This window comes from Convolutriloba macropyga, chromosome 6, assembly GCF_964194025.1.
Source record: "Convolutriloba macropyga chromosome 6, txConMacr16.3, whole genome shotgun sequence".
Lineage (NCBI taxonomy): Eukaryota > Metazoa > Xenacoelomorpha > Acoela > Convolutidae > Convolutriloba > Convolutriloba macropyga.
The window spans coordinates 36,325,279-36,469,457 of NC_134473.1; the positions used below are offsets into that span (position 1 = coordinate 36,325,279).

Consider the following 144,179-nt stretch of genomic DNA (forward strand, 5'->3'; position numbering starts at 1 on the left):
ATATATTCTGTTCTTAACCCGTTTCAGCGTTGATTTTGCATCACATGCGAGACTTTTTCGCACCATACTCCATCACACCGCTGGCATTTCAAATCATACTACATCACACTACAGGCAGTCAAGTTTCGATCAGTTACAATTAATCAATACACGCTTTTGGTCAAAATTTAATTCAAGTGTTACTCGAATATCAAGCGACTTCTAATCAGATAAAGTAACCCAATCATATCAGATAACACCAGCAGAACAGTTTCTAAGAAACAGCTGTTGTTGAATCCTAAATACTGCAGAGCGAGTCCACCAATTGCACTTTGTCCAAACACCATTCCAGTTCCATAACATGCACAACTTAAAGCTGATGCTTGGGAATCAATAACTTCCATCCTTATCCCCTCTCTTTTTCCATAAATTTTGCGCAGCAGTGGAACAAATGACACAAAGCAACACATAGAGCTGATACCAATAAGAGCGATCACAGTTTCAACTAGGTACAGATTGTTCAGGAACTCAATGACTCCGGAAACCCCAAGTATAAAAAAGGAGGGAACTGCGAGAATTGCACTGGATACTGCGAACATTACTCCGGCGTAGCCCTTGTCGGTAATATAGCCCAGAAAGGGTGCCGAAGTTGCACGCACTACGGTGAAGGGCAGAAAATACGAACCGGCATCTTGGCTACCAATTTGAAATGTGCTCAGCAAATATGGTCCAAAACTAACAAAAAAGAATCCGAGGGTCGAGGCGGATATGATTAACTGTAATGATAAACAAAGAACCCCCGGGTTTGTCAGAAATTGTGTCACAGAGCTGATTTTGCTGCTTTCACCTGATGCAGCTAGCTCCTCTTCTGTCATTTTAGCACATGCCAGTTCTTCTTCAGTTATTTTTGGTGTTATTGTTGTTGACATTTGAGCCGACAAGTCATGTTGCTGTAACATTGTTTTCTCATTTTCTAGACAGCTGTCAGGCGCCCTGGTCTCTCCCTTAGATAGAATAATATAAGTTATTCCGGATAGTACAATTTCACTCAAGCCCAGTATTGAAAAGGGTAAATGGTAGCCCCCCAGTCCATACAAATAACTACCGAAAGGGGTACCCAAAACCATTCCAGTACTCTGGGCCGCCGAGATCCAGCTAAAAACTTTTCCGGCGTCATCTGGATATAGTGAGAGAAATATGGTAGCACCTGAGCACCAAGCTAACGCATTTCCGAATCCCATCAAAGATCGGAAAAATATGCTTGCTGTTATGAAAGCTATATTGGACTGTATCCATAATAATTGTCCGAAAGCTATGCAGGAAATGGCCAGGGTTAAAGTAGACAGACAGAAAGAATGCCGATTTAATGTGACGTTGTCCATAGCCAAAATTAAACATGGAGTAACAAAACAGGCAACATCGAAAACTGCAATAACGACTCCGATGGTTGTATCACTGATTCCTCGTTTTGAAAATTCTGTCGGTAGAAATGGACTCCAAAAATTGTCAGCGAGGCCAGACACGACGTATAAAGACAGGCAAGAAAAGAGGATAAATTTTCTATCTTGTAAGCAGTTCATAGTGAGGCAAAATCCGTTCACGAGGGCATGCAACAGCAGCACCTGTTTTTAGCTGAATTGGTAATAAAATAAATTGGACAGAAGTAATTTGAAGTAATTTTTAAGCACTTTGATTTGAGAACGATTCTTATTAGTTTCGGGGTAACTGACAAATAGTCCAGCTGTAGGGAATAAATGTTTTTGATTTTTGTTGGGTTATGGATTTTCGCAAGCGGAATAAAAAATAAAAGCGTTTTTAACTAAGTAGAAAAATTAATTTCTCAAAATGAGAGAATAACAAGAATGATATTTTACAGTAGAATTTAGAGATTTACAGGAGAGATCTGATTATTAGATCAAGATGGTGATTTGATTTTGGGGATGAAAAACGGCTCAAAAATCAGCTGTATATATACCCATTATCAGTGCGAGAAAGTCAAGATACAAAACTAATCTTAGCACCATGATTTACAGTGGGAGTCGCAAGGGTTGCCCAATATGGTTTGCGTCTGCAAATTTCCCAGAAATCAGTCGCAGGGGAAACCATAGATGGTATGCATTTACATTTTCTAAGAATTCGTTCACATTTCCGGTGGTATCATAATCATTCAATACATGCTGGGAAGAGTTTATATCAATAAATCTTACTCTAATATTAGTTATCTAGATTCACCAATTTGAACCGAATATTGATTCTAAGCACCATTTCTTGACGATTCATTTATAAAAATCCTCTGATTAAAATCAATTTGCTTTTGTCTTTCTAATCTGGTAAGTTAAACTTTCTTTTTAATTCTCACTAAGTTTAAGACTATAGTTTGATCGATATTCTAACACCCCCACCCAGACTTGAGCTGATTGCTCTAGAATCTGTTCCCATCAAAACTGCTCTGAATTTTTACACTTTCGGAACGGGTAAGGAATTTGTGAAAATGTCCGCTGCCATTTTGTCTGTAGGAACGTAAAGAATTGAAATAGTCCCATCCTCCGTCTTGTCCCGAATGAAATGAAACTTTGTCTGATGTGCTTGCTCCTCATGTGCATGAATGGGTTTTGGCAAAGTCTGATACAACTTTGGTTGTCCTCTCCAATTGCTATTGGACGTTTCTGTTTGATGCTAAAATCCTCTAGAAGCTGTTTCAGAAGTTGTTTCCTGTAGAGTGCTTCCAGAACTGCTGCTGCCATGCCCTGATATTCTGCTTCTGATGAAGAAAAAGCAACTGTGGCCTGCTTTTTGACACCCCAGCTGACTACTGCGCCACGTCCGTTGAGCTTGAAGTAATAGCCCGTTGTTGATTTTCCGTCGTTCACATCTCCAGACCAGTTTGCATCACTCTCCCCCACTAAATCATAACTAGCTTCTTTTGTGTAAGTAAGTTTTAAATCTTTTGGACCTTGAAGATATGGCAGAAGTCGTTTTCCGCATAGCCAGTGTTGATTGTTAAGTGCATTCATGTACCTGGAAAGATTGTTGATTGTGAACAAGATTTCTTGCCTCGTCTGTTTGTCCAGATAAAGAAGTGATCCAACCAAGCTTCTGTAGATCCTCTGGTCCACTTCTTTGTCTCTGTTCTGTGCTGTCTGAAGTTTCAAATTCAAATCAGCTGGAGTTCTTGAGGGTTTGCATTGATCCATTTAAAACCGCTCCAGCATTGTTTCTATGTAGCGTTCTTGGTCGACTGTGACTTTGTCCTCTTCTTTTCTGATTCTAAGGCCCAGAAACCAGTGTAGTCTCCCTCTGTCTTCCATGTGAAATGTTGCTTCTAGTGCCTTCTTGAGATCGGAGATCACTTTCATACTTCCTGATGCTACTATGATGTCGTCAACCCAGACCAAGATGGAGGTGTTATCCTCTGCATCTGATCTTGCGAACAAGCAGTGATCGTGCCTGCTTCTGGTGAAACCCTGTCTCAGTAGGAAGTTTGCCAGTTCTTTGAACCAATTGTTAGCAGCCTGTTTTAAACCATATTTTGATTTATTTAGTCGACATACTAACTTCTCCCCATCTGATCCGCGTTTTATAAACTCCTGTGGCTGTTCCAGATAAATTTCTTTTTCGATTAGTGAGTGGAGGAAAGCAGTCTTGACATCAAATTGGTGCATCACACGGCCCTGCTTCGCTGATAACTGAAGTAGAATCATTAATGTGTCTGGCTTACAGGTAGGCGCAAAAGTCTCAAAGTAGTCCAGTCCTTCCACTTGTTTGAAGCCTTTTGCCACATGGCGTGCTTTGTATTTGTCGACTTGACCACTGGGTCCCAATTTCGCTTTGTAGACCCATTTGCCCGGTGTGACGTCCCTGTCTGTGGGTGGTCTCACTAGGTCCCAAGTCTCGTTGTCTTGGAGTGCCTTGACCTAGTCATTCATTGCCCGGTACCACTGGTCCCATTCGAGAGCCTGCTTGGCAACGTAGACTGTTTTGGGTTCCACATAGTTACCCTCAGTCACAGCAAGATGGGTCTGGACTTCTCCGAAAAATTGCGGAACATTTCTTGCTCGTGTCCCTCGTCTGGGCTCTGCCCTGTCCGCTTGCTCCAGTGCCTCTTCAAAGAAGCCAACTGTCTGTGAGAAGTCCTCCGTTTCACTGTCTTCCAGTGACTCAGAGTCTCTGAGACTCTTTCTTGTTGCAGTAGATTCTTCATCCGTTGCTGCTTCCTCAACATCCGAGGCATCTAGTCTCAGTGTCGTTTCTTGAGTGTTCACGCTCTCTGCGTCATGCCACTCTTCCTTTATTGCAGTAGACGTGCCCTGTTCCTCTTTGTTGCCATCGTCTTGATGAACATCATCTGGGTGCCAGATCCCCAGTTGCTGTGACACCTCATCTAGTAGGTCGTGCGTCTCTGTGTTGTCAGGGATTGAGCCCACTTCGGACTCCTTGATGATCACATCTCGAACTGCCACAACCTTGTGTGTGTTGGGTACGTACACCAAGTATCCGTTGTCTCCTTCAGTGTAACCCACAATTTTTCCTTCCAGTGCCCTGGGTTCAAACTTGTTGACATCTCTTTCCCGCTTTCTCATGAAGACTGTGCAACCAAAAATAGATAGTTTATTAATTGAAAGCTTAGGTTTTATACATGGCATCAGCTCTGCCGGACATTTTTCTTCTCCTCGTCTCACAACCAGGTTCCTGATCCGTTTTGCGTGAAGAATTGCTGCTCCCCACATCATCTTGGGAAGTCCTGAGTCAATGAGCAAACATCTCGCCATCTCCAGCAGTGTCCTCTTGCACCTCCCAACTAACCCATTATGTTGTGCCGTCTCTGGTATGGTCTTCTCCTGTAGAATGCCTGCATCTAAGCAGTATGTCATGAACTGCTCTGAGAGAAACTCCTTCGCATTGTTTTGCCTCAGCTTCTTGGGCGTCCCCACACTGAGAACAAATTTCTTCAGGCTGGCCAGTGCTTCACTCTTTGCCTTAAGCAATTCCACAAACAAAAATTTCTTGTACTGGTCTACAAACACAATGCAGACCCGGAACCCTGACAGTGACTCTACTCTGAAAAGTCCCATCACGTCTGTGAACACCCTCTCCAGCTTCTCTTCTGCTTGGGTCTCTGCCACTCTTGGTACTGGAGTCTTTGTGATCATGGCCAATTCACACACATTGAATACATCATCGAGTTCCCTCACTGAATCTGGTGCATTCCTGACCACATCCGCTTGATTCAATTGACCCAATCGTCTGTGCCACTTCCTTGCACTGTCAAGTTTCACGCTGTTGGAACTCATCTTGAATTCTAGAACGCCGCAGGGTAAGAAAAACAAGTTTTTTTCTTGTGTTAGTCTTACCCGAGTTCCCTTCTGGAGTTTCATTCAGCTGTTTCCTTTCTCAAAAGTGAAACTATATCCCCACTCCGTGCATCTTGAGACTGATAGGAGCTTTGAAGAATAATCCGGCACACACAAAATATTTTTGAGTTCGCATTGGAATTCCCCTTTTTTTGAGGGTATGCTGATCCTCACACAGCCTCTGCCCACCACTCTGGAAGCCTCTCCGTTGGGATTTCTGACCAGACATTGAATGGGCACAAAGTCCAGGAACGCATCGATGTTCGTCACTATGTGATCTGTACAACAACTGTCCACTAGCATGCCTGTTGTCTACCACTGGGTAAGAGCTGCCCAGTATTCCTCGTCTGGTGAAGCCAATGTTGGACCCATTGCCACTGACTCGTGTTTGCCTCCATCTCATTGTCTCTTGCATGCCCTGTCTAGGTGACCTTTCTCACCACATTTGCTGCATTGTGCTGTCTCCTTCCTCCTGCAGTCCTTGGCAAAGTGTCCAGGGATCCCACACACAAATCAATCTCCTTTTTTGGGTCCCTTCTTGAAGTCACGCTTCACTGCCAGTGCCACCGAACCACTCTGTCCCTTGTGCCACTTTGTGCTGTGCTCTCAAGGAAGTTCTGCAGCCTTTTCCTCAACTCTGTGAAGTTCGTTGCCGGGTTAAAGCTTTCCTGTATAACAAAATTTTCATACATCATTGGCAGACCATTGAGGACCAGGGCGTTGAAGAGGGTCTCTGAGACTGCTTCACCTGCTTCTTGTAGCCTTGAGCAACTCCTGACCTCTGATGAAGAAACCATCCAAATCCTCAGCATCCTCGAGCTGCAGTCGAGCAAGCTGTGCCACTAAAGTCACCACTATCGGCATTTCCACAATCTGAAATCTCTCTTGCAAAAGCATCCAAGTCTTTGCTCCTTCTCCGATGCCGTCATCTTCCACACAGTCATGTCTCATCGGCATGAGGGTTGTTGCATCTAGAGTCAGTTCCAGATGGCACCACACAGTGTTCCGTTTCTCCCTGCAACTTCCTTCTCATATGCATCCTTCAGCACCTTGTGGTTCTTCTTTTCATCATTGCTCGCCCCATTGGCAAGTGGTGCAGGCTCGTTGGGTTGCTCCTCTGTCCCAAGTAGTGATTTGTAGAGTCCGTTCGTCTGCATCCTTGCCACAAGTCTTGTGCTGCAGTTTGGAATGTCCTGTGTTTTTCCTGTGTAGGTCAGCAGCTTCACTGTCTGTTGATGCATCGTAAATTGAGCAGGCAAAACAGTTGTAAAACAAATAGGTACTAAGCAGAAAAGTATTATGACTGTCAACATCAAATCAGATGTATATATAAACTTTCTTTCTAATTCTCACTAAGTTTAAGACTATTGTAACAATTTCAAACAGGATTCATAATGTCCATCTTTTCATCTACTTCATTTCTAAGATATTGACGGTGATAAAAAGTGAGGTAACATCCGATCGTATATTAAGTTCCCAGCCTATCGCAAAAATTCTAATAATAAAGGTTGCTAACCGTTTCAACCTGTCAGGAGAGTTTTCGGTCAAGCCTCAGAAGAAAGTTAGGATATCGACTTCACGAAAAGGTTTTAAACAACGTTTCAACAATTTTTTCAAGAAATGTTTTTGAGAATTACCGGAAAAATAATTAAGGTTTATTAATATTGAAAATTTCGGCGACCGAAGAGGTTTCGACAAAACCACTTCCTGAACGAAAAATTGCAAACTGCACGTTGCGAAAATAAATCAAATAAAGTCATTTCGCTATCAATACATTTAGTTTCTAGTTTTTAGTTTCTCTGATACAGAACAATTGGCTTTAATTCCTCCTATAATTGACTCCTATAAGATTTTTACATAAAAAAGATTAGTAGTGATATTCGCGACTACGAAATTATTTATGAAAACAACAAAGAATCTGTGATTTCCGCGGAGTCTTAGTAGATTTTATTTAAGTAATTGTGATTTCCGCGACTGCTTAGTCAGAAGCTTCAGTAACCTAGTGTCTGAGATTTTTGCGGACTCTTACTAGGTTTAAAATTAAAAGTGGTTGTGATTCTCGCGACTGCTTATCCATAAGGGTAAGAAACCGAGTGTCTATGATTTCCGCTGACATTTTTAGATTCTCTACGAAATTATACCATTTACAATAACCTTCCAAATCAGCACATCGTGAAAGCTGCGTAATAACTCCAAAAAGCGGAGGAAAAACGTGGTGACAGCACAAATTCAAGAACTTGCAAATTTTTCTTTGAGCTGTTTTTCTCATTGCGTGTGTTCTTAAGACCAGATGAATGAGTTTGCAACGCAATCAGTATACTAATGCGATTACTTCTGCAGAATATTCGATCGATTACTAAGAACTTTTCTGAACTTGAAACTTTCCTAGCCGAGACATCAGAACCCGAAATAATAGCACTTACTGAAACTTGGCTTTCAAAAAGCCCCACTCATGATTATTTTTCTTTAAAAAACTATCAAAATTTGGTAGTCGCTGACAGGTAGAAAAGAGGTGGGGTTGTTGCATTTTATGTTAGGAAAAATCTTGCCTATAAAATTGTTGCAAAGGTTGAGCTGAATGAATTGCAGATTCTTATATTTTTTTTGCATCCGTTCACATTTTTAACAGTTGTGTACAAACCGCCTTCTACAAAATGTGGTTTTCTGTTAAACCAGCTGACAGAATACATACTCAACTTAAACATACCCTTGGGTCAGAAAGACGTGGTTTGTGGGGACTTCAATATAGACTTGCTTCGTAGCAGTAGTGCATCCGAATTGCTTAAAGGCACGTTAAGTCTCTTTGAGTTAGAAAGTATGAACTCGGAACCAATAACCAGAACATGTAGAGGTGGAGGCACATCAATAGACCTTTGCTTTGCTAATCATGACGTAACAGTGTCCATTGTAGAAACGGCTATAACAAATCATTTCACTGTACTTTGTGATACACAGATTGAGATGTGCAACATTGATGATAACGGAAAATGGAGCTATAGGTGTTGGAAAAAACCAAAAAATGAACAAACACTATTAAATATGAATTTTGTTTTACAACATGAATTAGAAAAGAATGCTAAATTTTTTACGTATGGAACAAGTGAGGTAGCGTTCACAAAGTTTTTTGAGATTCTTGCCCAAGTTTTGAACAAATATGTTCCGAAAGAAACAAAAAAGTCTACTAAGAGACCGAAAAAATGTTGGATAATAAGGTTCAAAAAGAATGTCAGCGCAAGAAAAAGTTATATCAGGAATACATTCGTTGTAAAACACAAGAAAATTGGTTAAAGTTCAAGCAGCAGCGAAACAAAGCCAAAGCAGTTATAAGACAGTCTAAAAGGAAGTACTTTGATGTATATCTCTCCTGCAAGGAAGAACAAGGGAATAAACACTTTTACAAAACAATGAAAAGTCTGAAACCCTCAGCTGCAAGTCTCAATGATAATGACTTTAGCCCAAATTGTGAGGTGTTCAATAATTTCTTCAGCACAATAGGATCTGACGTAAACAGTAAGTTTGACTCCAGTCCAAATTTCTCCTTTATTGACAAAGTATAAGCAACTATGTTACTTCTTGGCACTAATGAAAAGGAAATAGAGTGTATTATAGATAAATTATCAAACAAAATCTCTGAGGACCAGTATAGAATCAGCAACAAATTCCTTAAAGCAGTAAAATGCACCATAGCACCCCTTTTGACTGACTTAATAAACTTAATAAACCGATCAATTGCAGACGGCAATTACCCAAACTGTTTGAAAACAGCCAAAGTTGTTCCTATACACAATCCGCAGACAAGAGCGTTTGTTCTAATTACAGACCCATTTCCTTATTACCTATTGTAGAAAAAATTTTTGAAAAAATTCTCAAGTCGAGAATAGTAGATTTTCTGGACAAAAACAGCGTCTTTACAGATAAACAGTTTGGCTTTCGTAATAAAAGGAGTACAGTGGACGCTATAGCAATTGTGATAGATAGCTTAATGTCAGACAAAATCACTAGTACAAAAAACTGTTGCGCATTTTTGGATTTAAAAAAGGCTTTGATACCGTAGATCACAACCTGTTGTTAAAAAAGTGCGAATTTATGGTCTTTGAGGCCATAGTCTGGAATTAATTTCTTCCTACCTTACTGACCGAAAGCAATTTGTACTACACAACAGCCTAAGGTCTAGAGTTTTAGCAATAAACTGTGGGGTTCCACAAGACTCAGTTTTAGGTCCCGTTTTGTTCCTTTTGTATATAAATGACATGCCGAAAGTCTGCCATACTCTTGAGGTCACTCTTTTTGCTGAAGACACCTGTTTGCATTGTAGTTACGATAGCAAAAACATTGATTGCGTACAACAAGATCTAACCAAAATTGAGAAGTGGCTTGGTGAAAATAAACTAACGTTAAATCAACAAAAAACGTACTTGTTGACCCCAAGCTGTCCATTGCTAACTAATAGGGCCAACTTTTGTTTCAACGGTGTGACTATTGCCTATGCACAATGTGTCAAGTATTTGGGATTACATATTGATATGAACCTAATTTTTAAAAAACATGTTAAGTTCGTCCAAAAAAAAATTTTTGGCAACATTCAACCGCAACGATTTTTCAGACAGTTCGTTAGTCAAAAACGAATGCTGCATTTATAAAAGATCTACATACAACCTGTTTTCCAATATGGAGTTCTGATTTATGGCTCTGCTAATAAAACAGATCTCTTGGCGCTTGAAAAAATACAAATACTGGTGTGGAGAATACTCTTTGGTGTTAAAAAGTTTAACTCAATCAACAACATAAGACAAAAGCATCGTTTACTATCAATACGTGAACTGCATGTTTATGAACTGATGAAGTGTCTGAGTAAAATTATAAGAAATGAACAACATAACACAGAGTTAAATGATGTCATTTCCAAAGATGAAATTGAAGTTATTACTAATGATTCAAAAAGAATCAAAACAATTAAAAATAGGTCAAAAGGAACTAAGCAAGAAAGCAAAATTCTTAAGTGGTGCTTACGCAAACTGTTTAATATTTTAGTGAAGTGGGATGTAAGCATTGTCTTAAAAATTGTTCAGTGTAAATCCAAACAACTGCCGCATTTACTTCATGATCTGGAAGATAATTAGATTTGTGACAATGAGGAACTCATAAAGGCTTTTTTGGTAAGACTTCGCTCTTTTGGTGTTTTTTTGTTTCTGTATTGAAATCAAAGATGAATTGTGTTTTTTCCAGTTCAGTTTTTAAATTTTGATTTAGTTCGGGGGATGGGTGTTGGAGGTAAAGAAAATCGTACAACCCATAAAGAAACAATTTGCTCTTAGGCACCACTTGACAGGCTTAATGCCTTATTGGTGTCCTTTCAGATACATTTAGATACAAAAATTGTATTTACAGTATCTGAGAACAATATATTATTATTTTTAATTGTGAACAAAGAGGAACTAAATTGAACACGAGATACATTTGAAGATTTCAAAATAATTTTTAATCAGTAAAAATAGTAATGTCTTTTCAACTATACAATTTTTCTGCATTGCAAATAACCAAAAAAAATTACTGGTGAAATGGTTTGTATTTGCTGCTAAATTATTTTAACTTTCACCTCTTCTGTTCCACAAGAGTGCTACGATGTTGACAACAGTCTGTTCACATTTCGCGCAACTGTCAGTGTTCGTCCGCTCCTTTGCAATAAAATTGAAAGAATGGTTTCAATCGAGCATCGAAAACTGCGCTAGATTGCTGCACGCAAGTCGCGGTATTGTCCAAATTAGCAAAAAACAGCCGTTATTGATTTTATGAAAATATAGCTTGGTCTGTTTGTGCTCTCAGGTATTAGAAAATCTTTTTCTGCAACAGGCAAAAATTTTTCCACAACAAAGCTGACACGATAAATTTCTGATTTGGGGATGGCTCGCTTTATCACCAACTCTAAGTGAGCACAGAAAACATGCCGTAGTATTCTAGGGATAACGTATTGCAATATTGAGGGTTTCGAATATTGTTTCAAAAAAGTATATCCAAAGCGATGTTTTAGACTGACGCTTATTCATGATCAGATGGTAAACGCCAAGCACTGGTATGGAAAGATTTGATTGTCATCCCTCTGCTCGTTAGAACGACAGCAAAATAACACCTACGTTTTTGCGTTCGCATGTTTATTTTTTGTCGCACAACCGGATCAGTTGCTCTAGAGCGCTAAAATTGTTTGGTATTATTTTTAAACTAAGGAAGTGAAGCGCTGGCAATAAATGCCGTATTGTAACTGTATATCAACATTTTGTCTAAACTAGCATCAAAACGAAAAGATGCTTTTCGTTTTGAAAAACAACATAATCTAATTTATCTTCAACCATAGACTTTCACGCAATTCTTCCTGACAAGCTAATATGGCAGTAATGCTTGTGATCATGCGTCTTCAGTGAGAAGAGTACCAGTAGGAATTTTTAGCGTTTTAACGTTAATTATCGGATCTTTGTAATTAGCTCTGATTTTGTGAATAAATTTTGATAATTCTTTATTGACTATCGATTCCGCCGTGTTGCTTTAAACGATCTTTCTCAATTTTTAGACGCTTCCTGCTTGACAACTGTTGATCTTTTCTATTTTTTTTTTGTTGATATCGTACAAATTTATTATTTTGTTATCGTTTTCTTGCTAGTAAACTTCTTACAATTTAAAATATTTAGTGAACTTTCAACTGGTTTCCATTGACAGGGTCAAATCACTAGGAATGTGTAATTTTTTCCCGAAAAAACATACGTTTGGAGGGTATCGTGCACACCGTAGTGTCTAATGAGATCCCCCAATCATATAAACTATAAAACTTTGCTTTTAAAAAACTCTAAAAAAGGACTAAGAAAACGGACTATGAAAAATTATAGGATAGGTTTCAGACCGATCTCATTAAATGGTAGTCAACAAATATAATAACCCGTGTCATGAAGATTCATTGTTCAACAGCAGGAGTAATGTTGAAAAAAAATTAAAAAGAAAACATGGGGTCTTATTTCTTGGTAACACACAACACACAGTTTTGTTATAAATTTAAGCGAGTAAATTTTTTTTTATCACAGCATGTGCATATCCTTAGCTATTGACCAACTTGAAACCACGGGCGTAGTCAGGTCTTCAGGTCTTGAGATGGTCACAGCAGATTAGATATAACTCTATTAGACTATTCCTGTTTTAAAGAAGTCTTGAAGAAAAATAATAAAGGAAAAAGAATAAAAATTCATGTATCATTAAGCTGTTAGTGAAAAAATTGAAAGTTGGTGCTCATGACCGTCAAAATTTTGAGTGCATTGCACTTTGAAAATGTCTTGAAAGAGTTTATTTCAAGTGGATACTCCTTTAAACGCTTTTTTCATCAGAACTGTCTTATATTTTCCAATATATTTCCAAAACTGTCCTTTTTTCCAATGTAGTTGGTTTGTTTCCACTAAGCTTGGGGGGACCAAAGAGATCCCAAAATTGTTAACGTCCGATGAATAGTACAAAAACTTGAACCATACAAAAAATTCTGATTTCTTGTTAGGCTGTCTTTTTCAGCCACCATTTTCTAGTCATTGTTGCTATATGAAGAGTGGCTGAAGAAGATAGCCTAATCAGCCGCAGTCTGGTGTAAAGTTATACGACTATTGTATTCGGAACGAGAGGTGACTAAAAACATTATCACACGGTTATTATTGCCCATTTGAAATTAACCAACAAGAGTTGATTAATGAATGTCTGGGATGGTTATTGTGTTATTTGTTTTCATCATATGTCGATTGTTTCACAGTCTGCGAGTAAAAACGACAATGAAACCAACATATTTTTAGATGTCTTTAGAAACAATGGTTTAATGGTACACTAGGTTACCATGAATACCATCAGTGCAGCTTTTTCGCATCAAAGATTTCATGGGTTCTTTCCATTGTGTGTTGTTTTGATTGTCGTTCTTAATCGTGGACCATGAAATAGTCAACAACAACAAATCGATAGCCAGTTTACTTGAATTAAAACCAACAATGATGATAAATGCTGAACTAAACTCTGATTCTGTTCAATATGTCTCATTTAACAGATTCTATTGTAATATTCTTCGATGATATTCTCTAGTGATAAATTAAGTTTTCTAAAGAGAATCTGAATTAAACCGAGATATCATGAGAAAAGGTGTTTGAAATCAGAAGTAAGCAAATAACAAAAGCCAAATTCAATTCGATGAGTAAAAGAAGATTATCAAATTGAAACTTTCCGTCGAATATACTCTTCTTTCAAGGCAAGAGTTATGGGCTAGTTTTATGAGGTCAGTAAGTCTAACCACGATAACAAATGCAAACGATAAGTGGCGTTCTGAGGAGTTGATTAACTAAAGAAAACTTTTTCTTTTTTATTAATTAATAGAGTGAACACTGAAAGCTAATTGCGTTCATTTAAATAATTCATGAAATAGCAACCCCGGTCGATTGGCACATTTTGGCCGTGCATTCACATAACAAATTTTATCACCAAAAATGTGCTAGTTTGGCTTGATTTTTACGGCAAGAAAGCTTGTTTTAATTTAAGTGCAGATCGTAGCTTGTATAAATATACAGCAGCTACTCATCATATTTGAAAAGAATTAAAGAACCGAACATTAGCAATTCGGTCATAGTATTTTAAATGAACTCGCTTGAATTTGTTATCAAAATGTTTGATGTATTGTAGGTGTATTAGTCAAACTAATTAGTTCATACATTTCATGTTCAGGCATCTCAATATTCGTTTTTAGCGCTAGACTTATGGTCTCTTTCACTGTGAGGATTATAGTTAAATCCGACACTAAGTCATATTAAAAAGTGAGCGATATAAAACAGCCCAGTCTTTGTTAATTAAGACCTTTAGCATTCAAAATCTTAAAAAACTAGAAATGCATACAATTTGAGAACGCTATAGGCGTTAAGGAAACTTTAAAAGTACGCGTTTTTTTGGTTCGCTGCGGCAATTTTGGCTCCAATTTCGGGCCGAACAAAAATCCAGCATCGCATTTGCATTCGGCCTCAAGCCACTGTCGACTGTGGAAAACTTGGGTCAAGCTAAATTTCAGTTATTCAGTGAAGTCAATTTGAACAAGCTATTTTATAGGTAATTGATTCGAGTATGATTTCTTCACACCGCTCTTCGGTCGAGCTTAATTCCAAACGAGAGCCTAAATCTGGGATCCTAAACATTAAAGAATATGAACAAGAAGGTCCAATAAAGTGCAGTTAGCTCAGAATGCACTATCATAAAACGTTTAAAAATTATGATGAAATAACCACAATTAAATTTATTATTAATGCAAAACCCTGAAAAAAAAATTAAAAATTCTCGATGCGACATTTCAATTTCTTCAGAGGATAAAAGGATGTTTGATGTTTCCGAAGAGGTCTCTGAATGCCTTTTTTAAATTATTTTTGAGTCTTTTTTCGCTTCTACACTGAATTACTTCATACACAGAATAAATTGACATCAGTGAATGCAGTAATCGTGAAACAGTTATTTTGTAAATGCGCTGACAATAAATTCTCCATCAGCAGGAACCAATTTGTGAATAAAAAGCAAAAATCATGTATCTGAAATTTCTTATTGAAAAATTGTTTTATACTAATTTTATAAACGATGTAGAATTTTGTATTTTTATCGTTAGAAGGCTTCTAGCTGGGGACTGACTAGCGCCCAAAACTCTATCAAATTTGAAAGGTTCTTCGAAGAAAAGTGAGTCCGTCTGACAATTAAGTATAGAGTTTTGTCCCCTGTGCTCTCTCAAAGCTGTATAAAAAAAATATTTGCTGCGCACAATAATTAATTTCCTTTCCAATAATGAAAATAATAAGTTGTCGAAATGTAGTTACTAAAACAACCAAGTATATATCGGTTCTTTGCCTCGTTGAATTGAAGCTAAGAGTTATGCCCAGAATAAATAATTACGGAGTAGAGAATTAATGAACACAATCAAATATTCTCCTGTTATTCAATTTTAAGAATCATAAACAACTTACAACAGTTGGAAGAATCCCGATTCCACTAAGTCAGAGTAATTTAAGCTAATCCGAAAGATCGATCAATCGCTCTTTTCAACACTTATTTTCTTCTAGGAAAGTTGAACTCACGCGTCAACTTCGTCTCTCAAACTATAACTAACTTAATTAACAAACTACTGCTTTTCAGATTCGCAAATCTCTCTCTGGTCGTTTTTCTTGTGCCTAAGGGTACTCAACCTTATCAGTTTTTTATCAGCAAAACGTAACGTGTCGTTCCTTTTAGAACATTCTGACCTAACGTGTAAGTGTTATGGTTGGCGAGGAAGGTCAGTCACAAGATGCCACTTATCTTATGTTGATGTTTGTTCGAGATGACCGGAGCTGCGTGTTTAACTCGGTTTGATAATTTCAGAATATGGCACAATCCATGTTTCATGCTGAGCAATATGTGTGCAATTTTTCCGCACGCTTGCTTTTTCCCTCCTAAGTAACGAATACGCATCCAATTTAAACTATGATACCTTTGTTTCCCATTTAGGCTGGAGTAATGTTCCGTTCTAAATAAAACTTTAACCATTTCCCTAGAGTCATCAAAAAAAAAGAAAAATAAAACTTAGCTCTTTCTGTCCCTTATTCCCTTGAGGAATGGTTTCAGTGCGAATACTTTGGGATTGAAAGGTATTTTATCCCAACTTTCCACTCTGAACGAGGCCTGGGTAAAATGTTTTGACTCTGGAAAAAAATGTCGTTTCTTTCAAAGGAGTATAAAAAACTAATCTTTCATCTTTTTTCTTTGTTTACTTTAAAAGTCAAAAGAACGGTTTCGGGTACAGGAAAAGGCCCGTTGTTTTTCTCAATGTGTAAGAAATTGTCCCGGGAGTGATCAGTTAAAATTTCATGGTGATCGGACTTGGGGAAGTAGGGTTTTCAGGACTTGCGGGGGGGGGTCGCAAAAATATGGACGCTTGGATTTGGGACAAAAGGGGCCCTGAAGCTATACCAGAGAGTAGCAGATCAATATTTCATGCTCTGATAACTCAGTCAAGGTGTGCACGCCAATTCTTGTTTGCCAATGAACTTATGTAAATACCAATGAACTAGTAAATCACCAACTAACAAATTCATTAAACCTTAATTCCTACTAGCTTTCATTTACCTACTAACTTAGAGCGCCAATGGATTTCCAATTATATCAGTCTATTCTCAAATTTCATCGTCGTGGAACATTTCCAGAAGATGTCAATTTTAATCGGCAGAAAAAGCACCATTTTAAACAATTATGTAGTCGCTACAACAAACCAAAACTAACTCTATTTAATAAAAAGACCGGACTCAAAGTATTGCATTCGAGGAATGCAAGTTTTATTATCCAAAAACTACATCGGGACCATGAGCATATTAAAGCAGTTAAACTCGAGCGGCTTGTTAAACAATCCTACGATGTCCAAGGAGCCCGGTTTATTGTTCGGGAAGTAGTACGCAACTGTGATTATTGCAATGAACAAATTATTCATCGACGTTTCACCGGTCCCTTAGTTCATGCTTCTCGCTCTACTCTGGATAGAATCTGTTACGAACTAGGACTAGTTATTAACGAAAGGCCGTTACTGGAAAGCAATTGTTTCAAGAACGCCCCTTCGTTAGATCCTACTTCTTTTATCACTAAAACTGTGGACACTATTGATCCAGATTACAATTGCGTGTGCGCTGCACTTAGCACAATTTTGACCGGAAACCCTAATCAAGGCGGAAAAATTGAAGTAATAATTCGTTCTTTACGGAAAGAAGGCCCGGACCGCCACTTATTAAACTTGATGGGCGCTGCCCCTCTTATTAATGGCCCAGATGACCTTAATTTCGTTACAACAACAGATTTGAGAATGCTAGCCCGAACCTTTAGAACTAATATTTACATGTTTTATGACACCGATGAGTTCGAGCAAGCCCACTGGGATTGCTACACTGGAAATAAAATGGGCCCAAATAGAGGAGGAATTTACTTAAAGGCCGGCATGAGCGGTGGAACAATGCATTGTTTTATTGTTACTCGTGTTAAGCAAAAGAAATGAGGGGTAAGTTGTTCAATTTAGATGACATAATTTATTAACCCGGACTAGCACACACATGACAGATATCTAAGTTAAATTAAAGTTCGCTTTTACACTGCATATGGACGCTCGATTTGCACTTTCTTCTTTATCTCCAATAGCGCTTGTTGCTCGGCTTTTTCGTCGTCGGACAAGTCGCTATCACATGCTCGTTGATGCTGTTGTTCGTGTTGCTGTTGTTGTTGACCGTTTGGTGGCTGTTGTTGCTTGCTTGATTGCTGTGATTGCTCGTCTGATTTCGCTGCGAGGGTCTTCTTTCCATTGTTAGACTTGCCGCTTTTTGTTCGCCTCTTTGCCTTCGTTTTGGAGTTTCGAATATGCTCTGCCCGTGGCGTTTTGCCAGCCACTGGAGGTAGTTTTATCGGGGCCTTTCCATGTCGCGCTTTAACAATTTTGCCGTCCATACTGCGAGTAAGTTAAATTTTAAAGCCTGGCGAACAAGGGTAATATGGAGCAAGGCCAATAATAGCAATTAGATATGTTCAGTTTTAATGAACAAAAAAAAAGATATAAGGGCACCAAATTGATTTCCTTTTCCTTTGATTGGAGTTTCAGCAGGCTAAGTTTTAAAGTGAATGACACCGAGGTTGTCCAACTCGAATAGTCTTGGTCTTATTTGCCTTGCTCTAAATCGCGCCACAATTTTGTGTGCCTCTTATCAGGTGTTATTTGACGTGCAAAACTCCACTTTTGGTATTGTTGGTCATTTGTGTGCTAATTCGGTCTTATCTTTGTTAGAACAAGGTATTTGAGTCCTACGTGTTTGTTTCATTAGCCCTAATGTTAAGACGCATATTTGTATTTGAGACCTGTCAAAATTAGGACCTATTTATTTTACCCGCAAAAGTTCTGGGTGTGAAAGATAAAGTTGCGACTAACAAAGGTGTCAATAAACTACGCAGGAACTAAATTCTACACCCTTCCCTTCTGCATCATTATTCCCCTGAATAATCTTTGAGAAATTGCTCTAATTTTAGGTAAGTTTTCGCCAGGTTCTACAAAGTTTGTGGTGGTGTTTAATTTGAACTTATTTAAATTCAAAATTCGTTTCTTTTAGGAATTGAATAACCGTCCTGTCGGCCCTCAAGCGCTTGAAACCTCTTTATTCTCCCCTTGGATCTATCCGCATCAGTCAATTAGAAAGGTATCTTATATAATAAATGTTTTCGGTCGGTTGATAGTTCTTTTTTTTTGTTCTACATGATTTTCCCGTGTGCTTTGCCAGCCTCGATCGTCGTTCTCCGAGGACAATAGAAAACCCACGATTGATCCCAGTGATCGTCTATTCTACAATTCAACGCCTCAGATATAATTGTCTAGTTAGTAAATCAATTCACAAAAAAAATCTGTTTTCCTATTCTTCCAAGTCTTGTTATGATTAAACAAGTTTGTATATATTATATATGTTCATTTAGACATATGTGTGTTTTAGTCCTCAATCAACTATGGGTAGCTTGTCGACGGCAATTGCTGGATTCGGGGAGTACCCCGTCCGATTCCAGAATGATGTGGCGGTCGGTTTCACGGTCGTCTATCTGGACCGGACAAGGGCCATGAACCCCAGTGTTTCTAGAATTGTCGTCTTCAAGCAAGGCGGCGAAAGCGTCGAAGTTAAGCCAGAATCTTCGGAGAACCGGGAATTCGTGCGGGAGCTGCAGAGGTGGGATGAGGAATTGGTGCGGATGAGGCCAATTCCTCCCGTCTATTTTCAATGCACACACGCTATTAGTGCCCTCACAAAGCCGGTGTACGATGCAATAGCCTTCGTGCCACCCACCATCATTGAAAGGCCGTGGCCTTTCTCGACGCCACAAGATCGACCGAACTGGTGGGTGGTAGACGAAAACGGAGTTTGAGTTATCTAAACTTGTAATTCTATCCTTAAACCCCTTTTTGTATCTATGCTGTTGCTACTTTAATTAAGACTCTACAAACTGTTTATTTTCTCTAAGGATATATTTATCAATTTAGTTAGCTTTGTATAAAAATTATCAAGAAACGGCAGAGATCAATCCTGTTAGCACGAAGTCCATATACTACTTTATTTATTGGTTTTTTCCCCACATCTTTGGCGTCCAAGTGATAATCTTCTTTTCCGTTTGCGTGGACACATCCTTCAAACAAGGAGAATAAAGTATTGATTGGAATGCGGGTAACGGTTCATTCGTCAAAGGGTTGACCCACTTAGACAACATAGCCGACTTAAATTCTTTGCCCGCCGCACTATCCAGTAAAAGCAATAATTCGTTTTCGTCTTCCAGTTGTAAAATAACAAACCTATCCTCGCAAAATTGTACCCGCTGGTATACGACAACCCAATCTAGAACTTTTGACTCCCAAATTAGAAGAACCATGATGGAAATGTTGTTTTTTTTAGGGGTTATAGCTTTGATAGGCGCTGATTTTGATCTCTGGTTTTCTGGTTTTGTGGCTAAATGTACTAATTACATTCTAGATAACAAACTTAAATAGAGATAAGTTTTGACCGCTTAAGTTGGACCGATCAGTTAAATTTAGTTGTCGGTTAAATCGTCGCTGCTAACATCCTCCCATTCACCTTCACCTTCTCGATTGTCCCAACGCGCGTAGAAAGGAGGCATCTCAGGTCCACCTTCGTCGCTAACATCTTGTTCGGAATCTGGCTCTGCTGCCGTGGAGTCAGAGAGAACCCTGTATATTTCCACCGACGTATTTGCGTCTTCACGTTCTACAGGTCGAATAATGATTTTTATTAGTTCATTTGGAGCTAGAGGTCGATGGAGGGAGTATTTCACTTGGAATGAGTTTTCTTCTACTGAGCAGTCTTGGTCGGGGGTACCCAAATTAACCTCCGGTCTTCCATCCTCCACTAAATCCATAGTCCCCGCCTCGATAGGTAGTCGTGGTTCTGTTGACCATGGATTCGAAAGAAAGCAGTGGAATTCATAGTACTCTGGTTCCCCAACTTCCAAAAGAATTACGTTCCCATCTATGAGATCCACCAAATGACCGTTCCATGTATCTTTGACATCTCTAATTTTAAAAAGCCGGCCAAGAGTGAAGCAGTGCCACTCGAAGTGTGTGCCATTCATTTTTGGTACTTAGCTTTGAAAGTTACTGAGGGTAGAATGATTTGCTTTCTGGGTCAGCTATTTAACTCAATCTTCACGTGTTTTTCTTATCTATTTAAGCATTTGTTTGCTTATCCTACGAGTTGAACTGTTTGCCGACCTCAAGTTCGCTCAGCCTAAGTGCGCAAGTTAAACCTTAGTAGTATCGGGATTTGTCGAGTACACCATGCAATTGTGTAACTGAACAAATGAGTATATAAATGAAAGCACCGAGATACTACTCATGAATAAAATCAAAACTAGTTTTCCTAGTTATAGCTAGAGGGGTGATAGAACCGACTAAAGCACTTGTCTTAACAGGATGGGGAAAACATAAATAAATAGAAGTGGATAACTAACAGTTTCCGTTGTCATCGGCTCACTCTTCCCTTCCCTTCTACAGTTTATAAAATCTTGACGCACGCCAACTTCTCTCGGTAGTCCCTGCTCCTCTGCGTTTTGCCACTGGATCCGGGGGGTGATGAGGTGTCGAAATGAAAGAGTCATCAAAGTCGTCTTCCAATTGAGTTGATTCCATCCCGTCGCGTTCAGAGTATGGTGGCACTTGAATGCGATCGGTCATTCTGAAGTTCATCGGCCCTTGTCCACTCGAACCCGCATCTCCTCTTAGTAAGCGCTCCCAACAATTGAATCTACTCCTTCTGGCTCTCGGACTTGTCTGAGTACCAGCCGTATTCCCTTCGATACAGGCTTTGTTCATTATAATTCGACAGAGTCCTGTGTACATCATCCAGAGTGCAATCACTAAGATTGCAGCTAACACAAACCACACAAACCAGCTGATAGGTCCACTGTGGTAAGCCCGCCAGTGAAATGGTGCATGCTGATTGATAATTCCTTGTGCAAAAGGTTTCGCGATGATTTTCATTGCCTCTTCATCTACGGTTCCTTCGGGTAGATCAACCAAATTCAACCGTAAAGTCTCCAACATCTGACTGTGAGCTTCCTCGCGAAACACATCTGGGATTTTCATTCCAACTAGTTGTGTCTCCATTTCGTGCAATTCACCGAACAAAGTCCGCAGTAAGGGGTGTTGTTGAATCCTTACAACGAGTCCGGTCTCGTACTGGCAAGTTCTTGGGTCCGGATACAATACCAAACTACCACTGGGGTCCTCTATGCGTCCTTTGCAGGGTGGTCGAATTAGGCAGCTTTTGCAGCCGCTGATCCACTCTCCAGTATCGAAGGCTTGTGAACTGTAGTTGAGCAGTCTGTAGTCGCTGGATCGCGAGTAAACCAAGTAGGTTGAGTCGTCCAAGTATTCCGCGTAAGGTTCTTCCGGTAAGGCTACCACCTGCTGTGCACAAAGTTTTAGAACTGATGTTTGCAAGTCGAAAAACAGACTAGAAAGGCACGTAGATTCTCCACTTCGTGACATTGAAAAAGGTTTTAGACACAGTTTAAGACGATTACTGCCGCTACAATGTGAAATGAGTTTCTCCTCCGTAACTTCGGCAAAATTATCTTTTCTTTCGGATATCAATAAGTAGCTTCTCGAGAAACTGTATCGTGTCGCTGTTTTCCCGTCTTCAATTGGTTGAGGAACTGGGACTGCGCGATAAACTTTATGAAATCCGTTAGTGTGGTGTACAGGCACGTTTATCAGGACATTTACGGCTGTTTCTGTAAGTACTGTTGACTCTACTAGTTCAAAGCCGTAATACGTCATTAAATCAGAACGGGGTATAGCTTCCTGCATCCTGTCAAGTTTGAGTCCGTTAAGGACTTGTCGTAAAACTTTTGGAGGAACAAGTGTTGCTGGAATATAGCCCCGAGCTAAACTACTCAACGCGTCATCTAAGATGTAGCCAAAATTGTGAAGTCCGACTTTGAATGCCGCCAATTCTGCTCTCAAAGCAAGCATAGTTTGGGTGAAGTTCGTCATTCCTACATTAAACTGAGCAGCAACCACTGCTGAGCTCTGTCTGTTGTTGTAGCAGGCCCCCCAATGTGTTACTCCAATGTCGGTATTATTGATAAGCTCTCCCAAAACGTTCCTAATCTTATGGAAGTTGTCATTAGAATTATGACTGATCATCTTCAATTGCCATTGAGTTTTGTTTAACGAGTGGCCCAGCAGGTGGATTCGTTCCCCTGATTCAAGAGTGATCGTTCGCACCGCTCCGTCCAGATATTCTGTCTCTTTACCAAGTCTATCCAAGTCTGCACCGCCACACAACCCGAAGAAAGAGAAGTAATGACAAAAACCAGCTTTTAGGACTGGCGCAAGGACAATAGCGGCAGCTATCCCACCTAGCAGCGGTTTGACGAATCGTTTTGACCTCGACAAGCCTGCTTCTGTTCCATTCAAGTAAGTTGCAGCCCTTTCCCGCATTTCGGTAAGAACAATATCAATTTCTAGCATTTCATATTCCAATCCCTTCAGTGCAAGATATGTTGTATTCATCAAAACTTCAGTGGTAAAAGTGTTTTTGCAAAACCGTCCATGATGCTTCCTCCATCGCATTGCAAATTCGTATTGGAATTCCTGGAAAGCAATGTCCAGAGATGTCAAGTTGAGGGCAGGTAGGACTGGTAGTGGCACTGATACCCAAGTTGATTCCAGCGCACTCGCAATGATGACAGGGGTTTCCGTTGTGAAGACTGCGCCAGCTGTATGGTTAGTAGTTAAACAGATAGCACATCTCAGCATGGGAAATAGGAAGAGTAGCCTCAGAGTCAGGAATCTGCCCGTTGTTCCTGTCATGACCGTTTTGACTCTAAAAGTAACAAAACGTTAAATTAAGTCATTAAAATCCGACCAAAGCCTATATTTTTCCGCATACAGAGAACCAATTAGTTTAAGGCAATATTAATTAATAACTGAGATTCATAAAAAGCAAGGGAGAAGGATCCGGGTAACAAGTTTAAGTAAACGAGGAAAAAGTGTTTATTCATCGATTCCCAGTCGTATGACCGGTGCTCGGATCCTTGCTGAGCGGCGTAGCTCAACGGGTTCTTCCACTGAATTTTGGTTATTCGCTCGTGTTGCTTGTTCAACTTCCGCGTCTGGTGATCTACTCTCCCCGACGCTGTGAGATTCCAACTGCCTTTGAACCAGTTGTCTTTGGTATTCCGGGTCATTTTCACGGCTATTGGAATCCGGGGCGGCCTGACCGCCCAATTGATCAGCTGACTGCTCGACTATAGGATTATTGATCACTCCATCTTCCTGTCCCACGGCAGGCTGCGGGACTTGAATCCGATTTCTTGGCACCAATATCGGCGGCCGGGGAATTGGGTCTGGATCCAATTGCTCCCACTCGTCAATTTCCAGTGGTTCCTCGTAAAAATTCGTCGAACGAAACGGTGTGGCTCTGCAATCGCTCGTTTCCGGTTCCTCTTCCACGAATGGTTTGAGGAGATTGTAGTGGAGGATTCGCCATTTATCACGCCTTTGGGGTTTACTAACTTTGTAATTAACTTCCGAAGTTCTCTCAAGGACAATGTACGGTCCCTCCCATGGAAGAAAGAATTTTTTTGATTTAGCTTTATGTTTTGAGAAAACCCAAACTTTGTCATCGACTTCGTATGGTTTTCCAAAAACTTTCTTATGAAATTGATCTTTCTGTCGGTTTTGATTTACTCCCAAAAGTTCCCGTGCATGAGAATGGGCCTCCCTGAATTGCCTATCGAGCCAGTCAACAAACTCGTTCTGGGTCCGTTCTTGATCGTGGGGCTTCGGGTAGAACAGATCAATAGGATATTGGCACTCCTGTCCATAGACGAGACTAAACGGAGTGGCTCCTGTTGTCCTATGAATAGTCTTATTATAGACGAAATTGACATAAGGCAGCATTGTGTCCCAATCTCGAGGGTTTTCAGCGCAATATTTTGAGAGAACATCAGCAATTACACGGTTATGTCGTTCCACTTGACCATTTCCCTGAGGGTGATACGGAGATGTTCTTGTTTTGTCCATTTTAAGCAATTTACAGAGTTCTTTAATCAAGTCACTTCCAAAGTTTTTTCCTTGGTCAGTGTGAAGTACATCGGGCACACCAAAATGAAGGACCCAGCATTCTACAATTTCTTTTGCCACATCTTTTGCTTCGGTTACAACAAGTGGAACACTGATGGCATATTTTGTGAACAAATCCGTCATAACAAGAATGTACTTCGCTCTTGACCGTGCGGCTAGTGTAACTGGTCCTAGTATATCAGCAGCAACCGTGTGAAAGCGAATACCAACTTTGAAGGGACTTAATTCTGCGGTACGTTGCCTGCCTGCCGTGGTCCGAGCTGCACATGGAAGACACCAAGAAAGTTTTTTCTCTATGTCACGCCTCATGAAGGGCCACCAGAACCTCTGCCTGATTCGCAACAGTGTTTTTTCTACTTTGAAATGACCTCCACTCACGGGGGAAGTGTGAAGTTGATCCAAAATTTTTTTTCTGCAAGAAACAGGTACAATCAGCTGCAAATGGGGTTCGTTCTGCTCTGGTTGAAACCATTTCCTGTACAAAACTCGATTCTTAAGAACAAGCTCTGACCACCTTGACCAGTAGGCTACTACTTCAGGTCCATGCTGAACTGCCTGTTCTTTTGGAATTAGGTTAGGGCCCAGAGGCGAGCAGCTACTTTCTGATCCTGTTGGTGCCCAGTACAAAATACGGCTGATTGCCTCATCTTCCTGCTGCAACCGTTCTATGTCTGAGTCTGTGCGAGTCCATGTTATGGCGACCCCCTCTTCGTTTTCGTCATCAATGGTTTCTGTAATAGCGTCAACCATAGCACAACGTTCACGTACCCTTTTTAGGGCTTCCTCGATTTCTTGAGGTTCGGGACACTGCCCCGTTACCTGTTCTTTTTCGCCCGGCTCCCATTCAGGCTCTTCTTCCGTCATCCGAGACAACCCATCCGCATTGGCATGTTTGTTGCCCGCGCGATGAACAATTTCGTAATTGAACTCTTGCAAATGTTGCAGCATTCTGAACGTCATGCCGTCTGCATTTTGCCTGAATAGCCATTTTAAGCTGGCGTGATCTGTACGTATGACAAAACTGAGTCCCCATATATAATGTTTGAACCATTTCAAAGCCTGAACTACTGCCAGGGCTTCCCGCTTCGTTGTAGAGTACATAGTTTCGGTCTTACTCAGGCTCCTACTTGCAAATACTATAGGATGTTCCACGCCATCAATGAAATTGGAAAGTACTGCACCCAGACTGACGTTGCTTGCATCTGTGTCAATGATAAAGGGGCAGTCATACCGAGGAAACTGTAGGACAGGTGCTGTAGCTAGTTCGAGCCGCAGTCGATCGAATGCCATTTGACAACAGGGAGTCCACTCAAATCGAGCGTTTTTCTTTGTTAGTTCATGTAAGGGACGAGCAATTTGTGCAAAGTCCTTCACAAAGCGCCGATAGTAATTGCAAAATCCAACGAATGACCGTACTTGTTTAACGGTTTTTGGCTCTGGCCATTCTCTGACAGCAGCAAGTTTTTGAGGGTCTGGTCGAGCTCCATCTTTATCGATAACATGACTGAGGTATACAACTTTTTGCTGAAGAAGTCTGCATTTCTTGGGCTTAAGTTTCAAGTTTGCTGCTCGCAACAGTTTGAATATAACTTCAATGTGTTTGAAGTGTTCTTCCTCAGTCGAATCGTACGCCAAAACATCATCAAGAAAGATTAGAACCCACTTCCAGAGGTGATCTTTGAAAAGATTGTTCATAAGCCTTTGAAAGGTCCCGGGGGCATTAGATAGACCAAAAGGCATTTTAATGTATTCATACAGTCCACCATCAGGTGTGACGAAAGCTGTTTTCTGTCTATCCTCTGGTGCAACCGGTACCTGCCAGTAGCCACTTGCTAAATCGAGAGAAGAAAAAAATTTTGCTCCCCTCAAAGCATCGAAACTCTGATCTATTTTTGGTATAGGAAAGGCGTCTTTCACCGTAACATCGTTAAGGTCGCGGTAGTCCACGCAGAACCTCCAACTTCCATCCTTTTTCTTCTGAAGCACAATAGGAGCGCTGTAGGGACTCGATGAAGGCTGAATGACTCCCTTCTCCAGCATGCTCTTCAGTTCTTCTTGGATAATAGGTATCTTGGCCGGTGAAATACGATGCGGAGCTTTTTTGATGGGTGGAGTATCACCTGTGTCAATTTGATGCTGAACAATGTCAGTGCATCCAAGTTCATTGTTTTTCAACGCAAATACATCCCGATATTCTCGCACTAGCGTTCTCAGCCGATCGAGAGCAACACCAGAAACGCCCGGTGCAGATAATTCCAAAATTTGATCAACTTCCTGGTCTAGAGTGGGATGATCTTGGGCTTTATAGACAGTGTGAGCAACCCAATTCAAAACCTCGTCATCAGTGTCTGTCCATTCCTCGTCTTCGGTTTCACTTACATAATTGCTTTCTGAATATTTGACCTGTGTTTCTCTAGAGAGTTGCGCTGCCATGAGATAGTCAGTTTCTTTGGGACTAGCGCCAGTAACTGCCTGCAGCTGATGATCGCTGACAAACTTTGTATCCTGCATTGACGGGTCAATTTCAGTTTCGCGACAGTAACGGTAGCTGCCAACTGCAGTCAGAGAAACCATGCGCATTACCACCGCCGAACTTTCTTTGCTGCCTGTCCACATTTCGTTTGATCTAAAGTCAATTGTACAACCATGGCGTTTCATTTCCTTGAGGCCAAGTATCATCTGAGGCTTCAAGTTCTGCAACACTAGAACGTGTATTTCCTCACAAATAGAACCCAACTTTAACTCCAATACTGCGCGACCAAGAACATTTATGGTCTTTCCATCGGCTGACTCTAAGCGGCCTTTATATGGCAAAATTCTCGCAAAGCGATCCAAGCTGAAGAGTTTTTCTGCTTGTATTAGGTTTGTTGATGCCCCCGTATCAATCAATATTTCCGTTATCGAGTCGTTCACTATTCCATCAACCACGGCTGCTTCGGAACCCTCATCAAAATCCGACGAATCAAACTTTTTCTCGTCGTCTATGGCGGTTGTATTTGTTGCTACGTGCTGTTGTTTGGCCTTTTCGTCGCAAAATTTAACTTTTCTTGCGTCAAAATTTGCATTATCATTGTCTTTTAGCCTATTTGCTTTGAATTCGGCCGGGATAAAGCCTTCTTTACGAAAAACTGTGGCCCTCCCGGCCTCTAGTAGTTTAAAGGACCGGTCTGTTGTTGGGTTTGGCGCTCCGGGCAATCCTTAACAAAATGACCTTCCTGACCACATTGGAAACACTGCCTTCCTGCAACTGCTAATCGTCTGCCGAGGCTGTTTTGTTGCGCTGGTACACCACTGTACTGCGCATTGTTCGGTTTTGGACTGATGAATTGTTGACCGTAACGGCTATCAGGCGGATAAGGATTGTACAGACGTTTCTCGTCGCTTTCCTGTTTTGGTTTATTGTCACTATGTGGGACCTCGTATTGCTTCGGAATTACTGACGTCACAAATTTGCTCATCATATTTGACATATTCTTCATAAACTCGGCCTGACTGTTTACTAGTTGATCAATCTTAGCGTTGACAGACCCCGAAAGATCCGTAGAATTCTCAGCAGTTGCGAACACTCTGGATGCATTGCCTCTCTGCATCAATTCATTACTCTGAGTATTCCCCTGAATCTCAACGGGGTTTTCAACAACTGATCTTAAGGACGCTAACCTTCGTCGCTGTCGCATACGAGAATTACGTGCTACAGCATCAAGGCTCAGTGCCCTATTTATAGCAGCCGAGAAGTTTTGGGGATCTTCTCTAAGTAAAAGTTCTTGGATTTCAGCGTCGTAGAGTCCATCAATAAACTGTTCACGGTTCATATCGTCACGGGTTGCAGCATTCATGTTATGGTTCGCTACCTCTCCGATGGACCGTATTCTCCTGGAAAATTCCTGAATTCCCTCCTTTTCACCTTGAATAAGGTTTTTGAACTCGGCTCGAGCAGTTCGTTGGTTTCGGAATGGCATCATTCGAGGGTCTAAGTACTCAAGCATCCTCTCCAGAGTAGGTGCCGGATGTCCATCTTCCTGTTCTCGAAGGTGGTTGGGCATTGCAGTGTATTCGTCAAGAGCCCAGCCTGTGAGGCAGGTTGGGACACAAGCCATTGCTTGTTCTTCATCCCAACGATTCGACTCAACAATGCATACAAAATGTTTTTTCCAATCCACCCAAGTTTTGTATATCGGATTAGGGAAACGATCGGGTTGGCGTGCACCTCGCCCATACAGTCCTTGACCATTCAGTGCGTCCGCAGCTTGAATGGCTGCTTCGGCAATTCGTTGTATATCTTCAGCTTGCAACGCCATTTTCGTTATGTAATTGTTTAACCACTTCAACTAGAGTGCTCTTCTAAATTTTGCGAACCCACTTCTTGTCTTACTTCGCGATCTCTCCGGAGTCTGAGTAGTTCTCTCAATCTATCAGCCCGACTTCTGGTTTGAGTTAATTGATTTGTACTCGGGAATTCGGGTACGTGTTCTTCGCTTCTTTGGACGAGTATTGAATCCAGTTTTGTGGAAGTATGTTGTACACACCTTGGATTGAGACCCAACTTCGTAAAAACTAATCTATTTTAATCTGTCAGAGAGCCCACCCAGGAGCGCCACTGTAGAATTTTGTATTTTTATCGTTAGAAGGCTTCTAGCTGGGGACTGACTAGCGCCCAAAACTCTATCAAATTTGAAAGGTTCTTCGAAGAAAAGTGAGTCCGTCTGACAATTAAGTATAGAGTTTTGTCCCCTGTGCTCTCTCAAAGCTGTATAAAAAAAATATTTGCTGCGCACAATAATTAATTTCCTTTCCAATAATGAAAATAATAAGTTGTCGAAATGTAGTTACTAAAACAACCAAGTATATATCGGTTCTTTGCCTCGTTGAATTGAAGCTAAGAGTTATGCCCAGAATAAATAATTACGGAGTAGAGAATTAATGAACACAATCAAATATTCTCCTGTTATTCAATTTTAAGAATCATAAACAACTTACAACAGTTGGAAGAATCCCGATTCCACTAAGTCAGAGTAATTTAAGCTAATCCGAAAGATCGATCAATCGCTCTTTTCAACACTTATTTTCTTCTAGGAAAGTTGAACTCACGCGTCAACTTCGTCTCTCAAACTATAACTAACTTAATTAACAAACTACTGCTTTTCAGATTCGCAAATCTCTCTCTGGTCGTTTTTCTTGTGCCTAAGGGTACTCAACCTTATCAGTTTTTTATCAGCAAAACGTAACGTGTCGTTCCTTTTAGAACATTCTGACCTAACGTGTAAGTGTTATGGTTGGCGAGGAAGGTCAGTCACAAGATGCCACTTATCTTATGTTGATGTTTGTTCGAGATGACCGGAGCTGCGTGTTTAACTCGGTTTGATAATTTCAGAATATGGCACAATCCATGTTTCATGCTGAGCAATATGTGTGCAATTTTTCCGCACGCTTGCTTTTTCCCTCCTAAGTAACGAATACGCATCCAATTTAAACTATGATACCTTTGTTTCCCATTTAGGCTGGAGTAATGTTCCGTTCTAAATAAAACTTTAACCATTTCCCTAGAGTCATCAAAAAAAAGAAAAATAAAACTTAGCTCTTTCTGTCCCTTATTCCCTTGAGGAATGGTTTCAGTGCGAATACTTTGGGATTGAAAGGTATTTTATCCCAACTTTCCACTCTGAACGAGGCCTGGGTAAAATGTTTTGACTCTGGAAAAAAATGTCGTTTCTTTCAAAGGAGTATAAAAAACTAATCTTTCATCTTTTTTCTTTGTTTACTTTAAAAGTCAAAAGAACGGTTTCGGGTACAGGAAAAAGCCCGTTGTTTTTCTCAATGTGTAAGAAATTGTCCCGGGAGTGATCAGTTAAAATTTCATGGTGATCGGACTTGGGGAAGTAGGGTTTTCAGGACTTGCGGGGGGGGGTCGCAAAAATATGGACGCTTGGATTTGGGACAAAAGGGGCCCTGAAGCTATACCAGAGAGTAGCAGATCAATATTTCATGCTCTGATAACTCAGTCAAGGTGTGCACGCCAATTCTTGTTTGCCAATGAACTTATGTAAATACCAATGAACTAGTAAATCACCAACTAACAAATTCATTAAACCTTAATTCCTACTAGCTTTCATTTACCTACTAACTTAGAGCGCCAATGGATTTCCAATTATATCAGTCTATTCTCAAATTTCATCGTCGTGGAACATTTCCAGAAGATGTCAATTTTAATCGGCAGAAAAAGCACCATTTTAAACAATTATGTAGTCGCTACAACAAACCAAAACTAACTCTATTTAATAAAAAGACCGGACTCAAAGTATTGCATTCGAGGAATGCAAGTTTTATTATCCAAAAACTACATCGGGACCATGAGCATATTAAAGCAGTTAAACTCGAGCGGCTTGTTAAACAATCCTACGATGTCCAAGGAGCCCGGTTTATTGTTCGGGAAGTAGTACGCAACTGTGATTATTGCAATGAACAAATTATTCATCGACGTTTCACCGGTCCCTTAGTTCATGCTTCTCGCTCTACTCTGGATAGAATCTGTTACGAACTAGGACTAGTTATTAACGAAAGGCCGTTACTGGAAAGCAATTGTTTCAAGAACGCCCCTTCGTTAGATCCTACTTCTTTTATCCCTAAAACTGTGGACACTATTGATCCAGATTACAATTGCGTGTGCGCTGCACTTAGCACAATTTTGACCGGAAACCCTAATCAAGGCGGAAAAATTGAAGTAATAATTCGTTCTTTACGGAAAGAAGGCCCGGACCGCCACTTATTAAACTTGATGGGCGCTGCCCCTCTTATTAATGGCCCAGATGACCTTAATTTCGTTACAACAACAGATTTGAGAATGCTAGCCCGAACCTTTAGAACTAATATTTACATGTTTTATGACACCGATGAGTTCGAGCAAGCCCACTGGGATTGCTACACTGGAAATAAAATGGGCCCAAATAGAGGAGGAATTTACTTAAAGGCCGGCATGAGCGGTGGAACAATGCATTGTTTTATTGTTACTCGTGTTAAGCAAAAGAAATGAGGGGTAAGTTGTTCAATTTAGATGACATAATTTATTAACCCGGACTAGCACACACATGACAGATATCTAAGTTAAATTAAAGTTCGCTTTCACACTGCATATGGACGCTCGATTTGCACTTTCTTCTTTATCTCCAATAGCGCTTGTTGCTCGGCTTTTTCGTCGTCGGACAAGTCATTATCACATGCTCGTTGATGCTGTTGTTCGTGTTGCTGTTGTTGTTGACCGTTTGGTGGCTGTTGTTGCTTGCTTGATTGCTGTGATTGCTCGTCTGATTTCGCTGCGAGGGTCTTCTTTCCATTGTTAGACTTGCCGCTTTTTGTTCGCCTCTTTGCCTTCGTTTTGGAGTTTCGAATATGCTCTGCCCGTGGCGTTTTGCCAGCCACTGGAGGTAGTTTTATCGGGGCCTTTCCATGTCGCGCTTTAACAATTTTGCCGTCCATACTGCGAGTAAGTTAAATTTTAAAGCCTGGCGAACAAGGGTAATATGGAGCAAGGCCAATAATAGCAATTAGATATGTTCAGTTTTAATGAACAAAAAAAAGATATAAGGGCACCAAATTGATTTCCTTTTCCTTTGATTGGAGTTTCAGCAGGCTAAGTTTTAAAGTGAATGACACCGAGGTTGTCCAACTCGAATAGTCTTGGTCTTATTTGCCTTGCTCTAAATCGCGCCACAATTTTGTGTGCCTCTTATCAGGTGTTATTTGCCGTGCAAAACTCCACTTTTGGTATTGTTGGTCATTTGTGTACTAATTCGGTCTTATCTTTGTTAGAACAAGGTATTTGAGTCCTACGTGTTTGTTTCATTAGCCCTAATGTTAAGACGCATATTTGTATTTGAGACCTGTCAAAATTAGGACCTATTTATTTTACCCGCAAAAGTTCTGGGTGTGAAAGATAAAGTTGCGACTAACAAAGGTGTCAATAAACTACGCAGGAACTAAATTCTACAAACGAACTGCTATTTCTATTAAAAATATGAAATTCAGCTTTTACCATGCTTCCTCATTTTTCTGAAACGAAAGCAGATGCTAAGGTACCCAGATTGAAGTGTGCGTTAAAGCTCAGATAGATTAAAAACTCATGGCGCAGAGGGGGCTCAAGAGCGTTTTAAATACCTGGTTGAGCAGCCCCGTAATGTCCTTTTTGAATCAATGTCTGTTTTTATTCTGATTACCAACGAACTAAAACCTGATCACTGTTCATTACTGTCTGGACAAAGTTTAACATAAACGAGTTAAAATCAGACCAGATTACTGCACTTTTAAAAAAATTTAAATTGGAAAGCCGGCCACACGAAAAGTTATAAAAGAGATCAGAGCTCTGAGTGAGAATTTAACGACCGCAGCAACCGTAGCGTCTGCAATTTTAATGCCCAAATGACCGTCAATAAAACTCGTCAATACCCAATTTAATAAAAACATCGCAGCGTTTAAGAAAGAATATGCAATCAGTAACTATATTCAAATGAGTCTGTCGTCTAGCGAAATCTTTAAAATTTTGAATGTTGATACTTGCGGAATCTGACAGTTAGAGAATTCTGCAGCCTAGAATTGAATATTGGCAGCATGTATACTTGGCCGCAAATTCACATTTCTGGAGATTGTAGAACCAAACTTGCAGAACCTATGCAAATTTATCACTAACAGTCACCTGCCAATTTTGACAAGAGAACAAAAAAATGATTGAAATAGAAATAATCCTTGTTGTTGCATCAAGTCAGGAATACCACTGCATAGACCCAAACAGCAATTTCATTTCTTTGATCTATCATAATTGAACTCAAAATTTGTTCAAAAAAGATAGAAAGAACGTAATACGAGTTCAGCTGCTGGAAAAAATTAAGAACGCTATACGTTGAATAATTGATAAAGTCTGAGAAAAGCAATGCAGTTGCTGTCACGCTGCGCCGGTCTTTTTCTAAAAAAAAATAGTTGATTTATAGTTTTCCGAGAAGGAAAAAATTGGTTCTATAAATTACTTAACAATCAATTTCTACCGAGGTAGAGAAAATTCGCTTATAGAGGGTCAGGATTTATTACAACGTAAAATATACACAGCAATCAAAATTGAACGAACCCCAGTTTGAGGTATTTGTGGCTTAAATTAAGCCAAAACAAGAAGATATTTTAATTTAGTGCAATAGAACTTGAAATTACCGTCAGAAATAGCGCTCAGCAAGGTATAAATTTCGAACCTCGAGGTCTACTCTACTTTAAGCGAAATGAATTTTGACATCATTTAGACATTGATGCCTGCGGTTGACCTTATAAAACCCCTAATTTCCCTGCAAAATCTTTGAATTAATTTTTATCAATCAGGAAAATTAGGAAAATGAAAATACAAAAAACTTTGATACTTTTTGTTTTTTTAACCAAAATTTTGCAGACAAATGATTCAGAGTGGAGAGAAAATAAAAACAGTTGAGTAATTGCCATAAATTGTAGGGCCTATTTTTGTTTTCACGGTCGCAAGTGCTAACTTGCTAAGTCTCAGAACATTGTTTTCATTGGCAATAAATATGATTTATTAAGAATGAGAATATGTATAAAGTTGAGCAAAATTTTCTATATGTCTTCTAAAATCAGCAATTTTCCTTAATTTTTAAAAGATGCAACTTTTCTCATTTTTTGTTTGAAATGAGATCAATTTCATAATTCACAAACGTCGACTTTTTGGTTATAGTCAATGGACATGATCAACGCTCATGTAACTTTTTTTTCGAATTCATCACTTCAATAGAAGTGTTTTCCATTAGTAATTCTATTGATTTCCTACTTCAAGTTTTTTCCTAGCTTGTTTTTGTTTCTGTTTCCATGTACTTTTGCCTTTACTTCGAAACTAGGATTATAGGCTGTTTCGTTGATTTGTTTGAATTGATTTTCATGTGTTAATAGTGAATTAGCTTTTTTCGCTCTAAGTTATCTATTTGGTCGTTTTACGTATTTGGGTAGAAATTTTTAGCAATGGTAAACTTGTGCAAAATTTTGAACTGTAAATTTTGTGCAAAAGATCTTGTTGGCATGTCCCAGATTTGGGGAAAGAAGGATTTGAGGTCTTCAAACAAGCACAATTTCTCAAGGTGATAAACCCTTCCTTGTGTTTCTTGTTGTTTCAAAATTTTTTGCGCTGCTAACTCAATTCAATTTCGTTTGTTGGTTCGACAAACGTTCTGACATGTGTACTTTGATGTCCATTTTCTATGTCCCCGTTTGTCCATGGAGAGGAAGCAATGATAGGGGAATGGGTTGCACCTAATTTCTGAAACACACTTCTGAACTACTCAGAAGTCGAACTCATTTCATTTCACATGCCTGCTCTCCTATCGAAAAACAATTGGTTTGACCAATCGCTCGCTCCATGATAATTTCCTTTATTTCCAGATCAGGTAGCTAGGCTAAATTTTCTAAGGTGTTTTTTGTCTCAATTAAATTTTTCGTCAAATTCTGAGGACAATTCAGATTAATCATGATCATTATTGTCTAAATCAATTCGTTCCTTTTTTCGGAATTGGTCCCCGTAGTGGTTCTCCCCTAAAAATTTTTGCAATGTCAGATGTTGGAAAAATTCTGTTGCTGGGTTGGCAGTTAGTTTGCAAAAATGTCTTGTCATTGAAATGAAGATTTTTTTTCTACTGTACACAATTATTGCGGTGAAATAAGCTTTCATACGTTTTCAACAACTGTTTAGACATAGTCAATTTTCCTCCATTTTTGATTTGTCAGAATGTTTAATGCTCAAAACGTCTGGAAAAAATCATTTTTTTTGCTCGGTCCAAATATTGTCTGAGAGTTGGAATTGTTTTTTGTTCTTTGTAAATGTAAACAAGATGTGGTGATCCAACGACGCAGTGCTCGTGTGTTTGATAAACATAAACAGCACAAATAAGTTTTCTAGCGGTAGTGATCAATGTTTGTTCATTTTTGGTGTAGATCTTGGATTTGAAAGAAGAATTCCCTTCGATTCTGAAATTCTAGTACAATGATTGAATCAACACCTATGGATGAGGAATCTATGTAATCGTGAAACGGATAAATAATTTCTTAAAAGCTGGGATTGTGTATTAACCTCTTAACTTATCGGGTTTTTTGTTTTCGTTAAAAAGTTTTCAATTTGGTCTGTTCAAATTTGAAAAAACGCTTTTGTTTTGATGAAACTGGAGAATGGCTGCCTACATGAAGATTTTTTATGTACGTTATATGCTAAAATTTTACCAATTTCTTCGGTTTAAGTTTTTATATGCTTCTAAATTATAGATAACAAAAGTGTTTACAATAACAAATTGGAGCAGTTTTTTGTTCCGACCCTCTTGAGGGGGGAGGAACTATATACTCAAATGGTTTTTTTGTTCTGTCAATTTTGGCCGATGGATATATTCAGTGTAGGGAGTTGAGTCTGGTATCATAAGAAAGCTTGTCCAGCGTAGAATATGGAATTAAAAAGATTTTTTCGATTTTCGTTTTTTACAGGGAGATATCGAGGTTTAAACTTATTTCTTTTATCATAAAATTCCGGCCAAATATTTCACAAAATTCAGACTTTTTCATCAAAAACAGCACGAAATAAGTTTCTTTAGTCAACTCTGATTAAATTTGCAGTAAGTGCACACCCAAACGCCACTAACACAATCTTTTTAGACCATAGAGGGGGCTAAGTCTACTTCAACTTCCGTTGAGAGTGCTCTGTAGTTAAATTTTTGCCGTTCTTTGCTAACTTTATTCGTTGACTATCAAAAACGCAGCATTTATTTTTAATTTTTTAACTAACAAAATATCAATATCAACAACATTCGAAAAATTAAATTTTCCTAATGGACAACCATCATTAGCAGGATTAGTTTTGTAACAATCTTGGACCAAAACAATCCAAAAGTAATTCGGATTGTCATCAGTCGGTTTTTATATAAAAAATTCGATCTTTTTTATATTAATTTAATAACAGAACATTTCAAATCAAAGCTCACTAGTGATAGGTCCTATTAGGTTCCTAACTAGCTCCAAATTAATTCTTCTAGATGATTGCTTGAAAGCTTATGGTCGTTTTGACCTTTAAAATATTTGACTTTATAAAAAATGGCTTATTGAACTTTTCCTGCATTCTTCTCTTAATTTGGTCAACTTGTAGCTTAGTGTCAGCCATCAAAGAGTGCTCCTTCATTCTGCTGATTTAAAAATTAGTCTATATTGCGGTTTTATGCCTTGAGTTATGGTGTTCTGGCTTTGATACTACTATATTTCACAATTTTTTTTCTAACTTTTAGGTATTTGCACTATTTTGATGTTTTCTATTTTTGTCAAATTATCACGTTATTGGCAGTTTATATATCACCTTTTTTGCGTTCAAAATAACGCACAATTGATAATTTTTAATTACTTAAACATATGGATTGTGGTTCTTTACCACTTCGACAATACTTTCTCGAAGAATTTAATTGAAATTTTTAATTTTGACTTTAATTGTCATTTTTACTTTTTCTTTTTAGTCATATTTAATTTCCTGTACAATGACCCGGTTTGACTGGCTTCTCATGGAAGAGTAGATGAGCCAATGTTCTGATATTAGAAGATAGACGCTGGCTTTCTTGACTTTAAAACAATTGTTTTCCAAAATGAAAAAAAAAACACTTCTTTTTTGAAATTTTGATCTTTTTATTGTCTGTTTGTTACCTGGTCTCGTTTATTAACGGTTAAAGATGACGTTATTTTTTCAAAAGAAGGTGTTAAAGTGATTGGTGTCACAAAATCTATTGTTTTTAAAGAATTCGTTATGACTTTACTGGCTTCGACACGGGTTTCTCAAAAAAAAATTAAACTAATTTTTGACTTTTGTCATATTTGACGTTCTTTTTGTAGACCTAAGACATGTACTGGATAAATGCAGGTCTCGAGGGTTTCCTTTGCAAAAATGAACGAATTTATTCTTTTTTTTAATGTAATTAATGGCTTTCATGTCTTTGGGGATAAATTTTTTTCGATAAAAACAAGTATTCTATAACCTTAATTTTTTTTTGTCTAATTTTTACTTATTTTCATTAATGAGAGGTCACATAATACTTTTCAAGGCAAAGTCTCAAAAGAGATTGGTGTCACAAAATCCAATGTTTTAGGAGAATTCGTTATGAATTTACTGGCTTCCACACGGGTTTTTCACAAAAAAAAGTAAATTAATTTTTTGACTTTTGTCATATTTGACGTTTTTTTGTAGACGTAAGATATGTTCTGGAAAAGTGCAGGTCTCGAGGGCTTCCGTTGGAGGAATGGACAAACCAATTTAAATTTACCATTTTGTAATTAATGGCTTACATGTGCTTTAGAAATAAATTTTTTTCGAAAAAAAAACAAGTATTACATAATTTGTATTTTTTTCTTTTTTGTCTAATTGTTGCTTAGTTTCACTAATGAACGGTCAAATAATACATTGATTGTGTTCGACAATTGTGCAGTCGAACATATTTTGGGGCCAAATTATGGCCTCACGGCTTCCAAATTTTCTGGCAAGTTTTAATTTATTTTTTGTTTGTTGTCTATTTGTTGTTCTTTTTGTAACAGCACAAAAAACTGAAGTCCGACAGTTCTTAATTACCTTTCATAGAAGCATTGGTAATTGTAAACCTATGGGATTTTTCAGTTGATTCCTAATGGTTTTCATTCCTTTGAAATTAATTGTTTTTTTTTTAAATTCAGCGAAATTTCTAACTTTAATATTTCTGTGCTTTTTTGTCCTAATGTTACCAAGCCTTGTTATGAACTGGTGAATGACCATTTTTTCTGGTGAATTACAAGTTGTTTTTTTTTTGTTTATTTTCAGTTTTATCTGACGCTATTTTGACTTTGTTATTAAGTTTTGTTTTTTAAAACGGACATAATTTTTTTGATATAATTAATGTTTGTTGTTGTTGTTTGATTTTGCCGTTCGTCTTCGGTCGCTTTCTTAATATCGGCATATCTCATCAATCTAATGCATCTTTTTTTACTCCACTGAGTTATTTGTTTTGGAGGCTATCTTTTCGTTCATACGCCAGTTTTTTTTTGAAAAATACTTGAATTTTTGTCTTTTTCTATCTTTTCCTCATTTGGTAGACAATTATGCCAAAATTGTGGATGAGCGGGGTCGGAACCTTATGTGCAATCGCACAGTACCGAGTCTTCTTGTTGGGGTAGAAACTGCATTGAAAGTTTCGGATTATGTTTTGTTAAATAACAAGACATTCCTGAAACGTTATTAAAATTTGTAGAAATATTTGTTGTAGCCTTTTGCTTATTACTTTAAAACTGGTATCCTGGCCTACTTTTTTAATCTTGCGTTAGAGAAAATTGCACAAATGTTGGCGTTAATCTTCATCAAAATAAAAAAAATATTCTAAATTTTTTTAAGAAAAAAATTATCAGCAAAACATAAACCGTTTCACTGTTTTACAAAATTGCAAATTACAAATGACATTTATAAAACAGTTTTGTAGCTTTATGACTTATATGTTATTTGAACTTTTTTCAAAGTCATTGTTCTTATAATAATTCATCAAAATAATTGCAACACTCTTCTGTTAAGCGGTACGCTGCCCCGAAAAGGTCGTCTGTTTAATAAAACATTGGTTTCTGATTGTTGTCAGTGAACTGTATTTTTTGGGCAGAACTGTTCAGAACTCTCTGATTGTGTAAGACTTATCGCTATCACGTAAAGTGATTAGATTAAGATTTTTGTTTAGTTTGCTTATATATCGTTAGGGACAAACAAGTTTTGTAAATCAATAGTGCTTTTTCGTTTGCTTTGTTTCTCCAATGAAGATTGTTGATTGATCAAAAGCTTTTATTCGACTGTTACGGTACTCTGCTAATGCCTATGATATTTTTGACCACAGTAAAAAAATTTCAGACTCGGCAGTCTGCAAAGTTATTTCTGATAATTAATTATCTGTCTCCTTTTAGATATTTATGGCCATTTTTGCTAGGAAGTTCAAAATTTTTATCTAAGTGAATTTCCCTACAAAAATCAGGCGTAATCCGAAAAACAAAATTGAATATATGTTCTGAATAGCAAAAAGAATTTTACAGCGTAAATGAAGAAGTACGTTTGTTTTTGAAAGTTGCAGGAAATTATCGTGAGAATTCTGTTAATATTGCTGCTCTGTTGGTTATGCTAATTTTATAATGTTTAATCAAAACATTCAATTGAGTTGAAATGCAGTTTTTTCCGACAATTTTGCGCCTACACTTTTCCGATTTGATGATAAAATTTGCGCCCAGTTTGGCCAGAAATTTTCAGAGGCTCTAATGTGCGGCCTTTCTATGCAAAACCTGACAAAATTTTACAAAATTTTATTTTATTTCGACGTTTTTGAGCCTAAAATGAACAAAAAAAGTTGCAAAACTGCTAAAGATTGGGAATTTTGAGCTGATAGTTCTGTCGAACTTTTTATTTTTCTGCTATTCTGTTTTTAAATAGACAGATTAGGGGCTGGAGTTTTTAGTCTAGTTTAATTGTTTACTAGACGCAGTGTTAAATAGCTGTTTGTCGGAAAAAATCCGTCACCGAAAAGAAAATTGTGCTTTTACGAAAACAAAGGGGCTGCCGTTATGCCCAATTTGTTTTCGATTGTGACCGTTTAGATTTACCTCAAGTAGCAGCATTTATTGTCGTACATCTTTAAAAACTTACTCAACACGATGCTAATGACCATTTCCAAATTATTTCCTAATTCAATTGGAGCCAACTAATATTTTTTATTTATTCATATTTTCTCTGCTGAGGTGTTACCTGTCACTATGAAATACGACCTAGATAGCTCCAGTATCCTTCACTTAGTTTCCATATTTGTATATAGTGGTACTCAGTCAACCGACATAATGCAATCAAACACCACCCTAGTTGAGAGGTCGACTTTATGAAAAAAACTTATAAAGTCGAAATGGGGGTATTTCCTTACCTTAAATACAAGGTTGACCTTCTAGTGAGGGTCGACCTAAAGTCCATTCATAAGTCGATGAACGGTCTTTCCATACCCAATAATACCCGTCGACCCAGATCTTTTCATAAATCGACCAACGTTCTTTTCATATCCCATATCGGTCAAGCTACGGTCTTTTCATACCCGATATCGGTCAATCACGTTCTCTTCATAAGTCGACCTCTCAACTGGGGCAGTATCGCCTATGCATAATTTATTCTTTTGCTCCTACGTATTAAGAAGAAGCGCAGCGTAAAGTGGCCTAAAGTGTTTGAAAAGTCAATGGCTAAATATTCCTAATCGACCTGGTATACTTACTGGCCTTTTTGTAGTATTAATAATTACGGCGGCGATTATCCCTTTAGCAATAATACAAAGGAACAGGTTTTGTTCGCTCATTTTTTGGTTTATGGATATTTTTGAAGCGCTTTGCCCAAACGGCGCATTATACATGCAGGTGAATTTATTTGTCCCGTCGTTTTTGACGAGAAGAGCTTTGCCAGCAAAACCTTCTAAATTGATCATAGTAATTTGATCATAGTAATGATCATAAGCAGAGCAGAAAGTTTTCTCATAATAATTTCAAACTTATGATATCAACTAATTTTTTCAGAACAAAGTTGCCTAAAAATTAAAAACTGTCAATTATTTTTTTTGCAATTTCCTAGAATTCTCTAGAAACCCTCTACAACCATGCTAGGGTTGTTAATATTACATTACCAAGTATCCCTAGAGCCACGTAATACGTTGTAAGAATATAAACAATGTATGTATATGGATAAATAAAATTGTTGATTTTTTACCACAAAACATTCAAATAGAAGAAATTTCATAAAATTTGAATTACTGCATTTTTGACACAGTAATTGTGTAATATATAATTAGTTAAAGCTGATATGATTAAAACAGGTATCTAAGGGGGAAACTTGAAGTAATGACAGATTTTAACGGGCACAAAACAGAATAAGTTAAAATGGAAATCAGGACCAAAGGCTTCAATTTGATTGTTCAAACAATCTTGAAGGGTGAGACCACGGATTAATCTTCGCTATGTTGCGTGTCAGACTTTTTTTTGCTAAAAATGTTTAAATGATGCATAGATAGAAACAAGCATGCTTTCATGAAACTCAGGTAAAATTTTGGTTCTGACTCTAATTTTATTGTACTCTGCTCTACGTCCGTTTGGTCCCTACTGGCGTCCTTCAATTAAAAGTATAAGGTCGACAACGGCAAATAAATCGTGAAATTTTGTGTTTTTGCAAAATTAAAAACTAGTAGAAAAGTACGAACTCACAAAGCTCACCAATGAATTAGGGACCCGAGTCGACTTCAAATGGTTATCTTATTCCGAAATCTCGCAAGATCTTGCAAGTTACTCAATCCAAATGACATATGATCAGACGCATACAAGGACAAACCAGCCATGATCAGACTATTAAGAGAATGATCAGCTTTGATGGGACAATGTACTTAATTCCTGATCGGCCGATACCAGGACATTCAGTTATGTTTTTACCCTTGTAGTGACCACACCATACAGTGTTTTTTGCTTAGAATAGTCTGATCATGAATGTGGACCTCAGCAATGGATTTATCTATCAAGTTTTTGTTTCACGGGGTAGTTTACAATAGTATAAATGACAGATATTTTTTCAGTCACTGGTGAGACTTCCAGCCCCTATTCCGTATCCGTATCCCCTCACTCCGAAGTTCTTTCTATAACACTGCAGACAGTAGATCTCACCCGCGTGGTCATTCATTGCTCCTATTTCTAACTTCTTCGCGCATGTGTCTGAAATAAAACACCCAGCGTGGTTATTTATTTTATTTGGCGATGCTTTATAAATTGAAGAGATTGATCATGGAAAAAACAATATGCAAAGCGCCCATTACCAGCCAGCGCCACTACCACAAAGAGATGAAAACTTGGCTGCCAACGTATCATTGTTATTATTATCAGTTCAGTTCCAATCAACAATGGCATAACTCCTGCTCCCTTCTATGAAAATCGTTTGAGGTATTTCTCCTATTAACAATTTAAACTTTCTCCTATCACCGATTCAAGGCCCAATCAATAAGACAAAAAATAATTGTCCCCGCTCATGGGATGACACGTCTTACAAGGAAGACTCATCTCTGATAGGGTGCGGTAAAGTTTCAAAGGTTTGCTCGTGTTTTGTAGCTGTAAATCTATTAAAACAGTCTACCAAAGCTTCAATTTATTCATAAAGCTAAGCAACGTACAATCCAATAACGTATTAACATTGGTACGATAATAGCAACAAGTGAGAGTTTAGACGGCAAGGTTTTTTTGATGCTCTTTTACTGGTTTTTGTCTGATGTCATTGACGTCAGAATCAGTTCATAATCGATCAACAATCGTCTAGAAAACCTAAAAATATTAAGCCTAAAACCGCCTTATTCGATACATATCATGGTATTATTTACTTAAAATTAGGTTATACGAACTTTTCCGGAACTTTTTGTGTATATTAGACGCAATTCTATACGTAATTTAAATACTCGATTCTGATTGGTTGATATTCTCGCTTAGATTTATTTAGTTACTAACATCCTCCGGCCCAGAAGAAGATGCTGGGAGAATTGGTACTAATTTTACAAGTGGGCGAACGAGCGATCCGGAGGACGTGCGCAATACGGCGGAGCGTGCGACGCTGTCGGAATCGTAACGAAGTTCAGTGATCCGAGCAGTGGGGTAGTAACCCCTTGGGTTGGTCTCTTCAACTACCCAAACCAAATCACCGGTCTTAAGGTGATGCTCGGCAGGCGTCTGCCACTTGGAACGTCGGTTCAGCGCCGGTACGTATTCTTTGATCCAACGAGACCAAATAGCGTTAGCGTAAGACTGCGCGCGGGCGTAACGTTTACGGTGATCAAACTCATCTACGCCAATGATGGACGGGAGACTACGTGCTTGGTTACCGAGGAGAAAGTGATTAGGTGTTAATGCTCCTAGGTCGGACGGGTCGGTGCTTACGGGCGTTAGCGGACGTGAATTAAGTGCATGTTCGACCAGACAAAAAGTGGTACTTAAAACCTCATCCGTGAGGCGACGTGTTCCAAGGATTGTGTAAAGTACGCGCTTGAAACCACGTACTAGCCTCTCCCAGATGCCACCTTGGTGTGGCGAACTGGGCGGGTTGAACCTCCACTTGATGCCTTTGTGGGCAAGTTCTACAGCGATGTTGATGGTGTTCCACTTTTCGATGTTCTCGCGTAGTTCTTTTTCCGCGCCAACAAAGTTAGTGCCATTGTCTGACCAAATAATGGCTGGTGTACCCCGACGGGAGACGAACCGCTCCACTCCCATTACACATGAACTGGCGTCCATGGAAGGAACGATTTCGACATGAACGACACGAGTAGTTAAGCATGTGAAGAGGAAACCCCACCTCTTCTCGGTAGTCCTACGTACAGTAACGTAAAACGGGCCGAAGTAGTCGACCCCGGTGTTCGTGAAGGGAGGAGACTGGTATGCAAGTCTTTCTACTGGGAGGTCAGCCATGATGGGTTGAATAGTGGCAGCGCGGAACATCCTACACGTAAGGCAGTTAGATTTAATGGAACGTAGTGAGGAACGTAATTTAAGGATAGTATAACGTTCTTATACTTTTGCCCGCAGGTAATCAATACCTTGATGATGATGTTTGACGTGCGTGTGCCTGAGGAACAACTTTACAAATGCATGGCGTGCGTCCAGAACGATAGGATGTTTTACATCAAAGTCAACTTCGACCAACCGCTTGATGCGGCCTGCCGATTGGATTAGACGATTTGGCCCAATAAAGGGAGAAAACGGGGCAATACGGCTACTCCGTTTAACGGGTTTGTTTTCGAGAAGATCTTTTCTCTCTGCATTGAATGACTCCCCTTGCACAAGATACTGGAGATGACGCTCGGCTTCGTCAAGCTCCGTGGGGTCTAGGATGCTACCATCGGCATTACGGTAACATTGGTGAGAAGGTAACATGCGGAGTGCGTACGCTGTTATCCGTAGCAACTTCTGATAAGAACTGTACTTATCGAAGGGAATTAGTTGCGGTGGCGGTTCCATAGTTGACTTGGTTACGGATGCGGCCAATGATTTATTGGTTTTGTCAGTTTCCTGAGTTACTATACCAAGTTTTATGTTATTAACTACTTCAGTGCTTGGTTCGAACGGGAATTGCTTGGTTCTTAGGAAATCTGGACCTCTCACCCAGCTACTTGATTGCAAAATCTCAGCAGACATACCACGAGTGCCGGCATCTGCCGGATTATCGCTTGAGGCAACGTGGTTCCATTCGTCAACGCTAGTGTGTTCTAAGATTTCGCAAACACGGTTTGCAATAAATATTGGGTGCTTGGCTGCAGAGTTAAGCCATTGCAAGACAGTAGTGCTGTCGGTCCACATGAAAACCCTGTTGACTTTTACTGTGAGAGCTCGACAGATATCTTGTTTCAATCGAGCGGCGAGTAGCGCTGCCTGTAATTCCAGCTTTGGAACAGTCATGACCTTCATAGGTGCTACGCGAGCTTTACCCAGGACAAACGCAAGCTCCGTTTGGGGCCCACTCGAAGTAGTTACTCGAGCACGGAGAAATGCAACGGCACTGAAAACTTCTTGTGAACTATCGCCATACATGTGTAGTTCCAGGTGTTCAAAGTTTCCGGAAAAGTAGCTCCTTGGTATAGTGATTGCGGCAAGCTTGGGTAGTTCTACACTCCATTCGAGGAACCTTTCAACAGTGTCTTTTGGTAATTCTTCATCCCAGTGCTGCCCGCTGACACGCCAGATGTCCTTTAGTAACAATCGGGCACCAACAGTAAATGGTGCCACTAGGCCGATGGGATCAAACACCTTAGACACTAGGCTCAATACCAAGCGTTGTGTTAAAGACTTAGTTACTGTACTGGAGGTACCCCGACTCACAACTAGAGTATCATTGTTGTGATCCCATTTCAACCCAAGCACGTGCGAAGAATCCTCCTTAGATGAGGCAATTACTTTTGGTTCGGTAGACTGAGTTGACCCATCAATTCTATCTGCCAGATTTGGTACATTGCTTACAAACTTAGTAAGCTTGAACCCACCTAGATGGAGAAGATGTACCAACTCCTTCGATCTTTTGAGAGCCCTCTCATGTGACTCCACCGAATCCAAGTAATCGTCCATGTAGAAGTTTTCTAGGACGGCTTTGGTTGCTTCCGGGTACTGATTAACATTGTCTCGGGCCGTGCGTTGCAGTGCATAGTTAGCGCATGTGGGCGAGTCTTTAGCCCCGAATATATGACGCGTGTATTGATACACTACAACATCTGTTGTGGGGTCCTCCCGCCACAAAAAACGCAGTGATGGCTGGTCCCAATCAGGGACACCCACTTGGAGGAACATACCCTCGATATCTGCGGACACGGCAAACTGATGTTGACGGAATCTAAGTAGTACATGGATTAGGTTTTGGAGCAGGTCGGGGCCAGTGAGCAAAGATTTATTCAAAGAAGTACCATGGAACTTTGCTGCACCATTTAATACCCTACGCACTTTCCCCGGTTTGTTCGGATTGATCACGGGATGATGTGGTAGGTACCACTCTCTATCCGACCGCTGCTCTACTTTGTGAGCATCAGGGACTGTATTCAAGTGACCTTTTTCCAAGTCTTCACGGATGGTATTAGCATAAGTTTCTTTCAATGATGTATCTCTCGATAGTCGTTTTTCGAGAGACTTGAGCTGTACCAGTGACGAAAAGTAGTTATTCGGGAGCTGGGTGTTGTCATCAGTCCATAACATACCGACATCGTATCTTTGGCCGTTATGGAAGGTTGTTGTTTCAAGTATTTCCTGCGCGCGAGCATCCGCTGCGGATCGTGGGTCAACTTGCTTGAACGCGCCGTACGATTCCATATCATACCAAGATTTAACCTGACAAGCTAATTCAAAATCCTGTTCAATACTGGCTTTGAAACACACCGAGACTAAACTTGAACTTGACGGGAGTGGGCCACTTAAAACCCAACCTATGGGTAAGCGGACAGCGAACGGTGAGCACTTTTCGTCGGCTGAAAAATACTCTAACGGGCGGATGGCATGGTAGACATCCTGTCCAAGTATCATCTCAATTTCTCCATAGCTATATCTTACTGGATCTAGAACTGCCAAATGTGGGTAAGTTTCTTGCATGGACTTGACGTCAATGATGTCGGAACCTACGTTTAATGTTTCCCTCACGTAGGGACGCACAGTGAATGCTTCGAAGTCTTGGTCTTAATGAGGTGTCACAGTCAATTGAACCACCTTTGTGTCTATGAGTTCTTCCGTGTTTATACCCTTGACGGTCAGTTTTAATGCGGTACCCTGCAAACCGAGTCTAGCTGCGAGACTATCGGACACCCAAGAGTTACTGCAAGCGGTATCGCATAAAACCAACGCCGTAGTACTAGTGCCAGAAGAATTAGTAAGTTTCAGTTCCGTGACCTGAAGGAGGCCTTTAACATCCGTCACGGAAGACAAAGTGGTTGTTTTGCTTGGTTGCTGTTGACCCGTAGATGGCCTACTTGTACCTGCGTTCGACTTCGAAGTATCGATGTTGTTGTTTGTTGAGGGTTTAGCTGGAAAAACCCGTTCAGTTCCATGAAGTAAGGTGTTATGGGAGCTGTTGCAACCATCTTTCCTACATTTACGGGGACTTGGGCATTGCCTAAACATGTGTTTATCACGCAAACAAGAGAAACAGTGCTTTGCCTCAGCCACGACCTTGGCTCTCTGCGTGGGGGTCTTTTCCTTAAAGACACGGCATTCCCACAACCAGTGGCTGCCTTTGCATACAATGCAACTAGAGATTGCTGTTGACGGAGATCTCTGTTGCGGCTTAGGGTTACTCTTCTGTTGCGTATTTGCAGCAAATGCCTTTGAAGCAACTTTTGATCTTGTTACTAAGTTGTTGGTATCCTCAGTCCTTGCTTTAGTTAGGGTATTCTTCATTAAATTGTGCGCTTCAGCCTTCTCTTTTAACCAATCGTTGAAATCAAGAAGAGTAGGTTTCACCCAATGCTTTTTGACCGTGAAGAGTGACCATGACTCCTTCATATTGGGTGGTAGCTTCTGTACGACAGTGTTGAGAAGCGCAGCACTCTTTAAATCCGAATCATATGACAGCGATTTAAATACCCCGACAAGACTTGAAATGCACCCCGAGTAGTTAATGATGTTATCGCTATTGTGCATCTTCAGTGGTGGAAAGCTGTTGAGTTTGTCCAAATGTGCACTTACAACCGCCTGTGGTTGGCCAAATTTACGTTCTAAGGTCCTCAGTGCGTCTTTGTACATTGCGCCGCAGTAGGCGAACTCAGCTATAGCTGTTTTAGCTTTACCTGTTACGAGGGTCTTAAGGTATGTCAATTTTACATCATCAGTTAAGGACTGAGAGTCAATTGCGCTTTTAAATTGACCATACCATTCGTGCCACTGTAGAGGATCCCCACTGTATTGTGACAACTTCCATTCGGGTAGTGGGTCATTCCTCTTGCTAGATAAGGCGTCAGTTAATGCCTTAATCAAGCTTGCATTTTCAGATGCTGGCGCAGGAGGCGTGGGATGCGGTGGGCTACCCCAACACAATGGTATTGGAGCAGTATGCCCGTATGTTGGATGTATAACCGGCGTGACGAAAGGTGGCGCGATGTTAGTAGTTGTACTAAAGGGGTTTACAGGGATGCTACAGTTAGCTGCGTAGTTGCTATTTGGATTATGTTGTGCACTCATTTGCAAGATGGGATGGCTGATGGTGGGGTTAGCTGTGCTTGGGGGTAGGTTAGATTGAACGTTGTTATAGACGGTTGCATTATTTTTCGTCTGGATTACGTTTGGGAGAATATTCTGAGGGAAACGCCACAAATTTAAATCGGGGTTACGGTTAAGGGGAAGTTTGGGTGCGGTAGGGCATGGTAACAGGCGGGCTTGAGGTGAATGGACAGTGTTTTGTTGTGGAATGTTGGGAACGGGTAAGTATGTTGCTGTGCTCGCTGAAGGGGGCGACGGAATCACGGGAGGCTGAGGAATAAATAGATGTTGAGATGGGAACACGGGAGGCGGGTTAACGAGTGGGTTTAGAGGTGGAGGGACCTTATGCGGGGAATGGGCAATAGGGACTTGTGTTTGGTGTGGAATTGTTACTTTGAGTTAGATTCTGTTGTTGTTGAACATGAGGCATTGACATATGTAATTGGCAAGGCACACTGGAGCTTTTCGGACCCAAGAACTGATTTACTTGTGTGTTTGTTGAAAAATCAGGTACAAAAATGGAGTTCATTGGTGCCATAACGGGTGTCGGTGGCCGGGGAGGTTGCGTAGGTGGTTGAGGTGGTGGGAGTGCAACATTTTGTACTTCGACTGTTACTTGGTTCACTTCACCACTGCCTGAAGGACTATGTGCCCTTTGATCAATTAGTGATTGCTGCAGTTGAGCCTGGAGATATTCCCGATACAAAGCTTTCTGCTGGGCAACAGAAATTGCAACTCCTGGCCGTGTGTACTGAGAAAGCATTTCAAGATGATATAAGTTATCGGCAACATTACTTGGGTTTTCTGTAGGATTACTAGGGGAAGTATCTTTAACAGGAGGGTCGGCGGTTGCTGAACCAGGACGAGAAAAGTTTAACTCACTTGGATTACCTGCTGGAAACGAATTTACCCAATCCTGAACAAGTCCCTGACTTCTATCTGATCCCCTATCTTTAAACAAATTCAGTTCACTTGAGTGGTGACTAAACAATGAATGATTATCCATTAAATCAGCTTCATCTAATTTAGCTGCTGCAACACGCTGGCGGTGGTCTTCCTCCAATTCTTGAAGTGCCATCTGTTCCATTTGTATTTCAAGCTCCTTTTTTCTCATGGCAATTTCGTGTTTTTGTTTAGCGAGGCGCATGGCAGCTTGTTCTTGTTTCTCGGCCTCTTCGCGTTTTAGTTTTGCCATGAGAAATTCATGTTTACGCTGGCTAGACATTGATGATGTTGTTCGGCGTGAACTTCTCTGAGGATTAACGCCCTCACATACGGTGTCTCGGTCAGCAACTGAGTCAATATAGCTTCTAGCCGCAAGCAAGAATTTATCATTGTTCTTGGTTTTATCATCCAACCATTGCTCAAGGACAGGGTAAATTGAATCTGAGTTTTCCGCTTTACTGGCCAAGTCAAATAGTTCTTCATTCTTCTCCACCAGTTTACTGAAAACATCCTTCAACTTAGAAACCAAGCGTCCAACCTTAACCCTCCTGTCTTGACGATCTATGGCATCTGTGATGTCCTTATGGATGTTACGTAATTCAGATTCCAAATTAGATCTTGCATTAAAGAGCTTTTTCAATTTTTCTTGCTGTTCGGCCATGATATTGAAATGGCTAATTTATCAATGAAGAGTAACTTTCAACCAAACACGTGGAATGAGGGTTATACCGAACCCAAATGACGACGACTTGATAATCAAGACGTCGAAGAGCAGAAAAGAAGTTACCGAGTAATGAATTACTCGGCGAAAGTGAGTAACAAAGTGGAGAGGGCGTCTAACGTGCTTGAAAGCAACGTGAGACTAAACAGGAATAAAGGCAACCGGGGAAAGACGACTGGGTGGACGAAGCACGACGAAACGGGAGACGAAGCGGACGGGACGGGAAGGACGGGCAAACGACGCGCAATGCAACAGGGAACGGAACGGAACTGGCAAAAACGCGGGTAGTAAACGGGCGACGCAACGGACGGGACAGAAACGCTGAACGAGCAACGCACGAAGAAACGGGAAACGAGACGGACGGAACGGAGGCGTTGAGCGAGTAGCGCGCAACGAAACAGAAAGGCGGGTCGGAACGGGCGGGAGACGATTACGCAGCGAGCGGGGAGGTCGGGAACCACTATGCTTGCAGACCGCAGCAACAAACTCAACCAAACAAACTAGCCGTAACTCCAGAATAAACTTAAGTCACACCCTAGGAAGGAAGAGAGATGCTACTGCAAGAGGCAAACTAGCACAAGTCATTATGTGGCTTAATATATACAAATAACAAACTAATTTACGGCAAAGCAGTAGTATACTAAATGGAAGAAAAGAGCAAGAAATTTACTAGCCGTAACTCTAGAATAAACCTAAGTGACACCCTAGCAATATTCAAACCTAAACAACCGATCAGCATACCAACAATATTAAACAAACTACAGCAAAAGTTAAGTAATACGCAGTGCTTCTGTAGTCTATGAAAGCTGGAAAAGTTAAGAAACAATCTAGCCGTAACTCCGGAATAAACTTAAGTCATACCCCAGAAGGCAAAAAACCAAACCAACTAACAATCATACAGTCATAGAGCAGCAAAAATTAATATACTACAGCAGGAAGGCTAGTAAATTAGTAAAGTTGAAAAGTCAAAGGGCAATCCAGCCGTAACTCGAGAATAAACTTAAGTCACACCCTAGAAAGCTATAAGACCTAAACAACAAACCAGCATACTAGCATACTCAACATACTACAGCAAAAACAACAACATACTTCATCACATATGACATGCTACATCGAAAATCGGAATAGTAGCGAAGAAAACTAAAAGCAAAGTTTTGGGAGAGCGACGTTATTGGAAAAACGGAACACGGAGAATTGGAAAGTTAAAGAACGAAAAGAACGCGGACGAAAAACGGTATATAAACGAGCGACGAGAAAAATTATGGGAGTTCGATAATTTTTTGTAGGCCGGAGGTTGTGAAAATTTTCACAACTTTTTCTGTGTAATAAGTTTCACTCAATTAACGAACCTTCTTGCTGGAAATTTTTTTTTGACAAATTTGTCAAAATTTGATGCATTTGTCCAATTTTTTTTCAAATTTTGGTCAATGTTTTGCAATTTCTTGATTACGGAACGGTAATCCAGTAAACTGGACGGATTTAATCTCTAAAATACGGTTTATCAATATTCGGTAATGATTTTCTAAAGTTTTTTGAATTGCATCAAAATTGACCAAAATTTTTCAAAATCGAACAATTTAGCATAATGTTTTCTCTATTTTCTCTATATCAAAGCTTTTTTTTGATATACGAATCGACTTAATCCCTTTTTACAATTTTTGAGAATTCGACCAAAAATTTTCAAATTCGATGTATTTTCGTCTAAAAATTATGTTTGCTGAACCCACTTACCAATGTTTTGCCCAAAAAATAGCTTATATAATTATCCCATGCGTTATCAAGAAAAAAATCACGGGTTGGATTTCTTGCCGTCTAAGTCCGGAAGTTAATGAATTTTAGAGCACAATAACGATACAGGCAGTTATACCTTAGTTTTGTTGAACTTCGAGTTTTGTTAGTCTTGGGCGTGTTTCGTTACCTCATGAAATGTCCAAAGCCAACCAACTCTCTGGGACCACTGAAACGTTTGACTCAAGTCAGTAAATTGAGCTTTTTGTGCTTTGGAGAGGTGTCAAGCATCAGACGCCACATCATGGTTTTGTCTTTTATTTGTCTTTTCCTTTTCCGACTTTTCATCGGAGCGCTTATCGTGTGGCTCGGGCCTTGGTCACAGGGTTCAAATGTCGTTTCACGGCTGTCACTGTAGTGTAAAGGCTTGATTCCTGGTGAATTGTCCAACGCCCAACATACAAGCTCTTCTTCGTTTTCCGTGCGGCTACTCAAAGCATCCAGGAGCGGGAATTCGCGTTCCAGATGTAAATTGTAATAACAACACAATGGCCAGAAAACCCATATTTCCATTTCTGCTGCTCAATTTCTGTCCGTCTTGCTGTGACACATGCGGAGGACAGTAGCGTTAAGATGATTGTCTCTGGTAGTGAAAGTAATGAGGGCGGCACCAAAATGTAGCTGTAAATCTATTAAAACAGTCTACCAAAGCTTCAATTTATTCATAAAGCTAAGCAACGTACAATCCAATAACGTATTAACATTGGTACGATAATAGCAACAAGTGAGAGTTTAGACGGCAAGGTTTTTTTGATGCTCTTTTACTGGTTTTTGTCTGATGTCATTGACGTCAGAATCAGTTCATAATCGATCAACAATCGTCTAGAAAACCTAAAAATATTAAGCCTAAAACCGCCTTATTCGATACATATCATGGTATTATTTACTTTAAATTAGGTTATACGAACTTTTCCGGAACTTTTTGTGTATATTAGACGCAATTCTATACGTAATTTAAATACTCGATTCTGATTGGTTAATATTCTCGCTTAGATTTATTTAGTTACTAACATGTTTCATACATGAAAAACATTGTGCATCTCTTGCAATCGTGATTCTGGGACCCGGTTTCGCTATAACAAAGGATGCTCTAGCTGGTTTACTGAAATATAGAGATATCCCAGCGGGCTGGAGCTTCTGTTATCCCTCAAAACGATGTATCGATTGAGGGTCTTTCAAATTGTCTCCGAAAAACCACCAATCGACCTGAAAAAAAGGGCAATACTGGATTTTAATTTTCCTACATTTCTGAGCGTACTGATCGCACTTCTTGTCTTAGCAGCTGACAGAAATGAACGACACTGTTCTGCTGCATTTGCGATAAGAACAGGTTAAAAAAGGAAAATTGACGGTATCATCCAATTCTGCTCTCAAATGTCATACACGCAAGACAAATTAGCTCAGCCGAGAGTTGTTGTCGGTTAGTAGACTACTCTATCCGGAGACAGGTGAAAAGTTGGCTCCCGAGCATGCTCACAAAAATCTATCTCGCATACGGTAGTGTCGCAAGATCTTTCCACACAAGCCGAGGTTTGACGCGACTTGACCGCCGACTATATCTCAAATCAGATATTTTCTCAAATCAGCTACAAATTAGATATTTTCCCTCGTCCACAAAGCACAGCAAAACTGGAACTAGTTCGGACTCAAATGTAGCGCAAGACCTGAAATGGTGGTTGCGGACAACCAGGCACTTGACTTTGGTGGAGAAAGCGTTCTCTAACACGTTTTTTTCTTTAATAGAAATTTGTTTATCTAAAAAGTAAACCAACGCTCAATTATCATTTTTTAATGATCGTCGCAGTCTCCCCTAAACGTTTAATATGTTTTTAACAATTAACGATATGCTTCAGGTGGATTCGGACACTTGTTTTTTCTTCGAGAAAAAAAGATTGGGAAACACTACCATTATAAGCTGACGAAAAATGACCAACTGATGTTTTTCTTCTGGAACCGATTTTGTTAATCGGAAAGCATGCTTGCTCTAATGAATTTGCGTATTTATATACTACTCTAAATGCTTCAAAGGTTGCTGTCCGAAGGCAAAATATTTTTACCTGGTCTGTTTTTGTCTTATGCATTTTTGTAGGTGTTGCAATGCAGGTAGTAGACTACTTTAGAGGCTTTAAGCCACTATCGCAGGATAACATTAAGCCAGTTTAGATTTTTTCATATGCTAAATTATTCAAAAATTCCTTAAAATTTCTAATATGTTTCTATAAAAAAGCGAGAAACATATAAGAGCATATGACTGCTCCTAGATCTTTAATTTCTTCTAAAATGTTTCAAAAAAAAATAATTGCTCAAAGTTGCCGCTTGAGTTCGACAAAACTCATCTTTATATAGCTAAAAAGTGTTTTATTACAACATTTTTGATCTTTAGCATTCCTTAGCCGCAATTGCGGTAATTCTGGTAAACCTAGCGGTAGGATTTTTATTTTTGCCGAGTCATGATACAAAAAATATTGAATTTATGCTGTTTTGTGTTTACAACTTTGCAACATATGTGGCGCTCCCATAAGGTACGAAAACCCTTTTTTTTTTAAAAAAAAACTGAATTGGAAAATTGACCGTTTTTTTAGAAAAATTTTCACGGAAATAAACAGTGGAAAGCATCCTCAGCGTTTGCAATTCCTTTTCTTCTCGTAAATATAGCCCAATTGAGATAACTTAACTTTCAATAAGGACATATCTTGCTGCTTCAGAAGTAGTGGATAAAACGGGGGTTACAGCCACCAGCCCGATTTTGCCCATTCCCCCTCATGAATTCGGCGAAATGGGCCAAATCGATCTGTCGACTGTAACCCCCGTTTTATCCACTACTATATTCATAATCACAAATAAAAATTAATGAAAAATAAGCCCCAACCCGAACACTACCAAAAATGAGAAAAAATATATACACATTATTTATTTCCCTTTGTTTTATCCACTTTATTTCCTTTTATGTTCCCTCATAATCTATCATTTCCTGGCTCACTTGGAGTATTGGTTTCTTCATCGTGTCTAGTTAAGTTGCTTTAGCAAACGGACGGTTTGAGGTTCCTTCTTCACTGACTCCAGTGAACGTCCCCCGATTTGATGAATTACTATAAAACTAACTGAGATAAAAAAAACAATTTCACAGTTCTTAAAAAGGGTGACCCCTGCTGTGAGACTGTATATGGGGCACACTGTGATGGGTATACAGTCAAAAACACTGAGATCGGTAGAAACACAGTGATCAGTGTTTTTCAGTGTAAGTAGGGAGACCGTGTAACAAAAACGTAAAACCAATGTGCGAAAATTGATGAAGCCACTTCGTGGACAACTTGAACAAAAAGAGCAGCTTAACTCTGAATTTCTATGTTAAATTTTTCGAAATATTCCTTGAATCTATCTCTGGTATGTTTATATCTATATCTATGCAGATAAATACATAATCTACACTTAAAATTTTTAAATCTAAACCCGCCGATATGTTGATTAACATCATACAAATTAATGTACATACAATTCGTAATGTATATTCATATGATTAATATAATGTCTATTCCTAAAGTAACCTTCACAGATATAACACTCAAATAAACTATCAAAACATTTATAACAACACCTTCTCCAAGATTTATCCCTAAAACTAACACATTTTACTGATTTAGACATTTTTAATTTGTATATTTTCAAAAACGAATTTTTGTCCTTAAAAAATTAAAATGTCCAAGGTAGAAAGCGTAAGCTTTTTTTTCTATTTGTGATTTGGCCTTTGAAACAAGGAAACAATTTATTGAACACAATTTAAGTGATGAACAACTAAACAGTGCGAGAAAGGAAATGGAAGATGAAACTATGGGACTTCTTCCATGTTCCAACATGGAGAGGGTGTATGACTTGGAAGAAGAATATTTTTTCCTCAGACCTAAAGTTAACACGAAAGATATCATTAAAACTGAACACATCACTCAACCTAAAGATAGAATCTACTCCAGAATTAAGTATGAAGGTAAAGATTGTCATGTAGAATTTAGAAATATAATAGCTCTAACTTTTCACTCATATAGCCATAATTGTAAATATCTAGAAAACACAGAGTATTTTGAAATAAACTCCAGCAGAACATAAAAGAATTTTATATTACTGACAAAGCCGGAAATTGCATTGAAGATATAGATGAAGCTATTAATAACTCGTTCGAAGAAATTAAGAAGTATTACCAGTTTCGTAAAGTTAAGAGTTTTAAAAATAAGATCACAGTCGAGTGTGAGCACAAAAAGAGAACCAATGGAGAAGTTAAAACTACTAAAATGTTCTTCAACACTGACAATATTATTTATAACGCAATAAATGAAAATGGAGACTTCACACAATGACTAAACTTTGAAAAAGAAATAAACGAGGGTTATGGCTATGACTTTAAGTTTCTTGGTTTAAAAAGTATTCAGAAAAATATTGAACCAAATAAAGCACCTATTGGTAGTTATATAGATTTACCCGCCAATCTCGGAAATTCTCAATCAATATTAAATATACGCAATTCCAAATAAAACTGCTTACAACTAACTATTACTGCTTGGCTACATCCCCCTATGAGTCCACGAAGTGGCTTTGCCAATTATGCAACACGTGAGAGTAAATAGGTAAATAAATTAATTGAACCAAGACAACAACATGAAGATGATTTTGCTTATATCATAAGAATACAGAAAATGTACAATATTAATATTTGGGTATACACACCTTATGGTGAGGGCAAACTAGAATTGTTTAAACCAGTGGATGATTTTGATAAAAGTAGAAAAGATGTCAGAATATAAGTTTGGGGAACCACTGTGATCTAATTAGAAACATAGAAAACCTGTTAGATCGACCAAATAAAATGGATCATAAATTTTATTACCGCGATAGATGTATATATTGGTTTAATTCTCAATTTAAATACGACAAACACGAATTTAACCACTCTTTCAAACCAGAGATTGTTTGTCCTAAAAAAGAATGTTACTTTTATAAAAGAACATTAACGTCTGTATATAAAAAATTATAACCGCTGATATAGAATGTTGTGTCATTGATCCGCGAAGCGGCTTCGCCAATGTCTCCACTAACAATTGTAAATAGTTGATAGCCGAACACGTACCAATATGTGTGGGTTACATCTGGCAAACTAATTTTAAATAATACTTCGGTCTTGATTGTATCAAAAGATTTGCTAGCGATCTATTAGAAATAGAAACAGAGAATAAATTCAAGCGTAGCGAAAAGATGATATTTAATATCGAAAATATTTTATATCATAATGCTACAAAAACCTGACATATATGAGGCAAACCATGTATTAATAAAGTAAGAGATCACTGTCGTGAAACTGTCAAAAATAGAGGACCAGCATGTAAAATGTGTAATCTAAGATACAAACAACAAAACTTCATTCCTATAAAATTCCATATTAGTAGTGGTTATGATTTCAATCTACTATATAGTGAATTCTTTAAGCAGAATAATGGTAAAAGAAAAGTAGATAACATACCCCTAGCTGCTTGTAAGTCTAGTATGTTTAGTATTGGTTGTCTTAAATTCTTAGATAGTTTTAACTTCTTAGCTATGCCTCTAGATAAGATGGCAAAGATATATCATTGTAAAAATAAAACATTATATCCATATTAACACTTTGGTTTGGATGACTACGACAATTTTATAGGTAATCTAAATATAGAAATTTTCAAATCCTCACTATCTAATAAATTACTAACACAAGGAGAAGTAGATATCTTTAAAAAAGACAACCGTCATAAAACTGGTGAAGATCTAACTATAGAGCATTTACAGAATGATGTGGAAAAATTAGACTACTGCATGAATGAAAAGGTTAAACTAAGTATGAAAGAATTTATTCTAAACCCTCTACACAATGTAAGTCTCCCGGGTTATATTTTTGATTGTTGGTTAATGTCAAGCGGTGTTACACTAGATACATTACAAGATAAACCAATGCTAGATGATTTCGTTGAAGAAGAGAGAGGTGGTATATGTTGTATAATGGGTGATAGATATGTTAATCATAGTAACAAGACTCTATGGTACATTGACGCAAACAACCTGTATGGTTATACAATGATGCAAAAGCTACCTTATATGGAATAACAGTTTACTACTACATCTCTAGATTATATATTAAGTACTCCAGATGATAGTGATCATGGTTACTATATAATTTGTGATATTAATTATACTAATAGTTGTAAAGATAGAAGAGAGCAACTAGCATTAATGCCCAATAAAAGAAAAACAAATGATAATGAATTAGGCGATAGAGAAAGAGAGAGAAGTCAGGCGAGAACAGAGAAATTAATCTTAGATCAAAACAACAAAACAGAATATATGGTTCATTATAGGACGTTAAAGTTTCATGTTAAGAAGGGTGTAGATTGTGCATGAATCCTCTCCACTTCCTTCAAAGTAAGGTCTTAGACGATGAAGAAAAGATAATGAAAAGTATACCTAAACCAACATTTAAGAATATAACTAAATATAAGGATTATAGCCAAATTGAATATATAAAAAATAGAATATGATTCTCCAGTATATGTAGGTGTTACTATAAAAGAATTAAGTAAATTACACATGTATGATGTATTCTTTAATATTCTTCAACCATCTCTCAAAGATCTACAGCTCCATTATATGGATACTTATAGTTCCGTATTAAACTTTAGTGAAGGTGAGGTCTCTGATGAACACATTAACCTTAGTAATTTAGATCCACCAATCAAAACTAATAATAAAGTTCCCGGCAAATTCAAATATGAAATGGGAAGTAGAATGATAGAAGAGTTTATAGCCTCGTCACCAAAAACATACAGCTTGTCTACCCACGGGCAGAGCCCTTTTAAAGATTACCCAAATAAATCTAAAGAGAAAGGAATAAAGAATTGTAATAATGCTAAACACGAAGAGTATTATAATGCCTTAATGTATAACACACAGAGAACTGTAGATGAATGTAGAATACAAAAAATTGGTGATAATATGACAACAACAAAAACAAGTAAGATTAGTCTAAACACTTGATGATAAAAAATTTTATGTAAATAATATTAAAATCTGTCCTCATGATGAGAATAAATATCTATTAAAAAGAGATCTAGTGAATAAAATTAATGTTGCTTCGTTAGATTTAGACAAAGACCAACTAACTAATAATATTCTAGAACTAACCATTAATGATGATAAAGTTAATTAAGGCTGCAATTAGACTATATAATGAGCTATAAAAAAGACTACGCTAGATAAACTTATAAATTTAAACAGTCTAGAAAAAGAAAACAGAAAGAATAGATTAGAAGAAAAATTAAGACAGCAAGTTTAATATGGTGAAATGGAAGAGTTATTTGATCCAGTAACTAAAATTTTGAATAGAAACAGTGAAGCAATGCAAGCCATTCAAAACAAAATGTTAGCACTCGAGGATAACACTAATTTTTTGAAAGCTTTAGATTCCCAACAACAAAGCAGCTTTCTTGATGATCGAGCCTCTCTCTTATCACCAACACTTGATCCACCTGTAAAATAAAAGATGATAGAGGCAAAACATTTACTGTAGACAATAATATGACTGATATTATATTACTAATGGGTAAACAAACAAATAAACAATTTGAATTAAAATCAATTGATCCAAATTCAAACAAATTTAAAAGAAATGGTGTAGATGTATCTCCAGCACCAAATGGTGTAAAAATAAAAAATAGAGTCTATGATTTTTCTAGGGGTTTCACTTTGATTATTACTAATAAAGATTCAACCCAAAAAGATATAAGAGGTCAAGAAAATAAAATAAGATTGTTTTTAAGCGATGTCAACTACAACAGAAAAAGAGGAGATATTAAAGTAATAGAGTGAAACCTATTAAAAGAAAAGAAACTAGTCGTGCCCTACCTAGAGGAAATCCACGCCAATACTCAGTTGATTCTAGTAGTTAAGAAACAGTTTACGCGAGTGGTGAAGAAGTTGAAGCTAGTGGTCTTAGCAAGAGTGACCCCAACAATTTAATAAAAAGATAAGAATTACTTATACTAGAAACCAAAGCTGGGCATGATGGATTATTTGATGAAATGTTAAATATATCCAAACAACTATTATCTATGAATATTATTAATCAAGAACAACTAAATAATTTTGTTTTTAATTATGGTAAATAAATACAAAGATGACAAGAAATAGATTCAATCAGGCTAAACAAGCATCATCACCAAATATTCGTTTATCGCCTAGTAAGGCCCGTCAATTATTTTTAGAAGATAAGGATAATATTGACGAGAAAGATATCTATAAAATTACAAATGTACACCCACCCATAGATAAAAAAGATGTTGTTAATATAGAGTATTGTGACAATAACTTATTATCCTCTTCTAATAAAATAGACATTTCAAGTAGCAATATAACTGAACTAAGAAAGGGTGATTTTGATAAAGTTACAACTAAAACATTACAACTAAACAAAATACAAGTTAATGAAGAAGTAATTAATGAATTTATTTAATCGGCAAATGAAGTTACAAATACTGTTAACTTTTGTAATAAAGTTGCTAGTGATACCATCTCTAAGTATAATCAATTAAAACTAGAGATTGATAATAACAAGTTTAATCAGAATATTAATAACATTCAACTAGATGACATGTTCACTGCTGTTCTAAAAGAATTTGGAGAAGTTAAAAAAAGAATAATTCTGCTGTTGATGAAGCCCTTATAAAGAATAAAAAACAATAGTACAATATATAATAGCTATATTATTAGAAAGTAAGTTAGTAGACAGCAAAGAAAAAGCAAGACTAGAGATGCATTATGATTTTAATCATGAAGATATAATGAAAGAGATTGAGGGTTATTTTAGTTAATTAAAATGGAAGAAACTAAACCCACTGCACCCTTACTTTATCCCAATATCAGCGAAGCCGCTTCGCGGATCACCTCCTTCTCAGAACAATACATCAATGATAAAATCCTGGCTAATAATAATATTACTATTATAAAAGATATTAGAAATTTTTATGAAACTGAAACTAATAGCTATAATAGGAAGTTAAGTAGATATAAAAATTATTTTAACGTAGCTGAGATAACAGAAATACTATTATCATCAAAAGCAACAACTGCAACATCAACATCAGTGGCAATAACGGGTATAGGCTTGCCTTATTCTATACTTACAGCTTTTGCTACAGCAACTGTTTGTGGTTCATTATCAAAAACAATTTATACTAAAACAAGAAATAAGGTTATAAAGTATTCACAAGTGTATATTTTAAGTAAACAGTTTAGTGACAAGTTTAATAAATTGTATATTAAATCAATGAATGATAATAAAAAAGATAATGATGAGTATAATGGATTAGTTAAGGTATATGAAGAATATAAGAGGGATAAGAAACATAAATTGAGTATTTTTTAAACTAAAGCCATTAGTGTTTAGTTATAATAGTATGTTTAGTATTAATAATATTACTATTAAAATTTACCATTTGATATATCTAGTCATAGATATACCCATAGCTATAATTATAGTTAAAGTTATGTTTAAACTCTAATATAGGTATATTTAAACTCTAATATTTAAACTGTAATATAATTAATTATCTTTTTTTTGTACCTATATATAACCCTCTACCTTTCTGTACTACTTTTATACCTTCACCAGTAGTTGCAAATTTAATTACACCAGGTGTGGTTGATACAGCGGCTCTTGGTTTTTACTTGCAGCTGCATTTCCTATTTTACTTGCTATGTCTAATGCTCTTATTGGATCATTAGCAACTTTCCATCCAAATTTAACAGTAGCTTTACCAACACTTTTAATGAAATCCTTCAATCCCTCAGCATCTACTGTTGCATCATTGATAGTCATTGATTTATTACTTCTACACATAGCACAGGATCCCCTTCTTATCTTAGTTCCTTTAGCTGTGACAACCCCCTGAATATTATTAGTACCACTATAATGTTTACAAACAACACAATATGAATTAGTTTTAAACTTATTAAAGTTACTCATGTTTCTGTGAGTTAAAAAGTACAATCAATTTGTTGTTGAACCTAAAACCAAAGTGGCTTTGCCCCTGGTTCCCCAGCCAAAGCCCAAAGCTAAAGCAAGAGGACGGTCTCTAGAGAATAAAAAGAAACTAGACATTATTTATGCTAAAGCTTTTGTTAAGACTAGTAGGAAATAGTTTGACTATGACATTGGCTATAACCTTGACTAGAGCTAGAGCTTTAACTATACTATTATTATTAACTATATCTATACTTACACAATTAGATATAACTAAGATATAGTATCAACTATCTTTTTACCATCACTATTTACACTAATAAACTTTCTAGTTAATACTAATGCATGACATATAATATCTGCAACTGCAACACTAAATTTAAAATTAAGTTGTATTGGTTGTGGGCCTATATGATCCTTTTGATATCTAGTAATAAATACATATATTCTATAACTGCTTTTGAATGTTCTATGATTTATATGTGGTTTAATATTATGAGGTAATCCGTTATAATCTTTATTAAAATTAACAATCTCTTTAAAAACCTCATTATAATTTTTATTGCCATAATTAATATTCATTCTATCCTCAGGATGATATTCACTACCAATCTTACAATAACATTCAGCAACATTCATTATATCAAATGTACTTGCATCATGGGTTTGTTCGATAACATTATTATTTTCAAAACGAATTACTTTATATTGTGGTCTTTCCATAACACTTTCCATACCTAGATCAAATTAGAAGTTAGTAGCATTGTGATCATTCTTATAAAATGTCTTTCTTTCTTAATAACTATAGTCGATATTATTCTTTTTTATCTTTTCTGTACAATAATTCTATTATCATTACTATGATCAATACTAGGTACACACCACGATATATCTCTAATTTTTATATTACTATCTTTAGCTACTGCATCAGCACCAGCATTAACTCTAAATAGAGCTCTATCACTATTAACTCTTTTTAATTTTAGTTTAAATCCTAGTCCATATATAATCTTTTCTAAATCATTCACAAAAACCAAATAGATCACTCATATTAACCATCATATACATAAGACCTTTTTGTGCAGCAGCATGATCACTTTTGAGTTGACTATCTCTATTACCTTGATTTCTAACAAAACCACTCTCATATTTATCAGCAGTACTAGTTAATTACTTATTTATCAAGAGATTAGGATGAGAATCATCTATATATTCAATAATCCTAACACCACTTGTTTCAAGATTAACTGAACTAAATAATGCCATCATCTCATAATTAGCTTATCTGATATTAAAATTATTAGCAAATACACCACCAGCGTTATCTGATACAACAAACTCTATCTCTAGATATGAAGCGTGTATGTTTAAATCATTCTCTTCTCTATTGAGAGTGATATTAATATTAGTATTAACCGTATTCATTGATGCTAGATTATTTAGTTTATATTTTATGATCTTAAATTTGTGTATGTCATTATTGTAACCATAAGTTGTATCCAAATTAAAATCCATTTTTTTGAGTTAAAAAATGTATAACTAAAAATGTCTAACCAACTACAACTGTATCTATAAATATGGCATTATTTGAATAAAAAACTAAATAATCAACTAAAAAATCAACTAAAGAAGAACACACACTTAACTTTAGAAGGATAAAGCGAACAGAAAAGTTTAACCTTAGTGAACCTATTCTCAATACAACAAAATTAGGTTAAATTAGAATATCGGTTTATTACTCGGTGTTTAATGTGAATAAAAGTAAAAATCAATTTTTATATGAAAAAAAAATATTTTAGTTGTTATACCAGGTGCACATTAATTAATCAAAATAGCAGAATTAATAAAAGAAGAAACTAATTGTAATGTTATAATAAAACCTGATAGGGATACAATTAAATGTATAATGGAAATAAAACAGGGTTCACTTAACTTTGATATAGAAAACTCAATAGCCCCATTACTACGATTTAGAAGAATAGTTTATAAACCAGGTAAATATACATCTCAAATGATTGTTGATATTATGGGTTTTAGTACCATTAACATCCACTGTAATGTTATATCTGGTGTTAAAGATAATGGTTATAACACAGACATACTATATACTTTTACTCTAACAGAACCACCAGGTTACTTGATAATTATTATACCAACTTATATCTTATATCAAAATGTAACAAAAAAATAGAATATATTGAACTTCATGTAAAAGATGAGCAGGGAAGACCAATTGATTTCAATGGTGTTGTGTTGAGTTTTACTTTGCGTTTGATTTAGACTTAGCCATAGACTTAGACTTAGACGCAGACATAGACTTAGTCAAACTTTTAGACACTCACTTAGACTTAGACTTAAATATTATTAAACTATAAAACTCTCCAATTCCAATTAATTCTTAGTCTACAATTAATATTTTTGTTTTTATATTTGTCAATTGCGATGTAATTATAAATTTCTTCCCATATTTTTTCACATAAACTACTAAAATCATCATAACTAAGTTCTGCTCTGTTAAAGAAATCATGATATACAGCCGTTGTAGCTCTACCTCTTTGTTCAAAGAAATTAAATAATTTACAATTCTCTCTAACCTTCTGTCTATCTGCCGAGAATATATTTTGTTTAAGATATGTCATATTACAACTACTATGACTACCTCTACAAAAGTATTCATTAATAACTGGTTCCTTAAACCAACATCATCAAATGGCATTAGTTTCTTTATATCTTTAAGCAGTTGATCGGGAGAGGGTAACTCTTTTATTTCTTTAATAAACGCGACGTCTCTATTCTTTAAATCTTCATATTGATCACCAGTAGGATCAATGATATATAACCTATCAAATTGTATACTACTCAAAAATAGATTCTTTAATAAGAATGTTTTTCCACATTCAATAGGATCAGCTATTACACATCTGAAGCTTTTCTGGGAATATAGCATTGACACTTATACTATCATCATCTAGCCATGGTTGTAGACTCCCATTAACATCAATTTACCAAGGGGATACCCTTCTGCGGGGCATTACCATTGGGGGTTTTTCTCTAAGTAGATAGATATCAACTTCATCTTCACTATCAATGTCATCTGTTAACAAGCTTTTATCTTTACAACCCAAACACAAACACTCATCATACATCCCAGGGCATTTAACTTGATTAATTAGATTATAAAGAGCACCGCTTATTTTAAATCCTTTGTATATAAGATAGATCATATATAAACAGTAAGCCCCACAATAAGATTCATCATATTGTTGTATTCTCTTATTAGAGCCTAGATTAACATATTCTCCTAAGAATAATGGTGGGGTTTCAACACCAAAACTACCGAAGTAATACACAGGACCATCTTCTCTTCTTATAACTAAAATCCAACGAGTACCATCAGTTGGATGTAGATTTACAATAATATTGAAGTTGGGATCATGAATCCTTTCTGGTTTCTGAACTCTTATTACTATCTCAATTGGTGTTAGAATTATTTCTGTACCTATATCCGTTATTCTGATAATACTCATAGCTTTATTATTAATACCAAATTTATTATTGAATTCCTCAAATGATAAGATAAGCTTTTTATATGAGAAAAATAGAGAGGATTTGTGCAATTATAATATTTATTTTCATAAACAATTGTTGGTATAGAGTATATGAATCAATACCGAGTAAATAAACAAAACTAGAAGAAAGCTTTGGTGGATTTATAAATAGAAGTTTAATTAGGTTTGAATATGAAAAGTCACCATTACATACTATTGTTTATGGTGGAACTGGTACAGGAAAGACTTACTTTATTAGAAAATACTCGAAGTTGTATAGGGGAGCCTGCTTCACAGATCAGCAAAGCTGCTTCGCAGATCAGGATCAAGATGGCGAAGCATGGTTGGAGACTCATCATGATCAAAACCAAGATCGAGACCAAAAGTCCATGGAGAAACTTGACTGGAGGTCCATAATCATAGTATGTAAAGATGAAAGAGATTGGCTCAATCCCGAAACTGGCAAGCCCTATAGTGATTTCAATATGTGTGATATAAATATGATCACATCAAAAAATATTCATATATTTCAAAATAGTGTAATTGTTTTTGATGATATGGGTCATAAGGTAAATAAAGATTAATGTTATTATTTTACAGAATGAAGACATCATAATATTCAAATGATTGTAATGTGTCATAAACCAAACCCGATTATTAGTAGCGCAAGACTGAGTTCGGATAATATTTATTTAACAACCTATAGTGGAGCTGATCTTTTAAAATTTTTAATGAAATATAAATTTAAGTGAACATAAATTTTATGAAATAATTAAGGAATTAAACGGTAACTACTATAATTGTACAGATGGAATGTCTGATAAACTTCGTTATGGTATGATAAAATATAATTAGAAAGAGAAAGCTTTATTATTATTGATAGAAATAGAACTATGATATATGACTCGAGAGCTGCTTTCCTATACTTAAAAGCCCTTAGTCTTAAAGATGATTTAGAAAGAGATGAGACAAATAAACCTACAGATTATATGAAACCACTAATGAATATTGCTACAGATAGAAATACTATTAATACAAATAATGGTCAATTCTATTTTAATAAACTTCTTACGTCAAGAGGTATTAAAATTCAGAATGATGTTCTAACTAAAGAAACAATTGAAGCTAATGCTTTAAAAGCAGTATCCACCATAGGTGAAATTTTAGGTACATGTTTTACGATATATAATTATATGTGTCCAGATACAACAGTAAAATTGCTGCACTTGTAGCAGCGGGTGCAAGTAGTATATTAAATAGAACAAAAAATTTAAACAATTATGGTTATGAGGAAGATGAGACTCCGTCCGAAATTATGAATGACGAGACTGGTACTTTAAACAAAAATGGTATAGATTGTTTAAATGATCTATATAAATATAATCAAAAATTTAGAGATGAAAATATAAATTTCGTTGGGGATAAAGCCGGATTGAGTAATGAAAAGATTTTAGATAAAAGATATAAATATAATTCTCTTAATAAGTTAGGTACGGAAAATTTAACTAGGTTTGTCTGGTCTAGAGATTATACTATAGGTTTAATTGAGAATTTGGTTAGTTTTAAAGTGGAATTCTAAATATAATATAAATAATTGAAACTTTGGCTGGTTTTAAATAATGGTTTTAGAATGCTTAGAGTGTAATTATAAATGTGGAACTCTTTTTAATTTAGTTTTTCATTATAAAACAGAACATAAGGATAAAATTAGTGGGTGTGCATGTGGGGATGAATCATTGAGTGGAATTTGTATCAAGGAACTTGCTTCTAGTTCTAGCTTTAAATCTAGTTCTATTTCCAATTCTAATTCTAATTCTAATTATAATTCTATTTCCAATTCTAATTGTAATTCCAATTCTAAATCTAATTCTAACTCTAATTCTAATTCTATTTCTAATTCTAATTCTAGCCCTAAGCCTAACTCCAAACCTAACTCCACATATGCTAATATCAATTTTGATATAACAAGTAAAGTTTGTAATAAATGTAAGGTTATAAAACAAATTACATCTTTTGATAAAAAGAAATCAATATGTAAAGAATTCAATTCAAAAATGGTTAGTTGTTAATATTGTTCTTCTATTATTAGCTTTAGTTGATTAAGGAGTGATATAAAAAAATTCCCATAAAGATATAGATTTGGCCAAAGGCATTAAAGAAGAGCCAGAGTATCGTAAATAATATGTTATAGTTTCCAAATTAAAAGCCAAAGGTATAGATATAGATAAATTATTAGAAGAATAGATTGTTAAAATAAAATTTTTGAAAAAATTAAGAGATAAACGAATGTCCGCATGCTTGCGCTTAATTCTAGGTAGGGGGAGTATGCTCAACTGTGCGCGTGCGCATGGCATGCGCAATCATGCGGGTTGGGGTTTATTTTTGATCAATTTTTGTTTTTGATTGTGAGTATAGTAGTGCATAAAACGGGGGTTACAGTCGACAGATCGACTGGCCAATTTCCCCGAATTCGTGAGGGGGAAGGGGCCAAATCGGGCAGGTGGCTGTAACCCCCGTTTTATCTACTACTTTAAGACACTAACGCAAAACATAGTAAACATCAAAATTAGGCAGAATGACGCAAACCGAAGCGTGAAATTTGTGACAAACTTACTCCTGATTATTTGGAATTAATTTTTTAATGTTCTGATGGCGACTTCGCCAACAATATTTGGGTTTGCAATTCGTGCATAGCATTGATTTTAAAACTTTTTTCAATCATTTTTCATTTGAATAAAGTATGGCTATTTGCTTTTTATTGCAGGCAAAAAATGTGGATAGCATGAAATTAAATCGTTGGTGAAAATAAAAAAATGTCGACTATCAATTCAACTTTTACATAAGTAATAAAATTCGGGTAAATAATAAGGCTCAAAATTTCCGTCAAGGAGCCAAGTAACAATATAATTTTGAACAGTTTCCTAGACCTCATTCATATTTAAAGTATATCTGTTTCCTTTTCTTCACGAAATAGATGAAATTCAACAGTTTTCTTAACCCGTCAAATTATAACGAATAAACTTTAAATCACATCATTACAGCAATGATAGCAGGATGGCTATGCTAATATAGTTGGAAAGGTTACAATGGAAAGAGTTTGAAAGTTACAACTGGAGTGCTTTGAATAGCTTATTTTGTATTTTGCATGTAGAAAATTCAACCTAAATGTGTACATTGCATTACTTTTTCATAGAGTAATGTGATGGACTCTGTCTCCCACCTCTTAATTGTTAAATACCTCTGATGAAAAGAGCACGTGCGTGTGAGTAACCCATAGAGATGCATGGACACTTACAAAAGTGTTCATCAGGGTACTTTTAAACAGGATACTTTTGACTCGCTTATAAGGTTCTTACGCGATTTTTTTACGATTGTTAAGGGAAATCTGCAAGATTTTTTCAACCTTTCGTTTCAATTTTCATTTGAACCAACGATTATCAAATTTTGAATTAAATAATCCCGGTTAACTTTATCTTAATGCCTTGACATTACACTTAGTAGCCTTGGTAACTTGGTAACAATAGTTACAAGGTAACATTGGCAAATTACACTTGGTGAACTGATGCCATTTTGAAATATTTGGAAATGAACATTTTTTAAACGCCTCTATTATTTTGTGAGTGCACCCAAGAGTAGAAAAACTTAGATTATTTCATCTCTAATTGGGGAGCCAAAAGAGGAGCTATGCGATTATTGAAATAGCTAAAGTGTACTTACTGCACCTAACGCAGTCTTTGTGCCACGATCGATCCTGGAATTTTACTTCCTCGTTGAAGTAGACACTCTTCCCACATTTGACACAGTCGGGGGAGGGAACTGGCTTGAATGGCATCCTATGAATCTAAACCGAGCATACATATATCAGTATAACGAATATTAATAGCCTCGGTAACCCTGGTTGACATTTGTAACCATTGGTAACCCGCCATTCAGTACAAAGATGAAAGTTTGTAAGAAAAACAGTGAATGCTGTAAAATAAGATTACATAATATAGCGGTAAATGAGTTGATCTAGGTTGCCATTGCTTGGTCGTCATTGAAGGATCACATAAGATTTCATCCAAATCATAACGTCTTGTACTATCCCTGCATGACTTCAAAAAGTGATGCATGAATTCAAACCTGCATGACTTCAGACAGTTGAATCGTAATTGAGAAGTCATAAATAAATAAAAAGAACAAGGAGGCTTGTTAATGTGCGTTCGCACATGATGCTCCGACCCGCTCTCAAGTACATTTCAGACATAACTGTCAGCCAAATGAAGATATAATCGAAAATAGATGATAAAGTTTAAAAGAAAGTTACACAAACTACTAAATGAATTTAAAAATGCCATTCCTCATTACAGCACTCACGAGATCTGCCACCTTGATAAGACTACGGGAGAAAAAAACAAGGAGGCTCGGTAATGTGCGTTCGCATATTAAGTTCCGACCTCGCTCATCTACTTTTTTCACTTAATCGTCTACCAAATGAGGAAGAGATAAAACAAATCAACATATCAACATATCGTTCAACAAACTACCAAAAGAATAAAACAATCTACTCTAGAGGGTCTATGAGACCTGTGGCTACCATAAAATGACTATCAGAAAAGACGGCAATAAAAATCAAATAGTTAAAAATATTAATTACGACCAAAACTCCTTGTCCATTTTTTGAAAACCACTAATAACCAAACCAAAAGGGCATCAGATAAAATTTATACTCAGAACATTAACCGGCACTTTATTGGAACAAAATATGTGCCTTTTCCTCAATGCGACATGGGAACAAGTCGACTAGAAAATAGCAAAAGGGGCAAAGTTTATTAAAACATTGCTTTTTTTTTAGAAAAAATTAAATTCGAACTGATTAGAAATATTACGCATCAAATGAACTCATTGAGAGAGTGCTTTATACCTCATGAGAGAGCGACTGAGGTCTTTTATTATCCAGGATATGTCATACGACTTCAAAAAGAACGACAAATAGAGGCAAAAACTAAAAATTTGCACAAAAAATTATGCACGAAAACGATGTCCCCCAATCAATTAAATATTAAGCTGTTCGCTAAAAACAATGAAAATCTTCGTTTGAATATTTAGAAAGTAACAACAATTGTAAATCAAAAGGCGCCCATTATTGTGATACTGTGAAAAGAAAACACAAATCCACAAAAAAGGGGAAAATATGCAAAAATCACGAAAAAGGGTTTTCATGCCATTCATAGCCAACAAAAGCTTTCGACTAAAAGAGTAGACAGTTTGTCTTCCAACTACGCGAAAAACTAATTGCAACTGTTATTAATGAGACTAAATCATAAGACTATAAAATAACATTAAAAAAAAGCTGAACTAATAAATTTCACAAAAAAACTTTACGAAACCAGAGTTTTGACGCCATTAAATTTCTCAGATATCAACTGCGAGAACATAACATCTTCATTTGCGTCTCTTTTTACCATCATAACGTCTTTTTGTAAACGAATGTCTCAATATGACAACAAAAATAACCACAAAAACTGAAAAGTATCTAAACTTCATAAAATTCTTCTGAAACAAATTGTCTAAGCCATGAAGACGTCATTTAAAACGTTTAAACAACAGCAAAATTTTTGTTTGATTCAACTAAACTTTATTAAGAGCTCTAAGTAATGAGGCTTTTCTACGAAAAAGATACAACATTGTGAAATACGAAAAAAACGGAAACCAGAACAAAAAGGGATAAGTTGAAGAATATTATTACTCTTTTTATTAGAAATTTAATCCGAAAGTCAAAACAACCATTAGCTATTTACTGATATCATTTATTAAGTTCATTTGTTTATCTATAGTTGGCCACTGAGAACTTTAATTACAGAATGTTTGTGCATATGAATTACAGAACAAAAATTAACAACAAATAAAGTGCAAAAATAAAAAACTCTAACAATTTCTGCAAGAGAACGTTATCACAGCCCTTCAAACCATATGTTTTGAAAACCAAAAATATTTTCAATTTCAAATGTTTTAATGTTTTTTCAGTTAGATTGTTAAATAATAATACAATTTACAAACGAAAGAAAAGCAACAGCAAAAATGGGAAATTTTGCACAAAAATCAGAAAATTTTGTATGAAAACTCGCAGTACCAAAAGCAAGAAAACCTTATATTAAAACAATCAACCGAAAACTTAGTTTCTTTTCTATATGGAGCAAAGGTTGAACTGTAATTACTGAGAATAAACAAAATGATGACTAAAATAATATAAAAAATTGACAAGTTCAAAAAATCAAGAAGTTTCCTTAAAACATATGAATTCAAAAACGTAAGAGACATTAGGTAACAACCAAATGAATAGAAAAGGTTCACCTGCACCTCTTGAGGAAAAAATTTAGGTTTTTGAGTGGTTAAACTTAAAAATCAGACTGCCAAAAGAATAACAAATGAAGGCAAAAGACCAGAATTGAGTTAAATTTTATTAAACTCTTCCCCAAATCCTTTTGGTTCTCTAAAAACAAACTGTATCTACATTTGGCTTTGAATTTACGTGAATTGGAGCTGTCATAAATGGAGCGTGATTTAAAAATTGTCAGTAATTAACTTTAAAAGGACAAAAGCAAAATATTTCGGAAAAAGGAAGCATCAAAATAAAAACGAAAAAGTCTCTGGTTCTAAGAATCCATGATCCTGTCGAAAATCTCCCTGATTTTTTCGCGCGTCTATCAAAACGACCAAATGTTCCAAGTGTTTGCGAATTTGACCAACTGTTGCGTGGAATTCTTTTAATATTAAAAAAAGAACGATTCAATTTGTATAATTATCGATAAATCTGCAAAAAAATGGCAAAGTTTTATTTCCAGAAGACTTTCAAACGGCATCTAATTGCAAATAGCGTTTTTTTGAGATTAGGATGTCTGTTTTAAAGTTTCTAGGTCACTAAGTATTGCAAACTTTAACAAAGTGGATCAAAAAGCATATTTTTTCCATTTTTGATGAAAAAAAATTGAATTTTGAAAATTTTTTCAAAAATTTTACCCACAAAACATTAAATCAAACAATTCAGCAACGCTCTTCTATCTCTAACGGTAACAACAAAAATTTTAACTTATTTTGAATTATATTAGCGAAATTGTGCTAAAATTTAGCAAAAATTACTGAAAATGTTAACAAAAACAGTCGAATGTTCACAAAAATTTAAGCCTGGATAACTCCCTGTAAAAAACGAAAATCGAAAAAATCTTTTTAATTCCGTATTCTGCGCTGGACGGGCTTTAAAACAATACCACTCACAGTTCTATACGATGAAAATATCGATCAGCCAAAATTGACTGAAAAAAAAACCAGTTGAGTATATAGTTCCCCCCTCCCCACTAAAGTGGGGGTCGAAACAGAAAAAATGTTTTACGGCAAAGCGAAAACATCTGAATTTAAAAGCACCTAGTAACAAGGTCAAAATGCAATCAGAAGAAACCTTAACCACACAAGTTAATTTTTTTGTTACTACAAAGCATATGGGATTTATATTAATGAGACTAAGTAACAAGTTGACAAAAAAAGCAATAATCAGCCGAAATTCAAAAATCAACAAAAAAATTTTGAAGCCTAATTTTTACAAATGTCCTAGAAACCATTAGGTTTCAACAAAAATATTAATAAATTTACTAAAAAATTATTATAAAGCCAACAGAATCTGCCTTTGGTTTAAATAAGCCACAGAAACGAACTAAAGATGAAGAAAAACTGGATTAACTTCCAACAAACAAAGCGCGAAAACATATTATTCACGTCATTAAAACCTTTCGTAGTTATTTGAATATTATGTTTTTATTTCAACTGTTAATTAAACTATTTGAGTTAAAGCTATACTTAAAGAATAAGCATGGTCACTTGAGCCTCATTTGAAAATCATTGAGACCTGTTATTACGCGAATGAGTGTGAAGAAGAGAAAAAGGAAGACATATATTCACCACTAACAAAACTTTCATGAGAAGGGAAATTGTACAACAAAAAACATCAGTTACGACGTAATTTAAATAGCAACTTTAGTATTCGAACTACGGGGAAGTGAATGGGTCCTCTCGATGATGAGTATGATATACAAGTAGACAAATATAACAGCAAAAACAAAGTTAAAAAAGTTTGAAAATAAATAATATCACAAAATTCGACGCTATTTGCTGTAAGTCTACTGCATTGAGTAACTTCATTTATTCAACACTCAAGCAGAGGCTTATGAGACCTCTGAGCTCTTTACAACTACATTAAGAACATAAAACAGGCAAAAAAAACAAATTGAAAGGAGTGAGAAAACTGTCGAAGCCATTAAAAAAAGAACTATTCATTAAAATTTTTTATGTGTTCAAATAATTTTTCAACAAAATAGAATTGTTGTTTGTAACGAAATGACTTCAAAAAACCAACAAAAAAAAACAAATATATTAAAACCACAAAATTTTCAAGAAAATCCGCGGTATCAAAGCCATTATTTTTAAAAGCTTTCAACGCAAAATAGTAAACAATAAGTTAGAATAATTTACGCTTGCATCAAAAAGCAATATTTTCTGTCATGGTTAAATCAAAAAGAGTTTATCGCAGTAAGTCGTAAGACTTTGAAAACGACAACAAATGAAAGCAAAAAATAAAAAAAAGAGAAAAAAAAGTTAGAGGACCGTGTCGAAGCAATTAAAACACTACCGTTTTCCCTGCAAACTTGATCTTTGATCTAAGGCAACTCTCCTCTATTCCAATGGTAACTCTAATTAATAAGATAATATGGTAGGGTTTCAAAAGAATCTAAAATTTTTTTTAAAAAAAAAGCAGAAATTAAAAAAATTATGAAAAGTCGTGCTGTCCAAGTCTTAAGGACAATAGTTAGAAGCTATTGTTAAAACCGCTAACCAGATTATTTTGGTTGCAAAAAAAGGAACAGAGTCCTGTCAATAGTGAGAGTGACTTAGAGTTCAAGAAATTAAAATTAAAAATGTTTAATGTTCAAACATTTGTTTTGAGAAATTACATTTGAAATCTCAACAGCCATTAAATTCGATTGCTTTCCACTGAAGTCAAAAAATATGCTAAATTATGCCTCAATGCTTACTGGGAAGAGAGCAATAACAACTTGAATTCATCAAGACGACATCGCAAAAAGTCCGATGTCTATGAAAAGAACATCAAATACAGGCAAAAGCAAAATGTTCAGTTGAAAAGTGCGAGATAAAAATGTCGAAGCCATTTAAACTATGCGCTTTCTCTGAAAATTTTCTTTATAATCCAATCAACTTCTCATAGCCAATGTTAACTATGAATATTAGGATAATGTGATAAGATTTCAAGAGGAATCAAATTTGGGAAAAAATTAGCCAAATCTTTTTGAAAACTTTTGGCATCGAAGTCATGGAGCCAAATTTAGAAGGTAAAACATGTAACCGCAAAATTGTTGCTGAAGTAAGACGTAGGGGGGTTTGTCTTTACTGAGACTGAACTACCGTTCACAAAATTAAATTTCTCTTTTTAGTTCAAAAAATTTGATGATTAGGTAGTTTTTGAAATTTTAGTCGCCGAGTTTTTTGCCATAGGACTCCGAAAATTTAGTAAAATTTCAAAAAGTAAATGAAAATTTCATTAAAAATTTTTCTTTCGAAAAACTATTTTTAAAGTCTCAACAGACATTAGCTCTCCACTCAAGTTACTACGTAGTTCGCTTGCTGTTCTTTAAGAAACCTATTGCTTTTTCAGTCAACGAGTCTATGCCATAGGACTCCGAAAATGTAGTAAACTTTCAAGAAGTAAATCAAAATTTCATTAAAATATTTTCTTTAGAAAAATTATTTTTTAAGTGTTAACAGCCTTTAGCTGTCCCCTCAAATTACTACATAGGTTCACTTAATGCTTTTTAGGAAGCGTATTCCATTTCTAGTCAATGAATCTATGTCATAGGTCTACAAAATCTCAATAAAATCTCAAAAAAGAAATCAAAATTAAAAGAAAAACTGATAAAACTCAGATTGGGAGCCATAAAAAATGATCGATTCCTTAAAAACGAATTATTTGTTCATTGAGCATTATTTCAACTGTAAATGAGGTTTGTCAAGAACCCAGTCTGGATTTTAAAGTTACTAGTCTCCAAGTGAAATAAAAAAAAACAGTAAAAAAACATAAAATGGTTTTTAAAAAATCAGCTCTCAAATAAAAATAGATTTTTTTAATAGTAAACATTCCTATGAGACAAAAGCTACCCCTTTTATGGCCTTCGTCTGTTAGATTCACAGCACTGATCGATTTGTAGCAGAAAATGTGATTTCAAATTGATTTTTTTTAAAGAAGAAGTCCTAATTTGAACAAAAAATTGAACAAAGTCATGCCAAACATCTTGTATTCACGAAAATTTTCAATCCTTGTTAACTCCACAAAGAACACAAAAATCAGAAAAGTCTTTTTAATTCCGAACTATACGCGGTATGAGCTTTTTAATGATACCACTCACATTTCTGTACGATGAATATATGGATCGGCCAAAATTGACTGAACAAAAAAAACCCATTTGAGTATATAGTTCCTCCCCCAAACAAGTGGGTCGGAACACAAAATTTTATGATGAAGGCAAGCAGAAATGTAAGCAAGTGTTGGAAATATTTCCCCTGACATTTTGTCGACTAATTGTGGAGAATGGAAAACTTAACTTCCAGTAATTTGCATTTTTATGTGCAGCTTAGCTGAGTGTGTACTGAGAGCACACATTTTACAGGACTGCCATATAGAAAGCATACAAGTTCTGCCCGATCACAACTGATGAGCTTTTTTTTGAAATGAAAGCTCTCTCTTTTATTCAGTTTTTAAAAAAGAAACAACTATTAATACTCGTAGGAACTCATACGATGTGACCATTTAAAGTTACAGTGCGACACTTTTCTGCTATGATCGGTGCCGGGAAGAATGAGTTGGTGCAATAAAACTAAACTCTTTGGAAAAATTCTGATTAAAACGTTTCTAAAAGCAAGCTAGTCCGAGTATCAGAAATCGTATATGACCTGAAATGACTTCAGTGACTTAAAAATCCTTAGAAAGCCCGTCCAGCATAGAATGTGGATTTAAAAAGATTTTTTTAATTTTCGTTTTTTATAGGGAGTTACCAAGGTTTAAAGTTTGGTGAATTTTAGACGTAATTCAGCTGTTTTTTTGACCAAATTTTTGTCAATTTTGACCAAATTTTTGTCAATTTTGCTCAAATATGTCAAAATTGCTAGCTGTAGTGTTATTGATTTTACGTCTAAATATAGAAAGGAAAAGGGTTGCTAAACTGTTCGATCCGAGTTTTTTGCTAAAACTTTTGTGCACATTTTTTCAAAAATTCAGTCTTTTTTCGTGGAAAAATTGGCTTTTATAGCCCTCTTGCTTTAAATTTTCTGGAAGTAGACACCTTGAAATGGCGGCCGTATTCTTCTTCAGGTCAAAAAAGAGCTAATTATACACCCGTTGTCTTCAACAGTCCTCTGGAATTCTAAATTTGTCAATTTTTTGCAAAGTTAAACTCGATAATTAGAGAAAAGGCATTAGTTTATTCGAACTACGGGGAAGTGAATGGGTCCTCTCGTTGATGAGTATGATATACAAGTAGACAAATATAACAGCAAAAACAAAGTTAAAAAAGTTTGAAAATAAATAATATCACAAAATTCGACGCTATTTGCTGTAAGTCTACTGCATTGAGTAACTTCATTTATTCAACACTCAAGCAGAGGCTTATGAGACCTCTGAGCTCTTTACAACTACATTAAGAACATAAAACAGGCAAAAAAAACAAATTGAAAGGAGTGAGAAAACTGTCGAAGCCATTAAAAAATGAACTATTCATTAATAAAATTTTTTATGTGTTCAAATAATTTTTCAACAAAATAGAATTGTTGTTTGTAACAAAATGACTTCAAAAAACCAACAAAAAAAATAAATATATTAAAACCACAAAATTTTCAAGAAAATCCGCGGTATCAAAACCATTATTTTTAAAAGCTTTCAACGCAAAATAGTAAACAATAAGTTAGAATAATTTACGCTTGCATCAGAAAGCAATAATTTCTGTCATGGTTAAGTCAAAAAGAATTTATCGCAGTAAGTCGTAAGACTTTGAAAACGACAACAAATGAAAGCAAAAAATAAAAAAAAGAGAAAAAAAAGTGAGAGGACCGTGTCGAAGCAATTAAAACACTACCGTTTTCCCTGCAAACTTGATCTTTGATCTATGGCAACTCTCCTCTATTCCAATGGTAACTCTAATTAATATGATAATATGGTAGGGTTTCAAAAGAATCTAAAATTTTTAAAAAATAAGCAGAAATTAAAAAAACTATGAAAAGTCGTGCTGTCCAAGTCTTAAGGACAATAGTTAGAAGCTATTGTTAAAACCGCTAACCAGATTATTTTGGTTGCAAAAAAGGAACAGAGTCCTGTCAATAGTGAGAGTGACTTAGAGTTCAAGAAATTAAAATTAAAAATGTTTAATGTTCAAACATTTGTTTTGAGAAATTACATTTGAAATCTCAACAGCCATTAAATTCGATTGCTTTCCACTGAAGTCAAAAAATATGCTAAATTATGCCTCAATGCTTACTGGGAAGAGAGCAATAACAACTTGAATTCATCAAGACGACATCGCAAAAAGTCCGATGTCTATGAAAAGAACATCAAATACAGGCAAAAGCAAAATGTTCAGTTGAAAAGTGCGAGATAAAAATGTCGAAGCCATTTAAACTATGCGCTTTCTCTGAAAATTTTCTTTATAATCCAATCAACTTCTCATAGCCAATGTTAACTATGAATATTAGGATAATGTGATAAGATTTCAAGAGGAATCAAATTTAGGAAAAAATTAGCCAAATCTTTTTGAAAACTTTTGGCATCGAAGTCATGGAGCCAAATTTAGAAGGTAAAAGATGTAACCGCAAAATTGTTGCTGAAGTAAAACGTAGGGGGGTTTGTCTTTACTGAGACTGACCTACAGTTCACAAAATTAAATTTCTCTTTTTAGTTCAAAAAATTTGATGATTAGGTAGTTTTTGAAATTTTAGTCGCCGAGTTTTTTGCCATAGGACTCCGAAAATTTAGTAAAATTTCAAAAAGTAAATGAAAATTTCATTAAAAATTTTTCTTTCGAAAAACTATTTTTAAAGTCTCAACAGACATTAGCTCTCCACTCAAGTTACTACGTAATTCGCTTGCTGTTCTTTAAGAAACCTATTGCTTTTTCAGTCAACGAGTCTATGCCATAGGACTCCGAAAATGTAGTAAACTTTCAAAAAGTAAATCAAAATTTCGTTAAAATGTTTTCTTTAGAAAAATTATTTTTTAAGTGTTAACAGCCTTTAGCTGTCCCCTCAAATTACTACATAGGTTCACTTAATGCTTTTTAGGAAGCGTATTCCATTTCTAGTCAATGAATCTATGTCATAGGTCTACAAAATCTCAATAAAATCTCAAAAAAGAAATCAAAATTAAAAAGAAAAACTGCTAAAACTCAGAATGGGAGCCATAAAAAAGTGATCGATTCCTTAAAAACGAATTATTTGTTCCTTGAGCATTATTTCAACTGCAAATGAGGTTTGTCAAGAACCCAGTCTGGATTTTAAAGTTACTAGTCTCCAAGTGAAATAAAAAAAACAGTAAAAAAACATAAAATGGTTTTTAAAAAATCAGCTCTCAAATAAAAATAGATTTTTTTAATTGTAAACATTTCTATGAGACAAAAGCTACCCCTTTTATGGCCTTCGTCTGTTATATTCACAGCACTGTTCGATTTGTAGCAGAAAATGTGATTTCGAATTGATTTTTTTTAAAGAAGAAGTCTTAATTTGAACAAAAAATTGAACAAAATCATGCCAAACATCTTGTATTCACGAAAATTTTCAATCCTTGTTAACTCCACAAAGAACACAAAATTCAGAAAAGTCTTTTTAATTCCGAACTATACGCGGGATGAGCTTTTTAATGATACCACTCACATTTCTGTACGATGAATATATCGATCGGCCAAAATTGACTGAACAAAAAAAACCCATTTGAGTATATAGTTCCTCCCCCAACAAGTGGGTCGGAACACAAAATTTTATGATGAAGGCAAGCAGAAATGTAAGCAAGTGTTGGAAATATTTCCCCTGACATTTTGTCGACTAATTGTGGAGAATGGAAAACTTAACTTCCAGTAATTTGCATTTTTATGTGCAGCTTAGCTGAGTGTGTACTGAGAGCACACATTTTACAGGACTGCCATATAGAAAGCATACAAGTTCTGCCCGATCACAACTGATGAGCTTTTTTTTGAAATGAAAGCTCTCTCTTTTTTTCAGTTTTTAAAAAGGAAAAAACTATTAATACTCGTAGGAACTCATACGATGTGACCATTTAAAGTTACAGTGCGACACTTTTCTGCTATGATCGGTACCGGGAAGGATGAGTTGGTGCATTAAAACTAAACTCTTTGGAAAAATTCTGATTAAAAAGTTTCTAAAAGCAAGCTAGTCCGAGTATCAGAAATCGTATATGACCTGAAATGACTTCAGTGACTTAAAAATTCTACTATGCTTCAACAAAAATATGCCCAGTTGTCAACTAGTATAACAAGTAATGTATAGCACTGCAAAAATTTCTTTTTTCATATACTCATTCAAATACAAGATATGGCAAGTTTCTTTAGCGCTGCAATGGTAGACTTATTATCGATAAGTGAACATTCTCACAATTTTTTTCTCTGCAATCTGGGCTGACTACAGACTGCTGACAAACAGACTTCTTAGTTCTAAACTTTTCGAATTATTTTATGTATCTGATGTAGCGAATACTTCATTTTTAACACCCAAATAGGAAATTCATTGTGGGCTTCAGCGAGTTTTTCTATACTGATAATATACTATTAATAGTTTTTCTGTACTGATTTTCTTTCTGTACTGATTTGTGAAAACATGAGCAATCGTGTTTCGGGTCAATTTCTTAAAAAATTCATTTATTTTTTTTCGGTGTGATATTCTTTTAGAATGGACTTCGAATATTTGCGGTGAAAAAGTCACTCTACACTTTGAGATGGATATTGCATCGCAAATTCCTCCTTCAATTGTTGCGCAAAATGACTTATTTACTTTGGTTGGGCTTCGCGGAGTAAGAAATACTCGTTTCTACTCAATAGTCATAACGAAGAACAACTGCCAAATTTGACTAGCCACCTGAAATGACAATTGAATTGCGAAACTGAATTTCATCAAATGGAAGTCACGAAACAGAAATTTGTTCATGACATGAATAGACCATGACCTGCCCAGGTAGAAACAAGAGTGAACCGAATTTTAAGAGCGTTAAATATGGATTATATTGAACTAATGAACCAAATAATATTTGAGCATGTCAAATTCATATAACGATTTTTAAATTGTTTTGGAATACAAAATTAAAAAGATAAAATCAGAAAACTAGTAGTTACTCATCGGTTATATATTATGTACAATATAATATACCACTAGGAAGCATGACTAAATGTATAGTTATAGTTTCAGTTTCTATCGTAAATCGAAACCATTAATAATGCGCAACTGTTTGGCATCAACCACGAAATTTCAGTAGGAAAGTTAAGGTCGGGATCGCACTATAAGCAAACACTGCACGATAAACCTAATTGGCAGTGTCTGTAATTCGATTGTCATATTATTCAGTTGCCTGAATGTCCTCTACCAATATGCTATTTTGCCACCAGTTGCTCCGACCCCTCTTGAGGGGGGAGGAACTATATACTCAAATGGGTCTTTTTTGTTCAGACAATTTTGGCCGATCGATATAATAATCGTAGAGAGTTGTGTGTGGTACCCTTAGAAAGCCCGTCCAGCGTAGAATGTGGATTTAAAAAGATTTTTTTAATTTTTTTTTATAGGGAGTTACCAAGGTTTAAATTTTGGTGAATATTAGACGTAATTCAGCTGTTTTTGACCAAATTTTTGTCAATTTTGACCAAATTTTTGTCAGTTTGCTAAATTATGTCAAAATTGCTAGCTGTAGTGTTATTGATTTTACGTCTAAATATAGAAAAGGGTTGCTAAACTGTTCGATCCGGGTTTTTTGCTAAAACTTTTGTGCAAATTTTTTCAAAAATTCAGTCTCTTTTCGTGGAAAAATTGGCTTTTATAGCCCTCTTGCTTTAAATTTGCTGGAAGTAGACACCTTGAAATGGCGGCCGTATTCTTCTTCAGGTCAAAAAAGAGCTAATTATACACCCGTTGTCTTCAACAGTCCTCTGGAACTCTAAATTTGTCAATTTTTTGCAAAGTTAAACTCGATAATTAGACAAAATGCATTAATTTTTTTTGACAAATTGAAAAAATTTGTATAGAACTGATCTATTTCGCAACCATTTCAACAACTGATTGTGTTCTTAGACGGGCAGCAAAATCTGGGCTAATCTTGATCTCAACAATGATCCTTACGATAAAAAAAAATTTTAGATTTTAATGGGGCGCGACCTTTTTTTCAAAATTTCTCCGCTATGTAAAGATGATTTTTATGTAAAATCCTGACGCGAAATTCAAATCAGGGCTCAATCAATGACAGAAACTATTTACAAAAAACAAAACCCAACGAGATTCTATTATGGTTTCAGAGCTATGCTCATGGTTTTTATAGCCCTGAGAATGGATTTCGTAAAAGCCTTATGGACTTCTAGCGTTTTGCTTTCATTTCTTTTACTATTTGTAGCCCAATGACTTGGTGTCCCCAACGAAAGATCCAGTTAGCTTTTAGAAGATATAAAAGATTCTAGATATTTTTTTCAGTTTTTATCTATTTTCTGTTATGAATATAAAAATTTTAGTTTTGAGAAAATATCGGTGCATTTTGAGCTTTGCCATTATTTTATCTTATTTCCCTCAACTTCGGGCTCCGTATCAGTAAAAGCAAGCGTGAGTTGGCAACCTGTGAGACTTAAATAATGTCACCAAAGACTTTATATTCAATTAATGGTTTCTTTTTTTGGTACTAGGCGTTTATAATTTTTTTCATTTTTGATCATAATTGCAAATTTGTTGAGTTCGTTTCCTTTCTTTGTCGAATTATCAAATTATTGACACGTTTATCTTGCGCAACTTTGTGGTTTTTTGATTTTGATTGTGTTTTTACTTCTGTTTGTTGTTATTCTTCATACACCCGTTAACGGTAGACGTTAATTGCTTCCCCAGGACGTACAACTCAACTTAGTTAAAAACTTCAGTTTATAGCTGTTTTAGTGAATTTTAAATTAAATTTAAAAAAAATTTTCATCCGTCTCTTTTTTGTTTTTTATTTTTGTCACCGTGAAACTCAGTCTCCCTCATTAGAGGTCCCAAATACTTTTATTGATTCAAACATTTTTCCACGCTTGGTTATACGTTGTGACTGATTGCTTCGACCAATTAGTTTCAAAAAAGTTGTCGATAGTTCAATACTGTTTAATTTATAGGTTTCTTGTTCTTGTCATGTCTAATTAGTTTTTCTATGATGCAGACTCGTTGATGTTAAGATGGAAATAACGATTTACAGTTCTTGCAGATAGCATCTTATAATTATACAGCCTTGATCAGTATCATGTCGTAAAATTGTTTGAAAATTTGACTTCTCTATGTATTTGATATTTTGTGGAGTCGTGACTTAGTCTCATTATTAACAGGCCCAAATGACTTCCTGAGACGTTGAAATTTAATCAATCGTTTTTTCAAAATCTTGATTCTGTTATGACTTTTGAAAATATTTCTTTTTGAAAACAAATTTGGGTTTTTGAGCTTCTCCTGAAATTTGTTTCTCGGTTTTGTTACTACTGTTACTACAAGATTCCATAAGATAATAGATTTTTATATATTTGTACATTTCGAAGTATTTTTGGTTTCTTTTTTAAATTAAAACAATAATTGTTGATCCCATTCTCTATAAAAATTTTGCGCAATCAAACATTGAATAATTACAGGTGTCAATTGCTTCCTATGCAGATATAAACGTGTATAATATTTTAGTGATTTCGATTGATACCTAATTACTTTAATAACTGTGAAATTAATTGTATTCTAAAATGGATTTTTTTTTCAGTTTCGCACCTATTTGCTTTTTTTTGTCGACCTATTAATGAGTTGCCTGAGGGACAGGTCCCATGAAGTATAGATTAAATTGTTTTGTTTAGGTTTTTATCTGATTTGCTTTTGTTATGACTCCGAGTTTTTTCGTATTTCCTTTATATTTTAGACACCGAGTTTTGGTCGTAAATAATGTTTGTTGTTTGATTTTTTTTATTGTTTTTAGTAGTCTTTTTATCAACAACTTTCATCGGCCCTCTAGTGTGGCATTATTTTATTTCATTGGTTGTTTATTGATCGAAATGTATGTTTTTGAAAGTTTTCTATCTCTTCATCATTTGTTCGCCAACTAAATCGAGAATGTGGACGAGCGGGGTCGGAACTTTATGTGCGTACGTGCATTACCGAACCTCCTTGTTCCTTATCTTTATCCAAATCCTTCTTGGTAGTCGCGTACTTCGTCTGAGATTTGAACAGCTTATCACATGAAGCTTTAACAGCCCGTTTTGTCGACTTACGAGCAGAACGAATTTTTGGTCTGAATGGTGAAATTGCGTCAAGATCTAGATTCTGCAGCGCAACTGCTGACTCTTGTGACTCTTGTGCAGCTTATCTTTAGTTTGAGTGGATTAATAACTAGGCTCTCCTATATAGTCGTTTTGGAACACGCATTTTTAGTGCTCCTGCAACAGTTCTACTTCTTGACAGACAAGATGGTCCAGACAATAAAATCAAATCGTCACTCACTTTTTCGAACGCATAATCCTTTTGTCTCCTTGTCATTATTTTGCAGTCTGGTCTTATTTTATGAAGGGCAATTTTTTGTTCTAGTGTTTATTAATTTGTATTAATTTTTTTCCCAAATCTTTATGTTGCATATTCTGCTAATTTGATGTCTCTCTCTTTGCTTGTATCAAACTTCGTGGTTTTTAGAGTTTACAGATCTTTTTTTTGTCTGGCTCGTTGTCTGACTATCTATCTGTTGTCAGAAGAATTTGTTCACTGCCCTTTTAACTTAGAAGGGGGTCACCAACGTAAATTTGTATATCCTCATTAAGTTTTTTACATTTAAATAATGGTGGCTATTTGCTCTGCAGGAAGACAGATAAAAATCCTTATCCGCTTGTTGCAACTGTTGCGCTGACTAAATTTTATCAGTAAAATGCGGTGAGTATACGGCCAATAAAAAATCTCGACGAAACTCAGCTTGGCAAAACTGCCAGAGTGGATGGAATGTATATCCTCTAAGACCCGTCTTTATTCGCCTTTATTGCCTTCAATTCCCTCATCGATACACAAGTACCCTAGTTATACGCTTAGATGGCGCCACAGAGAATTGATATAGAGACTGATGTTCTTCTGGCGTCGTCTTTTACCACGCAACCTCTCACTTCCTTGTGAATTGGATCGTTGCCCTTCGTAATCGCCAAGAGGGACCTGCTTAAAATTTTCTCCACCACTTTTGTCATTTTTTGTCCTCAGATTCCTTTTTCAAAGTGTTCGGCAAAGATTTTGTTCCTGGCTGGGTAGAGCTGTGTGTTTTTGTTCTTCGAATGGAAGAATCTCCTCATTCAGGATCAGGGTGGAGGATGAGTCTTGATTTGAGGGTTTCATCTAACTTTTGGCGAGGCATTGTGTTTAAGTTAGTCGAATTGTGTGATTGTATATTTGAAATTGTAATAGAAGGTAATAATTCATCACTGTGCTTATCTTGGGCTAAAATGGGGGAATTTGGTTTTGATGTTTATAAAGTCAGATTTTGTGGTATGCTGTTAAGTCAGAATTTGTGATTATTTATTTGCTGTCACACGTAGTGCATACACTACTTAATCCCTCACAAGGAGCAGATTTTTGAGCTTGCAGTTTGTGCAGTGCAAAATCCAGGCTAATATTTGTATGAGTGCCTTTAAATGCTAATTGACGTTCAGGTGAAGAGATAATTTTGTCAAATTTTGGTTTATTTTATTTTTATGAACTGCAGTTTCTGCGTAGCCAAAGTGTTAATTTTTTTTAGCTGTAAAATTTTATGATGCAATTGATTGTAGACAGTATAAAAAATTAGTTTTTTGTTGTTGCCAGTTGCGGTGACAAATCTGTGATAAATTGTGTGATGTAATTCGTGTTTCATAATGTTTGATAATGTTTCAATTGATTTTGAAATAGGACTAAGAATTTGTTCGAACGGTTTTTTTTCCTCTAGAAGTGATGGCCACATCAAAATTTTGGATTACGAGGAAATTTTTTTGCTCTTGCTAAGGGGTTTTGTTAACAATTATCAAAAGTTCAAATTTTGCTCCAGTAAGATGCTCTATTGTGAAATTTGGTGACCCGTCAATTCAGTTTCCGAGTTTGTAACTTGATATATTTTGATAAATTAATGTGTAAATTATCTTCATCTATACGTTTTAGACAATGACTTACGTATTTCGTGTGGTCTTCTTTCGTACCTGTACTGAGTGTAATATTCTCCTCCAGAGAGCAAAAGGTTTTTTGTTAACCAATTAGTGGATAATCTATAGTCCTTTGAAATTCTGCTGGCTGACATGTCAGGTACAACATAGAATCAGAATTGGAAACTGTATATTCCAGTAGATTTTCCTCAGATAGTATGAAAATTACAGTGTTTAGATGTGTCAAGGTGAAGTTGAAGTTCCCTATGTGCATATTTTTGATTTCTGGCCGATTGTCGTAAAGTATTCATATGGTTGTTTTAGTCTCAGTCATGTTTTGTGATATTGAATCATTGAGCATTGGTATTTTTTCAAAGTTGTGACTCTTGGACTTTCATCAGAAAAATTAGCTAATTTTTCTATTCTAGAGAAGATCGATTTCTTCTGTGATTTTTGGCTGTAGATTAATAGGAAATTGTCTCCCTTTTTAATGCTTGGCAGTCATATTTTTATGAGATTTTGAATTAGTATGTGTGCCTTTGGTTGAACAAGACGTTAAACTAGTGCCGTAAATTTAGCAGCAATTGCTGGTGATACTGTTCATAGAATTACCAGAATCAAGTTGTTCTTGTAAATTGAAAGGCAAAGTTACTGGTAGATGTCTCTTCCCACTACGTTTTCGTGATCATCCTAGTCCATGGTCAGCGAAGCATTTTATGTTTTCATTTTTTAAATGCAATTAAAGCATGTAGTGCGCGCTTAGCTCCTAAAGAAAAATCTGCAACTCAAAAAAGAAAAATTACCAATGATTACTGTGTTTTTGCGTCCTGTTTGTTACTTTAGCTGGCTGGAAGTCTTTTTTGGGTCTATTGGGGCAAGATGAAGAATGGCAGCCATCGGTGAGATTGTTCTTTTTTTATAGTAATTGGTTGCTCGTGCCGTTGTTTTTTTCCGGTAAATTTACCCTCCCCACGTTTTTGGTATTCATTAAGAAAAGAACAACAGTATTTTAGTTACTTCAGTTGCCGATATTGAAATTTATTATTGATATTTATATAATAGTTGCAGCCCAATTTGAAAGCAGCTTCTCCTCTTATCAGCAGTGAAATTAAAAATTTTTTGATATATAAGAAGCTATGCTTTTTACTTGGAAAAATGAACGAGGAATGGTAAAGAAAAAAGGAAACAAAATTAAAGCTTCTTCAGTTCAAAACAATGATTGTAGAACAGTAGATAGCTCTAGCTTTGTTGAAAACAGCTTGTGATCAGACTTTTTAATTGAAGGAAACCAATGCTGTGGATTAGCACAGTCAATGAGCAACTTGACAGTTGATGACTCTGACGCCCGTTTTCAAATTCCTGTTGATACAGTGCTGTTTTATCCTGATAGAAAAGACAGGCTGTTTGAAATAACTGTGAAAAGCCACAAAAACAACAAAATATACATCAGTTTGTCAAGTTGGGACCACAAATTGATGAATGGGTGTGCTCACGAATCATTTGGGCATACGCTCAATTGAGCTCCTTTCTGTCAAATACAAAAAAAAAGATTCCACAAGATATAGCAGCCCGCATTATCATGATAATTTTGACTGGCGAAACGGAAACAAGTTTAAGTAGCACAGAGTTCAGTCCTTGTTCGTCAAACATGAATCCTATTGGACTGTCAGATTTGGAAACAATTTGCAAGAAACAGATTCCAAAGAACGGTACATACCGGTCAAAATTCGACTCAGTTGGTCTGATGTTCTCACCAAAACTATCGAGGGATATATCTCACAGCAAAACTGCACACAAAACTGGAAGAAGCTATTTGCCATTAGTAAATGCATATTATGAGCATCTAATAGAAAAGATAGTGAAAAGAAACACAAACAAAACCAGGGAAACTTATTGTCAAAACGGTTTGAGCGCTGGAAAGCGGGGGACTACGCCTAACTTTGGTATGAAGCTGCATCGATTAAGCAATCAAGAAAAACAGTTACTGAAACCATAGAAGCACTTTCAGCTTGCTCTTAGGCGCTGTGCCTCCAAGTCCAAATTGGGAGGGCAGCAAAAATTCTGTCATTCGATGTAGTAGCGCCAGATAATACCCAAACATTCACAGAGCATAAAACTCTACACCTTCTGGAAGAAGAACCTCGGCTGCAGTTTCAAGATTACAGCTCCCAAGCTCATCAGTTTGATGAGCCAACTTTATTTGGCCAAACAGAAGCCTTCGCCAATTTCTCAGCTGCTAGTCCATCTAAAATGTACCCTGAACACCTTTTGCACGCATTTAATTGCGCTGCTTCGGATCAATCTAAACAAGCTATTACAAGGATGACAAAGTTTGTGAACTTGGCCAGCAGAGGTCAGCTCGCTGTCTCTGTGGCACCAGTTTTCTGCCGTGCTTCTTTAACTGCTTTAAAGAAATTAAAAGGTGGTGTACGTCCGATAGCTGTAAGCGAAGTCTTGCGACGTTTGGTTGCAAAATGCATAGCCAAACAATCACAAACAGAGTCGGCCGAACTGTTCTCATCTAAACAACTTGGTGTAGGAGTCAAGGGTAGAGCTGACAGTACCATACACGCAACCAAAATAACATTTGAGAAATTGCAGCTTTCAAAGAATGCAGGAATATTACAGATCGATTTTGAAAACGCCTTCAATTTCATTAAGGGAAGTCAAATTCTAAATGCAGTTGTTACATTATTGCCGAGTCTTGCATCATTTGCCGTTCACTGCTACTCACAGCAAAGTCATCTCACTTACAGTAACAAATCTGTAACAAGTCAATCTGGAGTGCAGCAAGGAGATCCCTTGGGTCCTCTATTGTTCTCTCTAATGTTTTGGCTTATAACAGAAGAGATTGAATAAAAAATACCTAATCTTACCCAGCACTGTTTGTACCTTGACAATGGTATTATTGCTGAGACAGAAATCAAACTGAACCAGGCTTTAGATATATTGACTGTTTCGAGAACAACTTGCGGTCTAGAGCTCAGAAGAGACAAATGTGAATTGTTTTGAAAAAGAGCTCTAAACACAATCAATAGCAGAATTAGAAGAAACAGTAGAGAGGGACTTGAAATACTGGGTGCTGCTGTTGGATTCCCCCGAATTGTTGCTTCCTCGATACAGAAACGTGTTCAAAAGATCGAAAAACTACTGGAGAACTGTAAGCACATAAAGGACCCACAGTGTGCTCTTGGCATTCTACGTAGTTGCCTGGGTGCACCAAAAATGGTGTGTTCACTGCGCTGCAATACACCATCAGAGGAAGATGTAAATATTTCTGAGGAATTTGACTCGCTTCAAAGGGCATCTTTTGAGAATATACTGGGATCAGTCTTGTCCAATGAATCATGGCATCAAGCAGGTTTGCCTTTCAATAGGACTGGAATTGGAGTCCGAAGATTGTCTGATCAGATAAAAGCAGCTTAAAATGGTTTGATGTCACAGTCTGCTACATTAGTAGAGCTTATAACTGGCCAAAGTCTGACAGCAGATTAATCTTTTACCAATTTGATTGATGAAATAAATGATTTGTTAATATCGCAGCTCACTAAAAGCAAAATACAGGAAGTCCTCGACGAAGTTAATCTCAATAAATTAATTGAAAATCAAACTTCCGAAAAAGGAAAAGCTCGTTTATTGTCGCTCTCTCTGCTTCAATCAGGAGCATGGTTATTGGCAGCTCCCATACCGGCTCGCGGCCTCCATCTTTTGCCAATCGAGTTTCGTGCAGCTGTGACGTACAGACTGGGCGCCCCCATTTATGAAAAAGAAAGGAAGTGTCCCTTTTGTAAAACAGGTTCTTTGGATACACTAGTTGATCATGCTGTTGCATGTCATGGGCGGGGCGATATGATTCGTGACACGACCGCCTAAGGGACAACATTTTTTTCGCTTGCAGCGCTGCCAACCTGTCAGCAGTTTGCTAGCAGAAAAACCTGATACCAGAAACAAATTCTCGACCTATAGATATGTATTTACCTTGTTGATTTGCTGGGCAACCGACAGCTCTGGATTTAACCATTAACTCCCCACTGCAACCCAGTTTTATTTCAAATGCGGCGAGGAAGTCTGGTTTTGCCCTGAGAGCTGCGAAAGACAGGAAGTTGGAGTTCGCAATGTTCCCAACAATGTGCCAACATAGGTGTTCAATTTATTCCCATGGCTTTTGAATCATTTGGAGGACTCTCTGCATTGGTCAGAAAGACATTGAAGCGAATAGCTCTGCTCACTGACAAATGAATTTTGTACTCAACTGGTTTGTCAGTTGCTTTCAGCAGGCTTGCGCAATCGGTTTCAGTCACGCTAATGCCAGGAAACGCTATAATGTTGATAGCAAGAAGTGCAGAACTGTTAGCCAGCTGCAAGCAAAAGAAGCCTCCTTAATGTCTCATGACCTTCGATTGTGTGGGTTTCAGTATCACAATTGCAAACCAAATAGCGTGAGTTCCACTATCCTAGTTGAAAACCCGATTGTGTGGGTTTTACTATTCCAAATGACAACACGATTGATTAAATTTATTTAATTAGGAGTTTTTATTCTTACCTGGACAAAGTGGGGAGAATAGAAACATAAATTTCATATCTAGAAAACTGAAATGAACTGCTGAAAATTGATTTACTAAACTGGTGATCTGCTGGTTTATAAACCTAGTCATGGTAACCAAGTTAATTGGTAATTCATTCAGTTTCAGAAAAAAATTACTTTAATTAATTCGTTAGATAAGTTTTTCACTTTATCTCCGTCATTTGTTTAAATCCACGATGTATTTGGCTTTAATGCATTATTTTTTTGCGAGGCTCTTGTTGATGGCACTGCGCGCACTTTGGGAGTGGTCTATCATTGTTGCGCGTTAACTATAATTCCAAGTTGCATCTGTATTCTGACAGGTTCCACTGTTGCCGTTTCGATGATTATTGTCGCCACGTATTCATCATTCGAACTTTTGTATGACGAATCGAAAATTTAATTGCGCAACTGGTTATAGCTAGTGATATAATTAACAATTTCATCCAATCATCTTCTACAGTGTCCTTGAATTAGTTAACATTCGTTGTTGAGATTGAGTTTGCTGTTGCATTTTTGGCTTTATGCACGTTCTTTCAAAGTGATTGGCAATTTCACAATTGCTACAATTCTCAAATTGAGCGAGACAAATAGATTTATGGTTCTCGTTTCATATTTGATCGCAACTTGGACAGTTGTTTGGTTTTTTTTGTGTTTGGGGGTAAATAGTCGCTTTGCGAGTGAAGTTCTGAAATTGTTGGTTGTAATTTGTGTTGCGATTGCTGTTCTGGAAAATGATTACGAAATTGGCGGTTCGGTTTTTTGTTCACTTTTAGTTCATTCTTTTTCAAGTGCAATGCTGGGGGTATCTCTTTCTTCGAGTAGTTGTTTTTATATATCAAAAAAAATCGTATAAGTGATGAAGAAATCTCGTATTATGGAATCATCTTGCTGTCCAATCTTGCAATTTTTAGCTTATTCCTTAAGTCTGCCGCAAAAAGAATCCCCTGCTTCGGCTTTTTGCTGCTTTAGAGTAAATACTTAAGTACGCACCATATATGATAATTCGGCTTCTTATGAAAGATTCTGAAAGGTGGAGTCAAAAATGAACCAAATTACAAGAACACCAAATATGGATGACATTGAAATAATGAACCCATTGCTTTATGATATGTCATATCCATATAACACTCTGCTCAAATGGTTTATTCACTCAAATTTTCAGAATTAAGTTTTGGGTTCACGAGGTTTGCTAAAAACACAAGTATTAAAATTGACTGACCTCTGCACCTGAGAAACAATAACAGACTTCGCTTTATTGAAAATTGATTAAACAAAAAAAGTTTTTCATGAATACATAAGTAAAATCTATCTATGTAAGATCTATATGCAGATTTAAAACTTTCCACCAAGAAATTTGTTTCTTATAACTATACTGACCTGAATCTAAATCGATTCAACCAAAACCTGAATGATAAGCATGATACTCTCATGCGATAAAATTTAACTCCACCAGGACCCAACAATTTTCACATGCCAATGAAAAGAGGACGATACTTGCTCTGGTTACAGCCCAAAATCTTTCGTTTTGACCGGAACGATTAATTCTTAAGTTTTGTTGTTATGCATGAGTACTTCTATGGGTTAACAGTCCGTTAATATCACCAATGATACTGGTCTCCTTGCCTACTTTTCACCCCATCTCTCAGCTACTCTTGTCTCACCTTAATCTCCTTCTAGCAATAAAGTTCACAATAATGTACACATTTAAGTGGTGCCATAAATTTAACCAATCGTTATATGTTTCAGCATAATAAGGGCCATAAAACCTAAGTTTTTGTAATGCCATTTTGCGATTAACTACATCCAGATTTTAGCTTAAATCAGGTTAAAATTGTTGCTGGTTTTGACCTGTTAAAGATTACTTAGCCAAAAACACAATACCTTTCAATTGCCTTTCAATTAAATTGGCTGATTTATTAAACTTACCAAAAATAGATTGCTGGAAGATGCGCTTCAAACTAATTGAGGTAAATTAAAGTAATCAATCTCAGAGTTTCGGTTGAAAAACCTCAAACGAATTCAGTGCAAAATAAGTAGATATTTTTGCACAAACGCCCGTTTTCGCTTCAACCGCTGCCTCTTCAATTTGTTAAATGAGAACAAACAAAAAGACAGGAAGCGAAAACCTCCCTTGTTGGTATAGCGATGAAAAATATTTCCCGTGTGAACAAAAACGTGGGCACAAGTCACTTTTTGCTAAACCTTTAGCGTATAGCTTGAGGTAACGAAAAATAGACGCTGAAATATGCAAGGCAATTTTAGTATTTTTACCCCTTTTCTGCTATTCCACTCTGTGTTTTAGCATTTCGAATTCTTAATAGATTTAAGTAAATAACGTTCGCTTAACGGAAACTCGCCTTTTCTTTAAAGATTGTCTTGAAACCATTCTGCATATTTTGGCGTCGGTATAATTTATATTGTAATGCTTAGTTGGTAAATTGACTTTCCATAATAGAAGCTTCAGTGTCCGGAAACATAATTTTGTTCAAAAAAGTTTCCTTGTAATTTGACATAAATTATGTATTAAATCATTGGAAACGTTTGTGATAATAAATTGTCTTCACAAAGTTCCTGTGGCCCGTGAATTAGCTATGAAATCACTTAAATGCAGGATGATATAAAATATGAATAGAGCTGATTTTTAAAACATTTTTCCAATATTATATATTTAATTATAGACGAACTGCACTTTCAGCATTTTTTCTCAAAAAAATACTGTAATTTTTCAAAGATCCATTCAAACAATAGAAGAAAGAATGATCGGGGATATCAAATGGTAAGTTGCTAGCAATTTCGGTCTTCTCAAATTTTATTTGATTTTAGTTAAATCTATTTTGATTTGATCAAAAACAGAATCCTAGACTTCTTACTAAACGTATCCATACAATCAACAATTTTGTAAAGCAGTAGGCCACTTATGCTAAATATTTCTTCCAACCCCACTTGTGGGGGGACAATATGCTCAAATGGGTTTCTTTTGTTGAGTCAATTTTGGCCGATCGATATATTCACCGTTGAGAAATGTGAGTGGTATCATTAAAAAACTCGTCCGGCTTAGAATTCGATATAATTTTTTTTTGAATTTCGCATTTTTCGAGGAGTTATCGAGGGTTAAAATTTTGAGTGAACGCGGGATATTTGGCATGATTTTGTACATGATTTTTCAATTAAAAGATTAATTCAAAGTTACATTTCACGCTGCAAACTGAAACAATTTGTGTTGCCAATAGAGGAAAGGTAACAAAAGGCAAATTTTGGTCCCTTGGGGAAATTTACTATAAAAAAATTGAATTCAATTTGAGAGCTGATTTTTTTTCAGAAAACTTCTTATCTTTTTTGTTTTTTTTTAAAGTCATTTAGAGACTAGTCACTTTTCATATCGAGGTTCCGTTAATGATAAACCTCATTTACATTCAATGGACGCCCAATGAACAAAAATTAGTTCTCAAATAATCGCTCATGGTTATTTTGGCTTCAAATCTGTGTTTTCGTAATTTTTTACGAAATTTCTATTTTCTATTTCTTTTTGAGATTTTACTACATTTTTGGTTTCCTATGGCATAAACTCGTTGACTTATTGTCCAAAAGGCTTCCTAAAGAACATTAGGTGAAACTATCTAGTTCTTTGAGGGGACAGCTAATGGCTGTTTAGATTTTAAAAATAAATTTTTGAAATATGTTTTAATTATAAACAATCTTAAATTTATTTTCGTGGAATGTACATCAGTCTCATTAAGGACAGGACCCCCTTCTTTCTACTGCAACCAAAATTAAACTGATTAGCGGTTTTATCTTATAGCTATTGCTTTTATGACTTCGATGCCCAGATTTTTCATAAAATTTTTCGTAATTTTTGGATTTTTTTCGTAGTTTTAGTTCATTTGAAAGGTTTTCATATTATTGAAATGTCGTGACAACTGTTATCACAATATTGCAAGAAAACTGTTCCCAATAACTAAGAAAAGACGTTCAATCGATCATAGATAAAGTTTACAGAGAAAAACTTATGGTTAAAACGGCTTCAACACATTTTCTACGGAATTTTTGGTTTTTGCCCGTACTTGTTGTTGTTTTCATATTCATAAGAATTTTTGGGATCTCCTATTATTGACAAATGAATGCCAAAAATCCTTGTGTTCCCATTGGGGCACCACTCAGTGGATTTATTGACCTCCGTTAAAAGCTATTGAAATTAATTGTGAAAAGATTTTTTCGAAAATTTTTATGAACTTTTTCCAATCTTAGACTTTTTTGTAAACTGTCTTGCAGTCGCAGTATTGACAAGAGGAGCCATTCGTTTTTACTGCAACTCATAAAATCTGATTAGTGGTTTGTTTTTCTAACTACTGTTTTTATGATTTCGAAGCCATGAGTATTCAAAATTAAAAAAAAAAAATTTGAATTTTTTGTAGTTTTGGTTTTTTTGAAAATCTATCACATTATCTTAAAGCTGGTAGCTCCCACTGGCTCAAAAAAACGTTCGGTTTTTGCCCGTATCTCCTGTTTTTGTTTTTGTAGTCATGAGACTTACTCTGACGTTTCATCGATAACATATGAAGGATAAAAAACATCTTTGTCTTCTCATGAAGACGTAAATCAGCGTATTTGTTGACTTCCATTAAAATTTGTTGAGTTAGTCGCTGCTGAAATGTTATCACAAAATTGATAGTTCTCATTGGCTTAGGGAAGAGTTTCAAGGGATCCTTTATAAAGCTTTCAGAGAAAAGCTGATGGTTTAAATTGCTTTGACACCTTCTTCTTGCACTTGTCTACGGAGTTTTTGGCTTTTGCCTTTACTTATTGTTGTTTTCATAATTGTCAGATGTTTTGGGATGTCTATTTGTTAAATTATGAATGACCAACATCCTTTTAGTCAGTCTTAGTATTGAGGAGACCGCCACCGTTTCTACTGCAAACAAAATTAATCTGTTTTGCGTCTCAAAATTGGTCTCGTTTGCAATTTTATTTTTTAACTATTGGTTTTCTGTGACTTCCAAGCCAGGATTTTTCATAATTCTTTAATAAGCTTTGGATTTTTTTCCTAACTTTTGTTTCTATTGAAATGTTACTACTTTATCCAAATGTTATCAAAAAAACGATAAATTCCATTGGCCTAGAGAAGACGATCAATGGATCATAGATAAATTTTCAGAGAAATGTTGTTTCCACACTTTCTTCTTGCACTTTTTTACAGAGTTTTTTGGTTTTTATCCGTACTTGTTGTTGTTTTCATAATGATCAGATGTTTTGGGATGTCTTATTGTCAAATTATGATTGACCAACATCCTTTAAGTCAGTCTCAGTATTGAGAGGACCGCCATCATTTCTACTGCAAACAAAATTAATCTGTTTAGCGTCTCAAAATTAGTCTCGTTTACAATTCTATTTTCTAACTATTGGTTTTTTGTGACTTCCAAGCTAAGAGATTTCTTAGTTTTCAAAAGTTTTAGATATTTTTTTCTTAAATTTGATTCCATTGAAGTGTTGTCAGTTTATCCAAACGTTATCACAAAATTGATGGTTCCCATTGGCGATCAATGGATCACAGATAATACTTTCAGAGAAAAGCTGATGTTTTAAATGGATCGGACACATTCTTCTTGCACTTTTCTACAGAGTTTTTGGTTTTTGGCTTTACTTGTTTTTGTTTTCATAATGATCAGGTGTTTTGCGATGTCTTATTGTTGACTTATGAATGACAGACATCCTTGTACTCCCATCGGGGCACAATTTAGCGTATTTACTGACATCAGTTGAAAGCTATTGAAAGTAATGGCGGAAAAGCTTTGGAAATAATTTGAACCAAACTATGACATTTTTGAAATGTTATCACGTTATCCAAATGTTATCACAAATGTTATCACAAGAGACATTCAATTGGTCATTGATAAAGTTTCCAGAGAAACTGCTACGCAGTTTTTTTTTGTTTTGTTCTTCTGTTTTTACTGTTATTTTTATAGTCATTAGATCTTTTGGGATGTCTTATTGACGACTTATGAATGACAAACATCCTTATATTCCAAATGACTCACAACGTAGATTATTTATTGACTTCCCTTGAAAGCTATTGAATTTAACTTTGAAAATAATCTTTCAAATTTTTTATGAACTTTAAAGTAGCTCTCGCAGGCTCAGAGAAGACGTTCAGTGGATCATAGATAAAGTGTATAGAGAAATGCTCATGGTTTAATTGGCCTCAACACTTTCTTGTCGCACTTTTTTACTGATTTGTTGGTTTATAGCCGATCTCTCGTTGTTGTTTTGGTAGTCATAAGACTTATTCTGACGTTTCATCGATGACTTATGAATGACAAACCTCCTTGTTTTTTCATCGAGACCTACAGCGTTTTTGTTGAATGCCATTAAAACTATTAAGTTTAATCGCTGTTAAGACTTTTAAAAAAAATTTCGAATTTTTTTATTATAAACCACTATGAAACATATTTTCGTGACCCATAAGTCAGTATCAGCAATGACAGGAATCCTTTTCTTTCTACTGCAAACAAAATTAACCTGGTTTGCGTTTTTTTTCTTCTCAATACTGGTTTCATAATTTCTATGCCAAGAGTTTTCTTAATAGCTAAAAAAAGCTTTGGATATATTCTTTCGTAATTTTGGTTCAATTGAAATGTTATATCATCAACCCAATTTTGTCACAAAAGTTATCACAAAAGACGTTCAATGGATCATTAATAAAGTTTTCAGAGAAAAGTGGATAGTTTAAATGGCTTCAACACTTTCTTCTTGCACTTTGCTACGGATTCTTTTTTCTGTATTCTGTGTTATTTTCATAGTCATCAGATTTTTTGGGATGTCTTGTTAATGAATTATGATTGACAAAAATCCTTTCATTCTCATTGAGGCACAACTTTATTTATTTATTGACCTTCTTTGGAAGCTTTGAATCTAGTGGCTGTAAGGACTTTGAAAACAATTTTCGAAAATTTTAATGAATATTAACGAATCTTAGACGTTTTTTTGAACTGTAAGTCAATCTCAAAATTGAGAGAAACCCGATCTTTGCTACTGAAAAAACATTAATCGTATTTGCGATTTTATCTTATAGCTATTGGTTTTTTTACTTCCGTGCCAAGAGTTTTCATAATTTTTTCACAGGTTTTGGATAGCTTTGTTTCTTTTGAAAGGTTGTCACTTTATCCAAGTGTTTTCACAAAATTGATAGCTCACTTTGGTTTAGGTAAAACTATCAATGGATCACAGATAAAGTTTTCATGGAAAAGTGGATAGTTTAAATGGCTTCAACTTTTTCTTCTTGCACTAGGCTACACATTTTTTTTAAATTTGTTTTTCTGTATTTGCTGTTATTTTCATAGTCATCAGATTTTTTGGGATGTCTTGTTGATGAATTATGATTGACAAAAAAACTTTTATTCTCATTGAGGCACAATTTTATTTATTTATTGATTTTCCTTGGATGCTATTGAATTTAGTGGCTGTAAGGACTTTGAAAACAATTTTCGATAATTTAAATGAACATTAACGAATCTTAGACATTATTGTGAACTGTAAGTCACTCTAAAAATTGACAGAAACCCCATTTTTTCTACTGCAAAGGCATTAATCGTATTTGCGATTTTATCTTCTAGCTATTGGTTTTTTTCCTTCGGTGCCAAGAGTTTTCATAGTTTTTTTTACAGATTTTGGATAACTTTGTTTCTATTGAAAGGTTATCACTTTATCCAAGTGTTTCCACAAAATTGATAGCTCCCTTTGGTTTAGGTAAAACGATCAATGGATCACAGATAAAGTTTCCAGGGAAAAGTGAATAGTTTAAATGGCTTCAACTTTTTCTTCTTGCACTATGCCTCGCATTTTTTTATATTTGTTTTTTCTGTATTTGCTGTTATTTTCATAGTCATCAGTTTCTTTGAGATGTCTTTTTGATGAATTATGATTTACAAAAATACTTTTATTCTCATTGAGGCAAAACTTTATTTATTTATTGACTTTCGTTGGAAGCTTTGAATCTAGTGGCTGTAAGGACTTTGAAAACAATTTTCGAAAATTTTACTGAACATTAACGAATCTTAGACGTTTTTTTGAACTGTAAGTCAATCTCAAAATTGAGAGAAACCCGATCTTTTCTACTGAAAAAACATTAATCGTATTTGCGATTTTATCTTCTAGCTATTGGTTTTTTTACTTCCGTGCCAAGAGTTTTCATAGTTTTTTCACAGGTTTTGGATAGCTTTGTTTCTTTTGAAAGGTTGTCACTTTATCCAAGTGTTTTCACAAAATTGATAGCTCACTTTGGTTTAGGTAAAACTATCAACGGATCACAGATAAAGTTTTCATGGAAAGGTGGATAGTTTAAATGGCTTCAACTTTTTCTTCTTGCACTATGCTTCGCATTTTTTTATATTTGTTTTTTCTGTATTTGCTGTTATTTTCATAGTCATCAGTTTCTTTGAGATGTCTTTTTGATGAATTATGATTTACAAAAATACTTTTATTCTCATTGAGGCAAAACTTTATTTATTTATTGACTTTCGTTGGAAGCTTTGAATCTAGTGGCTGTAAGGACTTTGAAAACAATTTTCGAAAATTTTAATGAACATTAACGAATCTTAGACGTTTTTTTGAACTGTAAGTCAATCTCAAAATTGAGAGAAACCCGATCTTTTCAACTGAAAAAAGATTAATCGTATTTGCGATTTTATCTTCTAGCTATTGGTTTTTTTACTTCCGTGCCAAGAGTTTTCATAGTTTTTTCAAGGTTTTGGATAGCTTTGTTTCTTTTGAAAGGTTGTCACTTTATCCAAGTGTTTTCACAAAATTGATAGCTCACTTTGGTTTAGGTAAAACTATCAACGGATCACAGATAAAGTTTTCATGGAAAAGTGGATAGTTTATATGGCTTCAACTTTTTCTTCTTGCACTAGGCTACATATTTTTTTTAAATTTGTTTTTCTGTATTTGCTGTTATTTTCATAGTCATCAGATTTTTTGGGATGTCTTGTTGATGAATTATGATTGACAAAAAAACTTTTATTCTCATTGAGGCACAACTTTATTTATTTATTGATTTTCCTTGGATGCTATTGAATTTAGTGGCTGTAAGGACTTTGAAAACAATTTTCGATAATTTAAATGAACATTAACGAATCTTAGACATTTTTGTGAACTGTAAGTCAGTCTAAAAATTGACAGAAACCCCATCTTTTCTACTGCAAAGGCATTAATCGTATTTGCGATTTTATCTTCTAGCCATTGGTTTTTTTCCTTCGGTGCCAAGAGTTTTCATAGTTTTTTTTACAGATTTTGGATAACTTTGTTTCTATTGAAAGGTTATCACTTTATCCAAGTGTTTCCACAAAATTGATAGCTCCCTTTGGTTTAGGTAAAACGATCAACGGATCACAGATAAAGTTTCCAGGGAAAAGTGAATAGTTTAAATGGCTTCAACTTTTTCTTCTTGCACTATGCCTCGCATTTTTTTATATTTGTTTTTTCTGTATTTGCTGTTATTTTCATAGTCATCAGTTTCTTTGAGATGTCTTTTTGATGAATTATGATTTACAAAAATACTTTTATTCTCATTGAGGCAAAACTTTATTTATTTATTGACTTTCGTTGGAAGCTTTGAATCTAGTGGCTGTAAGGACTTTGAAAACAATTTTCGATAATTTAAATGAACATTAACGAATCTTAGACATTTTTGTGAACTGTAAGTCAGTCTAAAAATTGACAGAAACCCCATCTTTTCTACTGCAAAGGCATTAATCGTATTTGCGATTTTATCTTCTAGCCATTGGTTTTTTTCCTTCGGTGCCAAGAGTTTTCATAGTTTTTTTTACAGATTTTGGATAACTTTGTTTCTATTGAAAGGTTATCACTTTGTCCAAGTGTTTCCACAAAATTGATAGCTCCCTTTGGTTTAGGTAAAACGATCAACGGATCACAGATAAAGTTTCCAGGGAAAAGTGAATAGTTTAAATGGCTTCAACTTTTTCTTCTTGCACTATGCTTCGCATTTTTTTATATTTGTTTTTTCTGTATTTGCTGTTATTTTCATAGTCATCAGATTCTTTGAGATGTCTTGTTGATGAATTATGATTTACAAAAATACTTTAATTCTCATTGAGGCACAACTTTTTTTATTTATTGACTTTCGTTGGAAGCTATTGAATTTAGTGGCTGTAAGGACTTTGAAAACAATTTTCGATAATTTAAATGAACATTAACGAATTTTAGACAATTTTGTGAACTGTAAGTCAGTCTAAAAATTGACAAAAACCCCATCTTTTCTACTGCAAAGGCATCAATCGTATTTGCGATTTTATCTTCTAGCCATTGGTTTTTTTCCTTCGGTGCCAAGAGTTTTCATAGTTTTTTTTTACCGATTTTGGATAACTTTGTTTCTATTGAAAGGTTATCACTTTATCCAAGTGTTTCCACAAAATTGATAGCTCCCTTTGATTTAGGTAAAACGATCAATGGATCACAGATAAAGTTTCCAGGGAAAAGTGAATTGTTTAATTGGCTTCAACTTTTTCTTCTAGCACTAGGCTACATATTTTTTTAAATTTGTTTTTTCTGTATTTGCTGTTATTTTCATAGTCATCAGATTTTTTGGGATGTCTTGTTGATGAATTATGATTGACAAAAAACTTTTATTCTCATTGAGGCACAATTTTATTTATTTATTGATTTTCCTTGGATGCTATTGAATTTAGTGACTGTAAGGACTTTGAAAACAATTTTCGATAATTTAAATGAACATTAACGAATCTTAGACATTTTTGTGAACTGTAAGTCAGTCTAAAAATTGACAGATACCCCATCTTTTCTACTGCAAAGGCATTAATCGTATTTGCGATTTTATCTTCTAGCTATTGGTTTTTTTCCTTCGGTGCCAAGAGTTTTCATAGTTTTTTTTTACAGATTTTGGATAACTTTGTTTCTATTGAAAGGTTATCACTTTATCCAAGTGTTTCCACAAAATTGATAGCTCCCTTTGGTTTAGGTAAAACGATCAAAGGATCACAGATAAAGTTTCCAGGGAAAAGTGAATAGTTTAAATGGCTTCAACTTTTTCTTCTTGCACTATGCTTCGCATTTTTTTATATTTATTTTTTCTGTATTTGCTGTTATTTTCAAAGTCATCAGATTCTTTGAGATGTCTTGTTGATGAATTATGATTTACAAAAATACTTTAATTCTCATTGAGGCACAACTTTATTTATTTATAGACTTTCGTTGGAAGCTATTGAATTTAGTGGCTGTAAGGACTTTAAAAACAATTTTCGATAATTTTATTGAACATTAACGAATCTTAGACAATTTTGTGAACTGTAAGTCAGTCTCAAAATTTACAGGAACCCCAATCTTCTACTGCAAACAAAATTGGTCTCGTTTGCAATTTTATTTTCTAACTTTTGGTTTTTTGTGACTTCCACGCCAACAGTTTTCATAATTCTTTAAAAAGCTTTAGATTTTTTTCCGTAATTTGGTTCTATTGAAATGTTATCACACTGTCCAAACGTTATCACAAATGTTATTAAAAAAAGACCTTCAATCGGTTATTGACAAAGTTCTGAGAGGAATGTGGATAGTTTAATTGTTTTCAATACTTTCTTCTTGCACTATGCTACGCAATTTTCTTGTTTTGTTTTTATATATTTGCTGTTACTTTCATAGTCATTAGATCATTTGGGACGCCTTGTTGATGACTTATGAATGAAAAACATCCTTATATTCCCATTGAAACACAACGTAGCTTGTTTATTGACTTCCTTTGAAAGCCAATGGTTTTAATGGCTTTAAGTACTTGAAAAGAATTTTTCAAAATTTTTATGAACTTCAAGCAATCTTAGGCTTTTTGTGAACTGTAAGTCAGTCTCCGTATTGCGAGGCTCGCCATAAGTTTTACTGCAAACAAAATTAATCTGATTTGCGTCTCAAAAATTGTCTCGTTTGCTATTTTATCTTCTAACGGTTGGTTTTTTTTGGATTTCCATGCCAAGAGTTTTCATAATTCTTTAAAAAGCTTTGGGTTTTTTTCGTAATTGTGATTCTATAGAAATGTTATCACATTATCCAAATTTTATCACAAATTTTATCACAAAAGACATTCAATAGGTCTTTGATCAAGTTTCCAGAGAATATGGATAGTTTAAATGGCTTCAAAACTTTCTTCTTGCACTATGCTACGCATTTTTTTTGTTTTGTTTTTTTTTGTATTTGCTGTTACTTTCATAATAATTAGATCTTTTGGGAAGTCTTGTTGCTGACTTATGAATGACAAACATCCTTGTACTCCCATTGGGGATCAATTTGGCGTATTTACTGACATCAGTTGAAAGCTATTGAAAGTAATGGCCGTAAGGCTTTGGAAATATTTTTGAACCAGCTTTGACATTTTTTGCAAACTGTAAGTCAGTCTCAGTATTGAGAGGACTCACATCATTTCTACTGCAAACACAATTACATGGATTTGCAATTTTATATTCTAATTGTTGTTTTTTTAGACTTCCATGCCAAGAGTTATATAGAAAAACTGATGCTGTAAATGATTTCGAGACTTTCCTCTTGCTCTTTTCTACGGAGTTTTTGTTTTTGGCTGTACTTGTTGTTGTTTTCATAATGATCAGGTGTTTTGCGATGTCTTATTGTTGACTTATGAATGACAAACATCCATGTACTCACATCGGGGCTTAATTTAGCGTATTTACTCAAATCATTTGAAGCTATTGAAAGTAATGGCGGTAAGGCTTTGGAAATAATTTGAACCAAACTTTGACTTTTTTTGTAAACTGTAAGTCAGTCTCAGTATTGCGAGAACCGCCATAGTTTTTAATGCAAACAAACTTAATCTATTTGCGTCTCAAATTTAGTCTTTTTTGCTATTTTATCTTCTAACTGTTGATTTTTTTTGACTTCCACGCCAAGATATTTCTTTGTTTTTAAAGGTTTTGTATATTTTTTCCTAACTTTGTTTGAAATGTTGTCCCTTTATCCAAACGTTATCACCAAATTGATGGTTCCGATTGGCGATCAATGAACCACAGATAAAGATTTCAGAGAAAAGCTGATGTTTTTAATGACTGGGACACTTTCCTTATGCACTTTTCTACAGATTTTTTGGTTTTTGGCTGTTCTTGTTTTTGTTTTGATAATGATCAGGTGTTTTGCGATGTCTTAATGTAATGTTGACTTATGATTGACAAACATCCTCGTATGTCCATTGAGGCACAATTTAGCGTATTTATTGACTTCCGCTGAACGCCATTGATTTTAATGGCGGTTAAGACTTTGAAAATAATTTTCGAAGTTTTCTTTGAATATTAACCATTTGACATTTTGTGAACTGTCAGTCAGTCTTAGTATTGAGAGGACCCGCATCATTTCTACTGCAAACATAATTAACCGGATTTGCGAATTTTTTTTATAATTGTTGGTTTTTTTGAGACTTCCTCCCATGCCAAGAGTTATATTGTTTTTTTCTTAGGTTTCGGATATTTTTTCCTAACTCTGTTTCTATTGAAATGTTATCACGTCATCGAAACGTTTTCACAAAAATGATTGTTCCTATTGGCTTAGAGAAGACGATCAATGGATCAAAGATAAAAGTTTTTAGAGAAAAGTTGATTTTTCATATGGCTTGGACACTTTCTTCTTGAAATTTTCTACAGAGTTTTGGGTTTTTGGCTGTACTTGTTTTTGTTTTCATAATTATCAGGTGTTTTGCGATGTCTTATTGTTGACTTACGAATGACAAGCATCCTTGTACTCCCATTGGGGATCAATTTAGCGTTTTTACTGACATCGGTTGAAAGCTATTGAAAGTAATGGCGGTAAGGCTTTGGAAATAATTTGAACCAAACTTTATCATTTTTGTAAACTGTAAGTCAGTCTCAGTATCGAGAGGACTCGCGTCATTTCTACTGCAAACACAATTAATTAGATTTGCAATTTTATATTCTAATTGTTGGTTTTTTTAGACTTCCATGCCAAGAGTTATATTGTTTTTTTCTAAGGTTTCGGATATTTTTTCCTAACTCTGTTTCTATTGAAATGTTATCACTTTATCCAAACGTTATCACAAAAATGATAGTTCCCATTGGCTCAGAGAAGACGATCAATGGATCATAGATAAAGATTTTAGAGAAAAACTGATGCTTTAAATGATTTCGAGTCTTTGCTCTGGCTCTTTTCTACGGAGTTTTTGTTTTTGGCTGTACTTGTTGTTGTTTTCATAATGATCAGATGTTTTGCGATGTCTTATTGTTGACTTATGAATGACAAACATCCTTGTACTCCCATTGGGTCTCGATTTAGCGTATTTACTCACATCAGTTGAAAGCTATTGAAAGTAATGGCGGTAAGGCTTTGGAAAAAATTTGAACCAAAATTTGACTCTTTGGTAAACTGTAAGTCAGTCTCAGTATTACGAAAACCGCCATAATTTTTACTGCAAACAAACTTAATCTTATTTGCTTCGCAAATTTAGTCTTGTTTGCCATTTTATCTTCTGACTGTTGATTTTTTTTGACTTCCACGCCAAGATATTTCTTTGTTTTTAAAGGTTTTGTATATTTTTTCCTAACTTTGTTTGAAGTGTTGTCCCTTTATCCAAACGTTATCACCAAATTGATGGTTCCGATTGGCAATCAATGGACCACAGATAAAGATTTCAGAGAAAAGCTGATGTTTTTAATGACTGGGACACTTTCCTTATGCACTTTTCTACAGATTTTTTGGTTTTTGGCTGTTCTTGTTTTTGTTTTGATAATGATCAGGTGTTTTGCGATGTCTTAATGTAATGTTGACTTATGATTGACAAACATCCTCGTATGTCCATTGAGGCACAATTTAGCGTATTTATTGACTTCCGCTGAACGCCATTGATTTTAATGGCGGTTAAGACTTTGAAAATAATTTTCGAAGTTTTCTTTGAATATTAACCATTTGACATTTTGTGAACTGTCAGTCAGTCTTAGTATTGAGAGGACCCGCATCATTTCTACTGCAAACATAATTAACCGGATTTGCGAATTTTTTTTATAATTGTTGGTTTTTTTGAGACTTCCTCCCATGCCAAGAGTTATATTGTTTTTTTCTTAGGTTTCGGATATTTTTTCCTAACTCTGTTTCTATTGAAATGTTATCACGTCATCGAAACGTTTTCACAAAAATGATTGTTCCTATTGGCTTAGAGAAGACGATCAATGGATCAAAGATAAAAGTTTTTAGAGAAAAGTTGATTTTTCATATGGCTTGGACACTTTCTTCTTGAAATTTTCTACAGAGTTTTGGGTTTTTGGCTGTACTTGTTTTTGTTTTCATAATGATCAGGTGTTTTGCGATGTCTTATTGTTGACTTACGAATGACAAGCATCCTTGTACTCCCATTGGGGATCAATTTAGCGTTTTTACTGACATCGGTTGAAAGCTATTGAAAGTAATGGCGGTAAGGCTTTGGAAATAATTTGAACCAAACTTTATCATTTTTGTAAACTGTAAGTCAGTCTCAGTATCGAGAGGACTCGCGTCATTTCTACTGCAAACACAATTAATTAGATTTGCAATTTTATATTCTAATTGTTGGTTTTTTTAGACTTCCATGCCAAGAGTTATATTGTTTTTTTCTAAGGTTTCGGATATTTTTTCCTAACTCTGTTTCTATTGAAATGTTATCACTTTATCCAAACGTTATCACAATAATGATAGTTCCCATTGGCTCAGAGAAGACGATCAATGGATCATAGATAAAGATTTTAGAGAAAAACTGATGCTTTAAATGATTTCGAGTCTTTGCTCTGGCTCTTTTCTACGGAGTTTTTGTTTTTGGCTGTACTTGTTGTTGTTTTCATAATGATCAGATGTTTTGCGATGTCTTATTGTTGACTTATGAATGACAAACATCCTTGTACTCCCATTGGGTCTCGATTTAGCGTATTTACTCACATCAGTTGAAAGCTATTGAAAGTAATGGCGGTAAGGCTTTGGAAAAAATTTTAACCAAAATTTGACTCTTTGGTAAACTGTAAGTCAGTCTCAGTATTACGAGAACCGCCATAATTTTTACTGCAAACAAACTTAATCTTATTTGCTTCGCAAATTTAGTCTTGTTTGCCATTTTATCTTCTGACTGTTGATTTTTTTGACTTCCACGCCAAGAGATTTCTTAGTTTTTAAAGGTTTTAGATATTTTTTCCTAACTTTGTTTCCATTGAAGTGTTGTTACTTTTTCCAAACATTATCACAAAATTGATGGTTCCCATTGGCGGTCAATGGACCACAGAAAAAGACTTCAGAGAAACAGTGTTGTTTTAAATGGCTTGGACATTTTCTTCTTGCACTTTTCTACAGATTTTTTGGTTGTTGGCTGTACTTGTTTTTGTTTTCATAATGATCAAGTGTTTTTCGAGGTCTTAATGTTGCCTTATGAATGACAAACATCCTTGTATGTCCATTGAGGCACAATTTAGCGTATTTAATAACTTCCGTTGAACGCCATTGATTTTAATGGCGGTTAAGACTTTGAAAACAATTTTCGAATTTTTTTTTGAGTATTAACCAAACTTTGACACTTTGTGAACTGTCAGTCAGTCTCAGTATTGAGAGGACCCGCATCATTTCTACTGCAAACATATTCAATCGGATTTGCGATTTTATCTTCTAATTGTTAGTTTTTTTGAGATTTCTTTCCAAGCCAAGAGTTATATTGTTTTTTTCTAAGGTTTCGGTTATTTTTTCCTAACTCTGTTTCTATTGAAATGTTATCACGTCATCGAAACGTTTTCACAAAAATGATTGTTCCTATTGGCTTAGAGAAGACGATCAATGGATCAAAGATAAAAGTTTTTAGAGAAAAGTTGATTTTTCATATGGCTTGGACACTTTCTTCTTGAACTTTGCTACAGAGTTTTTGGTCTTTGGCTGTATTTGTTTTTGTTTTCATAATGATCAGGTGTTTTGCGATATCTTAATGTTGATTTATGAATGACAATCATCCTTGTATGTCCATTGAGGCACAACTTAGCATAATTATTGACTTCCTTTGAACGCCATTGATTTTAATGGCGGTTGAGACTTTGAAAATAATTTTTGAAATTTTTTTTTTGAATATTAACCAAACTTTGACACTTTGTGAATAGTCAGTCAGTCTCAGTATTGAGAGGACCCGCATCATTTCTACTGCAAACATAATTAATCGGATTTGCGATTTTATCTTCTAATTGTTGGTTTTTTTTAGACTTCCTTCCATGCCAAGAGTTATATTGTTTTTTTTCTAAGGTTTCGGATATTTTTTCCTAACTTTATTTCTATTGAAATGTTGTCACGTCATCCAAACGTTATCACAAAAATGATAGTTTCTATTGGCTTAGAGAAGACGATCAATGGATCATAGGTAAAAGTTTTCAGAGAAAAGCTGATGTTTTATATGGCTTGGACACTTTCTTCTTGAACTTTTCTACAGAGGTTTTGGTTTTTTGGGCTGTACTTGTTTTTGTGTTCATAATGATCAGGTGTTTTGCGATGTCTTAATGTTGACTTATGAATGACAAACATCCTTGTATGTCCACTGAGGCACAATTTAGCGTATTTATTGACTTCCGTTGAACGCCATTGATTTTAATGGCGGTTGAGACTTTGAAAATAATTTTCGAAATTTGTTTTGAATATCAACCAAACTTTGACATTTTGTGAACTGTCAGCCAGTCTCAGTATTGAGAGGACCCGTATCATTTCTACTGAAACACAATTAATCGGATTTGCGATTTTATCTTCTAATTCTTGGTTTTTTAGACTTCCATGCCAAGAGTTATATTGTTTTTTCTAAGGTTTCGGATATTTTTTCCTAACTCTGTTTCTATTGAAATGTTATCACGTCATCCAAACGTTATCACAAAAAACATAGTTCCTATTGGCTTAGAGAAGACGATCAATGGATCATAGGTAAAAGTTTTCAGAGAAAAGCTGATGTTTTATATGGCTTGGACACTTTCTTCTCGAACTTTTCTACAGAGTTTTTTGGTTTTTTGGGCTGTACTTGTTTTTGTGTTCATAATGCTCAGGTGTTTTGCGATGTCTTAATGTTGACTTATGAATGAACAACATCCTTGTATGTCCACTGAGGCACAGTTTAGCGTGTTTATTGACTTCCGTTGAACGACATTGATTTTAATGGCGGTTGAGACTTTGAAAATATTTTTCGAAATTTTTTTTTGAAAATTAAACAAACTTTGACATTTTGTGAACTGTCAGCCAGTCTCAGTATTGAGAGGACCCGCATCATTTCTACTGACACACAATTAATCGGATTTGCAACTTTATCTTCTAATTCTTGGTTTTTATAGACTTCCATGCCAAGAGTTATATTGTTATTTCTAAGGTTTCGGATATTTTTCCGAACTCTGTTTCTATTGAAATGTTATCACGTCATCCGAACGTTATCACAAAAAACATATTCCCTATTGGCTTAGAGAAGACAACCCATGGATCAAAGATAAAAGTTTTTAGAGAAAAATTGATTTTTTATATGGCCTGGACACTTTCTTCTTGCACTTTTCTACAGAGTTTTTGGTTTTTGGCTGTACTTGTTTTTGTTTTCATAATGATCAAGTGTTTTGCGATATCTTAATGTTGATTTATGAATGACAATCATCCTTGTATGTCCATTGAGGCACAACTTAGCACAATTATTGACTTCCCTTGAACGCCATTGATTTTAATGGCGGTTGAGACATTGAAAATAATTTTTGAAATTTTTTTTTGAATATTAACCAAACTTTGACGCTTTGTGAACTGTCAGTCAGACTCAGTATTGAGAGGACCCGCATCATTTCCACTGCAAACATAATTAATCGGATTTGCAATTTTATCTTCTAATTGTGGTTTTTTTTGAGACTTCCTTCCATGCCAAGAGTTATATTGTTTTTTTTCTAAGGTTTCGGATATTTTTTATTTATTTATCTTTTACTTTATTTCTATTGAAATGTTATCACGTCATCCAAACGTTATCACAAAAATGATAGTTCCTATTGGCTTAGAGAAGACGATCAATGGATCATAGATAAAAGTTTTTAGAGAAAAGTTGATGTTTTATATGGCTTGGACACTTTCTTCTTGAACTTTTCTACAGATTTTTTGGTTTTTTTTGGGCTGTACTTCTTTTTGTTTTCATAATGATCAAGTGTTTTGCGATGTCTTAATGTTGACTTATGAATGACAAACATCCTTGTATGTCCGCTGAGGCAAAATTTAGCGTTTTTATTGACTTCCGTTGAACGCCATTGATTTTATTGGCGGTTGAGACTTTGAAAATAATTTTCGAATTTTTTTTGAATATTAACCAAACTTTGACTTTTTGTGAACTGTCAGCCAGTCTCAGTATTGAGAGGACTCGCATCATTTCTACTGAAACACAATTAATCGGAATTGCAATTTTATCTTCTAATTGTTGTTTTCTTTAGACTTCCATGCCAAGAGTTATATTGTTTTTTCTAAGGTTTCGGATGTTTTTTCCTAACTCTGTTTCTATTGAAATGTTATCACGTCATCGAAACGTTTTCACAAAAATGATTGTTCCTATTGGCTTAGAGAAGACGATCAATGGATCAAAGATAAAAGTTTTTAGAGAAAAGTTGATTTTTCATATGGCTTGGACACTTTCTTCTTGAACTTTGCTACAGAGTTTTTGGTCTTTGGCTGTACTTGTTTTTGTTTTCATAATGATCAGGTGTTTTGCGATATCTTAATGTTGATTTATGAATGACAATCATCCTTGTATGTCCATTGAGGCACAATTTAGCGTATTTAATAATTTCCGTTGAACGCCATTGATTTTAATGGCGGTTAAGACTTTGAAAACAATTTTCGAATTTTTTTTTGAATATTAACCAAACTTTGACACTTTGTGAACTGTCAGTCAGTCTCAGTATTGAGAGGACCCGCATCATTTCTACTGCAAACATATTCAATCGGATTTGCGATTTTATCTTCTAATTGTTAGTTTTTTTGAGATTTCTTTCCAAGCCAAGAGTTATATTGTTTTTTTCTAAGGTTTCGGTTATTTTTTCCTAACTCTGTTTCTATTGAAATGTTATCACGTCATCGAAACGTTTTCACAAAAATGATTGTTCCTATTGGCTTAGAGAAGACGATCAATGGATCAAAGATAAAAGTTTTTAGAGAAAAGTTGATTTTTCATATGGCTTGGACACTTTCTTCTTGAACTTTGCTACAGAGTTTTTGGTCTTTGGCTGTACTTGTTTTTGTTTTCATAATGATCAGGTGTTTTGCGATATCTTAATGTTGATTTATGAATGACAATCATCCTTGTATGTCCATTGAGGCACAACTTAGCATAATTATTGACTTCCTTTGAACGCCATTGATTTTAATGGCGGTTGAGACTTTGAAAATAATTTTTGAAATTTTTTTTTGAATATTAACCAAACTTTGACACTTTGTGAATAGTCAGTCAGTCTCAGTATTGAGAGGACCCGCATCATTTCTACTGCAAACATAATTAATCGGATTTGCGATTTTATCTTCTAATTGTTGGTTTTTTTTAGACTTCCTTCCATGCCAAGAGTTATATTGTTTTTTTTCTAAGGTTTCGGATATTTTTTCCTAACTTTATTTCTATTGAAATGTTGTCACGTCATCCAAACGTTATCACAAAAATGATAGTTTCTATTGGCTTAGAGAAGACGATCAATGGATCATAGGTAAAAGTTTTCAGAGAAAAGCTGATGTTTTATATGGCTTGGACACTTTCTTCTTGAACTTTTCTACAGAGTTTTTGGTTTTTTGGGCTGTACTTGTTTTTGTGTTCATAATGATCAGGTGTTTTGCGATGTCTTAATGTTGACTTATGAATGACAAACATCCTTTTATGTCCACTGAGGCACAATTTAGCGTATTTATTGACTTCCGTTGAACGCCATTGATTTTAATGGCGGTTGAGACTTTGAAAATAATTTTCGAAATTTGTTTTGAATATCAACCAAACTTTGACATTTTGTGAACTGTCAGCCAGTCTCAGTATTGAGAGGACCCGTATCATTTCTACTGAAACACAATTAATCGGATTTGCGATTTTATCTTCTAATTCCTGGTTTTTTAGACTTCCATGCCAAGAGTTATATTGTTTTTTCTAAGGTTTCGGATATTTTTTCCTAACTCTGTTTCTATTGAAATGTTATCACGTCATCCAAACGTTATCACAAAAAACATAGTTCCTATTGGCTTAGAGAAGACGATCAATGGATCATAGGTAAAAGTTTTCAGAGAAAAGCTGATGTTTTATATAGCTTGGACACTTTCTTCTCGAACTTTTCTACAGAGTTTTTGGTTTTTTGGGCTGTACTTGTTTTTGTGTTCATAATGCTCAGGTGTTTTGCGATGTCTTAATGTTGAATATGAATGAACAACATCCTTGTATGTCCACTGAGGCACAGTTTAGCGTGTTTATTGACTTCCGTTGAACGACATTGATTTTAATGGCGGTTGAGACTTTGAAAATATTTTTCGAAATTTTTTTTTGAATATTAAACAAACTTTGACATTTTGTGAACTGTCAGCCAGTCTCAGTATTGAGAGGACCCGCATCATTTCTACTGACACACAATTAATCGGATTTGCAACTTTATCTTCTAATTCTTGGTTTTTATAGACTTCCATGCCAAGAGTTATATTGTTTTTTCTAAGGTTTCGGATATTTTTCCGAACTCTGTTTCTATTGAAATGTTATCACGTCATCCGAACGTTATCACAAAAAACATATTCCCTATTGGCTTAGAGAAGACAACCCATGGATCAAAGATAAAAGTTTTTAGAGAAAAAATGATTTTTTATATGGCCTGGACACTTTCTTCTTGCACTTTTCTACAGAGTTTTTGGTTTTTGGCTGTACTTGTTTTTGTTTTCATAATGATCAAGTGTTTTGCGATATCTTAATGTTGATTTATGAATGACAATCATCCTTGTATGTCCATTGAGGCACAACTTAGCACAATTATTGACTTCCCTTGAACGCCATTGATTTTAATGGCGGTTGAGACATTGAAAATAATTTTTGAAATTTTTTTTTGAATATTAACCAAACTTTGACGCTTTGTGAACTGTCAGTCAGACTCAGTATTGAGAGGACCCGCATCATTTCCACTGCAAACATAATTAATCGGATTTGCAATTTTATCTTCTAATTGTGGTTTTTTTTGAGACTTCCTTCCATGCCAAGAGTTATATTGTTTTTTTTTCTAAGGTTTCGGATATTTTTTATTTATTTATCTTTTACTTTATTTCTATTGAAATGTTATCACGTCATCCAAACGTTATCACAAAAATGATAGTTCCTATTGGCTTAGAGAAGACGATCAATGGATCATAGATAAAAGTTTTTAGAGAAAAGTTGATGTTTTATATGGCTTGGACACTTTCTTCTTGAACTTTTCTACAGATTTTTTGGTTTTTTTTGGGCTGTACTTCTTTTTGTTTTCATAATGATCAAGTGTTTTGCGATGTCTTAATGTTGACTTATGAATGACAAACATCCTTGTATGTCCGCTGAGGCAAAATTTAGCGTTTTTATTGACTTCCGTTGAACGCCATTGATTTTATTGGCGGTTGAGACTTTGAAAATAATTTTCGAATTTTTTTTGAATATTAACCAAACTTTGACTTTTTGTGAACTGTCAGCCAGTCTCAGTATTGAGAGGACTCGCATCATTTCTACTGAAACACAATTAATCGGATTTGCAATTTTATCTTCTAATTGTTGGTTTCTTTAGACTTCCATGCCAAGAGTTATATTGTTTTTTCTAAGGTTTCGGATGTTTTTTCCTAACTCTGTTTCTATTGAATTGTTATCACGTCATCCAAACGTTATCACAAAAAAACATAGTTCCTATTGGCTTAGAGAAGACGACCCATGGATCAAAGATAAAAGTTTTCAGAAAAAAGTTGATGTTTTATATGGCTTGGACACTTTCTTCTTGAACTTTGCTACAGAGTTTTTGGTTTTTGGCTGTATGTGTTTTTGTTTTCATAATGATCAGGTGTTTTGCGATGTCTTATTGTTGAATTATGAATGAAAAACATCCTTGTACTCCCATTGGGTATCAATTTAGCGTATTTACTGACATCAGTTGAAAGTTATTGAAAGTAATGGCGGTAAGGCTTTGGAAATAATTGGAACCAAACTCTGACATTTTTGTAAACTGTAAGTCAGTCTCAGTATTGCGAGAACCGCCATAAATTTTACTGCAAACAAACTTAATCTGATTTGCGTCTCAAATTTAGTCTCGTTTGCTATTTCATCTTCTAACTGTTTATTTTTTTTGACTTCCACGCCAAGAGATTTTTTTGTTTTTAAAGGTTTTATATATTTTTTTCCTAACTTTGTTCGAAGTGTTGTCACTTTATCCAAACGTTATCACGAAATTGATGGTTCCCATTAGCTATCAATGGATCACAGATAAAGATTTCAGAGAAAAGCTGATGTTTTAAATGGCTGGGACATTTTCTTCTTGCACTTTTCTACAGATTTTTTGGATTTGGCTGTTCTTGTTTTTCTTTTCATAATGATCAAGTGTTTTGCGAGGTCTTATTGTTGACTAATGAATGACAAACATCCTTGTATGTCAATTGAGGCACAACTTAGCGTATTTATTGACTTCCGTTGAACGCCATTGATTTTAATGGCGGTTAAAACTTTGAAAATAATTTTCGAAATTTATTTTGAATATTAACCAAATTTTGACATTTTGTGAACTGTCAGTCAGTCTCAGTATTGAGAGGACCCGCATCATTTCTACTGCAAACATTAATAATCGGATTTGCGATTTTATCTTCTAATTGTTGGTTTTTTTGAGACTTCCTTCCATACCAAGAGTTATATTGTTTTTTTTCTAAGGTTTCGGATATTTTTTCCTAACTTTATTTCTATTGAAATGTTATCACGTCATCCAAACGTTATCACAAAAATGATAGTTCCTATTGGCTTAAAGAAGACGATCAACGGATCAAAGATAAAAGTTTTTAGAGATAAGTTGATTTTTTATATGGCTTGGACACTTTCTTCTTGAACTTTGCTACAGAGTTTTTGGTTTTTGGCTGTACTTGTTTTTGTTTTCATAATGATCAGGTGTTTTGCGATGTCTTAATGTTGACTTGTGAAAGACAAACATCCTTGTATGTCCATTGAGGAACAACTTAGCATCTTTATTGACTTCCGTTGAACGCCATTGATTTTAATGGCGGTTGAGACTTTGAAAATAATTTTCGCAATTTTTTTTGAATTTTAACCAAACTTTGACAATTTGTGAACTGTCAGTCAGTCTCACTATTGAGAGGACCCGCATCATTTCTACTGCAAACATAATTAATTGGATTTGCGATTTTATCTTCTAATTCTTGGTTTTTTTGAGACTTCCCTCCATGCCAAGAGTTATACTGTTTTTTTCTAAGGTTTCGGATATTTTTTCGTAACTTTATTTCTATTGAAATGTTATCACGTCATCCAAACGTTATCACAAAATGATAGTTCCTATTGCCTTAGAGAACACGATCAATGGATCATAGATAAAAATTTTTAGAGAAAAGCTGATGTTTTATATGGCTTGGACACTTTCTTCTTGAACTTTTCTACAGAGTTTTTGGTTTTTGGCTGTACTTGTTTTTGTTTTCATAATGATCAGGTGTTTTGCGATGTCTTAATGTTGACTTATGAATGACAAACATCCTTGTATGTCCGCTGAGGCAAAATTTAGCGTTTTTATTGACTTCCGTTGAACGCCATTGATTTTATTGGCGGTTGAGACTTTGAAAATAATTTTCGAATTTTTTTTGAATATTAACCAAACTTTGACATTTTGTGAACTGTCAGTCAGTCTCAGTATTGAGAGGACCCGTATCATTTCTACTGCAAACACAATTAATCGGATTTGCAGTTTTAGCTTCTAATTGTGAGTTTTTTTGACTTCCATGCCAAGAGTTATATTGTTTTTTTTCTAAGGTTTCGGATATTTTTTCCTAACTTTATTTCTATTGAAATGTTATCACGTCATCCAAACGTTATCACAAAAATGATACTTCCTATTGGCTTAGAGAAGACGATCAATGGATCATAGATAAATGTTATTACAGAAAAACTGATGTTTTATTTGGCTTGGGCACTTTCTTCTTGAAATTTTCTACAGAGTTTTGGGTTTTTGGCTGTACTTGTTTTTGTTTTCATAATGATCAGGTGTTTTGCGATGTCTTAATGTTGACTTATGAAAGACAAACATACTTGTATGTCCATTGAGGCACAATTTAGCGTGTTTATTGACTTCCGTTGAACGCCATTGATTTTAATGGCGGTTGAGACTTTGAAAATAATTTTCGACATTTTTTTTGAATATTAAACAGACTTTGACATTTTGTGAACTGTCAGCCAGTCTCAGTATTGAGAGGACCCGCATCATTTCTACTGAAACACAATTAATCGGATTTGCAATTTTATCTTCTAATTGTTGGTTTTTTTAAGACTTCCATGCCAAGGGTTTAATTGCTTTTTTTCTAAGGTTTCGGCTATTTTTTCCTAATTCTGTTTCTATTGAAATGTTATCACTTCTTCCAAACGTTATCACAAAAATGATAGTTCCTATTGGCTTAGAGAAGACAATCTATGGATCATAGATAAATGTTTCAGAAAAAAACTGATGCCTTAAATGGTTTCGAGACTTTTCTCTTGCTCTTTTCTACGGAGTTTTTGTTTTTGGCTGTACTTGTTGTTGTTTTCATAATGATCAGGTGTTTTGCGATGTCTTATTGTTGACTTATGAATGACAAACATCCATGTACTCACATCGGGGCTTAATTTAGCGTATTTACTCAAATCATTTGAAGCTATTGAAAGTAATGGCGGTAAGGCTTTGGAAATAATTTGAACCAAACTTTGACTTTTTTTTGTAAACTGTAAGTCAGTCTCAGTATTGCGAGAACCGCCATAGTTTTTAATGCAAACAAACTTAATCTATTTGCGTCTCAAATTTAGTCTTTTTTGCTATTTTATCTTCTAACTGTTGATTTTTTTTGACTTCCACGCCAAGATATTTCTTTGTTTTTAAAGGTTTTGTATATTTTTTCCTAACTTTGTTTGAAGTGTTGTCCCTTTATCCAAACGTTATCACCAAATTGATGGTTCCAATTGGCGATCAATGGACCACAGATAAAGATTTCAGAGAAAAGCTGATGTTTTTAATGACTGGGACACTTTCCTTATGCACTTTTCTACAGATTTTTTGGTTTTTGGCTGTTCTTGTTTTTGTTTTGATAATGATCAGGTGTTTTGCGATGTCTTAATGTAATGTTGACTTATGATTGACAAACATCCTCGTATGTCCATTGAGGCACAACTTAGCGTATTTATTGACTTCCGCTGAACGCCATTGATTTTAATGGCGGTTAAGACTTTGATAATAATTTTGGAAGTTTTCTTTGAATATTAACCATTTGACATTTTGTGAACTGTCAGTCAGTCTTAGTATTGAGAGAACCCGCATCATTTCTACTGCAAACATAATTAACCGGATTTGCGAATTTTTTTTCTAATTAATGGTTTTTTTGAGACTTCCTCCCATGCCAAGAGTTATATTATTTTTTTCTAAGGTTTCGGATATTTTTTCCTAACTTTATTTCTAGTGAAATGTTATCACGTCATCCAATCGTTATCACAAAAATGAGAGTTGCTATTGGCTTAGGGAAGACGATCAATGGATCAGAGATAATAAGTTTTTCGAGAAAAGTTGATGTTTTATATGGCTTGGACACTGTCTTCTTGAACTTTGCTACAGAGTTTTTGGTTTTTGGCTTTACTTGTTTTTGTTTTCATAATGATCAGGTATTTTGCGATGTCTTATTGTTGACTTAAGAATGACAAGCATCCTTGTACTCCCATGGGGCTCAATTTAGCGTATTTACTGACATCAGTTGAAAGCTATTGAAAGTAATGGCGGTAAGGCTTTGGCAATAATTTGAACCAAACTTTGACATTTTTGAAAAACTGTAAGTCAGTCTCAGTATTGAGAAGAACCGCATCATTTCTACTGCAAGCACAATAAATCGGATTTGCAATTTTACCTTCTAATTGTTGGTTTTTTTAGACTTCCAAGCCAAGAGTTATATTGTTTTTTTCTTAGGTTTCGGATATTTTTTCCTAACTCTGTTTCTATTGAAATGTTATCACGTCATCCAAAAGTTATCACAAAAATGATAGTTTCCATTGGCTTAGAGACGGCAATCAATGGATCATAGATAAAAGTTTTTAGAGAAAAGCTGATGTTTAATATGGCTTGGACACTTTCTTCTTGCACTTTTCTACAGAGTTTTTGGTTTTTGGCTGTGGTTGTTTTTGTTTTGATAATGATCAGGTGTTTTGCGATGTCTTAATGTTGGCTTATGAATGACAAACATCCTCGTATGTCCATTGAGGCACAACTTAGCGTATTTATGGACTTTCGCTGAACGCCATTGATTTTAATGGCGGTTAAGACTTTGAAAATAATTTTCGAAGTTTTCTTTGAATATTAACCAAACTTTGACATTTTGTGAACTGTCAGTCAGTCTCAGTATTGAGAGGACCCCCATCATTTCTACTGCAAACATAATTAACTGGATTTGCGAATTTTTTTTTCTAATTGTTGGTTTTTTGAGACTTCCTCCCATGCCAAGAGTTATATTGTTTTTTTCTAAGGTTTCGGATATTTTTTCCTAACTTTATTTCTATTGAAATGTTATCACGTCATCCAATCGTTATCACAAAAATGATAGTTGCTATTGGCTTAGAGAAGACGATCAACTGATCAAAGATAAAAGTTTTTTGAGAAAAGATGATGTTTTTTATGGCTTGGACACTTTCTTCTTGAACTTTGCTACAGAGTTTTTGGTTTTTGGCTGTACTTGTTTTTGTTTTCATAATGATCAGGTATTTTGCGCTGTATTTTTGTTGACTTATGAATGACAAACATCCTTGTATGTCCATTGAGGCACAATTTAGCGTATTTATTGACTTCCGTTGAACGCCATTGATTTTAATGGCGGTTGAGACTTTGAAAATAATTTTCGACAATTTTTTTGAATATTAAACAGACTTTGACATTTTGTGAACTGTCAGCCAGTCTCAGTATTGAGAGGACCCGCATCATTTCTACTGAAACACAATTAATCGGATTTGCAATTTTATCTTCTAATTGTTGGTTTTTTTAAGACTTCCATGCCAAGGGTTAAATTGCTTTTTTTCTAAGGTTTCGGCTATTTTTTCCTAATTCTGTTTCTATTGAAATGTTATCACTTCTTCCAAACGTTATCACAAAAATGATAGTTCCTATTGGCTTAGAGAAGACAATCAATGGATCATAGATAAATGTTTCAGAAAAAAACTGATGCCTTAAATGGTTTCGAGACTTTTCTCTTGCTCTTTTCTACGGAGTTTTTGTTTTTGGCTGTACTTGTTGTTGTTTTCATAATGATCAGGTGTTTTGCGATGTCTTATTGTTGACCTAAGAATGACAAACATCCATGTACTCACATCGGGGCTTAATTTAGCGTATTTACTCAAATCATTTGAAGCTATTGAAAGTAATGGCGGTAAGGCTTTGGAAATAATTTGAACCAAACTTTGACTTTTTTTTGTAAACTGTAAGTCAGTCTCAGTATTGCGAGAAACGCCATAGTTTTTAATGCAAACAAACTTAATCTATTTGCGTCTCAAATTTAGTCTTTTTTGCTATTTTATCTTCTAACTGTTGATTTTTTTTGACTTCCACGCCAAGATATTTCTTTGTTTTTAAAGGTTTTGTATATTTTTTCCTAATTTTGTTTGAAGTGTTGTCCCTTTATCCAAACGTTATCACTAAATTGATGGTTCGGATTGGCGATCAATGGACCACAGATAAAGATTTCTGAGAAAAGCTGATGTTTTAAATGGCTGGGACACTTTCCTTATGCACTTTTCTACAGATTTTTTGGTTTTTGGCTGTTCTTGTTTTTGTTTTGATAATGATCAGATGTTTTGCGATTTCTTAATGTTGACTTATGATTGACAAACATCCTCGTATGTCCATTGAGGCACAACTTAGCGTATTTATTGACTTCCGCTGAACGCCATTGATTTTAATGGCGGTTAAGACTTTGATAATAATTTTCGAAGTTTTCTTTGAATATTAACCATTTGACATTTTGTGAACTGTCAGTCAGTCTTAGTATTGAGAGAACCCGCATCATTTCTACTGCAAACATAATTAACCGGATTTACGAATTTTTTTTCTAATTAATGGTTTTTTTGAGACTTCCTCCCATGCCAAGAGTTATATTGTTTTTTTCTAAGGTTTCGGATATTTTTTCCTAACTCTGTTTCTATTGAATTGTTATCACGTCATCCAAACGTTATCACAAAAAACATAGTTCCTATTGGCTTAGAGAAGACGACCCATGGATCAAAGATAAAAGTTTTCAGAAAAAAGTTGATGTTTTATATGGCTTGGACACTTTCTTCTTGAACTTTGCTACAGAGTTTTTGATTTTTGGCTGTACTTGTTTTTGTTTTCATAATGATCAGGTATTTTGCGATGTCCTATTGTTGACTTATGATTGACAAGCATCCTTGTACTCCCATGGGGCTCAATTTAGCGTATTTACTGACATCAGTTGAAAGCTATTGAAAGTAATGGCAGTAAGGCTTTGGCAATAATTTGAACCAAACTTTGACATTTTTGAAAAACTGTAAGTCAGTCTCAGTATTGAGAAGAACCGCATCATTTCTACTGCAAGCACAATTAATCGGATTTGCAATTTTACCTTCTAATTGTTGGTTTTTTTAGACTTCCAAGCCAAGAGTTATATTGTTTTTTTCTTAGGTTTCGGATATTTTTTCCTAACTCTGTTTCTATTGAAATGTTATCACGTCATCCAAAAGTTATCACAAAAATGATAGTTTCCATTGGCTTAGAGGCGGCAATCAATGGATCATAGATAAAAGTTTTCAGAGAAAAGCTGATGTTTTATATGGCTTGGACACTTTCTTCTTGCACTTTTCTACAGAGTTTTTGGTTTTTGGCTGTGGTTATTTTTGTTTTGATAATGATCAGGTGTTTTGCGATGTCTTAATGTTGGCTTATGAATGACAAACATCCTCGTATGTCCATTGAGGCACAACTTAGCGTATTTATGGACTTTCGCTGAACGCCATTGATTTTAATGGCGGTTAAGACTTTGAAAATAATTTTCGAAGTTTTCTTTGAATATTAACCAAACTTTGACATTTTGTGAACTGTCAGTGAGTCTCAGTATTGAGAGGACCCCCATCATTTCTACTGCAAACATAATTAACTGGATTTGCGATTTTTTTTTTCTAATTGCTGGTTTTTTGAGACTTCCTCCCATGCCAAGGGTTTTATTGTTTTTTTCTAAGGTTTCGGATATTTTTTCCTAACTTTATTTCTATTGAAATGTTATCACGTCATCCAATCGTTATCACAAAAATGATAGTTGCTATTGGCTTAGAGAAGACGATCAACTGATCAAAGATAAAAGTTTTTCGAGAAAAGTTGATGTTTTTTATGGCTTGGACACTTTCTTCTTGAACTTTGCTACAGAGTTTTTGGTTTTTGGCTGTACTTGTTTTTGTTTTCATAATGATCAGGTATTTTGCGCTGTCTTTTTGTTGACCTATGAATGACAAGCATCCTTGTACTCCCATCGGGGCTCAATTTAGCGTATTTACTGACATCAGTTGAAAGCTATTGAAAGTAATGGCAGTAAGGCTTTGGCAATAATTTGAACCAAACTTTGACATTTTTGAAAAACTGTAAGTCAGTCGCAGTTTTGAGAAGAACCGCATCATTTCTACTGCAAGCACAATTCATCGGATATGCGATTTTACCTTCTAATTGTTGGTTTTTTAGAGTTCCATGCCAAGAGTTATATTGTTTTTTTCTAAGGTTTCGGATATTTTTTCCTAACTCTGTTTCTATTGAAATGTTATCACGTCATCCAAACGTTATCACAAAAATGATAGTTCCCTTTGGCTTAGAGAAGACAATCAATGGATCATAGATAAAAGTTTTTAGAGAAAAGCTGATGTTTTATTTGGCTTGGACACTTTCTTCCTGAACTTTTCTACAGAGTTTTTGGTTTTTGGCTGTACTTGTTTTTGTTTTCATAATGATCAGGCATTTTGCGATGTCTTTTTGTTGAGTTATGAATGACAAACATCCTTGTATGTCCATTGAGGCACAATTTAGCGTATTTATTGACTTCAGTTGAATGCCATTGTTTTTAATGGCGGTTGAGACTTTGAAAATAAGTTTCGAAATTTTTTTTGAATATTAAACAAACTTTGACATTTTGTGAACTGTCAGCCAGTCTCAGTATTGAGAGGACCCGCATCATTTCTACTGAAACACAATTAATCGGATTTGCAATTTTATCTTCTAATTGTTGGTTTTTTTAAGACTTCCATGCCAATGGTTAAATTGCTTTTTTTTCTAAGGTTTCGGCTATTTTTTCCTAATTCTGTTTCTATTGAAATGTTATCACTTTATCCAAACGTTATCACAAAAATGATAGTTCCTATTGGCTTAGAGAAGACAATCAATGAATCATAGATAAATGTTTCAGAAAAAACCTGATGCCTTAAATGGTTTCGAGACTTTTCTCTTGCTCTTTTCTACGGAGTTCTTGTTTTTGGCTGTACTTGTTGTTGTTTTCATAATGATCAGGTGCTTTGCGATGTCTTATTGTTGACTTATGAATGACAAACATCCATGTACTCACATCGGGGCTCAATTTAGCGTATTTACTCACATCATTTGAAGCTATTGAAAGTAATGGCGGTAAGGCTTTGGAAATAATTTGAACCAAACTTTGACTTTTTTTTGTAAACTGTAAGTCAGTCTCAGTATTGCGAGAACCGCCATAGTTTTTACTGCAAACAAACTTAATCTGATTTGCGTCTCAAATTTAGTCTCGTTTGCTATTTTATCTTCTAACTGTTGATTTTTTTTGACTTCCACGCCAAGAGATTTCTTTGTTTTTAAAGGTTTTATATATTTTTTCCTAACTTTGTTTGAAGTGTTGTCCCTTTATCCAAACGTTATCACCAAATTGATGGTTCCGATTGGCAATCAATGGATCACAGATAAAGATTTCAGAGAAAAGCTGATGTCTTAAATGGCTGGGACACTTTCCTCTTGCACTTTTCTACAGATTCTTTGGTTTTTGGCTGTTCTTGTTTTTGTTTTGATAATGATCAGGTGTTTTGCGATGTCTTATTGTTGACTTATGATTGACAAACATCCGCGTATGTCCATTGAGGCACAACTTAGCGTATTTATTGACTTCCGCTGAACGCCATTGATTTTAATGGCGGTTAAGACTTTGAAATTAATTTTCGAAGTTTTCTTTGAATATTAACCATTTGACATTTTGTGAACTGTCAGTCAGTCTTAGTATTGAGAGGACCCGCATCATTTCTACTGCAAACATAGTTAACCGGATTTGCGAATTTTTTTTCTAGTTGTTGGTTTTTTTGAGACTTCCTCCCATGCCAAGAGTTATATTGTTTTTTTCTAAGGTTTCGGATATTTTTTCCTAACTTTATTTCTAGTGAAATGTTATCACGTCATCCAATCGTTATCACAAAAATGAGAGTTGCTATTGGCTTAGAGAAGACGATCAATGGATCAGAGATAATAAGTTTTTCGAGAAAAGTTGATGTTTTATATGGCTTGGACACCGTCTTCTTGATCTTTGCTAGAGAGTTTTTGGTTTTTGGCTGTACTTGTTTTTGTTTTCATAATGATCAGGTATTTTGCGATGTCTTATTGTTGACTTATGAATGACAAGTATCCTTGTACTCCCATCGGAGCTCAATTTAGCGTATTTACTGACATCAGTTGAAAGCTATTGAAAGTAACGGCGGTAAGGCTTTGGCAATAATTTGAACCAAACTTTGACATTTTTGAAAAACTGTAAGTCAGTCTCAGTATTGAGAAGAACCGCATCATTTCTACTGCAGGCACAATTAATCGGATTTGCAATTTTACCTTCTAATTGTTGGTTTTTTTAGACTTCCAAGCCAAGAGTTATATTGTTTTTTTCTTAGGTTTCGGATATTTTTTCCTAACTCTGTTTCTATTGAAATGTTATCACGTCATCCAAAAGTTATCACAAAGATGATAGTTTCCATTGGCTTAGAGAAGACAATCAATGGATCATAGATAAAAGTTTTTAGAGAAAAGCTGATGTTTTATATGGCTTGGACACTTTCTTCTTGCACTTTTCTACAGAGTTTTTGGTTTTTGGCTGTGGTTGTTTTTGTTTTGATAATGATCAGGTGTTTTGCGATGTCTTAATGTTGGCTTATGAATGACAAACATCCTCGTATGTCCATTGAGGCACAACTTAGCGTATTTATTGACTTCCGCTGAACGCCATTGATTTTAATGGCGGTTAAGACTTTGAAAATAATTTTCGATGTTTTCTTTGAATATTAACCAAACTTTGACATTTTGTGAACTGTCAGTCAGTCTCAGTATTGAGAGGACCCCCATCATTTCTACTGCAAACATAATTAACTGAATTTTGAATTTTTTTTTCTAATTGTTGGTTTTTTTGAGACTTCCTCCCATGCCAAGAGTTATATTGTTTTTTTCTAAGGTTTCGGATATTTTTTCCTAACTTTATTTCTATTGAAATGTTATCACGTCATCCAATCGTTATCACAAAAATGATAGTTGCTATTGGCTTAGAGAAGACGATCAATGGATCAAAGATAAAAGTTTTTCGAGAAAAGTTGATGTTTTTTATGGCTTGGACACTTTCTTCTTGAACTTTGCTACAGAGTTTTTGGTTTTTGGCTGTACTTGTTTTTGTTTTCATAATGATCAGGTATTTTGCGATGTCTTTTTGTTGACTTATGAATGACAAGCATCCTTGTACTCCCATCGGGGCTCAATTTAGCGTATTTACTGACATCAGTTGAAAGCTATTGAAAGTAATGGCGTTAAGGCCTTGGCAAAAATTTGAACCAAACTTTGACATTTTTGAAAAACTGTAAGTCAGTCGCAGTATTGAGAAGAACCGCATCACTTCTACTGCAAGCACAATTCATCGGATATGCGATTTTACTTTCTAATTGTTGGTTTTTTAGACTTCCATGCCAAGAGTTATATTGTTTTTTTCTAAGGTTTCGGATATTTTTTCCTAACTCTGTTTCTATTGAAATGTTATCACGTCATCCAAACGTTATCACAAAAATGATAGTTCCCATTGGCTTAGAGAAGACAATCAATGGATCATAGATAAAAGTTTTTAGAGAAAAGCTGATGTTTTATTTGGCTTGGACACTTTCTTCTTGCACTTTTCTACAGAGTTTTTGGTTTTTGGCTGTGCTTGTTTTTGTTTTCATAATGATCAGGTGTTTTGCGATGTCCTATTGTTGAGTTATGAAAGACAAACATCCTTTTACTCCCATTGGGGATCAATTTAGCGTATTTACTGACATCAATTGAAAGTTATTGAAAGTATTGGCGGTAAGGCTTTGGAAATAATTTGAACAAAACTTTGACACTTTTGTAAACTATAAGTCAGTCTCACTATTGAGAAGAACCGCATCATTTCTACTGCAAACACAATTAATCGTATTTTCAATTTTACCTTCTAATTGTTGGTTTTTTTAGACTTCCATGCCAAGAGTTATATTGCTTTTTTCTAAGGTTTCGGATATTTTTCCTAACTCTGTTTCTATTGAAAATTTATCACTTTATCCAAACTTTGACTTTTTTTGTAAACTATAAGTCAGTCTCAGTATTGCGAGAACCGCCATAGTTTTTACTGCAAACAAACTTAATCTGATTTGCGTCTCAAATTTAGTCTCGTTTGCTATTTTATCTTCTAACTGTTGATTTTTTTTGACTTCCACGCCAAGAGATTTCTTTGTTTTTAAAGGTTTTGTATATTTTTTCCTAACTTTGTTTGAAGTGTTGTCCCTTTATCCAAACGCTATCACCAAATTGATGGTTCCGATTGGCGATCAATGGATCACAGATAAAGATTTCAGAGAAAAGCTGATGTTTTAAATGGCTGGGACACCTTTCTCATGCACTTTTCTACAGATTTTTTTGGTTCTGGCTGTTTTTGTTTTTGTTTTGATAATGATCAGGTGTTTTGCGATGTCCTAATGTTGACTTATGATTGACAAGCATCCTTGTACTCCCATCGGGGCTCAATTTAGCTTATTTACTGACATCAGTTGAAAGCTATTGAAAGTAATGGCGGTAAGGCTTTTGCAATAATTTGAACCAAACTTTGACATTTTTGAAAAACTGTAAGTCAGTCTCAGTATTGAGAAGAACCGCATCATTTCTACTGCAAGCACAATTAAACGGATTTGCAATTTTACCTTCTAATTGTTGGTTTTTTTAGACTTCCAAGCCAAGAGTTATATTGTTTTTTTCTTAGGTTTCGGATATTTTTTCCTAACTCTGTTTCTATTGAAATGTTATCACGTGTCATCCAAAAGTTATCGCAAAAATGATAGTTTCCATTGGCTTAGAGAAGACAATCAATGGATCATAGATAAAAGTTTTTAGAGAAAAGCTGATGTTTTATATGGCTTGGACACTTTCTTCTTGCACTTTTCTACAGAGTTTTTGGTTTTTGGCTGTGGTTGTTTTTGTTTTGATAATGATCAGGTGTTTAGCGATGTCTTAATGTTGGCTTATGAATGACAAACATCCTCGTATATCCATTGAGGCACAACTTAGCGTATTTATTGACTTTCGCTGAACGCCATTGATTTTAATGGCGGTTAAGACTTTGAAAGTAATTTTCGAAGTTTTCTTTGAATATTAACCAAACTTTGACATTTTGTGAACTGTCAGTCAGTCTCAGTATTGAGAGGACCCCCATCAATTCTACTGCAAACATAATTAACTGGATTTGCAATTTTTTTTCTATTTGTTGGTTTTTTGAGACTTCCTCCCATGCCAAGAGTTATATTGTTTTTTTCTAAGGTTTCGGATATTTTTTCCTAACTTTATTTCTATTGAAATGTTATCACGTCATCCAATCGTTATCACAAAAATGATAGTTGCTATTGGCTCAGAGAAGACGATCAATGGATCAAAGATAAAAGTTTTTCGAGAAAAGTTGATGTTTTTTATGGCTTGGACACTTTCTTCTTGAACTTTGCTACAGAGTTTTTGGTTTTTGGCTGTACTTGTTTTTGTTTTCATAATGATCAGGTATTTTGCGATGTCTTTTTGTTGACTTATGAATGAGAAGCATCTTTGTACTCCCATCGGGGCTCAATTTAGCGTATTTACTGACATCAGTTGAAAGCTATTGAAAGTAATGGCGGTAAGGCTTTGGCAATAATTTGAACCAAACTTTGACATTTTTGAAAAACTGTAAGTCAGTCGCAGTTTTGAGAAGAACCGCATCATTTCTACTGCAGGCACAATTAATCGGATTTGCAATTTTACCTTCTAATTGTTGGTTTTTTTAGACTTCCAAGCCAAGAGTTATATTGTTTTTTTCTTAGGTTTCGGATATTTTTTCCTAACTCTGTTTCTATTGAAATGTTATCACGTCATCCAAACGTTATCACAAAAATAATAGTTCCCATTGGCTTAGAGAAGACAATCAATGGATCATAGATAAAAGTTTTTAGAGAAAAGCTGATGTTTTATTTGGCTTGGACACTTTCTTCTTGAACTTTTCTACAGAGTTTTTGGTTTTTGGCTGTACTTGTTTCTGTTTTCATAATGATCAGGTGTTTTGCGATGTCTTAATGTTAACTTATGAAAGACAGACATCCTTGTATGTCCATTGAGGCACAATTTAGCGTATTTATTGACTTCCGTTGAATGCCATTGATTTTAATGGCGGTTGAGACTTTGAAAATAAGTTTCGAAATTTTTTTTGAATATTAAACAAACTTTGACATTTTGTGAACTGTCAGCCAGTCTCAGTATTGAGAGGACCCGCATCATTTGTACTGAAACACAATTAATCGGATTTGCAATTTTATCTTCTAATTGTTGGTTTTTTTAAGACTTCCATGCAGAGGGTTAAATTGCTTTTTTTTCTAAGGTTTCGGCTATTTTTTCCTAATTCTGTTTCTATTGAAGTGTTATCACGTCATCCAAACGTTATCACTAAAATGATAGTTCCTGTTGGCTTAGAGAAGACAATCAATGGATCATAGATAAATGTTTCAGAAAAAAACTGATGCCTTAAATGGTTTCGAGACTTTTCTCTTGCTCTTTTCTACGGAGTTTTTGTTTTTGGCTGTACTTGTTGTTGTTTTCATAATGATCAGGTGTTTTGCGATGTCTTATTGTTGACTTATGAATGACAAACATCCATGTACTCACATCGGGGCTCAATTTAGCGTATTTACTCACATCATTTGAAGCTATTGAAAGTAATGGCGGTAAGGCTTTGGAAATAATTTGAACCAAACTTTGACTTTTTCTGTAAACTGTAAGTCAGTCTCAGTATTGCGAGAACCGCCATAGTTTTTACTGCAAACAAACTTAATCTGATTTGCGTCTCAAATTTAGTCTCGTTTGCTATTTTATCTTCTAACTGTTGATTTTTTTTGACTTCCACGCCAAGAGATTTCTTTGTTTTTAAAGGTTTTATATATTTTTTCCTAACTTTGTTTGAAGTGTTGTCCCTTTATCCAAACGTTATCACCAAATTGATGGTTCCGATTGGCGATCAATGGATCACAGATAAAGATTTCAGAGAAAAGCTGATGTCTTAAATGGCTGGGAGACTTTCCTCTTGCACTTTTCTACAGATTTTTTGGTTTTTGGCTGTTCTTGTTTTTGTTTTGATAATGATCAGGTGTTTTGCGATGTCTTAATGTTGGCTTATGAATGACAAACATCCTCGTATGTCCATTGAGGCACAATTTAGCGTATTTATTGACTTCCGCTGAACGCCATTGATTTTAATGGCGGTTAAGACTTTGAAAATAATTTTCGAAGTTTTCTTTGAATATTAACCATTTGACATTTTGTGAACTGTCAGTCAGTCTTAGTATTGAGAGGACCCGCATCATTTCTACTGCAAACATAATTAACCGGATTTGCGAATTTTTTTTATAATTTTTGGTTTTTTTGAGACTTCCTCCCATGCCAAGAGTTATATTGTTTTTTTCTAAGGTTTCGGATATTTTTTCCTAACTTTATTTCTAGTGAAATGTTATCACGTCATCCAAACGTTATCACAAAAATGATAGTTCCCATTGGCTTAGAGAAGACAATCAATGTATCATAGATAAAAGTTTTTAGAGAAAAGCTGATGTTTTATTTGGCTTGGACACTTTCTTCTTGCATTTTTCTACAGAGTTTTTGGTTTTTGGCTGTGCTTGTTTTTGTTTTCATAATGATCAGGTGTTTTGCGATGTCCTATTGTTGAGTTATGAAAGACAAACATCCTTTTACTCCCAATGTCGATCAATTTAGCGTATTTACTGACATCAATTGAAAGTTATTGAAAGTATTGGCGGTAAGGCTTTGGAAATAATTTGAACAAAACTTTGACACTTTTGTAAACTATAAGTCAGTCTCACTCTTGAGAAGAACCGCATCATTTCTACTGCAAACACAATTAATCGTATTCGCAATTTTACCTTCTAATTGTTGGCTTTTTTAGACTTCCATGCCAAGAGTTATATTGCTTTTTTCTAACGTTTCGGATATTTTTCCTAACTCTGTTTCTATTGAAAATTTATCACTTTATCCAAACGTTATCACAAAAATGGTAGTTCCCATTGGCTTAGAGAAGACGATCAATGGATCCTAGATAAAGATTTCAGAGAAAAACTGATGCTTTAAATGGTTTCGAGACTTTCCTCTTGCTCTTTTCTACGGAGTTTTTGTTTTTGGCTGTACTTGTTCTTGTTTTCATAATGATCAGTTGTTTTGCAATGTACTACTGTTGACTTATGAATGACAAACATCCTTGTACTCCTATCGGGGCACTACTTAGCGTGTTTCGGGGCACGACTTAAAGATTTCAGAGAAAAGCTGATTTTTTAATTGGCTTCGACACTTTCTTCTTGCATTTTTCTACGTAGTTTTTGTTTTTGGCTGTTCCTGTTGTTGTTTTCATAAAGATCAGATGTTTTGCGATGTCTTATTTTTGACCTATCATTGACAGAAATCCTTGTACTCCCATTAGGGCACGAATTAGCGTATTTCGGAGCACGACTTAAAGATTTCAGAGGAAAGCTGATATTTTAAATGGCTTCGACACTTTCTTCTTGCACTTTTCTACGGAGTTTTTGGTTTTTGGCTGTACCTGTTGTTGTTTTCATAATGATCAGGTGTTTTGCGATGTCATAGTGTGACTTATGAACAACAAATGTCCTTTTACTCCCATCGGGGCTCAACTTAGCGTATTTATGGACTTCAGTTGAAAGCTATTGAAATTAATGGCGGTTAAGTCTTTGGAAATATTTTTCAAAATTTTTTTGAATGTTAACCAAACTTTGAAATTTTTGTGAACTGTCAGTCAGTCTCATTATTGAGAGTACCCGCATCCTTTCTACTGCAAACACAATTAATCGGATTTGCGATTTTACCTACTAATTGTTGGTTTTTTTAACCTTCCATGCCAAGAGTTATATTGTTTTTTTTTGGGTTTCGGATATTTTTTCCTAACTCTGTTTCTATTGAAAAGTTATCACTTTATCCAAACATTATCACAAAATGATAGTTCCCATTGGCTGAGAGAAGACGATCAATGGATCATAGATAAAGATTTCAGAGAAAAATTGATGCGTTAAATGGTTTCGACACTTTCTTCTTGCACTTTTCTACGGAGTTTTTGGTTTTTGGCTGTACCTGTTGTTGTTTTCATAAAGATCAGGTGTTTTGCGATGTCATAGTGTGACTTATGAACAACAAATGTCCTTTTACTCCCATCGGGGCTCAACTTAGCGTATTTATGGACTTCAGTTGAAAGCTATTGAAATTAATGGCGGTTAAGTCTTTGGAAATATTTTTCAAAATTTTTTTTGAATGTTAACCAAACTTTGAAATTTTTGTGAACTGTCAGTCAGTCTCATTATTGAGAGTACCCGCATCCTTTCTACTGCAAACACAATTAATCGGATTTGCGATTTTACCTTCTAATTGTTGGTTTTTTTAACCTTCCATGCCAAGAGTTATATTGTTTTTTTTTGGGTTTCGGATATTTTTTCCTAACTCTGTTTCTATTGAAAAGTTATCACTTTATCCAAACATTATCACAAAATGATAGTTCCCATTGGCTGAGAGAAGACGATCAATGGATCATAGATAAAGATTTCAGAGAAAAACTGATGCGTTAAATGGTTTCGACACTTTCTTCTTGCACTTTTCTACGGAGTTTTTGGTTTTTGGCTGTACCTGTTGTTGTTTTCATAAAGATCAGGTGTTTTGCGATGTCATAGTGTGACTTATGAACAACAAATGTCCTTTTACTCCCATCGGGGCTCAACTTAGCGTATTTATGGACTTCAGTTGAAAGCTATTGAAATTAATGGCGGTTAAGTCTTTGGAAAAATTTTTCAAAATTTTTTTTGAATGTTAACCAAACTTTGACATTTTTTTGAACTGTCAGTCAGTCTCATTATTGAGAGTACCCGCATCCTTTCTACTGCAAACACAATTAATCGGATTTGTAATTTTACCTTCTAATTGTTGGTTTTTTAACCTTCCATGCCAAGAGTTATATTGTTTTTTTCTAAGGTTTCGGATATTTTTTCCTAACTCTGTTTCTATTGAAAAGTTATCACTTTATCCAAACATTATCACAAAATTATAGTTCCCATTAGCTGAGAGAAGACGATCAATGGATCATAGATAAAGATTTCAGAGAAAAACTGATGCGTTAAATGGTTTCGACACTTTCTTCTTGCACTTTTCTACGGAGTTTTTGGTTTTTGCCTGTACTTGTTGTTGTTTTCATAATGATCAGATGTTATTGGGATGTCTTATTGATGACATATGAATGACAAATATCCTTGAATTCCCCTTGAGACACCACTTTGGGTATTTACTTCCGTTGAAAGCTACTGAATTTAACTTTGAAAATAATTTTTCAATTTTTTTGTGAACTAGCGCCCACTGGCTGAGAGAAGACGTTAAGTGGATCATAGACAAAGTTTATAGAGAAACGCTCATGGATTAACCGGCCTCGACACTTCCTTCTCGCGCTTTTGTTTTACTTAATTTTTGGTTTTTACCCGTATCTCTTGTTGTTCTTCTTGTAGTCATAAGATTTATTCTGACGTTTCATCGATGAATTTTGAATGACATACCTCCTTGTCTTCTCATCGAGACCTACATCAGCGTATTTAATGAATTCCGTTAAAAGTTAATGAGTTTAATCGCTGTTAAGACTTTAAGAAACAATTAATTGAGTTGGTTCAGCATTGACAGGAACCACTTTCTTTTTACTGCAAACAAAATGAACCTGGTTTGCGTTTTTTTCTTCTCAATATTAGTTTAATAATTCGTATGCCAAGAGTTTTATTAATAGTTAAAAAAATTTTGGATATTTTCTTTCGTATTTTTGGTTCAATTGAAAAGTTATCACATCATCCCTATTTTAGCACACATTTTATCACAAAAGACGTTCAATGGATCATTGATAAAGTTTTCAGAGAAAAGTGGAAAGTTTAAATGGCTTCAACACTTTCTTCTTGCACTATGCTACGCATTTTTTGTTTTGTTTTTCTGTATTTGTTGTTATTTTTATAGTCATCAGATCTTTTGGGATGTCCTGTTGATGATTTATGAATGACAAACATCCTGATATTCTCATTGAGTCACAACGTAGAATATTTATTCATTTCCGTTGGAAGCTTTTGAATTTAATGTCTGTAAAGACTTTGAAAATAATTTGCAAAATTTTAGTGAACAATTACCACTCTTAGACATTTTTGAACTGTAAGTGAGTCTCAGTATAGGCATGTCCCAAATCCGTTCTACTGCAAACAAAATTAATCTGTCTTACAATTTATCGTCTGACTATTGGTGTTTCGGGACTTAGGTTATCACAATTGTTAATGGTCTTCGACACTTTCGTCTTGCACTTCTCTACGAATTGTTTTTGTTTTTGTCTGTATTTGCTGTTGTTTTCATAGTCATCAGATCTTTTTTGGATTTCTTATTGATAATTTATAAATGACAACTATTCTTATTTTCCCATTGAGGCTCAGCGTAGTGTAATTTTTGTCTTGCATTGGTAGCTGTTGAATTTAATGGCTCTAAAGTCTTTGAAAATATTTTTTGAAAATTTCTATGACCATTAACCTATCTTAGACATTTTTCTGAACCGTTTTATCCAAATGTTTTCACAAAATTGATAGCTCCGATTAGTTTAGGTAAAACAATCAATGGAGCACGGATAAAGTTTTCAGGGAAAAGTGGATAGTTTAAATGGCTTCAACTTTTTCTTCCTGCACTATGCTACACATTTTTTAAATTTGTTTTTCTGTATTTGCTGTTTTTTTCATAGTCATCAGATTTTTTGGGATGTCTTGTTCATGAATTATGATTGACAAAAATACTTTTCTTCTCATTGAGGCACAATTTTTTTTTATTTATTGACTTTCGCGGGAAGCTATTGAATTTAGTAGCTGTATGGACTTTGAAAACAATTTTCGATAATTTTAATGAACATTAACAAATCTTAGACATTTTTGTGAACTGTAAGTCAGTCTCAAAATTTACAGGAACCCAATCTTCTACTGCAAAGTCATTATTTGTATTTGCGATTTTATCTTCTAGCTATTGGTTTTTTTACTTCCGTGCCAAGATTTTTCATAGTTTTTTTTACAGATTTTGGATAACTTTGTTTCCATTGATAGGTTATCACTTTATCCAACTGTTTTCACAAAATTGATAGCTCCGTTGGTTCAGGTAAAGCTATCAATGGATCACAGATAAAGTTTTCAGGGAAAAGTGGATTGTTTAAATGGCTTCAACTTTTTCTTCTTGCACTATGCTACACATTTTTTTAAATTTGTTTTTCTGTATTTGCTGTTATTTTCATAGTTATCAGATTTTTTGGGATGTCTTGTTGATGAATTAGGATTGACAAAAATCTTTTTATTCTCATTCAGGCACAATTTTATTTATTTATTGACTTTCGTTGGAAGCTATTGAATTTAGTGGCTGTAAGGACTTTGAAAACAATTTTTAAAAATTTTTCTGACCATTAAACAATCTTAGACATTTTGCTGAACTGTTTTATCCAAATGTTTTCACAAAATTGATAGCTCCGATTGGTTTAGGTAAAACAATCAATGGATCAAAGATAAAGATTGCAGAGAAATGTGGATAGTTTAAATGGCTTCAACACTTTCTTCTTGCACTATGCTACCATTTTTTGTTTTTTTTTCTGTATTTGTTGTTATTTTTATAGTCATCAGATCTTTTGGGATGTCTTGTTGATGACATATGAATGACAAACATCCTTGTATTCCCAATGAGTCACAAGGTAGCTAATTTGTTCTTTTCCGTTGGAAGCTCTTGATAATAATGGCTGTAAAGATTTTGAGAAAAATTTTTGAAAATTTTATTGAACAATTAGCACTCTTAGACATTTTTTGAACTGTAAGTCAGTCTCAGTATAGGCATTGCCCAAATCCGTTCTACTGCAAACAAAATTAATCTGTCTTACAATTTATCGTCTGACTATTGGTGTTTCGGGACTTAGGTTATCACAATTGTTAATGGTCTTCGACACTTTCGTCTTGCACTTCTCTACGAATTGTTTTTGTTTTTGTCTGTATTTGCTGTTGTTTTCATAGTCATCAGATCTTTTTGGGTTTCTTATAGATAACTTATGAAGGACAACCAACCTTATATTCCCATTGAGGCTCAACGTAGTGTATTTGGTGTCTTGCGTTATTATATGTTGAATTTAATGGCTGTAAAGTCTTTGAAAATAATTTTTGAAAATTTTTATGACCACTAAAAAATCTTAGACATTTTGTGAACTGTATGTCATTCTCTGTATTGACAGGAACCCCATCTTTTTTACTGCAAAAACATTAATCGTATTTGCGATTTTATTTTCTAGCTATTGGTTTTTTTTACTTCCTTGCCAAGATTTTTCATAGTTTCTTACAGGTTTTGGATAACTTTGTTTCCATTGAAAGGTCATCACTTTATCCAAATGTTTTCACAAAATTGATAGCTCCCATTGTTTTAGATAAAACGATCAATGGATCAAAAACAAAATTTTCAGAGAAAAGTGGATAGTTTAAATGGCTTCAACACTTTCTTCTTGCACTTTTCTACACAGTTTTTTGGTTTTTGGATGTACTTGTTTTTGTTTTCATAGTCATCAGACCTTTTTGGATTTCTTATAGATAACTTATAAATAACCATCCCTATAATCCCATTCAGGCCCAAAAAAGCGTATTTTTTGACTTGCGTTGGAAGCTATTGAAATTAGTGGCTGTAAGGACTTTGAAAACAATTTTCGAACGTTGTCTTCCCATTGAGTCACAACGTAGCTTATTTATTCATTTCCGTTGGAAGCTGTTAATATTAATGGATCTCAAGACTTTGCAAAAAATTTTTGAAAATTTTATTGAACAATTACCACTCTTAGACATTTTTGTGAACTGAAAGTAAGTCTCAGTATAGGCATGTCCCCAATCCGTTCTCCTGCAAACAAAATTAACCTGTCTTACAATTTAACTTCTGAGTATTGGTTTTTCTGGTTTTCCATGCCAAGAGTTTTCATATTTTTTTAAAAGATTTTGAATCTTTTTGTAACTTTGTTTCCAGTGAAATGTTATGTTATCACATTCTCTAAATGTTATCACAAATGTTATCACCGAAAACTTTCAGTGGATCATTGATAAAATTTTCAGCAAAAAAGTGATGGTTTAAATGTCTTCGACACTTTCGTCTTGCACCTTTCCACGAATTGTTTTTGTTTTTGTCTGTATTTGCTGTTGTTTTCATAGTCATCAGATCTTTTTGGGTTTCTTATAGATAACTTATAAATGACAACCATCCTTATAATCCCATTCAGGCCAAAAAAAGCGTATTTTTGAGTCTTGCGTTGGAAGCTATTGAAATTAGTGGCTGTAAGGACTTTAAAACAATTTTCGAAAATTGTTTTCCCATTGAGTCACAACGTAGCTTATTTATTCATTTCCGTTGGAAGCTCTTGATATTAATGGCTGTAAAGACTTTGGAAATAATGTTTGAAACTTTTAATGAACAATTACCACTTTTAGACATTTTTGTGAACTGTAAGTCAGTCTCAGTATTGGCAGGTCCCCATTCCTGTCTACTGCAAACAAAATTAATCTGTCTAACAATTTATCTTCTGACTATTGGTTTTTCGGGTCTTCCATGCCACGAGTTTTCATAGTTTTTTAAAAGATTTTGGATGTTTTTTGGAACTTTATTTCTAGTGAAATGGCATCACATTCTCCAAATGTCATCGCAAATGTTATCACAGAAATTTTTCAGTGGATCATTGATAACATTTTCAGCGGAAAAGTGATGGTTTAAATGTCTTCGACACTTTCGTCTTGCACTTTTCTACGAATTGTTTTTGCTTTTTTTTCTGTATTTGCTGTTGTTTTCATAGTCATCAGATCTTTTTGGATTTCTTATAGATAACTTAGAAATGACAACCATCCTTATAATCCCATTAAGACTGAGCTTAGCGTTTTTTTTGTCTAGCGTTGGCAGCTGTTGAATTTAATTGCTGTAAAGTCTTTGAAAATAATTTTTGAAAATATTTATGACCATTAAACAATCTTAGACATTTTTGTGAACTGTAAGTCAGTCTCTGTATTAACAGGAACCCCATTTTTTCTACAGCAAAAATATTAATCGTATTTGCAATTTTGTCCTCTAGCTATTTGTTTTTTTTACTTCCGTGCGAAGAGTTTTCATAGTTTTTTTTACAGATTTTGGATAACTTTTTTTCCATTGAAAGGTTATCAATTGCTCCAAATGTTTTCACAAAATTGATAGCTCCGATTGGTTCAGGTAAAACAATCAATGGATCACAGATAAATTTTTCAGAGAAATATGGATAGTTTAAATGGCTTCAACACTTTCTTTTCTTCTCGCACTATGCTACGCATTTTTTTCTTTTTTTTTCCTGTATTTGCTGTTATTTTCATAGTCATCAGATCTTTTGCGATGTCCTGTTGATGAATTATGAATGACAAACATCCTTATCCTCCCATTGAGTCACAACGTAGCTTATTTATTCATTTCCGTTGGAAGCTCTTGAATTTAATGGCTGTAAAGACTTCAAAACAATTTTTGAAATTTTAATGAACAATTACCACTCTTAGACATTTCTGTGAACTGTAAGTCAGTCTCAGTATTGACAAGAACCCATTCTTTCTACTGCAAACAAAATTAATCTTTCTTACAATTTATCTTCCGACTATTGGTTTTTCTGGACTTCCATGCCAAGAGTTTTCATAGTTTTTTAAAAGATTTTGGATATTTTTTTGGACTTTGTTTCCAGTGAAATGGCATCAAATTCTCCAAATGTCATCGCAAATGTTATCACCGAAATCTTTCAGTGGATCATCTATAAATTTTTCAGCGGAAAACTGATGGTTTAAATGTCTTCAACAATTCCGTCTTGCACTTTTCTACGAATTGTTTTTGTTTTTGTCTGTATTTGCTGTTGTTTTCATAGTCATCAGATCTTTTTGGATTTCTTATAGATAAATTATAAATGACAACCATCCCTATAATCCCATTGAGGCTGAACTCTTGAGTATTTTTTGTCTTGGGTTGGCCGCTGTTGAATTTAATTGCTGTAAAAACTTTGAAAAAAATTTTGGAAAATTTTTATGACCATTAAACAATCTGAGACATTTTTGTGAAATGTAAGTCGGTCTCAATTTTGACAGAAACCCCATTTTTTCTACTGCAAAAACATTAATCGTATTTGCGATTTTTTCTTCTAGCTATTGTTTTTTTTACTTCCGTGCCAAGAGTTTTCATAACTTTGTTACTGGTTTTGGATAACTTTTTTCCATTGAAAGGTTTTCACTTTCTCCAAATGTTTTCACAAAATTGATAGCTCCGTTTGGTTTATGCAAAACAATCAATGGATCAAAGATAAAGCTTGCAGAGAAATGTGGATAGTTTAAATGGCTTCAACACTTTCTTCTTGCACTATGCTACGCATTTTTTTCTTTTTTTCTGTATTTGTTGTTATTTTTATAGTCATCAGATCTTTTGGGATGTCTTGTTGATGACATATGAATGACAAACATCCTTGTACTCCCAATGAGTCACAACGTAGCTAATTTGTTCTTTTCCGTTGGAAGCTCTTGATAATAATGGCTGTAAAGATTTTGAGTATAATTTTTGAAAATTTTAGTGAACAATTACCACTCTTAGACATTTTTGTGAACTGTAAGTCAGTCTCAGTATTGGCAGGTCCCCAATCCTTTCAACTGCAATCAAAATTAATCTGTCTTACAATTTATCTTCTGACTATTGGTTTTTTGGGTCTTCCATGCCAAGAGTTTTCATAGTTTTTTGAAAGATTTTGGATATTTTTTGTACCTTTGTTTTCAATGAAATGCTATCACCATCTCCAGATGTTATCGCAAATGTTATCACCAAAAACTTTCAGCGGAAAATTGATAAAATTTTCAATGGAAAAGTGATGGTTTATATGTATTTGACACTTTCGTCTTGCACCTTTCTACGAATAGTTTTTGTTTTCGTCTGTATTTGCTGTTGTTTTCCTAGTTTTTTTTTATTTCTAATAGATAACTTAGAAATGAAAACCATCCTTTTAAATCCATTGAGGCTCAACTTAGCGTATTTTTTGTCTTGAGTTGGCAGCTGTTGAATTTATTGGCTGTAAAGTCTTTGAAAATAAATTTTGAAAGTTTTTATGACCATTAAACAACCTTAGACATTTTTGTGATACGTAACTCAGTCTCAGTATTGGCAGGTCCCCAATCTTTTCTACTGCAAACAAAACTAATTGGTCTTACAATTTATCTTCTGACTATTGGTTTTTCGGGACTTCCATGCCAAGAGTTTTCATAGTTTTGTAAAAGATTTTGGATAAATTTGTAACTTTGTTTCCAGTAAAATGATATCACATTCTCCAAATGTTATCACAAATGTTATCTCCGAAAACTTTCAGTGGATCATTGATAAATTTTTCATCGAAAAAGTGATGGTTTAAATGTCTTCGACACTTTCGTCTTGAACCTTTCTACGAATAGTTTTTGTTTTCGTCTGTATTTGCTGTTGTTTTCCTAGTTTTTTTTTTATTTCTAATAGATAACTTAGAAATGAAAACCATCCTTTTAAATCCATTGAGGCTCAACTTAGCGTATTTTTTGTCTTGAGTTGGCAGCTGTTGAATTTATTGGCTGTAAAGTCTTTGAAAATAAATTTTGAAAGTTTTTATGACCATTAAACAACCTTAGACATTTTTGTGATACGTAACTCAGTCTCAGTATTGGCAGGTCCCCAATCTTTTCTACTGCAAACAAAACTAATTGGTCTTACAATTTATCTTCTGACTATTGGTTTTTCGGGACTTCCATGCCAAGAGTTTTCATAGTTTTGTAAAAGATTTTGGATAAATTTGTAACTTTGTTTCCAGTGAAATGATATCACATTCTCCAAATGTTATCACAAATGTTATCTCCGAAAACTTTCAGTGGATCATTGATAAATTTTTCATCGAAAAAGTGATGGTTTAAATGTCTTCGACACTTTCGTCTTGAACCTTTCTACGAATAGTTTTTGTTTTCGTCTGTATTTGCTGTTGTTTTCCTAGTTTTTTTTATTTCTAATAGATAACTTAGAAATGAAAACCATCCTTTTAAATCCATTGAGGCTCAACTTAGCGTATTTTTTGTCTTGAGTTGGCAGCTGTTGAATTTATTGGCTGTAAAGTCTTTGAAAATAAATTTTGAAAGTTTTTATGACCATTAAACAACCTTAGACATTTTTGTGATACGTAACTCAGTCTCAGTATTGGCAGGTCCCCAATCTTTTCTACTGCAAACAAAACTAATTGGTCTTACAATTTATCTTCTGACTATTGGTTTTTCGGGACTTCCATGCCAAGAGTTTTCATAGTTTTGTAAAAGATTTTGGATAAATTTGTAACTTTGTTTCCAGTAAAATGATATCACATTCTCCAAATGTTATCACAAATGTTATCTCCGAAAACTTTCAGTGGATCATTGATAAATTTTTCATCGAAAAAGTGATGGTTTAAATGTCTTCGACACTTTTGTCTTGAACCTTTCTACAAATAGTTTTTGTTTTCGTCTGTATTTGCTGTTGTATCATAGTCTTTTTGGATTTCTAATAGATAACTTATAAATGACAACCATCCTTATAATCCCATTGATGCTCAATCTAGCGTATTTTCTGTCTTGCGTTGGCAGCTGTTGAATTTAATGGCTGTAAAGTCTTTGAAAATAATTTTTGAAAGTTTTTATGACCATTAAAAAATCTTAGACATTTTTGTGAACTGTAAGTCAGTCTCAGTATTGGCACGGCCCCCAATCCTTTCTACAAAACAAAATTAATCTGTCTTACAATTTATCTTCTGACTATTGGTTTTTTGGGACTTCCATGCCAAGAGTTTTCATAGTTTTTTTAAAAAGATTTTGGATATGTTTTTTCACTTTGTTTCCAGTGAAAAGCTATCACATTCTCCAAATGTTAGCGCAAATGTTATCACCGAAAAGTCTCAGTGGATCATCTATAAAATTTTCAGCAAAAAAGTGATGGTTTATATGTATTCGACATTTTGGTCTAACACTTTTCTACGAATAGTTTTTGTTTTTGTTTGTATTTGCTGTTGTTTTCATAGTCTTTTTGGATTTCTAATAGATAACTTATAAATGACAACCATCCCTATAATCCCATTGAGGCTCAACTTAGCATATTTTATGTCTTGCGTCGGCAGCTGTTGAATTTAATGGCTTTAAAGTCAATGAAAATAAATTTTTTTAAAATTTTTATGACCCTTAAACAATCTTAGACATTTTTGTGAACTGTATGTCGGACTCAAAATTGACAGAAACCCCATCTTTTCCACTGCAAAAACTTTAATCTTATTTGAGATTTTGTCTTCTAACTAATGGTTTTTTTTATTTCCGTGCCAAGAGTTTTCATAGTTTTTTTACAGAATTTTAATGTTTGCATTGAAACTTTGTTTCCATTGAAAGGCCATCACTTTATCCAAATGTTTTCACAAAATTGACAGCTTCCATTGGTTTAACTAAAACGATCAATGGATCACAGTTAAAGTTTTTAGAGAGAAGTGGACAGTTTAAAAGGCTTCAACACTTTCTTTTTGCACTATGCTACGCATTTTTTTGTTTTGTTTTTCTGTATTTGCTGTTATTTTCATAGTCATCAGATCTTTTGGGATGTCTTGTTGATGACATATGAATGACAAACATCCGCATATTCCCATTGAGTCAGAACGTAGCTTTTTTATTCATTTCCGTTGGAAGCTCTTAAATTGAATGGTTGTAAAGACTTTTAAAACACTTTTTGAAAGTTTTATTGAACAATTACCACTCTTTGACATTTTTGTCAACTGTAAGTCAGTCTCAGTATTGGCAGGTCCCCAATCTTTTCTACTGCAAACAAATTAATCTGTTTTACAATTTATCTTCTGACTATTGGTTTTTCGGGACTTCCATGCCAAGAGTTTTCATTGTTTCTTAAAAGATTTTGGATATTTTTTTGTAACTTTGTTTCCAGTGAAATGCTATCACATTCTCCAAATGTTATCGCAAATGTTATCACCGAAAAGTTTCAGTGGATCATCGATAAAATTTTCAGCAAAAAAGTGATGGTTTATATGTATTCGACACTTTCGTCTTGCACTTTTCTACGAATAGTTTTTGTTTTCGTTTGTATTTGCTGTTGTTTTCATAGTCTTTTTGGATTTCTAATAGATAACTTATAAATTACAACTACCCCTATAAACCCATTGAGGCTCAATTTAGCATATTTTTTGTCTTACGTCGGCAGCTGTTGAATTTAATGGCTGTAAAGTCAAAGAAAATAATTTTTCAAAATTTTTATGGCCCTTAAACAATCTTAGACATTATGTGAACTGTGTGTCGGTCTAAAAATTGACAGAAACCCCATTTTTTCTACTGCAAAAACTTTAATCGTATTTGCGATTTTATCTTCTAGCTAATAGTTTTTTTTACTTCCGTGCCAAAAGTTTTCACAGTTTTTTTTACAGGCTTTGGATTTGTTTCCATTGAAAGGTCATCACTTTATCCAAAAGTTTTCACAAAATTGATAGCTCCCATTGGTTTAGGTAAAACGATCAATGGATGACAGATAAAGTTTTCAGAGAAATGTGGATAGTTTAAATGGCTTCAACACTTTCTTCTTGCACTATGCTACGCATTTTTTTTTGTTTTTCTGTATCTGCTGTTATTTTCATAGTCATCAGATCTTTTGGGATTTCTTGTTGATGACTTATGAATGAAAAACATCCTTATATTCCCATTGGGTCAGAACGTAGCTTATTTATTCATTTCCGTTGGAAGCTCTTGAATTTAATGGTTGTAAAGACTTTTAAAACACTTTTTGAAAATTTTATTGAACAGTTACCACCCTTTGACATTTTTGTGAACTGTAAGTCAGTCTCAGTATTAGCAGGTCTCCTATCTTTTCTACTGCAAAAAAAATAATCTGTCTTACAATTTATCTTCTGAATATTGGTTTTTTGGGAATTCCATGGCAAGAGTTTTAATATATTTTTAAAAGAGTTTGGATATTTTTTGTAACTTTGTTTCTAGTGAAATGTTATCACCTTCTCCAAATTTTACCACAAATGTTATCACCGAAATCTTTCAGAGGATCATTGATAAAATTTTCAGCGAAAGTGATGGTTTAAATTTTTTCGACACTTTCGTCTTGCACTTTTCTACGAATTGTTTTTGTTTTTGTCTGTTTTTGCTGTTGTTTCATAGTCATCAGATCTTTTTGGATTTCCTATAGATAACTTAAAAATGACAACCATCCTTTTTTTCCCATTGAGACTCAACTTAGCGTATTTTTTGTCTTGCGTTGGAAGCTGTTGAATTTAATGGCTGTAAAGTCTTTGAAAATAAATTTTGTAAATTTTTATGACCATTAAACAGTCTTAGACATTTTTGTGAACTGTAAGTCAGTCTCAGTATTGACAGGAACCCCATCTTTTCTACTGCAAAAACATTAATCGTATTTGAGATTTTATCTTCTAGCAATTGGTTTTTTTTCGTGCCAAGAGTTTTCATAGATTTTTTGCAGGTTTCGGATAACTTTGTTTCCATTGAAAGGTTACAACTTTATCCAAATGTTTTCACAAAATTGATAGCTCCCATTGTTTTAAGTAAAACAATCAATGGATCACAGATAAAGTTTTTAGAGAAAAGCTGATGTTTTAATTGGCTTCAACACTTTCTTCTTGCAGTCTTCTACTGATTTTTGGTTTTTTCCTGTACTTAATGGGTTTTTTTTCATAATCATCAGATGTTTTGGGATGTCTTATTGTTGACTTATAAATGACAAACATCCTTGTATTCCCATCAATGCACATTTTACCAAATTTCTTGGCTTCCGTTGAAAGCTATTGAATTTAACTGTGGTTAAAGCTTAGATAAAAATTTTTGAAAACTTTTATGAACAATAACTAATCTTAGACATTTTGTGATTTGTAAGTCAGTATCAGTATTGACGGGATCCCCATCTTTTCTACTTGCAAACAAAATAATCTGGTTTGCCATTTCATCTTCTATCGATTTGATTTGTGACTTTCATGCCAAGAGTTTTTATAAATTTTTTCGTAACTTTGGTTCTACTGAAATACTCTCACTTTATTCAAATGATATCACAAATGTTTTCACAAAAGACGTTCAATAGATTCTTGATAAAGTTTTCAGAGAAAAATAGGTGGTTTAAATGGTTTCGACACTTTCGCTCTTGCACTTTTGTACGGATTTTTTTCTGTTTTTCTTTATATTTGCTGTTGTTTTCATAGTCATCAGATTTTTTGGGATGTCTTATTGATAACATATGAGTGAATATTATCTTTATATTCCCATTGATGCACATTATAGCATATTTATTGACTTCGGTCGAAAGCCATTGAATTTAATGGCTGTAAAGACCTTGAAAATGGTTTTTGAAAATTTTTAAGAACATTAATCAGTCTTAGCCATTTTTGTGAACTGTAAGTCAGTCTCAGTTTTGACAGGATCCCCATCCTTTCTACTGCAAACAAAATTAGTCTCGTTTTGCTATTTTATTTTCTAAATGTTTTTTGTGACCTTCATGCTAAGAGTTTTCATATTCTTTAAAAACTCTTCGTAATTTTGGTTCAATTGAAATGTTATCACTTTATCTAAATGTTATCACAAGTCTTCACACAAAAGACGTTCAATAGATCCTTGATAAAGTTTTCAGAGGAAAGTTGATGGTTTAAATGGCTTCGACACTTTCTTCTTGCCGTTTTCTAAGTATTTTTTATGTTTTTGTTTGCGTTTGATGTTGTTTTCATAGTCATCAGATCTTTTTGGATGTCTTAATGATGAACTATGAATGACAAACATCTCTATATTCCCATTGAGACCCAACTTACCGTATTTATTGACTTCCATTGAAAACCATTCAATTTAATGGCTGTAAAGACTTTGGAAAAATTTTATGAACATTACGAATCTTGGACATTTCTGTGAACTGTAAGTCATTCTCAGTATTGACAGGAACTCCATCTTTTCTACTGCAAAAACATTAATCGTATTTGTGATTTTATTTTCTAGCTATTGGTTTTTTTACTTCCGTGCCAAGAGTTTTCA

At 35.1% G+C, this 144,179-nt stretch overlaps 2 protein-coding genes across 13 annotated transcripts; both read right to left on the reverse strand.

Annotated features, from left to right (window-relative positions):
- Positions 1–91: 91 nt before the first annotated feature.
- On the reverse strand, positions 92–13,928 carry LOC142340956 (MFS-type transporter SLC18B1-like). 12 transcript variants are annotated; one of them, XM_075391750.1, is made up of 2 exons: positions 13,511–13,928; positions 92–1,720 (listed from the first exon to the last, which is right to left on the reverse strand). In XM_075391750.1, exon 2 carries the CDS (start codon positions 1,557–1,559, stop codon positions 180–182), a length of 1,380 nt encoding a protein of 459 aa, XP_075247865.1. In that variant the 5' UTR covers positions 1,560–1,720; positions 13,511–13,928; the 3' UTR covers positions 92–179. The 12 variants fall into 12 exon arrangements, with proteins under 12 accessions (XP_075247865.1, XP_075247862.1, XP_075247859.1 ...); XM_075391747.1 differs by having other exon boundaries at positions 13,463–13,928; XM_075391744.1 differs by having other exon boundaries at positions 92–1,798; positions 13,463–13,928.
- A 28,061-nt stretch (positions 13,929–41,989) lies between these two features.
- On the reverse strand, positions 41,990–92,371 carry LOC142340957 (muscle LIM protein 1-like). Its single transcript, XM_075391754.1, has 3 exons — positions 92,213–92,371; positions 69,017–69,140; positions 41,990–42,276 (listed from the first exon to the last, which is right to left on the reverse strand). Exons 2-3 carry the CDS (start codon positions 69,129–69,131, stop codon positions 42,137–42,139), a joined length of 255 nt encoding a protein of 84 aa, XP_075247869.1. The 5' UTR covers positions 69,132–69,140; positions 92,213–92,371; the 3' UTR covers positions 41,990–42,136.
- Between the last annotated feature and the right edge of the window lie 51,808 nt (positions 92,372–144,179).

Bases quoted from the DNA above. Each gene is read 5' to 3' on its own strand.
- LOC142340957 (XM_075391754.1), bottom strand. From the start codon at position 69,131: ATGCCATTCAAGCCAGTTCCCTCCCCCGACTGTGTCAAATGTGGGAAG. The intron at 42,277-69,016 runs GTAAGTACACTT...GTTTTATTTCAG, and splicing joins CAAAGACTGCGTTAGGTGCA to ACACATGCGCGAAGAAGTTA.
- LOC142340956 (XM_075391750.1), bottom strand. From the start codon at position 1,559: ATGAACTGCTTACAAGATAGAAAATTTATCCTCTTTTCTTGCCTGTCT.